At 38.9% G+C, this 144179-nt stretch overlaps 5 protein-coding genes across 14 annotated transcripts; 2 read left to right on the top strand and 3 right to left on the bottom strand.

Annotated features, from left to right (window-relative positions):
* Positions 1-24335: 24335 nt before the first annotated feature.
* avpr2b.1 (arginine vasopressin receptor 2b, tandem duplicate, 1) lies at positions 24336-30156 on the bottom strand. Its single transcript, XM_017480276.3, has 2 exons — positions 26548-30156; positions 24336-25329 (listed from the first exon to the last, which is right to left on the bottom strand). The coding sequence occupies exons 1-2, from the start codon at positions 27389-27391 to the stop codon at positions 25130-25132; spliced, it is 1044 nt and encodes a 347-aa protein (XP_017335765.1). The 5' UTR covers positions 27392-30156; the 3' UTR covers positions 24336-25129.
* A 135-nt stretch (positions 30157-30291) lies between these two features.
* trnt1 (tRNA nucleotidyl transferase, CCA-adding, 1) lies at positions 30292-36624 on the bottom strand. 3 transcript variants are annotated; one of them, XM_017480273.3, is made up of 8 exons: positions 36522-36624; positions 36032-36170; positions 35527-35720; positions 33257-33395; positions 33044-33170; positions 32604-32797; positions 32028-32281; positions 30292-31225 (listed from the first exon to the last, which is right to left on the bottom strand). In XM_017480273.3, exons 2-8 carry the CDS (start codon positions 36168-36170, stop codon positions 30977-30979), a joined length of 1296 nt encoding a protein of 431 aa, XP_017335762.1. In that variant the 5' UTR covers positions 36522-36624; the 3' UTR covers positions 30292-30976. The 3 variants fall into 3 exon arrangements, with proteins under 3 accessions (XP_017335762.1, XP_017335761.1, XP_017335763.1); XM_017480272.3 differs by having other exon boundaries at positions 36032-36188; positions 36522-36622; XM_017480274.3 differs by having other exon boundaries at positions 36032-36218; positions 36522-36613.
* Positions 36625-37249: 625 nt separating this feature from the next.
* arl6ip5a (ADP-ribosylation factor-like 6 interacting protein 5a) lies at positions 37250-42523 on the top strand. The gene is made up of 3 exons (XM_017480608.3): positions 37250-37502; positions 40914-41131; positions 41541-42523. The coding sequence occupies exons 1-3, from the start codon at positions 37324-37326 to the stop codon at positions 41714-41716; spliced, it is 573 nt and encodes a 190-aa protein (XP_017336097.1). The 5' UTR covers positions 37250-37323; the 3' UTR covers positions 41717-42523.
* An 8133-nt stretch (positions 42524-50656) lies between these two features.
* frmd4ba (FERM domain containing 4Ba) lies at positions 50657-102684 on the bottom strand. Of its 6 annotated transcripts, none has more exons than XM_053683573.1 (24): positions 102461-102684; positions 79729-79794; positions 79038-79132; positions 78600-78692; positions 78230-78314; positions 75087-75143; positions 74611-74633; positions 67471-67554; positions 66794-66859; positions 66519-66576; positions 66145-66231; positions 58382-58458; positions 57579-57717; positions 57134-57275; positions 56824-56957; positions 56616-56732; positions 56239-56467; positions 55971-56027; positions 55743-55869; positions 54977-55144; positions 53965-54698; positions 52936-53068; positions 52419-52618; positions 50657-51337 (listed from the first exon to the last, which is right to left on the bottom strand). In XM_053683573.1, the coding sequence occupies exons 2-24, from the start codon at positions 79792-79794 to the stop codon at positions 51321-51323; spliced, it is 2988 nt and encodes a 995-aa protein (XP_053539548.1). In that variant the 5' UTR covers positions 102461-102684; the 3' UTR covers positions 50657-51320. The 6 variants fall into 6 exon arrangements, with proteins under 6 accessions (XP_053539548.1, XP_053539551.1, XP_053539550.1 ...); XM_053683575.1 differs by lacking the exon at positions 52419-52618 and adding an exon at positions 51953-52123 and having other exon boundaries at positions 51209-51337; XM_047158684.2 differs by lacking the exon at positions 50657-51337 and adding an exon at positions 51969-52123.
* Positions 102685-126328: 23644 nt separating this feature from the next.
* Positions 126329-131782, top strand: mitfa (melanocyte inducing transcription factor a). 3 transcript variants are annotated; one of them, XM_047158685.2, is made up of 9 exons: positions 126329-126552; positions 126676-126888; positions 127345-127440; positions 127524-127641; positions 127915-127995; positions 128329-128382; positions 128485-128560; positions 128718-128865; positions 131106-131782. In XM_047158685.2, exons 1-9 carry the CDS (start codon positions 126520-126522, stop codon positions 131517-131519), a joined length of 1233 nt encoding a protein of 410 aa, XP_047014641.1. In that variant the 5' UTR covers positions 126329-126519; the 3' UTR covers positions 131520-131782. The 3 variants fall into 3 exon arrangements, with proteins under 3 accessions (XP_047014641.1, XP_017334736.1, XP_017334738.1); XM_017479247.3 differs by having other exon boundaries at positions 128326-128382; XM_017479249.3 differs by lacking the exon at positions 127915-127995 and having other exon boundaries at positions 128326-128382.
* Positions 131783-144179: the final 12397 nt, after the last annotated feature.

The following is a 144179-nucleotide window of genomic DNA, read 5'->3' as shown; positions in this document are numbered from 1 at the left end:
TATTATATTTCTGTGTTAAACTACACTTGAAATCAAGTATAAACATTGTTTTTGTAAATAACTAAATGAATAAATGAAATAAAAATAGCCCTAAAAACAGAAGAGAGAGAGAGTGAGGGAGAGAAATCTGGCCAGCTTTAGCATTAAGTCCGCATCAGTATTCCATGGCCATGGTGGGCTTCAGTGACTTCTGTGCTCTGTTATCTGGCTTCCTTTCAGTACTGCTACATTGCTCGAGAATGAGGCTGAAAAGAACCTGACACTTATCTGACAGACCTCCCAAGCTGAAACTATTTGCTTTTCACCTCCCAACCCTCTTTTATCTCTTTTACTGCAATAGCCATTGACATTAGAGAAAAACCACCCTATGTCCTACCAACATTTCAGTTAGCACTGAAAAGCAATCTGATAAATACTGTAAGCACAGCCCTGTCAGGTTCCTCAATCGAAAGCCCCTCTCTCTCTCTTTCTCTCTCTCTCTCTCTATCCATGGCTCTTTAATACCTCTAAAGTCGCCATAAGTAGGGGAAAAATAATCTCTACACAACCATCAAGGGCCTGCCATTGATCTGGGCTTTTGCACTAATACTCATCAGCTTTGAAGTTACACTACTTTGGGAAAGAAGACATATGTGGGTGCAAAACTATCCATGCTGATTCTCAAATCAAAGTAATAAACTGTACACTTCAAAAGGTTTGTAGTGAAAATCTTCAGGAGGGATTTAAAAGACACTGTTCACAGGCTTATCTCTGCATTCTAGTGGAGGCTTTTAACACAGGGTAGGAGGGGTGGGGGTGGGGGGGTCAAATATTCATTCAATACATCATATTTACACATATTATTCATCTTTTGGAAGTAATTATTTTCATTTTATCATAAAGATCCTGCCTTGATTGTATAGTACTGATACTAGCTCTTTATATAATGTATTTAACACTTTCAATTCTCTCTCTGTTCTTTATCTTGCATTTTGCTACACTGCTATAACACAAAAGGGGAGACCGGGACGGTTGTAACACTTTCAGTTTCACAGTTTACAAGCAAGAACAGGCTACTGATCACATAATTCTCTGGGGGTTTTTTTCTCAAAGTTTTATTTTCACCCTATACAGTTGTTTTGGTAAAATAATTTGTGTTGTAATAAAATCGTTTTAATTAAACTTTACAGATCTTGCGCTACACTGTTTATCACCGCGTCTACATTGTGATTGAGGAGCAACGCGGCCTCATAAGCTTGAATTAAGCAATAATTTTAAGCAACTTGCGCCAGTTTCCCCAAGCCCTGGCACACAGTAAAGCATTTTGGATATAAACATAAGTTTAGAGGACTTGGGTCAGACACTGTTTTCCACCGGCAGTGGACATTTAAGCCTCAGTCTGATGGTGACTGAGGTCATGCTGGGCATAAAAGTTATGTTGACATAAAAAGGAAACTGAAGAAATTCATTTTTGTTGACCCTGGGTATTCTGCTAAAGCTAGCGGCATCACATTACGTGCGTTTGACATCATAAGTCATCGACTGGGAAACAGCTTATAGCTCCGGTTAGTAAAAAACATAGTGTTCCATTTGAGATGATACGACCCTTCTAAAATCCAGAGTGTATAGTGCATAGTATAAGTGCATTGTGTGCGTCATTTTGGAAACAACTGGTCTGTACTCTCTGCCATAGTTCTGATGCGTGTTTTCAGAACATAATAAGTGAACGGGCCCTGTGCCATGCGCAGACCAACTAATCGACACTGAGATTCGTTGACAATGATTTTCTTAATCGACTATTATCGATTTTATCAATTAGTTGTTGCAGCTCTAACACACACACACACACACACACAGTTCAGTTGTTTAGTTCAGGCTTATGATGTTGTTCAAACATAAACCTCTCTACACTAAAACCTTCATTGTCTCTTTGGGATACAGAGATAACAGATAGAACATTGAATAGCAGACACGTGCAGCTGCTTTGTCTCACATTTTGAATGTGCTAGCTTGAAAGAGCTCTGAGGAACAGACAGAAATGTTTTTTAAAAAAAAAACATCCCCAGTCACCCCTACTTTAAAATGCAATGGCAGGTGTGCAGTGTGCATGTCTTAGCTATTTTAACCTCTGTAATAACAGCAGAGTGGCTTTTGCTGTTGCTATGCGACCTGCACGCTGTTGCTACACAGAGGCAGGATGCACCTGCTGTCACTGCTGAGTGCTGCTCTTTCATTGGCTCAGATTTGGCATTAAAGGGAATTCTTGGCCAATCAGACATTGCACTGTAATCCCAACAACAGCTTGTTGTGACCTATCTAAGAGGAGCACACATGCAAAGAAGAAAAAGACAAATAAAGCTCATAGAATGACAATGATTCCCTTAAAGCCCAGCTTTATCTTTTAAATGATATAGAAAGTGTCTTTCTAACAATTGGCTTAATAAACAGTTTAAAATTTTTATTTAGTCTGTGGGACCGCATACACGTTTAATTCAAATCTTCAAATCAAAACCTTTTTTTGTATTCCTGAATGTTGCTTTTGTAATGGGAAAACATATTTTACCTCTGCATTTAACATTTAAGTTCATTATATTAGCCGAAATGCTTTTTACCAAAAAAAAAAAAAAAAAAGGAGTATGAGGAGAATGAGGGAAATCATGTTCTGTGTGTCAAAGCATTTGCCCTTGGCAGGAAGCTCAGCTCGAGCACTGGGTGGGCAAAATATGCAAATGGATAAATGCCTATAGACAGAAAAGAAAAGTGCTTGCTATTTTGAATGTCAAATGTTTTATTCGTCTGTCAGTTTGGAAGAGTAAACTTTGGAATGAGTGAAATAACTTAAATTGTGTGTATATGATTGTTATTGTGTGTACTGTATGTGGTTACATACTAAGGCCAGAATATCTCATTTGGTGAAAAATACATGGTATGGCCAAAAGTTTGTGGATATCTGACCATTACACTGTGACATCATCACTGTGGGCGTTTCCCCAAACTGTTGCCACAAAGTTGTAAGCACACTGTTGTCTATAATGTCTTTGCATGTTGTAGCATTAAAATTTCCCTTCACTGGAACTAAGAGGCCCAAACATGTTTTCATCATGACAATGCCCCTGTGCACAAAGTGAGCCCCATGGTTTGCCAAGGTTGATGTGGAGAAACTCAAGTTTCCTGCAAAGAGCCCTGACATTAACCCCACTGAACACCTTTGAGATGAATTGGAAAGCTGCCTGTGCTCCAGGCCTCCTCACCCGACATCAGTGCCTGAACTCACTAACGCTCTTGTAGCTGAATGATCACAAATCCTCACAGCCACACTCCAAAATCTAGTGTAAAGCCTTCCCTGAAGAGTGGCGGTTATTACAACAGCAAAGGTGGACTGATTCTGGAATGTAATGTTCAACAAGCACATGTAGTGTTAGGTGTGATGGTCAGGTGTCCACAAAATTTTGTACATATAGTGTATATTTATCTTTAAGAGAACTGGAAAAGCTGCCTGGGAAGCCACATAGTCAGCCCAAAAGGTAATAATACATAAATTTACAAGCTGTTCCAATATGTAGGTTCCAGTAACTGCTTATGCACATGTTTTTGAGTGTGTATGTGACAAGAAATATATAAAAGAGTGAATGAGAGAATTGAGAGTCGGAAGTCTATGAGTCTCAGAAGCTCCTCCCTGATGACGTGATAAAACTGATAAACTGCTTCACTCTGAACAAAATGCCTCTGAGTTTTTTAAACTTTTTAAGATGGTTTTCCACAAAAGTCTGTCAACATGTACAGAGATTACTTTCTCTGACTAAATAGATCAGACTAATTGAACACACAGGAGACTCTGTGTGTAGCCAAGTTTGAAACAATTTTTCTTAAGAAAACAGCAGGTTTCTCTTTCCAAACTCTGAATCAGTTCTTTAAATAGGAACTCAATACAGAGGGGTGATAACCAAAAATTTATCATAGTAGCATGTAAACTGAAACCGTGAACAGGCCTTATCCTGTGCCCTGTGTAAAACACTTTTATCTGGCTGCATCAATTAAAAGTTGCTGTGCAGGTCATACTAAAGCTTGAAGCTGAAGTTTAGAAAACAAAGTGGAGTGAGAGTGAGAGATGTGCAAGGGACTGTTTTTTTAAAATCCCTCTCACAGAGTAGATATACTGTCATTTAGTGATATATTATGTTATGTGGTATATAGCTTATGTGGATATATATATATGTTCTGGTGACATGACACATCTTAAAAGCTACGAATGACCAAGCTTAATTAAAAATGAAGAGCTGTCTGTTATTTCTGTTTGTTTGTTGATGATAGATTCAGGGTGTTGCTAGACCTGCATAACTCCCTCATAATTCCCTTTCAAACCTTATATGTATTTTTATGTTGCTATTATTTAATATAAAGCATATAATACATATTGTCATAATGTTGCTACAATAAGATATCCACATATATCCACATATATCCACACTATATACTGTGTATATAAAATAATTGTGTATATATATATATATATATATATATATATATATATATATATATATATATATATATATATATATATATATATATATGGGGCCTCTTGCCCGATGCTCCCTGGGATAGGCTCCAGGTTCCCAGTGACCCTGAAAAAGGATAAAGCGGTATAGAAGATGGATGGATATATATATATATATATATATATATATATATATATATATATATATATATATATATATATATATATATATATATTAGAGATGCACCGATGTATAGCTATTAAAGGCTATTTTTCACGCTGTAGATTAAAAACATCCGATGATCAGAGCTGATTATATTCTGTCAATCAAAAGAGGGAGGGAAAACACATCGATTTCGTGCTGTGTGTAAAGAAGATGTTTCTTGTGTTGAATGATGACAAAACTGCAGTTTGAACGCTCTATAATAATTTTACACCAGAAGTGAGCAGCAGTGTAGCGGGAGTTTACGAGTTGGGTCTAAATTTTATTTTTATTTATTTTTATTTTTTTGCCGTGCTGCTTGAGCTGCTCGTGCTGAATTAAAGGGCCAGTACACCACTGAAAGATTTAAATGAAGATGAGTTGACAAAAAAGTAGTATAAATTGCACAGAAAAATACATTTGTAGTGTATTTCATATCCAGTTAATGTTAATATATAAAAATAGTTTATATTATATATCACCATTTTGATGTCAGTGATAGAGTAGAAATGTTTTTGTTTGTGGTGAGTGAATGTGAGCCTAACAGGAGGTTTTAGAATTCAGTCAATGTTCATATGAATTAATAACATTCAATAAGTTAAGAAATCTTACTTTAATCTTCAGAATTTAGTTCATGTGTTAATGTTAATTTCAGTAATGTGTTTTCTGTTTATGAGACCAGTTACTGTCAAACAACTGAAATGGAGAGAATAAAGTTTTTATTTCCATTTCCTTCCAAATTGTGTAATTAATTATTATTAATTTAAAAGAAGGCATAAAAGGCAGAACTATCGTATATTATCGGTATCAGTATCGGTATCGGTAGCCAATATCACTCTGAATAATTGGTTATCGGTATCTGCTGAGAAATTTTTTATTGGTGCATCTCTAATATATATATAGGAGGTCAATATCCAAAGTAACAATCAGTATCTGGTGTCCTCCAGCTGCTTTAAATACTACAGTGCATCTCATCCTCATGGACTGCTCCAGATTTGTCAGTTCTTGCTGTGAGATGTTCCTCCATTCTTCCACCAAGGCATTTGCAGGTTCTCGATCATGTCTGCAGGGACACATACTTACATGTAATTGTCCAGTGCAAGGACGATCAGCTGTCCTTCCTGTCTCCCTGTAGCACTGTCTTAGGCGTCTTACGTTAACGACATTGCAGTTTATTGCTCTGGACACATCTGCAGAGCTATTGCCTCCCTGCAGCAGGTCTATGGCATGTTCACGCAGGTGAGCAGGAACCCTAGACATCTTTCTTCTGGTGTTTTTCAGAGTCAATAGTCTCTTTAGTGTCCTAAGTTATTGTAACTGTGACCTTAATTGCCTACCGCCTGTAAACTGTTCGTGTCTTAAGGACTGTGCATGTGCAATAATTGTATATGGTTCATTGAATCATCAACACGTGTGTGTGTGTGTGTGTGTGTGTGTGTGTGTGTGTGTGTGTGTGTGTGTGTGTGTGTGTGTGTGTGTGTGTGTGTGTGTGTGTTTCTTATTTATATATGGATATACTTTTAGAAACATAGTGCAGACATGTGGAATTATCCAATCATTTACTGTTAGCTTAAAAAAAACAAAAAGTCAGATTACCTCTCAGCTTAACTATGTGAGTTGCAGAAAAACAGAACTGACACCCAGGGTAGATTCTTAATTCTTAATTCTTTGGGGGGGTTCAGGATTCCGATATACTCATATGCTACAGGTACAGTATGCCAGAAAACAAGTGGCCTAATGTGTCTATTAAAAAGGACAGAAACACCATATTGTAACCTTCCCACATGAAGTAGCCTTCACAAGCAACAAAAATGCCATTTGTAGTATAAGCAATGTATTAACTAATATAGTCAAATTATTCATTGTAGCATGCTGTTTGTAGCATGCTGGGAAAGTAATTAGTGCCATTCCTGCCTGCTTATTATCAGTACTGAGGAAGATTATGATAACAAATGCAAGACTTTGTGGCTGGCGGATCATGCCTGCAGTGTCTGCCTCATCTGTGTCTTTGGAAAGCATCTGCACTAAACTGATTAACAGCATGTGATTACCAAGCACCCTATATCCACAGTGGCCAGTTCCAGTGCAACATTTCTGCTCAAACTCCACTAATATCAGATGAGAAAGCTGCCCCTGGCCTACAGGACCTTCACAGAGATGTAACATTTAAAGAAAAGCAGTGCATAGACATTCTTAGAGAGAGCTCAATTCATCAATTTTATTTGGATACGACGTGCTCGTCTGCATCCTAACAGACGAATTTAACATAATGGCAAATCTCACTTTCGGTAATGCTCTCCATTGTTTTATTCTTGAACCTCAGTCCAATGCAATTAAATGTGCATTTTTTAAAACTGGCAGAGCAAAATAAAATGTTGGAAGCCTCTCCTGAGGGACTCACTGTCAGCCATCATAGATATCAACCACAAGATACCCAAAAAGATAACCAAAATTATAAGACTGCATGCCTTATTAATGCTCTTACTCTTGTCCATGATTTACTGATGCATTTCTAGTATGTCTGAGTGCTCTAAGCCCTCCTCCTCGGTGTATGGTACTCTAGGGCCCTCTAGAGTTCTCTATATGCAATTACCATACTTCGATCACAGTTCATGCATAGGTCTAGATTGATGAGCTGAATCAAAAGCATGGAACAACTATTACATACAGCTGCTTAAGAGTGCTCACTTTAGAACAAAGTAAACACATAAAGGAAATGTACATGCAGCATATTGTCCAAATTGCAGTCAACAAAACTACTTAAAAGGGTTGTTCAAGGGTTCTTTGGCTAGTTTCCTAAAAAAATATTTATTTGGGCCCCTTTCTGATAGATTTTTTCCCCGAAAAAAGAGTACAGTCATTAGTTGAGCCTCGTGTCGAATATTTTTGTTTATTTATTTTTTTACCTCTGAGGCAGATTAATAGAGAAAACCTTGTTGTTTCTACATTGCCTTTTCAGGCCTCTAATCAAGTACATGAATTTGCAGGATTGACAATGACAGATAAAGTTTTGAGTGAATTTGTACTCATAATATTTAGTACACGCTATTAGGGTAGGCCTACTATGCTTTCCGAATAATAAAAAGCCCTTGGCTAGACATGCAAATGAGCACTTGAGACAAGCTCTATTGGCTATTTGTAATAAGGATAGATACACTATATGGCCAAAATTATGTGGTCACCTGACCATCACACCCATATATGCCCATTTCAAAATCATGGGCATTAACACAGAGTTGGTTCCCCACATGCTGTTAATTGTACCTCCACCCTTCTGGGAAGGCTTTACACTAGATTTTGGAATGATGTCACGTAAGAAGGCTTTGGCACACAGTGAGTGCTCCAGTTCATTCCGAAGGTGTTCACTGGGGTTGAGGTCAGGGCTCTGAAAACTCAAGTTCTTGTACATCAACCTTGGAAAGCCATGTCTTCAAGGAGCTTGCTTTGTGCACAGGGGCATTGTCATGCTGGAACATGAAACAAGGAAAATCTTAATGCTACTGCATACAAAGACATTCTAGATAATTATGTGCTTCCTACTTTATGGCAATAGTTTCAAGAAGAACCACATGTGGGTATGATGGTCAGGTGTCTGCATTCATTTGACCAGTGTAACATTATACAAGATTTGTTTTTGGCTTCAAAGGGAAAAATGGTTCAATAAAAAGCAATAAACTTGCTGAGCATAGCTTAATTGTACTAAAATGATATTCAAGTCAAACTTTAATTGATTTAAGTATAATAAAATCCAACTCTCTCTCAAGTATACCTCGGCATGCTTTAAATATACTACGTTATTATTTTAATCCATGATGCACATTTGCTTAGCGTGAAATGAAAATATATTTTATAAGCATTACAATTGCAATACTATCACACTTTTACTATTTTAGAAAATACACTGAATATACTGAAAATACCTTTCTATGAAAGTAATAGTATACACTGACAACAGGCTGGTTATGACAAAATTGAGCATGTGGAAGGCAGAGGTTAGAGGGATAGAGGGAGTGGAGGGCACTGTATGTATACTTGAAACACCTTGTTGATTAGAGAGATCAGAGGAGAATAACCAGGCTGATTTGCGCTGACAAGAAGTCTATAGTAAGTAAAATAAGGACACTTTTCAAACGTGGTGAGCAGAAAGGCATCTCAAAACGCACAACACATCAAACCTTAAGGTGGATGGGCTACAACAGCAGAAGACCACATCAGGTTCCTCACCTGTCAGGCAAGAACAAGAATCTGAGGATATCATGGGCGCAGACTCACCGAAACTGGACAGTTGAAGACTGGAAAAAGACCAGGCGATTTTTTTCCAGTTTCAGTGTGTCCGTTCCTATGAAATTGTCAATAATGTGATGACACTGTGATGTATTGATGTGCTGAAACTCATTTCTCTCTCAATATTATTTCCACAGTGTATGTTATTCAGCTAACAGCAAACAACAAAGGTGAGTGTGCGTAGAACGACACTGGCAGACAGTGGGCTTGTCATTATTTACGAGTGTTAGAGACATTATCAGGAGCTATTGTTATGTAAGGTTCTTATTGCCTTAAAGTAACAGGAAGTGATGAGGATAATAGCATGGGACAGTGGAAGGGGGAAGGCAGTGCTTGAAAAATGAGATAGCTGCCTCTAAAAATAACATTATTTAATCAAAAGGACACAGTGTTCATGACTTGTTTGATGGGGGGGAAGGTGGAAAATAACTGCATGTACTGGATAGCTGTGTGGGAAATGAACTCTTAATGTAGTATGAATGTTCAGATTTGTATTCGCTACACAAATGACATAAATGTACGTACATCTTGAACATGACCAGACTGTCACATAGGGATAGACACCATTTAATGGCTAGAGTGAAAACTTAATTTCATGGTACAGGCATATACACACAAAAAAGAAAAAAAGAAAGAAAAACCTTCACAAGAATTCTGTATTGCACATTATTAAATAAGTCGGTTCACTTTCCTTCTTTATGCTTCTTCACACTGCAAGCAGAATGGATTTTCTTTCTGGAAAATCCAATCACTTCTAAGTATATAATAAGTCCTGTTGTTTTTCTTTTGATTTTAGTCCATGGATCTATATGGATTGATAACATCAATGTAAATATCATAAGGCTTCAAGCACCTTTCTTAGAAAGCCTGTTACTGTTCTCTAGAACTCAATTAAAATCTTGTATGGTTGCACTACTTGTATTGTTCTCCGCTTGATACAGTATATGACTTTGCTTGCATTTCCTCATTTGTAAGTCACTTTGAATAAACACGTCCGCTAAATGAATAAATGTAAAAGTAAATTTGTGGGCGGCTGGGGCTCAGATGGTAGACACCTGGGCAGGACACTGAACCACAAGTTGCTCCTGATGGCAAGCTAGCACCTTGCATGGCAGCTCTGCTACCATTGGGGTGGGAGTGTGTGTGTGTGTGTGTGTGTGTGTGTGTGTGTGTGTGTGTGTGTGTGTGTGTGTGTGTGTGTGTGTGTGTGTGTGTGTATGGGTGAAGGAGACACAGTGTAAAGCATTTTGTAGAGCTGCTAAGGTTAAAAAAAAAAAAAACGCTTTGAGTGCAGACCATAAGTGCAGACCAAATATACTGTCACATATGGACAAAGTACCATCAGGCCTGATAAATCAAGATCCTTCCATTCTTGATACATTTTATAATCACACATAAGACAGAAACTCAGTGAATTATCCATACCTACAGTGCCCTCCACTAATATTGGCACCCTTGGTGAATATGAGCGGAGAAGGCAATGAAAATTGTCTTTGTTGTTTAATCTTTTGATCTTTTGTTCAAAACATTAATAAAAAATACTTCGGTTCACCCCACAGGTTTTCTATGGGTTTCAGGTCAGGTGACTGGGATGTCCATGACAGGACCTTGATTTTGTGGTCAGTAAACCATTTCTGTGTTGATGTTGATGTATGTTTTGGATCATTGTCCTGCTGGAAGATCCAACCACGGCCCATTTGAATCTTTCTGTCAGAGGCAGTCAGGTTTTCATTTAATATCTGTTGATATTTGATCGAGTCCATGATGCCATGTATCCTAACAAAATGTCCAGGTCCTCTGGCAGAAAAACAGCCCCAAAACATTAAAGATCCACCTCCATATTTAACCATGGACATGAGGAACTTTTCCATATGGCTACCTCTCTGTGTGCTCCAAAACCACCTCTGTGTTTATTACCAAAAAGCTCTGTTTTGGTTTCATCTGACCATAGAACCCGATTCCATTTGAAGTTCCAGTAGTGTCTGGCACACTGAAGACGCTCGAGTTTGTTTTTGGATGAGAGTAGAGGCTTTTTTCCTGAAACGCTTCCAAACAACTTGTGGTGATTTAGGTGACTTCAGATTGTAGTTTTGGAGACTTTCTGACCCCAAGACACAACTAATTTCTGCAGTTCTCCAGCTGTGATCCTTGGAGATTTTTGGTCACTCAAACCATCCTCTTCACAGTGCGTTGAGAAAATATTGGCACATGTCCTCTTTCAGGTTGATTCCTAACATTTCCAGTTGACTGGAACTTCTTAATTATTGCCCTGATTTTTCTTATATCCACCTCCCATTTTGTGAAGCTCATCAAGGGCCATATTACCCTGCAGCTCTCTTCTGATCTCCCACTGAAGCTATGCAGGGTTGAGCTAGGCCAGTACCTGTACAGGAGACCTCCTGGGGAATAAAATCCAGATGGATGCTACACACTGATGGTAGTTGAGATTTCCCCCACACACAATGTAAAGCGCTTTGAGTGCCTAGAAAAAGCACTGTATAAATCTAAGTATCACCAACAATTTGCCTCACATCACAACTATATTCCATGGTCTTAGCCATTGTTCAGAATGACTAAGGGAATTTGGTCTGTGTTACCTCATATTTATACCTCTGTGAAACAGGAAGTCATGGTTGAACATTTTCCTGTTCCTAGTCACCCATTTGTACTAAAATATGTAAAATATCAATGGTAGTATACGTCAAATATATTTTTCTCATATGAATTCATAGGGGTGCCAATAATTGTTGCACACCTACATTTAACAAAGATTTTTTAAATATATAAACCTGTGTTTTGTTTGTGATGTATTTGATATCCATGAAAGCAGAGTAGACAAATGTTCACAGCCTTCTTTGCTCATATTTATCAAGGGTGCCAATATTAGTGGAGGGCGTTGTATTTTAAGCAGTTCAGATTCTACTTTCATTGTGTTCACATGAATTATCTGTAATCAGCTGCCCTCGGAAATGACTTCTCTGCTTGGCTTTAATGGAAGTCTCCTCAGAGGGTGTGACTGAAGCGGTTACTTACTGCAAGACTATCTGCAAGACTCAAATAAGACAGATTAATGTCAAACTATCACACTTGTGCAAATTACTTTATATGAACTCACATTTTTGAATTCAACCTCAAGTCTATTAAACAATTTAAGACATTTTATTATTATGTCCTTTTGGGGGGAAAAGTGTACAGATTTTTCAGAGAAAAATTATTGCTGACTATGTGCTATTTACAACAAACTTGAATTCTCGTTCTAAACCTTTTAACTATCTGTGACCCATGTTCCAGAACTGTTATATCCAAATGTTTGTATTTGTTATAAGTTAGACTAGAAAATAGAAAAATAGCCTGCATGGCCCTGCAGTTCTTGCTTTAGTACGCAAAGCTGTTGGCTTGCATGGTACTCTGGAATTTGGTTCTGCTGTATTCTGATGATCACCATCATCTCTTCTTTACTTCCCAACATGGTCTCCTGCTTGCAAATTTATAATAATTTGCACAACCTAATACATATGAAAGGTTATGGAGGTTAATATTAGTGTCGGGGGCAGTGACAGGATGCAGCAGCATCTGCAGCGTCTGGAATCAGGTTAGATCCAATCACACTGCTCTCACCAAAGCTATCCATTTTATAACATTTTAAACAAAGGTACCACATGTCACAAAATCTGTATGAGTTTTACAGTCAGCAAAACATTTTCTCTATGAACTCAGAACAAGCAGGGCAGTGAATACCCACAAGTGATAATGACTGTTGCCACACTGTGCCCATAAAAGACAATTTGCACGATTTTCAACGTAAAAAGGTTTGGGGGGGGGGGGGGGGGTTGGGGCTGACCTGGACTTGTCTATGAACACATGTCTTTTATAAGCAACAAGCTACCCAACTAACATTAGTGATATGAGTGATCAACACACTCCAAAAAAGTTGGGACAGTCGATTGTTTACCACTGTGTAACATCATCTTTTTCTTTTAATAACACTTATTAAGCATGAAGCCACCAGTTGGATAAGTTTAGCAAGCGGAATTTTCCCCCATTCATCCATTACGCATTTCTTCAGCTGAGCAACTGTACGGGGCCTTCGTTGCCTTATTTTGCGCTTCATAATGCACCACACATTCTCAATGGAAGACGGGTCAGGACTGCAAGGCAGGCTATGCTCGCACCCGCACTCTCTGTTTACGCAACCATGCGCTTGTAATCTGGGCAGAATGTGGTTTGGCGTTGTCCTGCTCTGGATGGCAGCATCCAGATGTGTTGCTCCAAAATGTGTACATATCTTTCTGCATTAATGATGCCTTCACAGATGTGCAAGTTACCCATGCCGTGGGCACTGACACACCCACATACCATGACAATGCTGGCTTTTGGACATGACGCTGATAACAGATTGGATGGTCTTTTTCCTCTTTGGCCCCGAGAACATGACTGCTGTTATGTTCAAAAACTATTTGAAATGTTGACTCGTCCGTCCACAAACACGATTCCACTGTGCTGCTGTCCATCTCAGATGAGACCGAGCCCAGAGAAGTTGGCGGCCCTTCTGTGCAGTGTTGATGTATGGCTTCTGCTTTGCATAGTAAAGCCTTAACCTGCATCTGTGGATGCGGCGGCGAATGGTGTTGACTTACAAAGGTTTACCAAAGTATTTCCGAGCCCATGTCAGGATGTCCATTACAGACTCATGACGGTTTTTAAGACGGTGGTGTCTGAGGGATCAGAGATCATGCGCATCAGAAGTGGTTTTCGGCTTTGCCCTTTATAAACTGAGATTTGACCGGATTCCTTGAATCTTTTAATTATATTGTGCACTGTAGAAGGTGAAATGCCCAAAATCCTACTAGTTTGTCTTTGGGGAATGTTGTTCGCAAAGTTTTGGATTATTCGCCGACCCATCCTTGCTGTTGATGGACTGGGCCTTTTTTGGAGGCTCCTTATATACTATGATTAGATGATTGCTTCACCTGTTTCACATCCCCTTCTAAATTCAACTTGTCCCACACGCTATTAAATTGCCCCTGTCCCAACTTTTCTGGAAAGTGCTGCATCCATCAATTTCAAAAGAACCGTTTATCTTCAAAAAACTATGCAGTAGATTAGGTAAAACATCAAATATCTTGTCTTTACACGTTTTTTGTTTAAATACAAGTCAAAGTACATTTACAAACCATTTTTTGCGCTTATTAGCATTTTCCATACTGTCCCAACTTTTTCAGAATTTGGGTTGTAATTCAAACATACATAACTGATATAAAACAGTGACATTTTTATGATATAAAACTGCTTCTCGTTTTTGTTTAGCTTTATTAATGAACGCTTATGTTCATGTCTTTTTAATCTGTTTAAGAATCAAAACCAACATTGTAAACCATTTTCCCTGCATTTTCATCTTCTGAACTGATCAGTGTATATATACATACATACATACATACATACATACATACATACATATACTGTATATAGTGCCTTCAATAGTGTCATGTTGTCAAGGTGATGCTCAGCCTGGAAACCATTAGTCTTTGCTCTTCAGGTCTGTAAAAATCATCTGTCATATAAAAGCCCAACCCATATATTAACCTTCAAGGACACATCTAACATGTTTAATAGACAAACAGTGGTGTGTCACCATTGTAATCCCATATTAAATTGCTCCCTGTGGAAATCAATAGACAATTTTTGGGGAAGCCAAGAACATTTGATAAGAGGCATTTGCATGTCAGTCATCCTAATATTGTTATATAAACAACACAAGAAGTTGTTTAACTATAAAATCTAAATCTGTTTTTATGTTTGCAGAAGGATACCGTAGGCCAGATTTCACTGACTGCATGCATGATTTCTCCAGTGGGATTTGTAAATCAGCTATAAGCATTTTGGTGTAACATGTTGTTTAGGTATGGTTAAAAAAAAAAAAAAACATTATCGATAGTGTCATGACCCAGAAGTGATTGTATGTAGATCTTGATTTATATTTAAACACTAAATCCATCATTTAAATAAAATGTTAATGATTTAAGACGGCTACATACAACCTGCATAAAGTTGTTTGTTTTGTTTTTTTTATTGAACCTGGCAATAAAGCAGCAAAAGCATAAAAGATGTCAGTGTATTCATGTATCCAAATTATAATCCTAGTCTGGATAAACATGCTTCATTTTTGTAGTGTGTTTTGCATGCATTTCTACTGCAGATTTGTGTCTTGTTACCTTTTTGTCCTCGCTACCATTTATCCTGTAATCTAGGTCAATTTTGTTTTCTCAGGCAAAGAAAAGGATGAGAGCAAGGTTGATTTGCTATTCAATCTCTCAGGTAAGTCAATTTGTCATTTTGATCATAAAGCTAGGGCATGTCACGTATGTATATATAGAAATTTCTCAGCAAATGCACTTATCTTTAAGCAATGCAGGCCTTTTCATTATCTGATCCCCAGCCTGAATACATTTTCATTTCAACAAATAAAAGGTTTTAGGACTTCTTTGGGAAACGTTTAAGTTTACGGCTAAAATGGATAAATTAATCATTTATATAGTAGCACACGTATTCCACTGTTGTGCAACAAAATTTAATTATTATAACCATCGCCAAATCAAAATCAAGTATTTACTACTATGGTCTATTAGTATTTCATGGTAGGTTCTACATGTGTGCACTGAATAACTGTTACAACCATAGCATTTTTATATCAAACATATTGCTTTGAGAGCTGGCTATTATTGTTACTGTTCCAGATATAATGTAATGTTCCAGATATTTCCCGTGTGTGTTGCTTGATGTATATATACCAGAGACACAGTTCTATTTACTATATGGAGAGTAAAATATTTAATCCAATAGACGAGACTACATTTAGAGAGTCACATGATTGAACCTTAAGGTGGATGGGCTATAAGAGCAGAAGACGACATTAGGTTCCACTCCTGTCAGCCACTAACAAGAGTCTGAGGCTAACATGGGCACAGGCTCATCAAAACTGGACAGTTGAACATTAGAAGAATAAAAAAAATCAAGTCTTCAAGTGTCCAGTTTCAATAAGTCTATGCCCATGATAGCCTCAGATCCTTGATAATCCATGTCACAATGCACAAGTCATCTCCAGCTGCTTCCATGAACATGACAATGACTCAGTGTACATCTCAATCAGCAGATCTGAATCCACTATAGCACCACTGGGACGTGGAAGAACATGAGATAATAATCATACGTTTATTTTATATAGCGACTTTCTCAGACCCAAGGTCACTTTGCACAGTACATACACACATATTCACACATATACACACATACATACATATACAGTGCCCTCTACTAATATTGGCACCCTTGGTAAATATGAGCAAAGAAGGCTTTGAAAAATTGTCTTTATTGTTTAACCTTTTGATCTTTTGTTCAATACATTCACAAAAATATATATCGCTTCGCTTGTATTTTCTCATTTGTAAGTCGCTTTGGATAAAGCATCTGCTAAATGAATAAATGTAAATGTAAAAATACTCTGCTCTCATGGATATCAGACAATTGCAAACACTACACAAGTTTATTAAAAAATATATCTTTGTTAAATAGATGTGTGCAACAATTATTGGCACCCCTCTGAATTAATATAAGAAAAATATTAAGTATAGTCCCATCGATATTTTACATTTGTTTAGTACATCTGGGTGACTAGGAACAGGAAATTGTTCAACCATGACTTCCTGTTTCACAGGGGTATGAATATGAGGTAACACATAGGCCAAATTCCCTTAGTCATTCATAACAATGGGTAAGAGCAAGGAATATAGCTGTGATGTGCGGCAAAAGGTTGTTGAGCTTCACACAATGGGAAGTGTCTATAAGAAAATAGCACAAGCATTGAAAATGTACAATTTTCATCATCAGGGCAATAATTAAGAAGTTCCAGTCAACTGGAAATGTTATGAATCAACCTGGAATTGGACGTGTGTCTATATCGTCTCAACGCACTGTGGTTCGTGTGGATGGTTCAAGTGACCAAAAAATCTCCAAGGATCACAGCTGGAGAATTGTAGAAGTTAGTTGACCTTGGGGTCAGAAAGTCTCCAAAACTACAATCCAAAGTCACCTACATCACCACAAGTTGTTTGGAAGGATTTCAAGAAAAAAGCCTCTAAAACTCAAACTCAAGCATCAACACAAAAATGGTTTACTGACCACAAAATCAAGGTCCTACCATGACCATCCCAGTCCCCTGACCTGAACCCCATAGAAAACCTGTGGGGTGAACTGAAGAGGAGAGTCCACCAGCGTGGACCTCAAAGTTTGAAGGATCTGGAGAGAGTCTGAAAGTGATGAAAGACCAATGAACAGCGAATTGCAGCAATCTTAATATGAGGTAATGAAAGCATGGACAAGGGTCAGCAGCACAAAAGCTAACGGAGGTCAACAATATTACAGAGGTGAAAGAAGATAGTTTTGGTGACAGATGAAATATGAGAATTAAAGTTCAGTGATGAGTCCAAGATAATGCCAAGGTTGCGAACAGTGTCAGATGGAAATATATCAGTGCTATCAATGGTCAGACAGAGGTCATTAACCTTGTTTCCAACATCTTGTGGAATCCATGTCATGAATAATTGAGGAGTTCTGAGAGCAGTGGCTGGTGAGTGTGTTGTCAGTCCACAGACTCTCAGCTTCCATCTTGCCAAGACCAGGTGTGTGGACATTTTCTCTTTACATGATTACACTGCCATGATAACATGCTCCATGCTGAAAACCTACTTTTATCATGAAAAGATCTTAGACCAGTCAGCAGCTAGAAAAATCATTTATTCAATAGCCTTTTGTACAGAGGGAACACTGCAAAGCCACTCTTAGCAACGCTGTCATTATGTTACAATGTAGGCTTTTTCCTGTATATTTGTTGGTGATGTTGAGAATTTTTTGTATAGGTTTTACAACAATGAGTGGTGCAAGTGATTGCACTTGTGTTTCAGTCACCATGGACTTGAGGTACATGGCACCAATAATGTGAATGGAATATTCACAGTCTCTACAACCCCATACACACTCAGACACCCATTACACATACTATGTACAATTTGTAAATGCCAATCAGCCTACAGTGCATGTCTTTGGACTGGGGAGGAAACCAGAGTACCCAGAGGAAACCCCTGAAACATGGGGAGAACATGCAAGGTCCAAACTGTCCATAGTGTGTGTGTGTGTGTGTGTGTGTGTGTGTGTGTGTGTGTGTGTGTGTGTGTGTGTGTGTGTGTGTGTGTGTGTGTGTGTGTGTGTGTGTGTGTGTGTGTGTGTGTGTGATTAGGCTCCAGGCTCCCCCATGACCTTGTGTAGGATAAGCAGTATGGAAAATGGAGGTATGATTAGATCATGCTGTCTTTTAAAATTAGTGGCATTAAAGAAATATTAAATATTTTTAAAATAAATAATAATAAAGACAGCAGCCAACCCAAATCCATTTTAAGACAAATAATACAAGTCAATGTAAAAGGATGTGTAAAAGGATGATGGATGGACTATGCATACAATAGCCATAAGCCAAAGCAGTGCATTTTGCAGAAATTATATTACTGGAAGAGTTAGCACATGCTGCATATAGGAGGGAAATTTATAAAATTTATAAAAGCTTTATTTTCACCTTTTCACATTTTACAGTGATTGCTTTATTTACTGCATTTGCTTTAAACTTGAACTCATGTCTTTTAGTATTTTAGAGTTGCTGCATTCCTCCATCACTCTAAGCAGAGAGAGAGACAGAGACAGAATGATGACAGCTGTTAGTCCTTCATGTGGTGAAGTAGAAAATCAGTGTACTTGTAGATGTAGATGTTGAGAACTGTCTTCCCTGTGAAGAAGAAAGATCTCTGGATTGTTATTAGGTTCATGAAACAGTCAGCCCAGTTCTGGCTGAACACCTGAAGTTGATTATTTTCCTATAAAATGTTCTATTCCACTTATACTACAATGATTTGGCAATGATACATAGTTTTTAACCATTTATACTCACATTTAATGCCTGAAATAGCTGTGAAACAAGTCTGTTTCTGTTATCACTGTTATCATTTACATTATAGCAGCTGTAACCAGCCTCACATTTTCTCTCTCTTGAAATTAATCATTTAAAAAAAGGCAACTGAAAAGTACATTTTTGCAACTTTTCTATCATCACACTTCCCGTGTGGGGACCTTACGTACTGTTACAAAGCGCTGACACTCGGGACACTCCTTACACAAGTGTTAACGGGATGTCTCTTTACAGAAAACTCACCATTATCAATAATAATGTATTTTTCTTTGTGAAATAGCAACACATTATTTTTTTTTTTTATCTGTTTATTAGATTTCTTGAAGCATTTGCCATCTTTCTTTTCCCCCATGGCTGCAGGTTCCAATACGACAATGAATCAAAGCACAGCGCAAAAAGAACAAAGGAATGACTTGGAAAAAAGAAGGTTTGAGCTTTGGAATGGCTGAGTCAAAGCCCAGATTTAAATCTAATTAACAGTTTGTGGCATGACTTGAAAATGTGCTGGTTAAGGAAAGGAAGAAAATATCCAAAATCAAAATGTGCAAAGCTCGTAGAGTCACATCCGAGACAGCTCAGAGCTGTACTTGCTGCAAGGACAATTCAGACTCAAGGAATGAATACTTATCAATTAAGCAGATTTATTTATTTTTTTACTTTCAAATAATTCTGAGGGCATCTAAGTACTTCATTTAATGTTATTTACATAGGGAGTCACTTGAAAAGGAGCAGAAAAAAATCCCATTCTGACATGCTTAAATGTGCTGTTGCAATACAGCAAACAGGCTAGCTTCGTGGAATGGGGTATTTACTTTCTGCATACACTGTTTATTGAGTGCCATGAAATAAAATATTTATAACTCATTTTTGCCAAAATAGCCAGATTACCCAAGTAAGACTTACTTGACCTGGAACTGAAAGCTCTGAAAGACTAATCTCACCAGGCCTGTCAGGAATGTTAAATTCTTTGTAGATTTAATAAGTCATTGATTATTTTATTTTATTTTTTTTAACTATGTGTACAATATCAGTCTTTTTTTTATTTCAGTCTTAAATTCAGTGATGAAAAAGCCATATACTTTTTTTTTCTGGAGCTGGCTCTTTTTAAATTCACACTTACACAAATGGAAATATGATTAAAAGTTTCATGGGCGCTGAACTACACTTCCCATCAGCCCTAGCATGTCACATATATTCAATCACCTATGTCTCATCTCACCCTGATTAGCACCAATATGTAAGGTCCTGTGCTTCAGTGTTTTACTGTCAAGTTTTTCTTGCTGTCATGTTCGTTTGTTGTCGTGTCTGCCACAGTCTCTCTCATAGTCTGCATGCTTTTGTCTTGTATCCATCATTTACGTTTATGGTTCTTGTTTTCACTGTTTTTGTTTTCATTTTATAAAATAAAAATCTGTTTAAAAAAAAAAAAAAGGTTTTGTAGTGCATAAATATGCTAGAATAAAATAGCATGGCTTTGGTATAGGCTTGTCAAAGTGTATTCACCAAATGTAAAAATGGACTCCTTTTGTTTGGTGAACAAATTGAACTGTACAGCATACTTTCATCTCTGAAATCATGTCAGGGACAAACAAATGGACTATGTACACTCTACACTTTCAAACAGAGGATGTTGTTAATGCATGCTAATGAAAGAAAAAAAAAACCCCTCACATAGTGGTATCAGCGTGAGGTGAATCAAAGCACTCTCCGGCTCTTGCTAATGGATTTAAGTGTGAGTACACATGCACGTGCATGAACTTGCAGGAAGCTCACAGGAGTATGTCCACCATCAAGAACTGCCCTTTGAGTCTCAATGGTTTTACAGTGGCTTGACAGAATTTAAATGTTAAGTATTTCTACATAACGGAAATAACATCAGAGTTAAATATATTATTGTTTGACAAGGTTAATATTGTAAGGAAAAAAAAAAAGGCAGATATTTGTAATGGATGGATTTTGTAATCTCCTGAACAACCTCCCTTTGTGTTTTCCCTCCCTCAGTCACTGTAACATTACTATTTGTCAGTAGTAGAGGCTGAACGGCATACATTTTATGAATGCTATGCATCTGATGATTAACACTATTGCCTGAGCCGTATATGTGATTTCAGACATGGCCATCAAGTGGAGTGACGCGTTTTTAGTAGATGAACTCAAATCTCCACGAGCACTTGAAAGTGTGTGGCCTCACGTCCCAAAAAAAGTCCCCAAAAAACATTAGCTGGTTGGAATAAAACCTAGTTCGATTTTCTAGCCTACTCCCACTCACTCTTTCTTTGCACCCTGCTTCCTGCTGTGAACACAAATAATCCCTGTTTTCTTGGAAAGGTGATTAAACTCATTGGTAATTGATTTTGTAATCAACAGTCATTGAGAGCCAGTGTGAAAGCTTTCTACAGAACCTTAGAGCTTTTCTGATCATTTAGGCTGAGGTTGGGGATAACGAAAGCCATCATGTAGCCCATTTCTGGCTGAGATGAAAGGTCCCGTTTTGTAATGGTTCGGTTGAATTAATGGATTTTTGGCATAAATCATTCGTAGGTCTGTTACTTCACTTTTAACATCGGTGTTTTTTTGTTTGTAGACCCGATTCTCCTGAATAAAATAAAATGATATGAAATTATATCTTTCAGATACACTGTATGCCTGCTAGATAACAATCATACAAACAGCATAATTATGTAGCATTAATGTTCAATGTTCAATGTTCCACTCAGACAGGAAAGAGTTAATAAGGTGTGTTGGAGTCTTTTCTGAAGGCATCTATCATATAGATAACTAAAAGGTAAATAAAAGCTGAAGGTTGATCTCACCAGGAGCCAGAGCAAAGGTTCGAAAAAGCTAGCATACGCCCAAGGGTAATGCTAAAAATGTAAAATCACACTTCAAATACAATACATAAAAAGTTACAATCCCCAAAGTGGGACATTTCTACATTTGATCACACGTATGTAAAGAAATACTAACTAAGAACTGAGAACTAAACTGTTAGCCTAAAGACAAACAGTAAATCTGTACATTCCTTGTGTCCGCTCTCTCCGTCTCTCTTTCTGCCCTTGTCTTATATGTGACTGATTAAAGTGGAACCCAAGTTTGTCTACCCAAATACATCCTCATATTTGTTCGATAGATGTCTACAAGACTATGCATTACACATTCTGAGATGAATTACACATCACGCAGTGTGTAAAGATCAGTTCTGATTGGGTGCAAACATACTGTATAATATCATAAAGCTTAAACTCCTGACTGTTATTCTCACATAGAACCTTCTAACTTTAATAGCATGTTTTGAGTTTAGTTCTGTCAATTTGACTGTAATAACGGATATCTCTTCATTGGTACCTTCTACAGCTTTGAATCAATTTATTGTGTGAATTTATTGTGTGAAGGTTGCGATGGACTTTAGGTTGCGATGGAAACATGGCCAGCACATCACACACACACACACACACACACACACACACACACACACACACACACACACACACACACACAGTTGCCAAACTTAATAAATTCAAAAAGACTGGCAGTGTTGCAGACCAACTGAGAAGTGGATGTACACAAACATCCAATGACAAAAGGCACAACTGACGAGGTGCTAGCGTACATACAGTCCCCTATGTATGGAGACTTTTGGGACACCCTGTATTTTATATTCTATATAATCTAATAATCTGTATCTGATGATGACATTGGGCCAAAATGGCTATTTATACATGTATTTTTTTACTAGTATTTTTTATTTTACATTTGAGACATTATACAGTTTATAGTACACATTTTTTTTTTTATCTATTCACTCATCTATTCATCTTCAGTAGCTCATCTTCATCTATTCACCTCATCTTCATTAATTCATCTTAAAATTATTCATTTTTTGCTGTCACGACTGGAGGCGGAGACGTATGCAAGTGCACATTAGGTTTAATAGAAATACAAACAAAAAACGGTATCTATATAACTTGAGGCAAAAACACCAAGGCTAAGAACAAACATAAAACAAAGACCATAAACACAGCAATAGAAACAATTGCAAAGAAAAACAAACGCAAGACAAGGAGTGCAGTACAAACTGAGAGTATTTGTACACACGAATGCTTCTTAACATCAATGTGAATCAGGTGGAGGTGATTATGTGACAGTGATGCAGTGGCTTCTGGGAGTCCAGAGTTCGTTCTGGTATATCCATGACAGAACCCCATGCCCCCCCCACACACACCCACACCCCCCACCCGTAAACCCGTGGGTCTCAAAGCACGTAATAAGTTCGGGAGGGGGTCCTGGATACATAGACCAAACCAGCCCTTCTGGCACAGAGATCATCTTTTCCCCCATTCTGATGTTTGATGTGAATATTAACTGAAGCTCTTGACTTGTATCTGCATGACTGGTGCTGCTGCCACATGACTGGCTGATTGGATAACTGCATAAATGTGCAGGTGAACAGGTGATCCTAATAAAGTGGATGATGAGTGTATAATAACTTTGGTAATGATGGGTTGTAATTTTCCACCAGTTTTCCAATAAAATATTAATCATTGGTCCCCTGGCTATGCTTCATGGAAATACTGATTGCCAGAAGTTTTGGAGGAATTTTATTGGCATGGTTTGGATCCAGCAGGTCAACTAAAATTTGGGAAAAGCCCAGGCAATTTTTTTTCTGATTAGCCAATTTCAGTAAACCTGTGCCCATTCTACTTCTGCTGTTGTAGCCCTGTCTCTGATAGCCCTGCTATCTGCCTCAGTGTTTGATGTGCAGTGTTCTGAGATGTTTTTCTGCTCACCATGGTTGTAAAGAGTGGTTATTTGAGTTAGTGTAGCCTTCCTGTCATATTGAACCAGTCTGGCCACTCTCCTCTGACTTCTCTCATCACCAAGGCATTTCTGCCTGCATAGCTGCCACTCACTGGATGTTTTTTGTTTGTTTTGTGCATCATTCTGTGTAACCTCTAGAGACTATTGTGTGTACAAATCACAGGACACCAGCAGTTTCTGAAATCCAACCAGCCCGTTTGGCACCAATACCTATGCCACGGTAAAAATCATTGAGATTAGATTTTTCCCTGTTCTGATGTTTGATGTGAACATTAACTGAAGCTCTTGACACATACATGCATGATTTTATGCATTGTGCCGCCGCCACATGATTGCTTAATTGGATAATTGCACAAATGGGCAGGTGTGCATGTGTTCCTATCAATGTGGCTAGTGAGTCTAAATCCTTTTATTTATTGTGTTTGTTTGGATAGTTTTATAGATTTTAGAATGTCTCAGGGCATTAGGAAATACTGTATTATTTTTAGAAAGTGTGCATTTTAATTCTGCATGCTTATTTTTGACGTACGTTTCTAAAGGCTATACTGTAAATATTTACACAAACACTTTATTGGCAATTAAAATGAAACACACAAGCAGAGTGTACAATAAAAGCATGAACATTTAGCATAGTAGCACTTTTAGAAAATCCAATACCAATGTTTCTATAAGAACGTATGTATTTACAATTGTTTATATTACTGACCTTCATTTTATGCTGACATTTACAATACTGTACCGTTTTAAAGTACACAGTAATTTTTGTTAAACCCTCTAAATTAAATTATATGGCATAAATAAATAAATAATGCATGTAAAAACGTTAGATAATATACTGCGGTGGCTCTTCATGCCTTTTTATTGCCTTTTTTTTTTTTTTAAACCATGACAGACAAATTGTGACCACAAATGACATCCTGGCCATGAGTATGGATGTTCAAAGGAATATCCACATCTACACTGTGACGACTATTTAGTATCTTGTACTGAGTGATGGGGGATGTGGTGGTGGCAACAGTGACAGTAATGCACACTTTGGGACATACACACACTTTTAAAATAGAATTCTTTTGAGGTTCATTGAAAAATCATGGGTTGTTTGCTTCTTGGGCAGCCAAACAATCCTTAAGGGTTGAAAGAGTAAAGACTGAAAGAGTACCCTGAAGTAATCTGGTGGCTGGAACAATACTCTAGAACAACATCTAATACTCTAACACAAATCTATCACATGGTCACTAATTAGATTTTGTCAATTGAATTGCCCTGGTGTAGCTGTTCAGACACGATCGATTATCATGACGACTCTTCAGCAGCTCCATAGGTGTGAGAGCAGGGCTTTTACCTAAGAGAGACTCTTTAAGCTCAGGTAGACAGAACTGACCACCGTGGCATCCTCAGGCACAGGCCCCTTACTTTCGCTGTGGCCCATACACATCAATGCCAACAGTCGCTTGGTCACTGGGCCACTGAAGACAAAGTAGATGCAAGGGTTGGCACAGCTGTTCAGACTTGCAAGGAGCATAAGGATGGTGAAAGTTGCAGCTGAAACAGAAACAGTAGGTGATCAGAATGGTTACACAAGACAGCTAGAATAATTAACCCCTCCCCCCAAAAGCCAGCAACAACACTGACACATTTCATATTCCAGTTTGACTACTTTTAATCATACAAGGATGAGTAAAATTGCTGCGACACTCAGGTTCTTTGCTTACTTCCCTGGAAGAACCGTTAAAAGTTCTATGTAAAACCCTATAACAGAGAGTTGTTGAAATGGTTCCAAGTAGAACCAAGATTGTTTGTTTTTTTGGACCTTTGTGACTCTTTTGTTACAGAGGTGGAAATAACGAGTCTATTATCCATCCACTCATCTTCTATACCGCTTATCCTCTTCAGGGTCACAGGGAACCTGGAGTCTATCCCAGGGAGCATGGGGCACAAGGCGGGGTACACCCTGGACAGAGTGCCAATCCATCGCAGGGGACAATCACATACACACTCACACACCCATTCATACACTACGGACACTTTAGACACGCCAATCAGTCTACCATGCATGTCTTTGGACTGGGGAGGAAACCGGAGTACCCGGAGGAAACCCCCACAGCACGGGGAGAACATGCAAACTCTGCATATATATATATATATATATATATATATATATATATATATATATATATATATATATATATATATATATATATATATATATATATATATATATATATATAATTGATATCTTATTGTTATTAGCCTCATTAACTGGTCCCTTAAAATAAGTGGTTTTAATCAAACTTCAGGAAATCTAATATGTCAAAATGACAATTTTACTTTAAAAAAAAAAAAAAAAAAAAGTGTCACTAAGTTCAGGAATAAAAAGCTCTATAGCTCAAATAAATAGCCAGAATATTATTCTACATATTTAAATAATGAGCCGAACTTTTTTAATCGATTTATTACGTTCATAAAACAAATCTATACGGAGAGGATCCGTGGAATTTATTCCAAGGAGTTTCTACAGCTGCACAAAGTGCGAGATCCTCTGATCTAATGAACCACTAATGAATCCTTGAAGAAGAGTGCAGATATAATATGACAGTTCAAATATGGGTGGAAAAGTGCCAACCCTACTGCAATCTGGGAACCTTATGATAGATAGAGCACCTTATGTACTTCTTATTGGAGCCAAAAAGTTCCCTTTGTTCATAAACTGTCAAAGAAAGTAATCTATCAGAGCATCCACTCATAATGCGCCGCACTTACATTCAGTCGGAGCGTCGTCGTCCCACACTGACCACAGCTGCACGGTGAAGAAAGGCGCCCAGCAAACCACGTAAACGAGGACGATCACGACGGTCATCTTGACGGTCTTTATGCGCGCCTTGGAGAGCCCGACCACGCTGGTGGCATTGGCGCAGCCCTCTCGGTGCGTCTCGGTGTGCAGGCTGACTTGCACGGCGCGGCAAATGCATACCTGGCACACGATCACCGCCAAGATAGGCAGTGCAAATATGACCAAAGTTGTCCAGGTCACGTAGGCTTTAAGTCCCCACGGATGCACGAACTGTGCCCAGCAGTCGAAGACTCCCGGAGCCACCTGGACGCGGGAGAAAACGAAAATCTGCGGCAAGGCGCCCACGAGCGCCACTGTCCAAGCGATGCACACCGGCAAGTTCCAGCGCGCTCTCCTCCTCTGCAGCGTGCCCATGGGGTTGCACACGGCTTGGTAGCGATCTACTGTCATCACCACTATCATGTAAGTAGAGGCGAACATGCCGACCACTTGGAGATACTTGACCAAACGGCACACCAAGTCTGGACCTACGAACCGGTCCGTGATGTCCCACAGGAGCTGCGGACACACCTGGAAGAAGGCCACAGTGAGATCCGCCAGGCATAGGTGCAAAACGAACACGCGCATGCGAGACATGGATCCGCGTCTCCTCAGTAACACGAGCAAGAGCCCGAGATTCAGAGCCGAGGCGCACAGGAAGATCACACTCAGCAGCGCGATCTCGAGCCGAGCTAATCTCTCATCTCGCGGCTGATCGTCCAGTGCATGCGGCGTCAGGCTCGCGTTGCTGAGGTTTGAGCTCAAGAACGACATTTTACACCATGAAAGAAACAATTAGCGCTGCGAATCTGAGTGGTGGCGACTCATTCGTGACTTCAGAGAACTCTGGGACTCAGGATGCATGTAGGAAAACAAAGGAACGCTGCACTTTGGAGTGAAGATGCAGACTGGAGTTGTTAGCAACTCAGAGAAGTTTATTTAAATATAAAGTCTCCGACGGTGTGGAAAAGAGGAGCTGTCCTTCAGCACCACACTCCTGCACGCCCCTTCCCTTAAAGAATGTCAAGGCGAGTCAAGGAATTGTGTGACTTTGCCACCTCAACCTGATACAAGACACCCTCTGCGTAATGCACACGTAAACGTCTTTCTTTAGATTGATTCGTCTGTCTGCCTAAATCAGCGCTGCCAATGCCCCGGTGTCCTATGCGCCGTGTATGGATTGATGCGCTTTTACGCACAAATCACGTGTCCTTCTTTCCGAAGGCTTCATATAAAAGCAAATCAAGCATTATACTTGCTAAGAAGCCAATATTATTTTATAAAAAGCTTGATCTTACACAAACCAGCTCTATCAGAACCACAGTAGACACATTAAGTAGAGCAACTATAAAAAATGAAGCAACTAAAAAAACTATTTAAAAAAAAGAATAAATAAAGAAAAAAGAAAAAAGAAGAAAAACAGATGTTATGTACTTATTAACTGGCCTAAAACAGATCAGCTGAGGAAACAAGCATGGTGGAGGACAGAGGGGGGAAAATGGCATTATCCACCAGTGCAATCCATTCTACCTTAACAGTAAGGTGTCTGTCATTCAGCATAAACAAGGGATTGTGATAGACTCATGATTACTGAGAAGCCTATCATGTTTTGCAGCAACGATTACACAGACATTCGAGACAAAAAAAAAAAAATCTAACATGAAGGAAATAATGAAATGTTGGAAAACCATTGACAACAATTACACTCAATTGTGAAACTCAGGATTTCCATGCTTTTGGCATACATGGTACCGTACCAGCTGCTGGCTCTGGCATCCTTAGTGCAGATGTAAACTGTGTATCTTTGCTTTAGTAATACAAGTACAAAATGTGAGACATACATGTCTATTTACAAGAATAAATCAGTACTGAGTCATCAAAGCAAACGGAAGGAAGACTCCGCATTGGCCAAGCCAATCTTCTAGATTGCATCCAATAAAGCACGCCTCAATTAACTGAAAAGTGGAGGAAAACCTTACGTCCCTTAACTCCATGGAATCTGAAAATCACTGCAGAAAATTAAAGCATTCAAACAATGATGGGAAAGCTTGTGATGTCAGGGGGACGTAATTCAATTCAATACAATTCAGTTCTATTTGTATAGTGCTTTTCACAATGGACATGGTCACAAAGCAGCTTTACAGAAATATATAAATTTACAGAATTTTACAGAAATATCCATTTCAGATCTAAATTTTACATTATCAATGCATAATTAAATTACCGATTTGTCCCTAATGAGCAAGCCGGGGGCGACGGTGGCAAGGAAAAACTCCCTGAGATGATATAAAGAAGAAACCTTGAGGGGAACTAGACTCAAAAGGGAACCCGTCCTCAACTGGGTGACACCAGAGAGAACAATTAAAAATAATTCCTGTATAACTGTGTGCTAAACGATAAAACAAACAGGGCAACTGTGTAATCAGGAAATTCACCACAGTCTCAGCATGAAGTCTGTTCCGCTGAAGTCAGGAACTGTCCACCGATGGAGACCTGAGCGCAAAGTCTGTCTGTGAAAATGGAGTCCAAAACCGTCACCACAACTGCAGTCCCAAGACGCCGCACCAAATCTGCCCGCATCAATTGCAGTCCAATGCCATCTTCACGGATTCCAAGTGTGTCCCCAGTGATCACTGATTACCTCAGGATGGGCATCCCAAGGTAGGAACAGGAAACAAATGAAGAAGGATTAGCGTAGCTGCTATTCATTGCATTTCAGGCAGAGATGACCATGTGCATTTGTTATCATCTGATCAGCGATAACTGGAGTTCAAGGTTATGAGATGTGTTATGGGAATGCTAGGCTAAAGAAATGTGCTTTTAATCTGGATTTAAACTGAGAGAGTATGTATGATCCCCGAACATTATCATGAAGGCTATTCCAGACTTGTGTGAAAAAGCTCTACCTCCTTTAATAGACTTTGATATCCTCGGTATTATCAAAAGTCCAGAGGTTTGCGACCTTAAAGAGCGTGAAGGATTGTAACGTGATAGAAGATTGCTTAAATACAAAGGATCTTGGCCATTTAGGGCTTTATAGGCGAGTAGCAGTATTTTATAATCGATATGGAACTTAACAGGTAATCAGTGCAGAGATGATCTGGTAAGCACTCTAGCAGCTGCATTTTGGACTAACTCTTGCTTATTTATTGAGGATGCAGGACAACCACCTAGCAGTGCATTACAATAATCCAGTGAACATATGACTACCTTTTCTGCACCAGAAACGGAGAACGTGTTACGTAGCTTGGCGATATTTCTAAGGTGGAAGAACGCTGTTTTTGTTACCTGGGAAATATGATTTTCAAATGATAGGTTGCTGACTAATATAACACCCAGGTCTTTTGATTGCAGTGGATGATGTAAGTGTACATCCTTCTAAATGCAGATTGTATTCTAACAGCTTTTGTGTATAGATTTTTGGCCTATGGTGATCTATGGTGTCGAACGCAGCATTAAGATCAAGTAAACAAGCCTAAGATTGGAATTACTGAATGCACAGCACAGGCAAGAAATAAAATTTCAGGCTACTGTTGGTTTTTACACTCATCTGTCTTCATATTTACGTTCACTGCTAAAACACACCATTAATCACATGCATGCAAATACCAACTGCAATTGGCATAGTGTGCATTTTTATTTTAAAAAAACAAAACAACAAAAAACAATGCCTCTTGTGTGAATTCTTTTGAAAGTTTAATGTGGGCCATTAACAACAAAATGGCAGAAGACCTTTTAGTTTGTATTTCTGTTTACTTCAAAGTCAGACAAACAAGTGTAACACAACCTGCAATCTTTTTTAATCCATAATGAACTCATGACCATAGCTGAATTAGGCAAACGTTGTTCTCTTTCAGAGCCAGCTGAACATTACCTCTTCTACTGATAATTGTGCAATCTATAAAGGGCAAATTACAAAAGCATAATAAACATAAAAAATATATATGCCATTGAATTGACAAGAATTATCAACAAGATTCGAATGGCAAACTATTTAACTGATATTAAAGGAGGGTGAAGAAAAGTGAAGCCTGGCTGAGATAAGTATATGAAGCAGTGTGGAGGTTCTGTCCATCATGACACACCAAGAATTTATATTTATTATTTAGACTTTTACTCTTTTTTTCAGACAAATCCTTGGCGTGCAGCTGTTTAAACTGTGTTGATAGACCTTCGCCAAATATTCCTACCTCTCATGTAGCTAGGATAGGTAGGAGATTACCAAAATGACACATTCTTTAACCTGCATACAGTCAGTTTTTCCTCCATACCTCTCGTCTCGTGATTAGCTGTACATCATATGGAGGTAGGAGCACCTCACTGAGACAACCCTCTCTCAATGGTTTTCTTTGTCTTACTTTAGGACCTGCTGATGGTACTCAAGAGTTCCTCCTTGTCCAGTCGGTAGCGGCTTTTCTTCCAGACGTCACGGAGCTCCTGCAGGGTCGCGCCAATCTCCTTGCCCGAGGTGATTCCCAGGCGACGCAGGTCGTGGCCACTGACAGGAAAACGAGGGACGGACCAGCGATGCAGTTCAGCCAGGAGCTTCCTCTCACCCTGGTACTTCAGGAGCTCCAGCACTTTGCTCTGGGCGTCTGGTTCTCGGGACTACAAATGTGAAGAAGCCACCAATAAATCCCAACCTACAATCTTACTGTTACTAACTTAAATAAAAAAGGCTCAATAATTATGATTCTGAAGGTGGAGTTTTAGGTTTATAATAGAACAATGTACTTTTACTGAGTTGGTGAACACGGTGACTGTATACTGAGGGTAATATTTCTGTCAAAACAGTCTAAACTCCACACTGGGGACCCTGGAGCTATGAGACAGCAAAGTTACCCAATGCGCCACTATGCCTCCCTCTTTCATATTGCACTTTATTGATTTTATAATGTTCATATTACACATTCATATTAATTTTGTGTCTTATATATTATTATATATATATATATATTCAGACATCATACTGGATTTTTGTGCCTTTCCTAGCTATAGGCCCTTAATATTATCATTACATTTCACCCTACTAGCTTCTGAATTTAATTATATGCTGGGTCATCTTTTTTCAAGTGTAAATATTTGACACTATATTTAGTCAGAGTCATGAACAGATCAATTACTCCTAATGCATAGACCACACTTCAGGATAATCAGGCTGATTGCCTCCCTCCTGACGACTGTGAAAGCTGTCCACATTTTCTGCTGATTATATGACCCTAATCTGAAAGCGTGTTGTGTTTTATTCTGAACAAATTGTGCAGTGTAGGAAAGTCTGATGACTTGAAGAACCAGCCTGGCAAAAAAAATCTTGAAATCTGTCATTTTCACCATCAGTTAGGATTGTACAAGTGTTGTACTGGGTATTTATATCACACTCTACCTTCTCACAACCAGTGGGTTTACTTACATCAGTAATGAAATCAGTGAATGGCTTCAGGCTATCGTTCTCATCATGTCCCTTAACAAGGTCTCGTCTGTGCTTCACCAGAAAGATGCCGAGCGTCTTCTCCTCTCTGGAGATCTTCAACCGCAGATCCAGCCTTTCCACGTCTTCTGGGCCACGCAGCAGAGCTGAGAGCACGGTCATTGGTTTAGGAGAGCTGCCTTGAGTCCTCTGGTACACCTGCTTCATCTCCACAATACTGACATCTGCTGGGAGACCTGGAGAATGACACCAAACAAGTCAGGAATCCCCATGAAAATTAGGATGAAATTGTTGCGTTAATAAATTTTTACGAAATACATTAAAACCTCTCCAAATACCAACTGCTCAACCTTTACATAAGGCAAAAAAAATATCCCATTAGGCTTATATTTAGCCAAGTCACTGCCATATTGCTCAACTACATGACAAGAGCAATGAACACTCATGTCCTCTGAGAAACTGCTTTATAGTAACCAACTGCACATTCCCTATACATAACATTCATAAACAAAAAAGTGTGACTTTCTAGTGCAAGTCCATTGTGTTTGCATATCTTACCCATGTACTGAGCCAAATCTAGCTCATAAATAAGCTCGAGCAGGTGAGCCGCATGATTCCCCACCAGCATCTTCTTTAGCTCCACCCAGATTCTCTCCCCTGAAATTCCTGCCAGGCCTCGTGCGTTGTCCCGGATCGCCTCCAGAGTGTCTGAATCGTGCTGCCCTGGCTCGGTCGCCACACGCCCATAAAACCTGCAACAATCATACACAGACTGTTTGGTCTTGATGTATATTACAATGTACATCATCAAAATGACAACATTTTAACCATATTGTGCAGCCTTACATGCAAACACACAGCAATCACTGATACAATCTGTTGCTAATGCAGATTGTAGAGCAACTGATGATATTCTGTTCAAAGCTATTCACATTTAAATTAAGAATGAGTAGTTTGACACAAATTAATGATTATCTCAGACAGGGACGCTAACCCACCTGAAATATCTCAGAATCCGCAAGTAGTCCTCCTGAATCCTAAGTGCACTATTCCCAACAAAGCAAACTTTTCTGTTCTGGAGATCCTCGTAACCTTGGAAATAATCATACAAGGTCCCATCCAGCCCTAAAAAGATGGTTAAAATACAAGTAAAAGGTTGAGGTGCAATTTAGAAAATCTGCAATCCAATATGGCACAAAATCGCGATGTACCAAGGAACATGGAGTTAATTGTGAGGTCTCTGCGCTCAGCATCTTTCTGCCAGTCGGTAGTGAACTCCACTTCAGCGTGTCTCCCATCTGTCTGTACGTCCACGCGCAGAGTGGTCACTTCAAAGTTCTCATTATGCAGCTGTATGTGAATTGAACCAACAGTTTAACATTTGAATTCAATTTGATCCAACGCATAATGAGATGACTCCAATACTTGGCATTTTAATATTTTACATGTCCATTTGATAACCTTCAACACATATGATTAGTTTAAGTATATGAAGGCAACCGAGTTCGTTTTCAGCATGCGCATGTAAATGCAATATAAAGGCAAGTCAACTCACAGTAATACAATCTGTATCAAAAGTATAAATAAAATTATTATTAGGTTACCTCTATATGGACAAATTAAAAAAAAGTCTGGGCACCCTGGCCAAATGACATATTTTGTTGATGTCTGAAGAGAAAATAAGAAAACAACTGCTAGAGAAAACTATACATATATTTTTTAATCCTACTTTATATTTGGTGACCTCAAAAAATAGTAATTTTGGCAAAAGTTTGTATATCACACTAAGTCAACACTTAGTAATACCCTATTCGATAGATCTCACAGCTTGCAGAAGCTTTTTGTAGCCGGCCAGCATGAACAGCATGTTCAAGATCTACATATTCAATGATGTTCAAGTCATGTGACTGTGAGGGCCATTCCAAAAGCTTCAGCTTGCATTTCTTGATGTTTCGAGCTTCTTAACTGACTCTCATTTGCATGAAGCATTTGATGATTAGGGATGCACCGATACCACTGTTTTCAGACCAAGTACAAGTTTGGGTACTTGCCGATACCAAGTACCGATATGAGTACTTCACACTTTTCGGAATGCCCCATGTCTGAAGCATGTCATCAAACGCACCTGCTATGGCTTGGCCAGTGTGCGAACCCCTAAACTGCGTTGCTTGTAAAACGACTCTCTGGGGAGTGAAATCCTCATCAATCCACTGTGCTGTTCAACCTATAAGAGACATTGGGCTGACACTGCTTGTGCAAATATCACTGGTGAAGCCGAAGACCGAAATGTCCTGCAACAGGTTCCTGATGTGCTTTTTCACCAAGTCATGCAGCTTTGGTAATGCGGTATCTGTAACGTGGTGACGGCTGGGAATCTCATACTTCGGCTCAAGTACACCAAGAAGACGACGAAATCCTGTATTATCTACAACTGACAACGGATGGTCATCAAGAGCAATGAACTGGGTAAGAGCTTCTGTTATTTTTACTGCCCGTGGGTTGTCTAAGGACATTTTCTCTCGCTTCTCCAGCGTTAGCTGCAAAGTTGGTTGTTGCGGTTTCCCTGTTAATGCTGCGAGCATTAGACAACTCTTTGCACTCTGCGTTGTTTGTTCTTTAGATGTTTAATCAAATTGCTTGCGTTAAATGAGCTATTTTTACCCCTTGTCTTGACAGTTTAGCAGAGCAGAGTTTGTAGTACTTTTATCACCATCACGTCTTAAAATATCTCCAAATTGCTGACATTTCTCCTCTTCCGACTACCTGCTCAACTGATGAGAGGTCAGGCTATGTCACGGTGTCATAAAGTGGTATCGGAGCAGTTGTATCGGGGTAGTTTTACAAGTATCAGTATCGGGCCGACACCCGAGTACTGGTATCGGTGCATCCCTATTGATGATATTCACTGGAATCCATTTTTCGGAATTCTTATTTTGTGAGATGCACCTATATATAATTTATATGTAACATATATAATTTGGCTAGGGGTGCCCAAACCATCCATCCATCCATCCATCTTCTACCGCTTACTCCTTCTTCAGGGTCGCGGGGGAATCTGGAGCCTATCCCAGGGAGCATCAGGCACAAGGCGGGGCACAATCACACACACACTCACACCCCCATTCATACACTACGGACACTTTAGACACGCCAATCAGCCTACCATGCATGTCTTTGGACTGGGGGAGGAAACCAGAGTACCCGGAGGAAACCCCCGCAGCACGGGGAGAACATGCAAACTCCACACACACATGGCCCCAGCGGGAATCGAACCCCGGACCCTGGAGGCGTGAGGCGAACGTGCTAACCACTAAGCCCGGGGTGCAAACCTTTGCACACAATTGTAAAATAAGACGTGCTGAGAACTTTCATTAAGCATCTTGGATAAACCAGTAACGCAAAGTGAAAAGCGGTTGAAAAGCCATTTGGACAGTGTGGACGGTGTCCACAGTTGCACGACGGTGTGGGACCGCTCTCTCACCCTGGCAGTGATGGTACCATGTTTCTCTCCTTTGTTGTTGATCATTCTGATCCCTGCAGTCTGGAACATTTGCTTCATCTCCTCAGGAGTCGCAGTAGTAGCAAAATCCACATCTTCAGGTTGGTTCCCTGACAGAAGGTCCCGTACGGCTCCCCCTGCAATCCTCAGCTCAAACTGGTGCTTCTGAAAAATCTCTGGACAAACATCACCATTCACTGAAAATTGTGTTCTTTATTTTCATCCAAATTTTACTGAATTCAATAAACCATTTTAACCCAAAAGGGACAGACTGAATGCTTGGAATATTAAACACCATGACCATGACCAGGATAAAGCTTTTTCTCAAGATGAATACTGTATGTTTGTAGACATACATATACACAAAAACAATATCAATTCCTGCAGAAAACATTATTATATCGAAGTGGACAGTTCCTGATGTATTATGTAATTTTACTATCCAAGCAATTCAACAGATGCACCATGGGTAGTTTGTCAGTTTTACCTGCTAGGGCATTCAGTCCATCAGTGAATAATGACCGGAACTCCTTGGTTTTCAGCTGCATGGTGAAGAAATGTCTGTGACTCCACGTGAGGCGAATTGTTTTTACCACCTGGGGGATAAGAAATCCTCTTCCCCACATCTGGCAGTGGATAAACAGCTGTAAATTACATACGAAGACGTTCTGCCACTGCAAGCAAGCAAAATACACTCCTTCTAATTTAGTTTGTGTGTTTCTTTTACGGGTTAATATCAGCTCTATATGTTCACTGTTTTATTCTCTCGAAACACATGGAATTTTATAATTATTTCACCTGTAATGTTAACTTTATTATTTATCGTAGAATGCCAGCATGTAGCATGCTCTATAGAAGTCTGTTTTTGATTAATAACCATGCATTAGCTTAGCTCCAATTATAATGGCTGTCCACGACATTTTTATTCAATAAATACTGAGCTGTATGGAGAGAAAAGTTGTACAAGACATAATTACCTGCAAAAAAAAAACAACAACAACAAAGGTCAGTGTTCCCCTATGGTGGAGTTTGCTGCATGCTGTCGCTCGGCCATGACAACTGAGAGCAAGCACAAGTGTGTGCACAACGTCATTAGGCACGTGACACACACAGACTTTTATCCGCCAATAGGATTGCGCAGAATGTTACTGTGTTCATCTTAAATCGCTATCCATTAAATAAACCATTGTTCCATACCCTGTATAGTTCCCTTTTATTGTTTTAAAAATGGGGTAATCGGAATTCAAGCATTTTAAGGGCATACTGCTCACTGATTTTAAATTCCCGCACAAAACGTGGATTACAAACACTGTAAACAAGTCATCCTTAAGCTCTTCCTTTACTTCTTATGTTTCAACGCGTGTGTATTGCATTGCCTGTTCTCTCCTTTACATTTACACATCAAATTTTGGTGATTCACGTCACCAAATTGTTAATAAATCGACCATAATCTAACAGAACATGTTCAGCGTATATGCATTAACGTTCAAACTGAACGCGAAGCATGTTTGCACTAGTTGAAATTACGATGAAGTCTCGCGATACTTTAACGTTCACCCTAAACGCGAACCTTATTTACACTAGTTGAAATAACTATGAAGTCTCGCGAAACTTCTGAATTACGATGAAGTCTCGCGATATTTTAACGTTCACCCTAAACGCGAAGCATGTTTACACTAGTTGAAATGACGATGACGTCTCGCGATATCTCGCGAGACTCTGTGGTTGTATGAGATCCTCAGCGCTCACCAGCTGTCAAGAAGTTTACAAGAAGGCGGAATGGCTAAAGTAGAGTTAACGCCGCTTAGACCGTGGGATGATTTCTTCCCTGGATCTGAACGATTTGCCAAACCAGACATCCACGATTTACCGAAATGGAACAACAGAGTGGTCAGCAACTTACTTTACTACCAGACTAATTACTTAGCGATGGCAGTGGTCGTGTTTCTGGCTGTTGGGTGAGTGCTGGATTCATCAGCCTCTCTTGTACACACTGAATACACTGCTGCTCTTCTCTTGGCACATTTAACACGTGGCTGTAGTGAATTTCTTTTCATTTCAACACGCATCTTTATTGATATTTATTAATATTTGCGCTGGGGGGGTTATGCGAAATATAATCTGCTGTATTTAAATACAACAGCTAATAAAGTAGTTCCATCCTGTGTATCAAGACCTGAAACTTAGCTTAATAGTTATAGGACATTGTGATCCGGGTAATGAGCTGCACTGTTTCAACATTTCTGCCAATATGGAAACATTAGGTACTTGCTGGATGTAAATATAGCCACCCACAATGAGAGCTGCCCCTGATGACACGATGGCTATAAACTGCTGACCGTCTTCATGCCAGATCCACTGAGACTCAGTAGAGTTTGTGAATGAAGTCCAAAGTCCAACTCCAGCCCCAAGAGGGAGCAGTTTTCATGTGACACGCTCCTTACATATCTTAGTCTAGTCACAACTTTTGTTTTCAAAGTACACTTTTAAGCCACGTCATCTTTCATAATATACACCAGTCAGCCCCCTGGTAGGTCCCGCTTGTGCCACCAAAACAACTCTGTCAAGGCATGGACTCCATAAGACCTCTGAAGGAACCAAGACGTTAGCAGGAGATCATTTAAGTAGTGTAAGTTGTGAGGTGAGGCGTTCATGTATTGGACTTGTTTTTCTAGCTCATTCCACAGATACTCGATCCAGTAGAGGTCTGGGGAATTTGTAGGCCAAGTCAACACCTTGAACTCTTCGTTCCTCAAACCGTTCAAGTTTTGATCAAGTTTTGCAGTGTGGCAGTGCACATTATCCTGCTGAAAGAGGCTGCTGCCATTAGGGAATACTGTTGCCATGATGGGGTGTACTTGGTCTGCAACAGTGTTTAGATAGGTGGTACGTGTCGAAGTAACATCCACATGGATGTCAGGATCCAAGGTTTCCCAGCAGAACGTTGTCCAGAGCATCAAACTGCCTCTGCAGGCTTGCATTCTTCCCGTATTGCATCCTGGTGCCGTTTCATAGGCACCCAGTTGTCCATATGATGTAAAAGAAAACGTGATCCATCAGACCAGGCCACCTTCTATTGCTCCATGGGCCAGTTCTGATGCTCACGTGCCCATTGTAGGTGCTTTCAGCGGTGAACAGGGGTCAGCATGGGCACTCTGACCGGTCTGCAGTTATAAGCTGTGATGCTCTGTGTGTTCTGACATGTTTCTATCATAGCCATCATTAACTTTTTCAGCAATTTGTGCTGCAGTAGCTCTTCTGTGGGATCAGATCAGATGGGCAGGCCTTCGCTTATCATGAGCATCAATGAGCCTTGGGCGCTCATGACCCTGTCACCAGTTCACTGGTTGTCCTTCCTTGGACCACTTTTGGTAGGTAATAACCACTGCATACTGGGAACACCCAGCAAGACCTGCTGTTTTGAAGATACTTTGTCTCTGTCATCTAGCCATCCCAACTTGGGCCTTGTCAAAGAAACTCCGATCCTTACACTTGCCTAATTTTTCTGCCTTCAACACATCAGTGTCGAGAACTGACTGTTCACTTGCTGCCTAATATATCCCACCCCTTGACAGATGCCACTGTAATGAGATAATTAATGTTATTCACTTCACCTGTCAGTGGTTTCAATGTTATGGCTGATCGGTGCAAGTACAGTGCAGCCCAGGGGACACACATGGTGACGTATATACGCACTCATTTAATTACGTTCACACACATTTGTACAGTATAAAATATATTACTAATGCCACTATAATACGTAAAGGGGGGAAAAAAGACACCCTGAATGTCCTCACCACCATCAGTGCCATCATGCTTGTCATTTCGTCGTAGATCGCCAACGAGTCTCCTCCCTAAATCGGCTCAGCTGTGTCGTATGTCTGCATCGCATTCATGAACCTTTTCGTCCAAGGTTTACTGTAACCTTAATTCTGTCTTGAATTTCTCATTAATATGACCATGTTGCTGGAAAATTGTGAGTGAAACACAAAGCTTGTGTTCTTCCATCCATCCATCCATCCATCCATCTTCTACCGCTTACTCCTCCTTCAGGGCCGCGGGGGAACCTGGAGCCTATCCCAGGGATTTGTGAATAACAAATAAAAAGTACAGCACAAGTCAACAAATCAGCACATGACTCGCTAAGCACATCACAAATATTTCAATAGATACACATTTCATATTTCAGGAAGGAGTTTTCCTTTAAATGTGGCGCAAAACATGCAGACATAGAGCTGAGTACATGAGAATCGATGAGAAAAAGACCTAAAATCTTCCAGTTTTTAGAAGTATGATCAAATGTCCTTGATAATATTGGTTGAGGGGTATTTTTATTATTTAAAAAAAAAAAAAAATTTATCCTCGTCTTATGTTTTCTTTTCAAAACCCAACAGGGTGTACAGGCTGATGGTAAACATACTCCCTGTCCTTGAAGTGAAGTATGATCAAATGTCCTTGATAATATTGGTTGAGGGGTATTTTTATTATTTAAAAAAAAAAAAAATTTTATCCTCGTCTTATGTTTTCTTTTCAAAACCCAACAGGGTGTACAGGCTGATGGTAAACATACTCCCTGACCTAATGAAATAGTGTGAGGGTACGTTTGATCGAGACTACAAAGCACTTCTGTGTGTCGCTCTGTATAAGGGTGTCTGCTAAATTCTGTAAATGTAAATGATGTTAAGACATAAAAGCAGATATGAAAATGTCACAGGAGCCAGCTTTCAGCGGCGTCCCCAAAGCTGCTCGTTTGGTCATCGCTGTTTTTCCTATGTCACATTTAAACATACAACCTGCTAAATTATTTGAGTTTATAATGACCTGATATCCTTATAATCCTTTCATTTCATGTTAAATTGTTGTACTGTAATATAAGACACTAAATATGCATCATGATCATGAATTCAAGTTAAAAAATGAATAAATAAATAAATAAATAAATAAATAAATAAATAAATAAATAAATAAAAGGAGAAATCCTGACCCCTCACAGGATGAAAAGTTTCAGGAAACGGATCTTGACTCCAGGAAGCTCTATTCAGTAATGAGAATAGTGAAATATTTAACTCATTTGAATGAACTTTTGCATTGGTTACATTCCGATAGCATGTTTGCGTTACATTTTCACAGAACCTCACCCAGCATGTCTCGTCCAGTTTTGTAATGTTTAGATACGCTGTGCGTCATTCACATGCTGAAATTGAGTTATATAATGAGAAACTGTTGAAATGATCATGTATCTAGTTTGGAGGTCTGTCTTGAAGATCGAAGTAGGATTTGTTTTTATTCTCAGTCCGTCACTAGATGTCACCATTCTCAAATACTGTGCGTTTTCCTTTAGTGATATGTCCATTCATCTCTGTCCTCAGGTTCATGTACCCCATTGGCATGTTCACGGGAGCAGCAGTAATCGTAGCAGTGTTCCTTGGCGCTGTGTGGGCTGCAGACAACAAAGCTATAATCAAGAACTTTAAGAAGGACAACCCTGCACTGTTTGTCTTTTTAGTGATTTTGGCCAGCTACCTCCTTATGTCTCTCTTTGGCGGAGTCGTGGTCTTCTTGTTGGGGATTAAACTCCCGCTAATCTGTGAGTGAGATTGGTTCATGTCTTGTGATTGATGATTCAGCTGATTGAGGAAGACCACCACACTCGGTGGCGTCAATGTTCATTGTTCCAAATTAGGATGCAACAATATGGGAAATGATAACCGTACAAGCCAGTGTCTTGATTTTCTGAACATAATGGTATCTGTTTACATTTAGGACCACACAGCACATGGCTGTGGAAAGTATAGCATTCAAAAAGTACACTCATTTTGTTAAGGATCTTTTTGAAATAATAGTTCTTTGTCGTAATGTAATATCTAACCCACCTATATTACTGTATACATATTCTTACCCCAGATTCAGTGTGCTAGTTTATTGGTATTGGTGAAAATGAAACTACAAGACAAAGCATCTCAGTGCAGCTCAAATCTTGTCCTTTTGCATTCCAGTGATATTCGTTCATGCTTCGCTGCGTCTACGCAACATGAAGAACAAGCTGGAGAATAAGATGGAGACCGCAGGGCTGAAAAAGTCACCCATGGGCATTCTACTGGAAGCACTCGGCCAACAGGAAGAGAATTTAAGCAAGGTTCAAGACTTCCTGGAGAGCAAGCTCAAGGAATGACTGCTCAAGGAACGTTTCCTTGTTTTCATTCTGCATGATCAATATCCAGGTGTACGGATGATTACATCTCCAAAAGATGTGTGAAAGTATGCTTAAACGCTTGCAGTGAGATGTCGATCAAGTGACATGACATGAGGTCATTTACAAATATTGCAAAGCACAATTTTTCTATGAATTTTTTTTTTTTTTTTTTTTTAAATAGAAAGAACCAAAGATTATGAGAGCTTGTGTGAGATGTAGGATGATGGGAATGTTGCAGGATTTGATGCTAACATGATAATAACTATGATGATGAGAGTTGCCAGATGAGTAAACTGTCTTATGAAATTGGCTTCTGGGCTCAAGTACCATTAACATGACTTGAAGGTACACTTCCTCTCATGTCTGGTTGATTTACATGAGCTTTATTTCATTTATGAAAAACCAAAGTCCATTGGTATTATTTCCGTGTTTTCTGTGGTTTTCCTGTATTTGAATGCATCTCATTTAACTTGAACGGGCGTGCACAGCAGCATGTCAGTTCAAGAGGAAATCATGCAAAGGAATCATGTAGACTGTGAAAGTCTTAAGTGTTTGTCTTCAACATTTTCTGAGTTACAAAATCTTGTTTGTTAGCTGTTAAATCACTCAAAAATACCACCGTTTGGTATGAATAATGAAGAAATCACTGTTAACATGAAGTTGTGTAAATGGGTCTAAAAATTCAGTGTTACATTTGGTGTGCGAGGGATTAATTACAACAAAAACACTCCATGATGTTATTGAATGACACATAATAAATAAATAAAGTGTTTTTTTCCCCCCACAGTACACTCTTTAATGGCTCATCTATTTGGCTTTTTGAAATACTGGAAAACCTTGAAAATTATTATTTTTTTTTAATCAAAACTTTATCTAAATAATTGCTACATAACTTTAAAGTGTTTATTTTTCGATAGAACACCAGGGGTGGCGCTAGACCTTTTTTTTTTGTTGTTGCTGCTGTGCCTCAGTAAAATGTTCATGATAAATCATTCTCCGATGAGGTAGATACATCTGAAAATACCCTTTTTCTATTCATTAAACTTTATCGTTTACGTCAGGGGTTCTCAAACCTGTCCTGGAGGACCCCCAGCATTGCACTTTTTGTAGGTCTTGCAGTCTGTAGCTATTAATGAGCTGATGAGTTGAATCAGGTGTGTTAGATGAAGGAGACATACAAAATGTGCAGTGCTGGGTGTCCTCCAGGACCGCTCTGAGAAGCACTGATTTACATCATTTGAATTACTTCAAACATGCAGGCTGATTGTAAGGCCAGCTGAAGCAGCAGTCAGACAATCATTCATAATACTGCATTGTAGCTGAGGAGAGGAAACTTCCAGACTAAAACTTATTTTGTTAATGAGCGGTATGTGAACTTGTATTTAGTTGAATGAGAACAATCGGTTTTCCACATATTGATAACGTTAGCTTGTTAACTGCTGAAGTATGGAGCTAAACTCTGCAGGACAGTGCAGCGGCCTGAAGAGAAGAATTGCTCATCCCCTGGTTTAGAAGCTAGATTCACAGTTTCAGTGGCCTCTTCCAGTATATTGTCTGGTATTTTTATAAATAAAACATAATGAATTTGTTTTTGGGGCTTTGCTGGACTAGGATTGGAGAGGGTGGATTTTAAATCTAATGGAAATGTTTATATAGTATTTGTTTTATATATTCCATCCATCTTCTATACCGCTTATCCTTCCTCCAGGGTCACGGGGAACCTGGAGCCTATCCCAGGGAGCATGGGGCACAAGGCGGGGTACACCCTGGACAGGGTGCCAATCCATCGCAGGGCACAATCACATACACACTCACACACCCATTCATACACTACGGACACTTTAGACACGCCAATCAGCCTACCATGCATGTGTTTGGACTGGGGGAGGAAACCGGAGTACCCGGAGGAAACCCCCGCAGCACGGGGAGAACATGCAAACTCCGCGCACACAGGGCCACGGTGTAATCGAACCCCCGACCCTGGAGGCGTGAGGTGAACGTGCACCCATTTTATATATTTGTTTTCGGTTATTTCAAAAGTCAATTCTGTATTATTGTGGGATTTCAGGTGCCAGCTTTGCATTTCAAAAAATCATTTCTTCTCTTGTCTTTTTGAATGGAGTGTATACCTGTGTGTGTGTGTGTGTGTGTGTGTGTGTGTGTGTGTGTGTGTGTGTGTGTGTGTGTGTGTGTTTCAGAAATGTTAATCTAAATTAGGTATGGTCGAGCATCAAATAAAATGTAAACTTGCATTGGTGAAGTTAATGTTGTTATTAATTGTTTAAAAATGACCATGGTAAAACAGAGTTCCAAGATATAAAAATCTGGAGTTTGTCATTGTTATCAACCAAACATTAACCAGTTTTGATACCTAAAAAAAGGTTTATGTAGGCAATTTTAGCAAAGCCCTTTCCAGTAAGTTAAAGTGTAAAATTGAACTAATGAAATGATCTGCAGCACATACTTGCATTCATGCTTATTATAAAATATGGAGGAGAAATATATATAATATGAGGAGTAGTTAAGATGTTAGACTCCTGATCAGAAGGTCATGAGTTCAAATCTCAGCACTGCCAACCAGCCACTGCGGGCCCTTGAGCAAGGCCCTTAACCTTCAATTTATGCCGTAAATGTACTACCAAAGACCCCTGACCCCATTTTTTAAATACTTTTGTACAGTTCTTGGGGGTGCCTGCGCCCCAGTAGTGATCAAACTCTGGAAACGCCCCTGTAGAACACGAATACAATCCTTTCCCTCAAACTATGACTCCCTGCAGCAGCCCCTCCCCCTCTTCCCACCATTCACTCACTCATTTTGACAGAAACCGTCCCAGTCCACTTTTCAGACCCCTTTAACAATTATCTTTTCAAAAAGCACCTAGTGACAAATCTAGTGACTTTTTGGGCAAACTTTATGATGAGATCAATTTCATTGGGAATCATATAAAACTTGATTGTGTTTATTATTATTATTATTATTATTATTATTATTATTATTATTATTATTATTGTTGTTGTTTAGTGGTCAGCACGTTCGCCTCACACCTCCAGGGTCAGGGGTTCGATTACACCATGGTCCTGTGTGTGCGGAGTTTGCATGTTCTCCCCGTGCTGCGGGGGTTTCCTCCGGGTTCTCCGGTTTCCTCCCCCAGTCCAAACACATGCACGGTAGTCTGATTGGCGTGTCTAAAGTGTCCGTAGTGTATGAATGGGTGTGTGAGTGTGTATGTGATTGTGCTCTGTGATGGACTGGCACCCTGTCCAGGGTGTACCCCACCTTGTGCCCCATGCTCCCTGGGATAGGCTCCAGGTTCCCCGAGACCCTGAAAAGGAGTAAGCGGTAGAAGATGGATGGATAATAATAATAATTTTGGAATTTAAAAAGTAGAAATAAAAATATGTTTCAATGACATCTCTTGTATAGTCCTTGAAAACAAAAAAAATATATATATAGTGCTTGAAAAGTCCTTGAAAGTCCTGGAATTTCATTTTGAAGCATCTATACGAACCCTGCAGATACATGTTAATTAAGAAATAAAACACTAGGATGTGTTGTTAGAAACTGATCAATAGTGGCATGGTCTGATGCCACCTGGAAGTTGATTACTATCCAACAACAGTGCTCCCCAAAGTGTTTTATTCCTATATATATATACCATAGCATTCTGCCAACAATTACAATTCTATCCATCCATCCATTTTCCGTACCGCTTATCCTACACAGGGCCGCTGGGAGCCTGGAACCCATTTATAGTTAAATGTAACTATATATACACATTGTGCAAAGTCCACAAAACTAGGTAGTTCCTGTCATCAGGTTATAACGCCTACAAATAGTCATAATAGTCATAAATAGTCCCGTCACCGGACTCTCTTTTTCTCTTTCTTGAAGTTAATAAGACTCATGTCTTGTTACAGAGAAATCAGAAAGCACTCAAGAATCAACACTTGCACATTGCTCCTTGCAGAAAATGTCACCATATCCGTTTGTTGTTAAATAACATGTTTTATCGTGAGCGTGAGATTATGTATCGCATACACCATACAATCCCTGTGAATGAGTTGTTGCTATAGAAACAATAGTGTATAAGGTCAACTGCATTAACTTTTCATTTCAACTGCAGCTGCCACTATTGTGATATTATAGAACAATTAAACACCTTCTGACCAATCAGGTTCAAGAATTCAACACCACATGGTATGTTGTGGTATAATATACATTAAACCACGTACGAGACAAGACGGACTTTTCAGGCAGAATATAAATTCCAGTCAGTAATGTCCTGCAAATATGGTATTCCTTAACATCTCTCTGAGACTGATACTGGTTTTTCCAAGGAACTTGGAAACTGCTTTGTGACACTGTCTCTTGTTATGTGTTATACAAACATCATTAAATTTGAGCTTTGAGCAATCACAAGAAACCGAGTTTAATAAAGTACTTGTTCCGCAGGATGATGACTATAAGGCAAGATGAGCAAGCACTACTCACTCGGAATGGATGTAGCAATAAGTCAGAGGGAGTGCAGATGCTATTGCAGGAACTTTTCCAAACAGAGCTCCAACAGCTGTGTGTGTTTGCTGTAATGTGTCCCTAAATGACTGCAGTGCTGTTCTTCAGTCCTTTCTAAGTGGCCTAGCATCTTTAGCTTGTTCCTAACATTCTGCAGAAAACGCAAACATTCACCAATAAACACCCGATGGCTAATTTGATTATGCATTCAGCTTTATTCAGCTGGTTTATTGATCATACATCTTCAGTACCGGCCTTATCCTGGTCAGGGTCACAGTGGATTCATGCACAGACTTTGACACTCATTCATATCTCCAGGCGTAGCTGACACCTGAACCTGGAAAGGATAGGAAATCCACACAGACGCGGGGACGAGCATGCGGAACTCCACAAGGACAGTAATCTGAGCTCAGCAGCGTGAGGCACCATCACTACCTGCTGTGCCGCTATGCCTCCCTGTTCAGCTGGCTAATTTATGCAGACCGACCTCTTCTGCAACAGCTGCAGACAAGAGGAAATGGGAGTTGTTTCTCACTCAAAAGGACAAAAAAAAAAAAGTCAAACGATGTAAGCTGCAACATGTAAAAGCATAATTCCTCACCATTGCTTACACAGTAGAAGTTTAGCCAATGTACTACAACTTATACTGTAATTAGACTACCTCTGACAAGTCTGTCCTGTAGGGGAAAGCTATAAAAATGTTGACGCGATTTTATAGTTTGAGTACTGACACACCAGTGCATCCTGTGGCGTTAAACTCTACGTTTCCTTTAGCCATGATCATCAAGAATCTTGATGTTTAGATGAGCCGTTTGGTACGTTTCATCTTCACAATCTTTCTTCCTTCAAGTACAGTGAATATGGCTGGTCATGTTTAGCAGCAGGAGCAAAAATAACTCCCAATGCGCTTTTGAAGATGGTGTGGTTTGGCTTTTAATGATTAGAGGGCATTGTTTAGTTCTCTTACAGATTTGCTTGCATGTGGTTTATAATTAATTAAGTTAGGTGCAAGCCTATTTTCTGACCTGAAAGGTCAAGACATTCCTTTCAAGGTAAAAGTGTGCTTCAGAAATAGACACGGTTGAAGAATAATCTGCTACCAAGCCACTGATTTTGGCCACTAAAAGAAAGACCCAGTCATACACATTTGTTTTAAATGGCACATGGATGGAGGAAGAAGTGTCTGGTAAGGTAAGATACATATAGAAGGCCATTGTTTGTTTTAAAGCCCAGGGTCAGCTGCTGCTGCCCTCCCTGATTTCTTTGTGCAGCTGTTGCGTCTTGAAGGGAAAAAGGAAGAGAGACAGCGGGGCACAGCTGTGACCTGAACATCCCAGTTTGTTTGGGGGATAGAAGTGAGCTGCAGACCAGAGTTTACTAGAGTACAGTAGCCATTTGCACCAGTTGAATTGAAGTTCTATGGTAAGTCAGGGTGTACAGTCTGTCCTAATCCATATGTTGTGAAGTTTAAAACTAGCACGAAGTAAAATCATTTAATATTTAAGACGCATCATAACTAGTAGAGTGTAAATTGGTTGTAGCCGACGCTTTTCAAGGGGAAATTAGCTAATGCCTGCTTTAAAAAAATTTATTAATTAAAACATTTTTTAAAAGTCAGTCACAGTCATTCATTAAAATATCAAAACTTATATATGATGCACAAGGACAATTTTCTAAAGACACTTGAGATTTCTCATAGACATGATAGTAGTCATGTTTGGTCAAGGCACCACAAAAAAAAAGTATTTACAAACGAGTATAATTTCTCTCAAGAACGCAGATGAAAAGAAGCAGCCTGCCAAATGACTAAATATAAATGTACGCACGGATAGGAAAAGCTTCCAATGAACAAAAGAAGTGCATGGGTGGGACAAGCAAAGGGGATCAGTGATTGGTTGTTGGGATCGTCAGCTCAAGCAAGGGCAAGTCAGGCTTTGCACATTAGTCACAAGTAGACCAAACCTGCTCTCTCAACTCGCATAACCTTCAGCTGTGATTGTGATCTGAAGAGCTAGATCAAGTGCAGGACAGTTGCTAACATCTGCTCAAACAGTCCCTGGACCTGGTGGTAAGCGCTATATTGAAATAAAGTTGCTCAAGGGGCATAGAAAGTCTCCAAAAATCTAACAGGTCACCATGTTGGCAACACAGGACAGAGATCACCATCACCAGCCAATCAGAAACACGATCTGAACTTAACAGGAAATACTACATCCACACATCAAGACACAGGGAAGCACTTGGTGTATTTCCAAGTGTAATTTCCCCCTTCAAGTAAGGTCTCTCAAGTTAGTAATCTTAGTCAAATTTAAATAGTGTTTTTGAATAAAGTGGTGACTAAAGTCTCTTGCTGGTACTTTGTTGTTGTTCTGCTTGAGCTCTCATGCTACAACAGCTTTTTATTGACATACCATAAGCAAGGAAAGACAGTAGCTGAAACCTAATCTGCATTCAGCATTTCCAACTTGGCAACTGTTTAGACCCCTTTAGCAACTGTTTCAAATATTATATTATATTATATTATATTATACATAAATATATACATATATATTATATATATATTATATATAATATATATATATATATATATATATATATATATATATATATATATATATATATATATATATATATATATATATATATATATATATATACACACACACACATACATACACACATACATACACATACATACACACATACATACACACACACACACATACACACAGTGCAAACTATCGTGACAGTTTACATTCAAGCTAGGCTACGACAGAACTATTAAACTTAAGTTACTAGTGTAACCAAGTTTAAACTGGAGTTCAAGAAGAATAATTTGCTGTCCCAGCCTGTGCCTGTATTTTGTGTCGATGCGCACATGAAGGAGTAGAACGTACTTCACGTGTCCGCATGGAGTACTTTCAGACGTTGCACATTGGAAGAATAACAATAAAGGGCCAACAGAAAGAGTGTGGAGAACTACTAGGGCTCGTAAACGTTTGAGTACCACAACGTTGAAAGATTAACCTATACTCATAAGTGGAATTTAAAAAGTCAGGAGCATAACCAAATGATTTCCAGAACTTAGAATGGACTATTTCTTTTTGCACATTCATAAATTCTTCAATCAACCTGAAGTATTATACATATGCTATGAACGGGTATTGCAGGCGTGAGCTGCTCTTACTCAGCTAAGTAATCATAGCTGATCTTGGTTTTGGTCCCCATGAGGAATGAGTGGGTGTGCCAGCTCTCCTACAGGTTCTTCTGGTTTTCTATACATGCAGCGAAGCAGCATTTGTCTGTCTTCACAGTGTGACATGGGAAAGAGTGCAAGGCATTCTAGATCTCTTCTTTGAAAGAAAATTGTTCAACTCTATGTGCGTGTTGTAGCAAAACAACAACAAAAAGCATTTCTAGTTAACTAACTCTCTCCGAAATGCCACCAGTGTAGTTCAGATCCCGGTTTCTTTACATCATATTACAATCCAATTTAAAGACTGTTACAGGGTTCAGAGCTTTGACTCTAAATTTTTTTTCACGTGTTCTTTAAATTTGCCTCATTTATCATTCACCGTGCAACACGTCTTAACTTTACTATGTCTTAAATGATAAAACGTTGTTTTGTCATTTTTCTTTAATTCAAAGAAATTTCATTGATAGAAATTACTAAGAACCAGCTTAACAATTCTGATTACTATATATTACACATTTTTCAAAAAAAAAAAAAAAAAAAAAAAAAAAAAAAAATGCACATAGAAAAAAAAAAATTCTCTTTAAAAATGACAAAAAAATAAACTCTATATACAGAATTTACATATACATAATCAGCTCTGCTCGACAGAGAGCGAGCGAAAGAAAGAAAGGTGGCAAACTTCAGGCCTTGGTTTCTGCTATTGGATGCAGTCAGATTTAAAAAAAAAAAAAAAAAAAAAAAAAAAGTTGTACAACTAATCTGCAACATTATTAGTGCTAGATTTAAAATGTGTGAAGCACTACAGTTTTGGGCTTTAAGGAATAACAAGTAATCTGGAAGAAACCCTAAAGAAAATCCATGTTCCAATGCTTAGCAGTAAGTAATGTAAAATATTCCAGGGCATGATTTACACATATACGGCATGGGAAAGCTATCAGGAGCATGTCTAGTAACTGGTCCGTGTTGTTCAAGCACCATTCCAAAGTAGTGTTTGTCTTGTCAATACGATGATAGAGATTCCTGTTCTTTTCATAAGACATATACGCAGCAGACGGGCAAAGCGACACAGTGTATTTTAAATAACGCGTGTAAATAATGCTGCAAGTAAATACATGATTAAAAGTTCCATTTTCTTTGCATAGCCATGTTCAGAGCCCTTGCAAAATACAATGTTTATGCATAATTGTATACAAAATATTTGTTTGAAAAAAAAAAAAAAAAAAAATTTTTAAGACAGAATTAACTTGAATAGCAATATAGAAGTTAATGCTTCAAGATCTTTAAACAAACTGCAAAATGTCCATTGGAGATTTTTCACACAACAGAAACCAGCTGAGTTTAGTCCTTCATATTAATATTTGCTTTGTGTCTATGAAGAGGAAATAGGATTGTAATATCCTTCCATGGCAATGGAATGGTCCAGGCTACTTGGCTCAAATACCACCTTCCTCGGCCCAATCACTATTACCATATTAACAAATCCCAAAGAAATTCCACAGCAGGCACTCATCAGGGCAGGCAGAGTTCCACAAGTGCTAGCACCACACACACACACTCAAAATGCGTTGCTCTCCAGGGCCTGTTCCCAAAGGCCTGTTTCGGTTCTGTTGCAAGGGGAATGCACTCGTGCTCTCTGAGCTGGCTGAATGCCGTCGTGCACAATCCTTGCCCGGTAACGTTCCTCAAAACGTCGATGATTTGAACTCGTCACCCGCAGAAAAATAAACCGGGATTTGAAAAAGGCACAAAGCATGAAGAAGTTATCTTAATTTCCTACACTATCGTTCCAGGCTTGGAGTCTTCGTGCCAGTAAAGTGTCTGATCCTCAGAGTCAAAACTGTCCACTGGGCTACACAGGTGTGAATCCATTTGGTTTACATCCATGTATGACCTGAAATATAAAAGACGGCATAAGAAATGTGCATCAGGAAATCAAAATGCACACTGAATATTTCTGAACGTTTTAACCCCTGTTCGTCCACGTTATATCAGAGGAAATATACGGCCAGAGGAAGTTATATTACGAGTGCTATATTACAGTATGCAAAAAGCTCCTCTTCCTTAGATTCTAAGAGAATGAAGAAGAGTCATGATTAAGAACCTGAACTGCTTTCACGTTAGAAGATGTAGTACACATGGCTACTACTAAGTGAAGGTCATTTATTTATTTATTTATTTTTTTAATGAATACGTTTGTTCAACATGGGGTTAAAACATTCATACACCTGATGAAAAACACACACAAGCACGTGTACAACTCACAGCAATCGAGACATGTCACGTGTTCGTCCGCAGAACAAGATGCCACCCGTGTAGCGTGATACCCGACACACAGGACCAACCCACCACCACTGAACACACAAACCTATCCAGCAGTGTGGTACAATAAAGCTGAGCTACCAGACAGGTTTAGTGCGTCAGGAAATTGATTGTTAAGAGTGACAACACTTACAGTTAAGAGTGACAACAGGTTAGAGAAGCAGTGTGGGGTTTGTATGCAGCTCACCACATTGTTTAGTGCTGCAAGTTGCACTAGCACTGAGTGTAATAATAGTCCTGGTCATAACCACTGGCAACAGCACCAGGCATGTCTAAACGTCCTGGAGCTGGGCTCCTCCTAGCAAACGGAGATGGAGCTCTGGGGCCTGGGGGCGGAGCTAGATGATGGGGCTGGCGGCTGGCATGAAAGGGATGGTGGTTAGTCAGATAAAGCAGCAACCCGTGTGCGTTTTCTCTTCACACAACTAGGAATATGTGAGTTAAGAACATGATGTTAAGACCTTTCTGTCTGGAGAAACACAGACACTTAAAAGCCATGCAGCGTTCCTTTAATGGGAGGACAAACCCAGAAATTCCACACAAACTGTACCAACATGCAGCACAAAAACGACCAGAGATTTCAATAACGCGACTCACAAAACAACACACAGAAAAACAGAGCAAAAACACATAACTAGCACATTTTTACTTACTATCAAGGGCTACATTTATCAAGGAGGCTTTATTAACCATGTCAGTTTTGGAGCCATCACAGCCCAACCACTCCACCCGATAGCGGGATGGAGGAGGTCGAGGGAGGGAGAGGTAAGAGGATGAGGAAGAACAAGCACTAGGTGAGAAGGAAGGAGGTGGGTAGTGCCGGGAGGGTGCAGGGTGTGGACTGAAGGCATGTCTATGAGAAAGAGGATGGGGAAAAAGAGAGAGATAGGGGAGATGCAGGCTTTGTAGAGAACATAGTACAAGTTATAACCTAGTACACCCATAGCAAAGAGATCACTTATCACAAACAAAATTTTTTTTAAAAAAGGCAGTAAGTGGTGATCAGCAAATTCTATTTTGAGCGATGAGCATTATGTGGCCCAACTGCACAGCTCAACGTTAGACAGATCCTCTGCAATTGGTGCATTCCTAAGGCGTAAGGTGCAGGACACCGTGGTTAAGACAATTGATTTAAGGACTACAAGGTAATTAAGGCCTAGAGGCTCTTACCGGCTCTGTGGAAGGGGACTCTGATGGACTGAATTGTAGCTGTAGGCATGCTGTGGGTGAAGGCCCATGTCGTATTCCGATAAACCTACGGACAAGTGATCATGCCAGTTCCCTGTGCTGGGCGCTGTAGAAACTGGAAAATCAAGAATAATGAACTTCAGTGTAGTCAGTGTATGAAAATATTTAAGGAATGACATCCTAAGGAATGCATTAGACTAAAATCACAGGCACGTTTCTTTTATTAGTCATTAGTGACTATGGAATAAAACTGTACGTCACAGAGATCAACGTTTTATTTCTGTGACATATTGTGATTTTTATTTCCACATGAGATGTATTGTTGTGTATTGTTATGCAAATGTTATGCACTAGCTATTATTCTTTATTACAGAGCTTCATTACACCAGCACAGCTTAGACATGCATTTCACTAAAATCGTCACCTCGTTTTATTTCCAACCATTTCATTATGATGCAATCAACCTTACACTCCGTATCATTTAACATCCTATATCCCATATCTTACTGTCTTATATGTTTCAGAAAGCTAAAGATTTACGACTTGACTGGAACAAGACTGAAGGCTTAACCTTAAAACTTAACCAATGGATGCTGGGCCATGGGATTTAAAATGTACACTGCTGAAATCACTCAATATCTATCCGAATTATAAGCAATATGGATCATATTTAATGAAATGGACACGCAAAACCCCTTTAACCGTTTTGGGGATGATTCTGAAGGCGCGTGGGTGTCAAAAATAAGAACGAGTCTATAATGACCCTTTTTGTTTTGTTGTCATATGTACAAACATGATTCATTTTAAACACTTATTTTTTTTTAAGCTTGTTATTTACTGCTCAAAATTACGTAAAACAATCGATACATTTCGCCAGACCTACATTTCTGAGAAAAGCTCAGAAAGTTGGGATTATTATTTTCGGCATTGTTCTACAATTCGTGCCTTTTTTTTTTTTGACCTGAAGAGAACATGTGGATTTACAGAAAAACAAACGCAGAAATGCCTCACCTGAGGCATATGAGGTGCTGCGATCATTGTAGCCATAAGCATGTGGTATCCTCCTGTAGGCCATGCTTTGCTGGGACTCCCTCTCGTACTCGTATGGCACCTGCCTTTGTACTGTGTGTCGGTTATACCAGCCTCGTAAGTGCTCGGCCACTATAGCCTTCTGCGTGTTCCTCATAAGGTTTTCGTTCCTCGATGGCGGACGACTCCTCGTCTGCCTCAGCGTAGCATATGGATTCCGGCTCATACTGTCCATCTCAGTGTGACTGTAGTCACTGTATTGTTCGTGTGCATGGTAGGAAAGAGTCTGGTAGGAAGGATTTACACTATAATGGCCCGCTGTCTCATCCTCATACGTGTAGCTTCCGTTGGTGTGTGGATCTGCATAGCAGGGGTATCCAGTGACGTAGTAGGCTGTCGTGGGGGGCCTGGTCGGTGCATTATAGCTGCAGCAGCGAGAATCGTTCTGTGCCAGGTTGGGCATGCTGCCTGTATTCGCATAATAGTCCCTCAGGCGACGATGGCGGTTTCGAGCGCGCGAATGGGCGCAGTACTCCGCGCTTGACTGGCTAGTGTGTGAGGAGACATCATCAAGTACCTCGGTGCTGTTGCTGCGTCGGGCAGCAGGGGCGATTGCGAACGCAGGCTCCGGGCCGTCACACTCCGAGGCAAAGAGTGACTGAGACTCGAGACTGCCACTGCGCTGACGGAAGTGCTGAGGCGTGTCCTCCTCACACCTGTGTGCACATGCATGCACAACAGATAGGTCAGAATCATTCTAAACATGCTTTTACATGGAGAGTTTGCCTAAAATGCTAGCATGACTAAGAAATAACAGCTTATAGCAGATCACACTGGAAAAACTCATACATGCATTTTATTCACCAGCTAGGCTACAATCAAAGAGATTAATCATGGTGGGTTTGAGCTGTATGTATGTTAAGTGGGACAGATGGAGGCATGTTGGAGGCTGGAGATGGTACAGTGCCTGCAGAGTGTCAAGGTGTTCAGTTACCTGAGCTGGATGCTGCTGAAGGCATTGCGTGTCAGCTGGGGTGTTGGAGGCATGCTGCGCGAGTTCCCTGCTTCTTGCCTGGAGGGAGCGTAATAGGGGCTACTATGCGGTGATAAAGAATCTTGCTGGATGTAGGAGTAAGGTTCTTGGACTTCGCCATAGTTCAATCTATAATACAGATAAGAAGACTGCTTTCACAATGTTGACTTCCTCTAAAAGAGTTATCGTTATGGAGACCAATCACACAAGGGCCAAACTCCTGGCTACACTTATGACTATCAAATGAAGGATTACATCATTGATCAAACAGCTCTGTGGAAAAGAAATAAAAAAAACCCATACCATTCTACAAACACTTAACAGCTGAGAGACATTTTGTCTACTGTGAAAAAACAAACAAACTATCACATGGCATCCGTGACTCACTAGCTAAATGTGGCTGCCAATGATTTCAAAGTAAATCTGCAAAAGCTTCCTTTGTAACCTTATGTTTTCTTTTCTGCCTTCTTAATTTGTTGTCCACGTTTTAGCAGTCATTGGAGAACAAGCTCGTCTCGCACTGTTTTTAACACGTAGAGTGTGCTTGATATGATAAGAGGTACAGATGGAAGTAGAAACCCAAGCAGGAATGTATGTCTGGTTTCTAACAAGCCTTAACATGATGTAACAAGCATCGACCAGCTCGGGCCCCAAATGCAAAGGCAAACCCCCACTTAAGATCCGGAAGCAGAGAAAGAAAAGACAGTTATTGCTGGGGGAGTCTCACCTGTCAGAGTTGTGCGGTTCTTCGGAGGCCCTGCGATTGGATTGATATGGAATGCCGAGGTTGTCTGAAGGCCGTGGTGAATACTGAACTGAACGGGAACGTTGGCGTTGCACTACAAATGCCTCATCTGTGGTGAAAGGGGGGGAAAGGGTTCGATTAACCTGCGTAGAGAGGTTTCCATTTTCAGATCACAAAACAGTAGGACTAAATATGAACTGCGACTTTTACCATCATCCAGATTTAAGCTGTCAGATAGTGAGCTGAGTTCGGCTGCATTCATGTCATCTATGAAGAGATTAAGACTTCAGTTTGTTTACTTTAACACACAGTTATAACCCAGTAATGATAAAGAACGATGATGATCTTTTATTTAATAAAACAATTAGTGCAGCCTAAACCAAGTAATCCTAAACTATTAATACACAGTCAATAAATCACTATACATTCTCTCACACCCCGGTAATTAATTTTATTTAAATTTTTTTTAAGCGTGTACCGGTGATAATCAGCGAGGCCCTTTGTGTGGGTTTCTTGCCCGTTTTCACTCTGTAGTCATTCATTTCATTCTCAATCATTTGAAGCGTCTTCATAGCATCTTCAAAGTTCCTCCGCCGTTTCCTCTTCACAGTTTTACAGAGATCCGTTTCACTGGCGAGCTTCTTTGCCGCTTCTACAATCTTCTGCTGTAGAGAAAACCGGCTTTCTAAGTTCCTTAACTGAGGGTCCTGAGGGCAGGGAGGAGAGAGAGGAAAAAAGAAGTAAATAAATAAAAAATAAAAAACACTGGCATTTAATAAAAACAAATATTGTATAGTCATAGTTGAGGGTGCTGTATTACTGAACTAAAGTACATAAAGACAAAATGTGACGTACCGCATCGTGAGGGAAATGATCGTCTAGTTTGAAAGCAGTTCCTACACGTCTTCTTACAGTAGGAGGCTTCTCTCCTGATGCTAAAGGGTACTCTTTAGGCAATTTGCCTGTCAGTTCCTGGGGAAATAAAGATATCTTTTAAATGTCATCTAATTTTTACAAATATCAATCTACTACGGTGATCTTAAGTTAAAAGAAAAACACTGACTGCTTCTCTGAGGCAAATCTTCTTAAGCTCAGTCAATTTCTGAGCCAGAAGATCCTGAAGGCTCTTCTCTTTCTTCTTCAGCTCAGCAAGCTTCTCTTTCTTCAACTCCTCATTTATCTCAGAATCTACAGAATCTAAAACGCACAAACAAGCTCAACCTTAAATAAACCCCAGATATATACATATGAAAATGATGTCAAACTTTGAGTAAGTCCACTCTTCAGTTTCAGCTGACTACACCTAATAAACCAATAAGAGGGGACCTTCGGCTCAGAGGCTTTAACAAATAAGAACGGTAGTTATTTATTACCTGCAGAGGCCAAGCTTCCGTTGCTGGCCATGATGAGCTGGTCTCTGCTCTCTCCGCTCACCATCTTGCTGACTCTGGAGGCTCCAGTACCGGTAAGGTCCATGGCGATATCCCCCAAATTCTTAGATGTGGTTATTTTAGACTTCAAACAAACAAGAAAATATGAAGGTCAGCTAGCAGACTAGAAAGTTCAATGGCTCAACTTAAGACAATTAGTGCAATAAAATGTTAAGTGCATTCCAACTGTACTGCTAAATACATATAGGATGCATTTTTATGTCACACTGAATTTATAATACAAGTAAATGAAAGCGATTAGTGATGTATCTTAAGACATCTGATCCTCATCCTTCAAGATTATACCACAAATCTATTTGTATTTGTTACATGAGCGTCAAGCTTGAGAATAGAGAAAGATTGATGCAGCTAATGCTGACAGACTCACATTGCTCTGTCTGCAGTCCAAGTAGAACTGGTGCTGGCTGATTGCCATCGCCCAGATGGTTTTGATCAGCGAGTGGCTGGCATACCACGTGTGGATAACCTGTCCAGACTGGCCAAAAGTGGACTTGGATGATGCTCTCCTGAGGATTAATATATACACACACTTTTAAAAAGAGGCATCAAGACAATTAGCGGCTACAGTCGAGCTCTTAAAACAATTGTTGCAGTGCAAAAGCCGGCACTGTGTCATGTAGGAAATGGTAAGACAATGGTGTATAAATCAGCAAACTATAACTGGCTATTTCACAGGCTGTACGACATTTAAAAAAAAATAAGAAAAAGAAAAAAAAAAAAGTCAAGCAGTAGTGTCATTTGTGTTTACATATCAACTCTAGCCACCATTACATATCAAAAAGTTCAACGTGGATGTCAGCACTGACCTTGCTGTGAAGATTTACAACATAATGCTTTAACTAAACTTTCCCTTCTCAATGGCTGCTCTGTGGGAAGCGTTATTTTTTAAAACCAAACAGCTACAAATCAAGAGCCAAGTATCAGTGACCATCAGTTATGACTAACGTTGCCAGAAGCAGCATTTTAAAATCCAGAAGCATTACAGCACACAGAGCTAAAATCTTCAAACTGCCGTATCTTTAACTTGTAGAAAATAGACCTTTCCAAGTTGACACTTCATTCTCCAATCACTGGAAGACATTGTAACTATTTGAATAGTGCAGAGTCAGTGAGGATGTACGAGGTAAAAAAATGCACCAAATCTCAGACATGTAACTCCTCTTGTTTTACCTGGGAGGGTCGTTGACCTCAACTGCAAATTTCTTCTCACGGAAATACAAGTTCTCTAACTGCTTCCAGTGGAAGACCTGCAAAGAGATCATAATTGAGGTAAAAGATTTGGAGAATCGGGACACAGACATAAGTTAATACAGGGTGTTTTGACACCTTATGGTAGACGGAGAACAAATATTTACATCCCTTTATTTCACAAACCCATGGGTTACAAATCATGTCACAACAGACATGTTTTGTAAACTTTAAAACATTATTACACGCTCTCTCTTTTCTCTTTCCAAGGAAGAAAAAACCCCCACAAAAAGGACATTTAGCTGGAAACAGATGACAAAAGGCATCTGCTACAAGGTCAATTAAGTGCCACTGCTGCTATAATGAAACTACAGGAGATGAGCTACGGTCAAAGCCCCGGCATATTTTTAAATACGCCCTAAAGGGAAGGGAGCTCAAAACAAGGCAATGGATATGGTCACTGCAAAACATCTGCTACCGATAGACAAAGTGTGCTTGAAACCTTTTCCTGGGAACTCATTTCCAGCTCTACCAGATTCCAAACAGCTATAGAACACTATCTATTCAGGGTACGTAATCACGATGACAGATTACCCAGAAAAGGGCGGAAATAGTAGTGGACAATCCCACAACCAGGAAACACGGTTTGGCGCTTTCAAATACACGCACAACATGAAGGAAATTAAATGAACTCTAGACAGCTGAAACTTAAAAGGCTCATTTTCTCACACAAACCTTTGAGAAATCTAATATCAAATATAATCAATTTGATTCCGGTAGAGAGAGAGAGAGAGAGAGAAAAAAAATTCAAATACACCTGGCAGAACACCTTTTTAAGAATCACTGTGCTGTGACTTATAGATCCAAGTGGAGCTCTTACCAGTGAAGTTAAGAAGCCTGCATAAAATCCCTGGTGTATCGAACAGGTTCTGTGGAGTCCTATGCTCAAGTTCCCCCACAGGATTGAGGCTTCCTTGAACAATACTCGCTTGTCTGCTCTCATAGAAAGCAAAAGGTGTTGCAAGAGTTTCAGCTCAACAAGTCCCTCCCATACACTCCTCCTCTGCGTGACATCAGGAAAATCTCACTTCGCCCTAGCCCATTTACAGCAGGTTGACGACTGGAATACACACTCTTCTGCCCCTCCCTTCTTCTTGCGTCTCAATCTGACTAAGCAGACACTCATTCTCACAGCCAGTCTACCGCTCCCTCTTGTACTTTTGCCATTACCCCCCATCCTCAAACCAGATTTACTGGTTATACACCGGTATAGAACAGCTTCAAACCTTTACCGCTTATGGTCTCACATGGGAAAGAATTTGCTTTTCACTCGGGCTGTTTCCTAGAACACAGCAGATTGAGCATACTCTTCTGTAGCTGCTCGTTATACTTCATACTTAATTTCCTGGTGTTCGTGTGCGCTTTTCCCGAAGCCGAAATCGCATACACCACCTACAGCAGATCCAGTTCAGCGACTCCTCAACACTCCCAATGCTTCCCAGGGCAAATATGCATGGAATCTACTACTTATTTTTAATCATTAATCGCTGGCCATCACACTCCTAACCTCTTCGTGAAAACAAGACGGCCCCCTTTACCACTGCTCAAGCTGACAACAGAAAAATGTTTCACCCCCTTATCAGAAGCCTCCGCCAGACCTCTCGCTTTCTACTAGATGCCACAATATGCAGATAGAATGCATGTACACTACAGGAAGATAAAAAGGTAGAAGCAATGCATAAAAAAAAAAAAGGTCCAAATCTGGAGGAAAAAGAAACCAAATTTCTTACAAAACTCCATTCTGTTAGCGCCGGTATTAAGTGTTCTTGAAACAACAAGGGGAAGAGGAACAACAACATAAAAAGATCTGTAACTCGATGCTTCTGTAGAATCTTCTAAAGAGATTGTTTCCACATAAGAGGCATTCGCTGTAGACCAGTCCAAACAGACTCCAGACCGCTTGTGACCACCTCTTAGTGTGGGCCATAAGGTTTATCCAATTAGATGTCTTTGTCCAGCAACTTGGAAGCAATTACAGGTGATTCAGACATAATTTAATTAAAAGGTTAATTTTATTGTATCAAGAATTTGTTAGTAACTTCTTGAAAATCCTACATCTACACCATGGGTAAAAGTAAGACCTGTACCACAAGTAAATCTAGTTTACAACCTACCACAACCTCAAACTAACTAAGGCTGCTTGAATTCCAAAAGGGCGATTTTAGGTAGACGAGTCTGGATGTGTGAACGAGCGAGTGGTACATACAGAGTGAGACATATCTAGTCTCAACGAATATCTAAATGTTTCTGGAATAAACCTGCTGGCTGAAAAAGTCGTTTATTCTGCCTTGTGAAAACAGCACAGTGGTGCACTGTGTTTATGAAGCAAACATCACGAAGATTCAGGTCGCGTGAACGCGGCAGGATACAATTTCAACCAATCACAACCACAGAATCTCAGCTTACTTTAGTCGAACGATGTGTGTGTGTGTCAAAAATATTATCCTGCACTGTTAGAAAAGGGTTTTTTTTTTTTTAAAGAATTTTATATTTTGTTCTAAAGGGGTTCTACTCAAACCCCATTCTGATAGGAAATCACTATGTTGTAGGATTCTATACAGCACTATTTAGGGTTGAACTGAACCTTTATGGGTTTTAGCATGGAAAAACTTTCATTTGTGGTCAAGAAAAACATTAACTGTTTAGTTCTAACACTTTATCTACAAGACATAGCGCTACACATGCTTTGCCATAAAAAAAAGGAGGAAAAAAAGAAGAAAAAAAGAGACGTGTTCAGTATCAAATTTCAAACACACACACACGAGTCACTAAGCTTGGCAGGGAAGGCAACTTGAAAATATGTCAAGGATTCCGACACACCTTATTCCTCCAAAAATATTTTAAGAAAGTAAACAATCACTTTGAATGCTGATAATTAAAAAAATATGACCATAAACTAGAAATACAGTAAACATCTATGTCCAATAGATTTTTATTTACCCAGAGATTTACAAATTATATAATAATTCCGAAGCTTACGGTTTCGGCCAGATACTACAACGGGATTTGTTTATTGTGCTCTAAGCCAGGATGGGATACGCCCATAAAACCTCAGCAATAAACTGAGAACAGTAACTCTTAGTCACCCACTTGTTTTAAATACCATATTTCTTAATGCTGAATAACAAATGGCTTAATGTTCGGTTGCACAGGAGAAAAAAAAAATAATAATACTCGGAGGACAGAAGACGACACTAACATAGCTACACTCCAACAAATTCTATAAATATGTAAACTAGGAACGCCTGTAGCTCTACACAGTTCCCTGGTAAACAGATGTAAAAAAAAAAAAAAAAAGACAACATTTCGCATGGACTGCATTTGTATATTGGGACAAGATTGGATCTCATTAGATTAATTAAATCTGCATCTGGGAAATGTAATTAAATCTTGGAAACATGCACTATGGGCATAGTGCAAAGCCTTCCCCACCCCTCCCCCCTTCTTTCCTGTATAAATTGAGGTTCTTTGTATCAGTGAACTGGTCTAACCCTTTACCAATGATATTAGCAAATATAATAACATGAAGCCATTTGAATGATTTTAAATGGCATTTAATGATTTAATACTGCTTCATGAAGAAATCTCCACACATGAGCTTGAATCTTCTGTCTGGGGGACATGTTCAAGAAGCCCAAATTGTACCCGATACAAGGTTATAAATATATTTGGATCAGTGACTACTAGGGATGCACCGAAATTAATATTCTTGGCCGAAGCCGAAGATAATGAAAAACTTGGCCGGAGGCTGAAGACCGAACACGTTTTTTCCTTTTATTTTTCCATTTTTTCACCATTGCATAAATTAAAAAGGTCAAAATGTGCTTTTTACTATTTTGTCTTGCTTTTCAAAGCAAAAAAATCAATTACAAAAACTACAATTTCAAACTGTTTATTTAACACTGAACATTTTTTTTCATTCCAGCAGGCGTAGGCTAGCAACAAGGCACAATATAACTTTAAATAAATAATCGAGTAAAATAAAAACATTTTGATGTGGTCATCTTCGAGCCCCTTGAATAGCCGATGTTAGGCCTGTAACTGACTGCTGAAAGAATGGAACACTCTGTAGCCTACGACTCAAAAGTGCATTGACAAGAGTGTAAAAAAGTGCATGGACCCACAACAAATGAATAATTGTCCTAGACATATGCCTACTCCTTTAACGGCCAGTCTTACATCTTTCTCGGACACTTTAGAATGCTTCCACACTGCCGACATGTTTACCGCAGTTAAAGCTTCGTGTGTCTCACTCTGGTTGCTAGGCTGTTTGGTCGCGTCATCAAACACGTCATTGTTCGGTCAAATTTATTCAGCCTTTTCACTTATTCGGCCGAACACCGAAAATGCTTTATTTTTGTGCTATTTTCAGCCGAATAATTTCGGTTGCCGAACATTCGGTGCATCCCTAGAATCTACTATAGACAATGTAGCTACAGACTACATACTTGTGATGTCTTCTGTACAGATGAATGAGACTTGTCTTGGACATAATGTAAGAAATTGATTCAAAAGATTCAATCTCGTCTAATTTTGTCCACAACGAAACGTCAAATCTAACACTTTACAAATAAGTTGATTTTGGTGATAAATTAGAAAGTGCTTAAATATGCTGTTTTTTGGGGGGGTTTTCTTGGACTGGTGCACTCCTGCACCTCTCAGAGAAAATTACAGACAGGATTCCATCGAAGTATGATGTTGTGTTTTTTTTAAATATTTATTTATTTTTTAAAAACTGTCGTTTAAAAATCCACCATCCAGCTGAGTGTTTGTGATTGCGACAGTTCCCAACTGCACACCTGGTAATATTTTTACACCTCCCCTACTCTCCTTAAAAGCTGAAATGGTGGACATGCTCCTTTCCACAGACTTCTTAGGCTAATGGATCTGGATGTTTACGTCGCGGGTCGCCATGTTTTAAACCTGAATCTCGATCAGCGAAAAATCCATTTCGCTTAACCTAAACTTAATACTAAATGTGAACAGGGGCATAAAACAAGTTGTTTTTAACAATAAATGATACAGTTTAGACCGTTTAACTTCATCAAAAACACACATGCAGTACACATCTGCCGCTAGGATTTTTTTAAAAAGACGAACTGCATGTCAGGAGCTGCTTTTAGACATTTAATAATTAAAAATTTCTGCTAACTATGTGTGTGGGATTATTAGTCATTAGTAATAAGAAATAATTTGGTTCACTCAAAAACGTAATAAAGCTAACATTTACTGCAGCACTTACTATAAAAGGGGGGAAAAGGTTTCGCAGTGGTTGCTTTCACAGCCCACAATTTTACAGTGTGGAAAAAAACGCTTTTTAATCTGACGACCCCCAACAGATCGTTCACGTGAGGGAGGCCCAACTGCGAGGCCCATCCTCTCTTCTCTTAGCCCCCCTGCCAGACTAATTGTGTTTTATTGCTTGATCAATTGTTTGGGCTGAGCGAAGAGCACAATGACTGGGGTGGATTTGCATAATGAGAGCAGTCTGCTGGTAGTGTGCTGGGAAGATACAAAGGCAACCAGTGTTGACAGCAAGCACAATCAATACTGGCAGGCTGATGGGGTGCACTCTGACAACCGGGTGAGGGGGTACTTTTAAAAAGAATGTAGAGAAGAAAAAAAAACCTTCCAGAGAGCAAGGCAGAATAGAAGACAGAGGAAAATGAGGGTTGAACTACACCCCGCCCCCTTTCACATGTCCTTGCTATAACTTTGCCGGGAGAAGCGCTGGTTGGGAAAGAAAATGAGAGTGAGAAAGGGATGTGCTCCTGGGACATTTCCACTCAACGCCCTATCTACACCTCAGCTTTGCCGGAGGAAAAGTAGGTTGGCAGGGAAACACCAAATGAGCCAAGACCCCTTTCAGAAACCCTGTCTCTGGCAGGCATGGTGCCAGCATTAGTCCCTGCTCTGCCTTCAAGCCTCACAACTGCGCCATGTCTCTAAAGATTTGGGCTGAAGAGACAGGGAGATGCCCATTAATGTTGTGCCACCAGACACACACCCAGCTACGGTCAACTAACAAATGCCAGAAATTACAAACTGTAATGACATGGGCTGTGCAGAAAAATGCAGAACAGCCACCCAATGAAAAAGAGCAAGGTTTAGATGGACATTAAATGGAAGGGCAGGAAACCGAAAACAGTTTAACAGAAATTGTGAATAGGCGAGATGAAGTCGCCAATTACCTACATGGATCTAGCAGATATTGCAGTCGGTTATATATACGGATAAGGTGTGGTTCTTTTAGCTAGCAGGCAAAATAAGAATACAGAACTTTAATGAGGATCTTGCTGAAACTCACACACACACACACACACACACACACCCCTTGCTGTTTATAATTAACACCACATAGTTTCTCATTTTTAAATGAGGTCTTTCACTCCTCCATGTAGTTCTCAGAAGCTGAGTATTACATCCTGTCCCATACGACCACCTCAAACCTAAAACAGTGGTTCCCACATAGCAATCTAGAGGAGTCAACTTCAAAATTGGTTCTGTGTTTAAGGAAAATGAAGTAAACATTCATGTACAACCCCAATTCCAAAAAAGTTGGGACGCTGTGTAAAATTTAAATAAAAACAAAATGTAATGATTTGCAAATCTCAAGCCCATGTGTTATTCACTATAGAACATAGTAAACAGAAATTGTTTAAAATGAGTAAATGTACTATTTAAATAATAATAATAAAAAAAAAGGTCATCTTGAATTTGATGGCCGCAGCAAGTCACAAAAGTTGGGACGGGGGCAACAAAAGGCTGGAAAAGTAAGTGCTACTAAAAATAAACAGCTGGAGGTTAATTAGCAACAGGTCAGTAGCATGATTGGGTATAAAAAAAAGACTCTCTTATTGAGGCAGAGTGTCTCAGAAGTAAAGGCGTCCCAACTTTTTCAGAATTGGGGTTGTAAAACACTGGTGCTGCATTACTTCCAGTTTAATGACAATAATAGTTTTGAGTAGCACTGATGATGAATTCTCTTTATCAAGCTATGCCGATAAGCTATCTCTGCACGTTTTTGCATGGTGGGATGCGAAAACTGTCATGCACACTTTACTACCTATCCTAGGAAAAAAAATGTATGTACAGCAATAAATACAGGGTACACACAGACAAGAGCAGCTTACCAAACCAAAAAAACAGACAAGTGGCAGCTACCAATGTGAAAAAAGGGGAAGGGGCAGGGCTTCAATTAATACTGAAGAGTTCGAAACAATTTCACAACTGTCAATCATTCCAGATTCATGTGTTGATTGGCTCATCGGCCATTTTATTTATTTATTTTTTTATTTTTTTATTTTTTTTTGGGGGGGGGGGGGGGGGGGGGGGGCTGCTGCTCCATTTTGCATATTTTTTTCAATGATAGCTCATAGCAGTGGACTCTGATGCTCCTATGCAAAAAGGTTGGCAGGTGTGATAATAATCAGTAAATAATAATCGAGGACTTTTTTATTTTGATATCCATTTCTTATTAGACAGTTATATATACTTACATATCAACTAAAATATTATGCAAGTATACGACGTGGGAAACGGATATGGATTCTCTGGACATGCTCTCATAGATTTGCCTTGTTGTTCTCAGTTTGGTGAAACATTAACTTATGGGGACAGATAAAGCACCTAAAAAGGTGAACAGGAAAACGTCAGAGTCTCCTCTGCGGTTCACTGTAACGTACCTTCCTGGGTTTTAGCTTGTCTTGTTGGTCGTACTGGGCGATGCCCTTGTAGCTAATTCCCAACCACCATGGAATTCCTTGCTTGTCCTGTAAAAGGGAAATTTGAAAAGGTTTTAAAAGGAAGTTACTCACTGGGGGTAATGAGCTCAGTAGGCAAGAGGCATTATCAAAATAAAAAGATCAAATGCGCATGCTATGGCTCGTCAATAAATCATTTGAGCTCCTCGGTCAGCTCTAATGAGCCGGATCAGTTTAACTGAACACTTTTCCACAGCAGCAAACGCTTACAGCCATCAGATGATGGACTACAAAGCTGCGTTGCCAAGTCAGAAAAATAGATCCAATAAAATTCCACAAACTAAACGTTAGCATACCTTCACTTCGTAATAATGAACACCATATGAAGGTAAGGATTCCACTAGCAAGAGATACCTGTGGATAAAATGAGCATTCATCAGAAATGGCCAAGCAATCGGTCAAGCAAAAAGTTTAGTTTATAATACAACAGGCTACTATTTAACTCCTCTACGCATCATTTAATATAGCGCATAACAATCATGCATAAACTGAGATTCCTCTCTGGTCTAAATATCTGTTCCGGTATATCCAATGCACTTGGTGTGTTAGTGAGAAATTATCGGGCACTTACTGCACGATGGCCTTTCCTCGAGTGAGTCCTTTGAGGGTTTTGTAATGCTCAATGGCTCGCTCTTCACTATGAGGCAGGAGGAGGAAGAGAGGAAGAGAGCGAGAGATTCATTACAATCTGCACATGCAAAATGAACCGTAATTGAATGCTAGGCTGAACCATCAATGTGTCATTTGTAAAGACTGTACTCTTCAGACACGAGTTCAGCACGCTCATCCATGAAATGCCATCTGGCCAACTGTCCTGTCGTACATACACCCTCTGTCTAGTATATGCTCTAATCACACACACGTGCGCACACACAAGCTTTGCCTTCACAGCTGTTTCTGCACACACTCACACAGGTGCTCCTCAACACACATTCTCCTATGATCCAGAATGGTGGAAACACATTTCAATTGGAATAAAACTAGAACAGCATCGGAAGTTATTTTTCGGAATAACTTCTAGATCTACAAATTGTTGCGACTAACCAGGAACATTTGGCTCATAAGATGCATCGCATGTGGCTGCACTGAAGAAACTTCCATCACTGGAGCCTGCAGTTTTGCACTTCCAGACTACAGTTAAACACTTTGGAAATGATAATTACAGGGCCGGCAGAGCAAAATTTAAGGTTGTTCGATAGTAAACCTGTGAGCAGAGGTTTAAATGGCTTAATTTTGCAAGCTTCTTACCAATAGCCCAGGGATGGGTGCTCCTTTAAAACAGCTGTGGGAAACACAGGGAGCTTTTTCAAGACTGTCGTTGCACTTTCATCACTGGGGAAAAGAAGAAGAAGAAGAAAAAAAAAGAAGGAACATTTTGTGTTAACTGGAAAGCAGGACCATACATTCCATATGTTTAAAGGGAAAAAAAATTAAAATACAACAGAGCACATGCATAAAGACTGTAGAAATACTTTGGTCTGATCCAACCCAAGGCTGTGTGAGAAAAGAGTAGAAAGAAATCATCTAAAAACCCAGCCCAGATACCTTCTGTACTATATTTCAAATAACCCATAGACAATTCTTCATACAGTGTGTTGCGACACGTCTGGTATTAATGGAAAGAGAAAGTTATCTTGGTGGACCGAGATTGTCAAGATGAGCATGCCACTGTCAAGATGGGTGATGGCTCAATCTGTCACTCAAAACATTCGCAGTGCAAAGTACCTTACAATTAAAACGCCATGAAGAGAAATGCTGCTTGGTAGGGTGCTGTACTACTAAACTTACACAAAAGCCATGTGAGAGATTTTGTTGGACTCAACCACACAGAGTTGGTGACACAGCCCACATATTCTCGAACAGTGTGGCAATGTTCAGGCTTTAAATTTATCCACAAAACCTAAAGCAAGTAGAAACTATAACGTATCAAACTGGATTGGACAAATTTGTAAAGTGTTCATAGGAGCATTTGCAAAAGAAATGTGATATCAGTAGCTGCGTTAACAGCTGCTGTGGTATCAGTACCATTAACCTGCTTAATTCGCTATTTTAATTGCGGAAAAAAAAACAAAAAAAAAACACAACCAGGTAATGGAAATGCGTGAATTTTGAAAAAACTCAAATACTGCTAAAACTTTTATACGCTCGCATGAGGTGGGTTTTCAGACAGTTTGACAAAGCAATATTTAAAAAAAAAAAAAAAGAAAGAAAAACATTTCTTGCATTTAGGTCACATGACATGATGGTGGTTTTGCTCACACCAAAGGTCTCAGTTACTACCCTGTACTGCACAGGTAGCCAGTTTATAACACGCGATGGCTATGCACTTCTCATTCTGAACTGGCTCCATCGGGCATGACACGGCAGGTGCCACAAGTGGTCCGATTTTGTTGGATAACTCATCAAATGTTATGGATCCACGGGACCTCTGGAAACTCACTGCGGACTACGATCTCCCAGAAATCCCGGATACATGGCCGCTGCCAGGTATAAGGGGCTTGTCTTTCCATGACTGCGTGCATTACAAGCCTTCGTCGCCTTCCATTAAACACTACCACGGCTATTGCAGTGGATGCAACTGAAATCACCCTGCCAACTCTCACAGATCTTGGAGATTCGCCACCACGTTTAACTGTAATGACTACAGTCAGAGGAGAACACAGATTTAAATCGCGTAACATCATTTAATTGAAACGCAGACCGTTCGCATTCATGTTTAGTTGACATTCTTAAAATATCGCTTCTATTTTGTGCAAAACTGCAATGGAAAAGGAGCTAGTTCAGAAAAATACTCATATCTGACGACAGCCCCGATGAGTTTGTGCAAATCAGGGAACACCAGGAAACTCACTAGTGTGAACCTTCAACTGAACGAATACTCTTTACCAAAAGATTGATCCATGAGGGGCAGAGAAAGTGTTTACAGAACACGAGAGCTTCTGTAAGCAGCTTATAGCGAGACAGCAGTCTTTAACAGTTCACTGATTCACGGTTAATGTTTGATGGTGTTAATTTGGCTGCTGTGCTGGGCGATTTGATCATGTGGTAACGTACAGCGCAGTTCTGCGCTCACCGCAACGCCCAGTCAGCAATCTGGAATTCATTATAGTGTCTGTACTATCAAACAGTTGGCTACAGGAGGCAACGTGTCAGAGAGGAACACTAATGCGTCAGCTATTTCTCTGGAGACTGAACCATCTCCCACAGAGAGGAACGTGAAAAGCAAAAGGTCATTTTAATACAACCGCCATGTGTACATGCCTTCTAATAGTCCATTAATAATCAGACTGCTATGTGAGCTGGCATTAAAAGCTCTCTACACCCAAAATTACAAGACAGCAAACATTTGATCCAAGTTGGGTAATCTGTTAAATAACATCAGTTAGAGTCAACTTAATGGAAGCAAAATTATTGCGCAATACCGCACGATATTTAATGATCTTTCATATTTGGGCATTTTGCATGCATGTTTGCATCACAATACACAACGGGTATGAAAAACTAGTCTCGCGGGGAAGCACTTCATGCTGTATATTTTAACCAATTTAAAAATAACCGTTGGATGGGTTTCCCCGTCATTTTTAGTGAAGACGCACGACTTATTACATTTTGCTGATACAGACATTTGTGACTTAAAAACGTGCGTCGCTTGATTGAAAACGCCGCTGACTTGCCAAACTAACGATAATCATTTGTTACACTCGAACAGAACTCAAGCTTCTCGTTGGTACGCCAACGCCAACACTAAATGGCTCTCATGGCACGCGCATACGTTTGGATCAGATTACAAGCCGACAGATTGTCATCAGTGCTGAGGTGTCTACCAGACGGTCTTTTCCGATAGAGGGTGGGGTAATGAAATTTTTAAATCCACACCAACATGCTTTGTTAAATGCTATATTATATACCGAATTATCAGCACATTCCTCGTCAGTACTGGTCATGCACAATGTAGTGCGAGGTATGTTTCACATTAAACCATGTATTTATGATTTCCCATTAATCATTTCCCAGTAACTTTGTCTAGAATTATGTGCCATTACAATCAAAACTTTTCTTTAAGTGCAAATGATAAGATGCTCAAATGAGTGGTCCTTTATTGTTTTAAAGACACATATCACTGATACATCACTAACCAGCCTGCCGCCTGAGTGTCTGCCAGGGAACAATAACTTTACTCCCTCAAGCTTTACATCCACTCAGGCTTAAAGACACATAGAAGGGAGGAAAGAGAAGGAGATGGGGGCCTAATCTCCTGGCATGCTGGTCTCCACTGCTTGTGCTTTATGGAGAGGATTTGTGATCTTCGGTCATATGTGGAAAATAGAAGCCATTATCTGAGGCAGCGTGAAGAGATTCACTAGAAGCCTAGTGTCAGAAAGCAGTTTCAGTTTTAATATGACTGCAATGGAACTACACTGAATACCAAGTACAATGGCTAAAGACACACGTAGACAATTAACTATCGAAATGTACAGTGCCCTTCGGAATCACTGGCACCCTTCATAAAAATGACAAATGATGGAGGAATGAAAGGGGCGGGGAATCAAAAGACTTTGAACTGCATAGTTTAGTTGGTTCTTGTGCTTGACACATTTCAAAATCACTTCTTAAATGGCACTCCCATGAAAACATGCTGTTTTGAAGTGCTGCATTGGAAGGGGGGGGGGGGGGGGTTCCTGAACCTCACCAACCATCATTAAAACAGCAATTGGCATTGTGTGTCAGAAGAGACCACATCAAACATAATGGTCATGCACACCCAGTAGGTTTGGTGACAAAGGTGACTGCATTCAAGGAAAAGCACCTGATACCTTTTGTAAAATATGGAGGTGGGTCATTTATGCTTTAATGCTGTTTTGTGGCTGCTGGTCCAGGAACTCTTCTAAAGACTGATGGAATCATGAATTCTGCCAAGTACCAGGATCCATCCATCTTCTATACCGCTTATACTTCCTCCAGGGTCATGGGGAACCTGGAGCCTATCCCAGGGAGCATGGGGCACAAGGCGGGGTACACCCTGGACAGGGTGCCAATCCATCACAGGGCACATTTACATACACACTCACACACCCATTCATACACTACGGACACTTTAGACACGCCAATCAGACTACCATGCATGTCTTTGGGGAGGAAACCGGAGGAAACCCCCGCAGCACGGGGAGAACATGCAAACTCCGCACACACAGGGCCACGGTGGGAATTGAACCCCCGACCCACGTGAGGCGAACGTGCTAACCACTACGCCAGCGCAAGTACCAGGATATTTCACCCCAAACCCTGACTGCCTCTGCCAGGCGATTCAGACTCGGCCACAGACAGAACTTCCAACAAGATGACGAACCAAACGTGATCCAGAATCAACACAAAAACATTTAAAGAAACACAAACACAATATTCTGCAATAACCAGCTCAATTTCAGAATTTGACACTTACTGAAAACCTGTGGTCTAATCTCACCACACTCGATTTACTATAAAATCACAACTCTGGTTTCGCTGTGGATTCGGGAGCGATGCAGGAAACACTGGTGAAAAAACACATACACTTAAAATAAAGAATTTATGACCCATAATGTTGCTTGTTTTCTTTTAGATGTTGTTACAGTGATGCTGTTAGATGGTACGAACGACTCCCCCGTCATCATCCCTCCTGATCGGCCATGTTGGGAGAGCCTTAATAGTATGCGAGTTCGGTGCAGTACGACTCTGTTCCCGCCCCGATTGTAAAACAAAACGTGATTGGTCGGAGCGAGAACGTGCTACGATTGGTCAGTGCGATGAGGCTGTTATGCGATTGGCTTGAGTAGACAGTGGTCGGTGTCCACCCATTTGTGGATTTGTGCGCACTCGACGCGAGAAATGTTTCGAAATCCACAAACGCGTGCAACAAAATCCTCAAATGCACCGGAACACGATCCACAAATGATTGCCAGGCAGAGTTGTGTTTGTGACAAAAACATATTTGTAAAAAAAATTTAAATAAAATAAAATTCACAAATCTCATTTTATTTATTGGTCATTTTAATTCAATTTTGCGAAATTCGCTCCATTTATTTGTGGATCATAATCTATTTATTTGTAAATATGAAACGATTCTAACCCCGTAGTGGTCCGAGTTGAACAGGTAAGCCCACTTGGACAAACCTAAGAATGTGAGGGAGTTTAAAATATGCTGTACGGAGGAGTTTACCAAGTGTCTCCAGTTTAATTAGACATTACAGGGAGAGAATGTTCTCTCCAGGGTAAGCTTCACAAAAACAGAAATTGGAAGTGCGCCAATGATTTTTAAGCCGGTGTTTCTCATTTATCCACAGACATGAAACAAAAATCAAAACTGTAAATAATCTGAAGATGCGTCTTTAACATGTTCCTATACGCTCATATTTTAGTGTCATATTTATAGTTTGTTGAGAGCTATTCCTTAACAGCTTGTACGTCATATCACAGCTCCATATCTATAGTCAACTGGAAATGTAAAGGTCAGTGCTGTACGACAAGCACTTCAGCCAGAGTAAACGAGTCCAGTACTGAGCCTACAAACAGCTCTGCTTTCACTTCACACAACTAAGAGTGTACAAAGCTTTGTGTTCTGACAATGTGTCAGGGGACCATTGGAGGAACAGAAGCAAACAAACGGGTTTTGTCTTAACCTACACACTCGCCCACTTTATCGGTGTGATGTTTACAGATCATGCAACCTGGTACTGGTACCACAGAAGACCATCTTAACAAAGGGGATTATTATCATCATCATCATCATCATCATTATTATAAGGATTAATTATTTTATTATAACCGCCTATACGCAACTTAATGAATTGACTACAAACAGAGCTTGAACAGAGAAGATAAACTGTACACCATATTATGGGTAATAGAAAAGTACCTCCATTATCATTATGCCATAATCTATATAGCCTTTACAAACATCATTTTAAGTTGTTTCATCAGCCTCGTTATGCTTTCTGAACGTATTAATACGTGTAGTCAGCAGTGATTTAAGGCTTTTAATGCCAATCCGTATAGTCTAAAATCCAAGCCAAGAACACTGGAATATAATTCACTGGGGTTGCCGATATCTCTGTGTCACCTAGTACACCTGAAGTAATCATCAACTAACACGACTACCCCACGAGTAACATCAACCATAAACAATAACTAAAAACACCAGCCTCTCTGGTAGCGTTTTACATTTACAGCATGCATCTACGCTTGTTTAAGGAACAACACACTCATTTACAGTCGAGTTTTGGTTACAGTGAAAGGTTACAATTCCAGGCACTTCACTGAAATCTATCTTCTTAAACTCCATATCAGCCCTCACGTCACACGTAAAATGTGCACAATATGGTAATTCACATACTGCTCAAAAGAGGCAACTGTAGACTCTAAAAGGGACATTTTTCATTGCCTGCATAATATTTTGTGCAGGACAGCTCTTAAAGAGATTATAACATCAACCCATTCACCCGTAACACACAAGTGATGACAGCCATTTGATGACTCAAACCACAGATATTTTCCCAACACACCCATTCATGGATATTCACGGACCTGCAGGTACACTGTAACTAGGGCTGAGGCAATTTATCTATATGGTGGTATACTGTAATAGGTCCGTTAACTTTGTGTTACACTACACAGATAGAGATCATATCAGAACACACTTAGAAAGTGTTTCAAAACATGGAGGCCTATAATTCAAAGTACAAACCTGCAAAAAGTGCTATATCTTTACTCAAGGCTACGAGCAAACGTCGGTTTAAATGATAATCTATTGGTTTCATTAACTGAACAACTGAATAGCTACACAGAGACTTGACAGTTAGGGTGTTCTCACACCTAGTTCGTTTGAGCCCTCCAAACACTCTCAGAGTAGTTCAGCATGTATATGTGAACAAACCAAGTGATCCCCTCCTAAAATACCCACAAACGTGTATGGGTCGTGATATGTGAAAGCAATTTCGGGTGCAAGCTGGAGTCTGAGTTCTTATGACGTCGTGGTGTGAGCAAGAAAGGGTCTTGAGATCGCTTCATTCCTGAAGAGGATCAAAACAAACAAACCGGGTTCTCCTGTATCGCGAACACCAAAAGGACTGAGGTCACGTTCGGCTGCTTCACTTTAAGCGAACTGTGTTTGGATCTTTTAAAACGAACTACATGTGGAAAATCACCCATACAGAGCATACGAGAGTCCTCTTTAAAGTACGAACTGCAGGACCAAGACATGACCTACTCTTCAGTGATATTCGCCTGTATGGCTATAACCGCATACATTCAACACCATATCCTTCCCTTTTCCCTTTGCAAACACACAGATACACAATTACACTAAACTTTGATATTTTTCACAAGTAAGAGGAGCAAGACCAGGGTTTTTACCTTGTGTAGTCCCCTTCAGCCTCCTGGAAAACACAAACACACACCTGTGTTAGTGAACGCTGCACACTCCTTGTCTACAGTCACTCTTGGATGAACAAAAACACATGACGCATCTTGAACTCCGCGTCATTATGTGAACAGTGCACTACCACATGGTGTCTATCCACTGCAAACTCCATTACACAGTATTTTTATTGTGCTAGTATGGTGTGTAGTATAATCCTGCTGACTACCACACTTGTCATTGTGTTTAATGGGTTGTATAAGCGCACTGTCTTGCTATAAGAGCTAGCACTGAGTTACCCGTGTATGTGCATAATGACAATAAAATCCGAATTGGATTAAGTGATTAAAGCACATGATGCATCTTCATGCTCTGACTAAGAAGCTTAACTTCTCCCAGTCGTGCAAAACCTTCACTACACAGCGTGTTTATATGAGCAGGTCTGTCAAACAAGGCAACGGTAAACACTTACCTGCAACACGAACGCGGCTAACTTAAAAACATGTTCACTCTCCAATTCAATAGCTCCCTGGAGTAAAAAAAAACAACAACAACACAAACAGAACGAATGTACATTAAAAACAAAGAGATAACATTAAAAATATATATGCCGTTTAGAAGACTTGCAGCTGCGGTAGTTTTGAACTCTTTCAGTCCGTCCCCTCACAGGTTTCCACCAGGGAAAAACCATTCACCGCAAATAAACCAAAAAAAAACAGGAGGCATTGATGTTCCTTTGTTAAAACATTTAACGCTATCGTAATACTTTCAAAAAGTCATCATCACACAATAATAATAATACACACGTTGTCACAATTATATAGCATATTAAAGACAAAACACGTACAATTCTTTAATAAAGATAGTTTAAATCGTCGAGTTGGGCCCCTGCACTGAGTTGGTACAGTCTGCTGACAGGTTCAGCGGTTTTCAAGTTAGCGTTAAAAAAAAAACAAAAGTTAAAGATTCATAAAAGCATAAGAATGCTCATAAATTCGACAGTGGAAACGATTTATTTGATTTCTGTATTGTCAAAAGGTGATTATAAATAAATAAATAAATAAATAAATAAATAAAAATGGGATGAGCTCCAGACAGTTATTTTTATTTAAAAACAACAACACTGGAGACCTTTTTTTCAGTTCCCCATGTTGTCTAGGAGAAGAACTGGAGATAGGATATTCACAAGATACACGATAAAACACGCAGTGCTCTTTGTTCAGTTCTTCATATATTAAATAACACATGATTGACTATGGACTTAAATACGGAGTTAAAACATGGACATGTTCGAACTCAAGGGTCTTGGTGTCTTAGAGTTGATCAGTGGAGATATGAATGAACAGCCACATGATCACTGTACTGTAATCAAACGAGTCAGGTGAGAAGTAACACTGCCTTATCCAAAGGAAAATCATATCTGATGGAAATATGAATTGCCCCCCCCCCCCCCCCCAATTTTGTGGAATAAGCTCTTGTATCATTATGTATCATAACTAATATAATTTGTAATGGTTTTAATGGTTATAATGGGAATTGTATTGGTTTTAATGGAAACTCTACTGGTAATTTGCTGCCTTCTATTGGTGGCATGTTATTTTTAGTGGATACCATTAAGTACCAGTGGTAATGGTTTGTAATGGTATTTGTAGTGAAAATCATTATAATTTATAATGTAATGGTTTCTATTGAGGTCCCCCCCCCCCCCCCCCGGGTTCATTTCAAGTGCTAAAAGAACTGTCCCAGAATACCTGAAACATGAAGAAAAAAACAAAACAACAAAAAAACAATCTAATATTTATTTTATTCAACAAATTTTATTCTAACAAGGCACAGATGTAAAGCTTATATCTTATCAGCTTATTATATCTTATATGTTATCACTGATCATACCTTACTTTTAGTCTCGGAAACTTCCTTTCTGTGTCTTGCCCTGCGCAATGTGATGTCATGTGATTTTTGTCAAGGCTGCATCCATACTAAGGCTTAGTATTACCAATGTTTACTCTCATAACACCAAGGAATAAATGCACAAATGACTAGGTGTCCCACATTACCCAAGTTCATCTTCTTTATAACGTGGCCATGCATGTGTAATACAAACTGGTTAAACCAGCAAAGCCAAACTGCATCACTGTCAGAATCTAACAAGTGATGTTTCATTACAATAAAAAAGACAGAAAAATATAAGACAGGGAAAATACACCAACTGAGCACTTTATTAGGAACACCTGTACCTGTGTTCGAGTATTTCTATATTCTATCACCTGGGATTTTCTCTAGAGTTTACTCAGAATGATGCAATAAAGAAAAAAACATCCAGTGAGCAGCAGTTCTGTGGATGCTGATGAGAGGTCAACAGAAAATGGCCAGAAAGGCTACAGTAATTCAGATATCCACTCTGTACAATTGTGTTGAGCAGAAAAGCATCTCAGAGTGCACAATACTTCGTACCTTGAGGCGGATGGGCTACAACAGGAGAAGACCATGTTCCACTTCTGTCAGCCAAGAACAGAAAGCTGAGGCTGCAGTGGGCACAGGCTCTCATTTTGTGTGTGTGTGTGTGTGTGTGTGTGTGTGTGTGTGTGTGTGTGTGTGTGTACAAGTGCAAGAGAGATAGACAGAGAATGGCTAGCCAGTTCTCCTCACAGTTATTGGTATTGCACTGCTGCACTCCCCTTTTTTAATTAACATACTTCTGGCCTGTCCCATGTCTGTGTGTTTGTATGTGTGTGGTCCAAGCTTCAGATTACTGAAGACCTTTTATTCATTTTATTCCCTCCTTCTGCTCCCACTGTTATTACAGAGGCACACTAAAAATCCATGTAGTCAAGAGATATTTTTGGAGGATTACAGAATCAGTTGATACTTTGTACTAGAGTTGAATGCTGGCATTGTTTAACAAGAGGCAATGTGGCATCGGGCACTAAAACTAGAAGCTGAATGAAGATTAAAATTTCAGAGGGTCTTAGAGCAAATCAGAAATGCTTTCTTTACTGGTACATGTCTGAAGTTAAGCTACTGTTGCTTTGTACAGTAACAGAAGAAGCTGTTTTATGCTGTAAATGTCTATCACGGACGACTTACTGGGATTCTTTTACCTGTTGCTCCCTTGTTGTTCTATGCGTGTATGTATTACTTTCTTTTTCTTTTCATTATTAAAATTGGTCTTTTTTCACTGCTAAGACTGTCATTTATAGTTCGACCAACTACTTCCAGCCCTCATGTTTAATTGTGGTTTGGTGTGTGTGTGTGTGTGTGTGTGTGTGTTCAGGCATGTGTTTATGTGTGTGCATCTTTCTATACTCTTCCAGTCTTGCCATTTGGTGGGAATTCATTCTTTCACTCATTCTTGTGTCACTGCAGGGTCTTTTAACAGCTCTGCATTTGCACTGTATTCTTCCTTCTTCCTAAATCACTTTGGATAAATTTATTTGGCATCTGCCAAATGAAGAAATAATCTCTCTAACACAAAACTGTACAAAAGTGCCAAAAAAACAACAACTGAGAATCAAAAAAATACAATGAATTAAAACTAATAAATGTTTAGTCAGTTTAGTATAGTACAATATTTTTTAAACTGAGGTAAACACTTATGAAGCATGATGCACTCACATTGTAGACAGAAGACTTTGCATTCCAGTAAAACAGCTCCACTGTGGTTGTATGTTTCAAAAATGTGATACTCTCAACGTAAAACCTGTCAGAGAACACATGGCAGTTTAATTTGTGGATGTTTGGTCAGATACATATCCACACTTCCAGTTTGATTAAATTCTCCTATAGCATGAATATTACATCAGTAAAATATATTACTCCTATAACTGCTTGTTTGTTTGTTTGTTTTTTTAAATAAACAAAGTATACATTATTGTATATGAATTTGGAAACACTTTTTCTGTTTGTTGCACAATAGCGCCCTCTAGTAGACGTGTCTTGTCCTACTGCACATGTCTGTGAGAGATGTTTAAATGTCTACACTCACCTCACTTGGAATTTGAGCTCGAGTGGTCCAGTCTTTTTGGAAAAGTTGTGCTCCAGTACTCTCCGATTCAGCTGCAGCCAGCTAGTTTGACCACTAATAAAAAAAATGATTTATTCATTATACATCACACACAAAGCATTGCAGTAGATCATTACAACTTGCATGCATACAGCTTTGCTGAGCTCTAATTGACTGCATGGACATTCTCACTCATTTAGGCTGGTTAATCATTAATCTTTTATGCCTGGTATAATCTGTCCTGCTGTTGTTCTTCCTGTGTTCATAATATTATATCACAATTACAGTCACAGAAGACATTTACAGACAGATAGATTGATGAACTCAAGTTACTTTGAGTTTTAAACCAAAATATGTTAGTATTAACCTGCCACGTAACATATTCACATAATAACTATTTCATGCAGTGAGCACACTTACTTCGTGTCAGTGTAAGAAATTCCAAAATACTCCTTCTCTTTCAGGCTGAAATGGGACGAAACCATGTCCAAGAGATCACTAGACAGCAGTTTCGGCTGAGAAAAAAAAAGGAAAAACAGGCTGCTGCTAATAATATTTTGTGATGAACAAACCGAGTTTCCACTACACCGCCCGCCCCCCCACCCCCAACAGTCCCATGATCGTTTTTAATTTATTTTTTTTGAAAAACTTTTAACAGTGTGCTTTTGAAAGTCTTAGTAGTATTGCACAGTGGTTTTCAAAGTGGGGGCTGCGGCCCCCTTGGGGTCCACCAGGGGGCGCCCGGGGGCCTCAACAATTTTGTATGAAAAATAAATAAATACATGATTTTCTCTTTCTCACTCTCAGACAACCACACACACACACACACACACACACACACACACACACACACACACACAATCAATTCCAAATCTAATCTAATGTAATTATGCAAGATGTAATTATAAAAAGGGGGGGGGGGGGGGTATATTCAGAAGTCTGAATTTTTAATGTGTTTTAAAGACATCTTGGAAAAGGGGGGCCCTCGGTCAAATGTTAATGCCCTATGGGGGGCCTTGCCCTGGAAAAGTTTGGGAACCACTGGTATAGCACAAACACTCATACACAATGTACACTTGTAAAACCTCGGAAACAGGTTTTAAAGCCTCACCTGGACCAGCAGTTCCAGCTGTCTGTCATCCAGCAGAAGCACCTGACACTGCCGACCTTCCGACATCTAAAAAAATAAAAAGAACAGACAATGTTTTGACCAATAGAAAGGTATGATGGCATTTAATGTTGATGGCATTTAATACAAGTTTATCTCTGTATGTGGTCTTTGAGCACAAATCTGAGATGGAACAGAAAGCCATAAAATAGGCACAAACTAGATTTCTAATTTCAAACTATTCTAATAATTTCAGGATGTTGTGAAGGCAACCTTGTCCGAATGTTGTCTTTCAGAACATCTAGTGTGTGGCTATATTAGACTGAGGCTCCACTGGTGTGACCTTACTTTTGACTGAATGTTTTTTTTTATATAAAATGGTTATTAATACTCCAGGATACATAATAGAGGAGATCAAGCCAAGTCAATTTGTACTGCTATCCCATGTGCACAAGAAGAGTGCGACAAAATGCAGCCAAGACCATGAAAGAACATATAAGGCATAAGGGACAAATATTGTGACAGTATACGAGAAGAATAAGTACAAAAGTCAAATAATAAACACAGTACTATGTGTGTAACACACACACACACACACACACACACACACATTGTATGTATATATATATATACAGTGTCCTCCACTAATATTGGCACCCTTGGTAAATATGAACAATTATTTAACCTTTTGATCTTTTGTTCAAAAAGTAAAATATATATGGATCTCTCATGAAATCAAACAATTGCTAACAAAACACAGGTTTATCCAAAAAAAAATGTTTGTTAAATATATGTGTGCAACAATTATTGGCACCCTTTTAGTCAATACTTTGTGCTACCTCCCTTTGCCAAGATAACAGCTGAGTCTTCTCCTATAACGCCTGATGAGGTTGGAGAATACATGGTGAGGGATCTGAGACCATTACTCCGTACAGAATCTCTCCAGATCCTTCACATTTCAAGGTCCACGCTGGTGGACTCTCCTCTTCAGTTCACCCCACAGGTTTTCTATGGGGTTCAGGTCAGTAAGCCACCTTGATTTTGTGGTCAGTAAGCCATTTTGATATTTGATGGAGTCCATGATGTCATGTATCCTAATAAAATGTCCAGGTCCTCTGGCAGAAAAACAGCCCCAAAACATTAAAGATCCACCTCCATATTTAACCGTGGGAATGAGGTACTTTTCCATATGACTACCTCTCTGTGTACCAAAACCACCTCTGGTGTTTATTACCAAAAAGCTCTATTCTGGTTTCATCTGACCATAGACCCCGATCCCATTTGAAGTTCCAGTAGTGTCTGCACACTGAAGACGCTCGAGTTTGTTTTTGGATGAGAGTAGAGGCCTTTTTCTTGGAACCCTTCCAAACAACTTGTGGTGATGTCGGTGACTTTGGATTGTAGTTTTGGAGACTTTCTGACCCCAAGACACAACTAACTTCTGCAGTTCTCCAGCTGTGATCCTTGGAGATTTTTTCTCCACTCGAACCGTCCTCTTCACAGTGCGTTGAGACGATACAGACACGCGTCCAATTCCAGGTTGATTCATAACATTTCCAGTCGACTGGAACTTCTTAATTATTGCCCTGATGGTGGACATGGGCATTTTCAATACCTGTGCTATTTTCTTATAGACACTTTTGACACACATCACAGCTATATTCCTTGCTCTTACCCATGGTTATGAATGACTAAGGGAATTTGGCCTATGTGTTACCTCATATTTATACAGCTGTGAAATAGGGAGTCATGGTTGAACAATTTCCTGTTCCTAGTCACTCATCTGTACTAAAATTTTTTGAAATACCATTGGGAATATGCTTTACTTAAATATATAAATATATATATTTATTTATTTATTTATTATATAAGCATGGTGCAAGCATATATAAGCAGTCAAGCATGGTGGTGGAAGTGTGATGTGTGGGGATGCTTTGCTGCTTCAGGACCTGGGCAACTTGCTATAATTGAGGGAAACATGGATTCTGCTCTCTACCAGAAAATCCTAAAGGAAGAATGTCTGGTCTTCAGTTCGTGAGTTGAAACTGAAGCACAACTGGATCATGCTGCAAGACAATGATCCAAAGCATAGGAGTAAGTCCACCTCTGAATCTTTCAAAAAAATAAATAAATAAATAATAATAATAAAAAATAAAACTAAAAGTTGTGGAGTGGCCTAGTCAAAGTCCTGCCTTGAACCAATCGTGTGGCAGGACCTTAAACAGACAGTTCATGCTCAAAAACGCCCCAATGTGGCTGAACTAAAACAGTTCTGCAAAGAAGAGTGGGCCAGAATTCCCCCACAGCACTGTGAAAGATGGAAAGGTTTGGTTGCAGTTATTGCTGGCACGAGTAGATTTTACGTTTATGGGGGCAATCAGTTTTTCACATTGGTGATAACTTTTGTTGCCTCAATAAATAAAAAAAGAAGAAGAACTGTATTGTGTTTACTCAGGTTGCCTTTCTTTTATGCTGTATTTTGTTTGAAAATCTAAAACTATATTTCGTATGAGACGTACACAAAAACAGAAGAAATCAGCAAATACGTTTTTTACAGCACTGTAAATGTAAATTTGAAAAGGAACGACACGGTTACATCGTTAAAATGAGCTCCAGCCAAATACACAGGTATTAGAATGGTACAGCACACTTGCCATGAGGTTTATTCAAATACTATTTCCACCCATTTATCACACCACCTTTTCAGTGATACAACTTTTCCCACCTTAAGCAAATGTATTTTTCCATGATATCTTTAGTCATTATTTTGGCAATTTCATTTAATTTTTATAATGTGCCAATTAAAAAAATGCAAGTGAATGGAGACCCCATTATAAAAACCATTGCTGAAAATGTTACAGTAGCGTTATTCATATATACACAGATATGCAGTCCTATTAAATGAATAAGTCTGCTTTATAAAATCCAGCTCTGTGAATAACACAACATAAAATAACATAACATAACATAACATAACATTACATAACATAACATAAGACCAAGCCTTACAACTGCCTAGAAATTAAGGCTACAGCAAACACGATATTGCACCAGATCATTGAGTACCAAGAAACTTACTCCCCCCTGATGGAAAATCTGTACACCTACCCATACACACCCACACCCACAATACACACACCCAGAACAACGTACAGCCGCAACAAGGGCTGGAATAAATTACGTTGGTGTAAACTTGACTTTGCAAGAACTCATTTTCCTCTTTAAAAGAATACCACTGAAATGTCTGAATTGTCCACTTGTGATGATTTTTCTCTTACACAAATCCTGGAGACGTTTTGCAGTCAAAGACTTGAAGACGTTAGCCAATCTGTTTGACAGACCCAGATTGTTTGTTTGTCTGAATGTCTCCTTCATATGGCTTTTTAGCAAATTGGGTAATCAGTACTAACAAGCTGGTTGCAATGTCTTTCGTGAACTTTGTTCAAGAAATGAATAAAAATTTCCTGAGCTCAGTGGATCAATATATAGAAACTTTGTGCGTTCTGTTAATTAACAGGCACTGCCAAGATGCACATCCAGTTAAGAGAGGCCAACTTTAACGAACGTTAACCCACACTGTCAAAGAAACTGATTTAGTGCAAAGGTATCTTAGAGCTTAGTGATGATGGCTGCTTTGCTATTAGTGCAAATGTTTTAATATGCTGCCAACATATGAAACTAATTTCATATTATATTGCTTTTGTATTACGGTATGCTCAGTTCTTATAAACATGACCATTATTGTGCTTAATCCATCTTAATCAAAAGAATTATTGTGCTGATAATTACATAAGCTCCATTGTCCAAGCAGGAATTACTCACTATAGTAACCCCTTAAGGGACTTTATACAATCCTGAATTGAACAACTTTATCAAAGCTGCATTGTCATGGGAAAATCACACTGAATCATACAACACACTCAAAACACAATAGCATGCTTATAAAACACACAACTTTACAAGGACAGATTTGGTCTATCTTATTATGATGTTTCTGATCATGGAATAAGAAATAAAAACATGACCAGGCATGCTATTATAGGAAAATAATCAATCAACAACAGGGTGGTGTGATGCCGCCCCACCACAACAAAAAATTATTTTCCAGTCACAGCCCACAACAAAGCGTCATAAAATGTTATCTTTTCAGCCTCATTCTCATGTGTGTGTGTGTGTGTGTGTGTGTGTGTGTGTGTGTGTGTGTGTGTGTGTGTGTGTATATATATATATATATATATATATATATATATATATATATATATATATATATATATATATATATATATATATATATAGATAGATAGATAGATAGATATACATACACACATACATACATGCACACACACACACTAACATATACATACACTGCACATGTACAAGTCAACAGTAGTGGTGTCTTTAAGCAACTTCATCATATGAAGTAGAGCTCTATCTGAAACCACAGCTGGTTCTGCTACTGTCATTTTACTTCTAATCTGTCTTTTCTAACTAATAAAAATTTAATGCTACATTGCTTTTTTGGAATTTCAGGGACTTTTAGCTACTAACGAGTTGCTCCACAAAAAAACTTGGCACTTGTATGACATTTGGTCATTTTAATAATCATGACAAGAAATTATAGCATTCAACAACGTCATTAAATGAAGATAATGCATCAGTGTAGATGGAGAAATTTTACCTTGACTGAAAGACAATTTTTTTTTTGTAGTCCTAGCAGTATTCGTATTATGTAAGCTCAGTGTGGCCCAACACACACTACCCCCACTCTATTGTGAGTGATCCACCACTCACACTTATCCTTCACGGATAAATGCCTGTTTGGCCACTATGAATCTGTATGTATTCACTCAGCACAGCAGCTTCATTGTGCTTTTGTCTATCTGTCTATGAGGCAGTGGCTCTGCCTGGTTCAGAGTGGTTTTTGCATCACCAGGGATCACCATATCACAAGGAGAAAGCTATATCCACTTGTTGTTCAGTCGCAAACCCAGATACACGTAGAATATTCTCTTAATTGTTAATTGTATACAGTTCTACAGCAATCCATTGTTTTTAGTGTGTATGTGTTGGAGGGGGGGGGGGGGGGGGGATGTCCCATGGTAGAAACAGGAAGGGGTCATGTGATGTGCACCGATTATGACACAGGGGTCAGTATACCCTGAGGCCCAGTCTCAGGGATAGAGACTTCAAACAAAGCCTCCTCACAAGTATCCTCACCCCAAAAAGCAAAAAGTTTAGCTTCCTTCTGGAAAAAGGCCTAACTAGCTCAGCCATACTTTACTCCTTTTCTTTAGTAAGGCAACAATGCAGTGTCAGTGACCTGAAAATTCTTAAATCTCTCCTGATAATAGGAACAAAAAGGCCAGCTACTTCTCCAGCTCTACACTAAACACACAAATAGCCACCACTGGAGTCATCACGGAACAAATAAAACTGACTGGCAGTGACTCAGATCTACCAGCTCCAAAAACTACTATAAAGGTCTGATGCCAAACGCAACATCTGGAGAGGCAATTGTCTGGACATAAGAACATCCAACGCAAAGTGAAAACTGTGAAGACGAGAAGACACTGGATTACTGTGCAGTAAAATGTGTTCACAGAGAAATAGAGAAAATGTAGGTTTTGAAATAACTATTCACGACAAGAGAAGTATTATTTAGTCATTTTAACAAACTGATCTAAAAACTGACTTATTAATTCTCCCTGACATGAGTTTAAATATTCATCTGCACTATTGACTATACAGTTGTCCAGACCTTATGGCCAAATTTTGATTCATCCAGCAAACCAAAGACTAAAGAAAAAACAGGGAAATTATCAGACTCCTCACATTATCTGTGCGATTCACAAAACTGCCCTAACTTCCTTTAGACATAATGTTCTAAAAATGACATTTTGTTTAAAAAAAAAAAAAAAAAAAAAAAAAAAACCCTTCTTTGGGAAATGCAAATTAGTGAGTGGCATCATTCAAATCATTGAAACTGACATGGATATCATGGAAATTACTTTTCTCTCCACAGAAGCTCTGGGGACCATGACGGACAGATCTAGAGCATCCTCGATCACCACTAATACACCAGTAACACTGACCGCCCCCCACCCCCCACCCCCACTCCCTGCACGCACACTGAAATGAAGTACATTAACTTACAGCCGATGCAATGCTGATGATGCTGTAAATGATGACGATGCAGTTCAGCTCAAAATTTCCCTGTGAAATACTTACACTCAATATCACAACACACATAGTTCACTAGAATTCCAGACCTGCCACAAGCCATTCTGCAAAGGGAATCATACTTTGGAAATCAAGCTGAAATCCAGTATTTTAAAGATGATGAATAATCTATGAGGTATGCAGAGCTGTCTAAATCACAAATTTTGACTATCATGATTCTGAAGCTGCTGTTGAAAGCGTAGCTCGTTACGGTCATACCTGATAAACATCTCCGATATGCCACCATGATTGGATCAACCTCCTACATGGCACCAGTCCATCACTGTAGCATCTCCTCAGCATCTGCTCAGCAACAGTCCATACTAACTGACTCCCAGAAGCCAGCATGTCTTCCATGCCACACAAGAAGCCCAGAGACATGGTTTTCTGGAGGAAACACTAAGAAGCTATACTCCTGCAGGAATTCTTCCAACCTAACTGTAACCCAAAAAAAGGTTTGGGTTGGGTCTAGATACTAGTAGCTGGGCTCAATGCTGCATACACAAGCTCAAATCCAAGACTTTCCCCCTTTGGAGCAGAGAGCTGAAGGGCAGGCCCCAGAGCTTACCCGTTCTGCCCACTTTACAAACACAGACACACACGCACACAAAAACATACACATACGGACTCAAAGTATATACACACAAACACACACACACACACAAGCAGACACAATGACTGCCCCAGTCTTTCCGCTTTGTCCACATAAACAGGCATTGTGGTTTCTTACTCTGTTATTTTCATGTCTTTCCAAAGCCTATCACTCAAACACTGCACTATGGCCAGACATTAAGTAAAGATGTACGTAGCTGTTTTTGTGCTTACACCGATTAGCAGATAATGGTGTAAACTGATGAGTCTAATAGCTGCAGTTTATCCAGGCCTTTTAAAAACATGTTGATCTCACTCCATATGTAAAAATGGCTCCTTATGTTTCTATGCAGTGGTGTTATTAGAAGTTTTAGTGCTGAGCAAATGGGCCTACTTAGGAGATACTTTACGTTTTGATGATACTTTATATTGGTTCCTGAGCTTCCACAGAGTGTCATTTCCTGCAGGCATCAGACAACTCCACCCGGTATATTCCAAAGGAAATCCTTTTAAAAATAACCTTTATTTCGTCTATCCGTAACACGAGGGTGGCACTAGCACAACATGGTCCTGTCTACACTTTGACTTCGGAAAATATTGTACAAGGAACGGGACAACGGGACAGCATATTTGAATATGTGGATAGTCCTATATGGAAACTCATTATTATTATATATATATATATATATATATATATATATATATATATATATATATATATATATATATATATATATATACATATACATATACATTTTTTTTTTTTTTCGAGGACTCCTATTTACAAAAGACTCATACTGGACAACCTTTCAATACACTACACAGTCTGATTAGAATTTCTATATACACTACACAGTATGATTTGACGTTATGCAGTACTATGCAAAAGTTTTAAGCCCATGCGTAGAAATGCTGTAGAGCAAAGATGCTTTAAAATAATGAAATTAAATGTTTCTACATTTTAATAAAAAATACTGTAAAGAGCAGTAAACAGTAGTAAATGAAGGAAACTCAATATTTGGTGTGACAAAAAAATAAAAATAGTAGCCTATAAGGAAATGAGCTGTAAGTTTTACTGAGCATTTGCAGAACCAGCCACGGTTCTTCTGGAGACTTTGACTGTCGCACGTGCTTCTTATTTTTGCAGCGAAACCCAGCAATCTTCATTATGTTTTTTTAATCTGAAAAGTGTCTCTTACGTAATATGCTGCTTTCTTTAATGACACACAAAATTTTCCTGTAACATTTAATTCTGTGCTAGAAAACTAATGTTTGGGAATTTTAAATATTTTTTTGTACTGACTCGATAATGTAGAAGTCATAAAATAAAAATATACATTGTACAGACATTGTACGGTATTATTTGACTTTATAGTATACAGTTGTAGAAGAATAATGATTTATAATCCCACTGTCCGGTGTAGCCAAGGGTCCCCTTTCCTCTCAAAGTTTCTTGCGCATGTTGTCTCAGGGAGTTTGATAGTCTCCTCTGGCTTGCACATTAGGGATCTAAAAAGCTGTATGTAAAAAAGGACTACAGAAATAAAACTGAAATTGAATTGAACTGAGTAATTCAAATCAGATCAAGGAATTGGGAACTTAATGGGAAGATAAACTTGCATTTGAAATAAATATTCTTTACGGTGATTAGCATTTCATAAAACATTTCACAAATTTGTTATAGATCTTTCCTCTATGTGTGTGCTCAAAGTCTTGATACTCGCCTCAGATGAAATTATGCACAATCTCACATCTGTCATGTGCTGCAGTTGGAAACCCATCACCCCCAGTTTGTTTGTGAGAAATCGGTCTCCCAGAACACACCGAGATGATGTTAGGGATAAGAAACTAAAGTAGACATGTGCATGTGCTCTGCTGTGTAGCTCCTGATTCATATGTTTGGGTGAAATAAAAAGAACAGATCGTCGTAGAAGTAAAAACAGTGTGTCTGAAAGGGAAGAACAATCAAGCATCCGCTATAATATTCACCATCCATGCTGGCTAAATCAGAGCACTGCTCAGACTGCTTTATGAAACCAGGCCAATCAATATAAAAGAACTGCAGCAACAGCTTTAATTTGATTTGCCCCAAATTGGATAATAACCCAGCATCCACCACCATCACACAGCCCAAGCTGGGTATAACATTTATATAAAAGGGTTTCATAAGGGTAGACTTCATTCACTTCTAACTTTGCAAATTAAGAATGAAAACATTTCGGTCATTTCATTAACAGCATTTTAATTCGTACTACTTTGATATCACAACGGCACTACTGGAATGGAAGTGCTTTAAATTGACAGACAAACATAAACACAACAAAAGTTACTTAAAAGCATGTTGTATCTTATGTATCTCAATACACGGTTTCACGCAGATCATTTCATTCAGTGAAATGCTAATTTATTAATGACATCTATGGCATTTGTGGCTCTGGTCTAATAATCAGAACGTTGTTAGCTTAAATCCCACCACCTCCAAAGCTGTCGCTGTTGAGTTCTGGACCAAGGCCCATAATCCTCATTTGCTCAGCAGTATCCTGTCTCTAAGTCGTTTGGGGTAAAAACGTCAACCAAATGAGTAAATGTAATTGTACACAGGTCTGTACTTAAGCGCATTCCACTGTCTGTTTTCTGGCTTCTCATGCTGACACAGTGAACATCTACTCTGCAAACAGCCACCACAATAAACAAGGTCGAATAAAGGAATGTGTTTTGTGCACTTAGTGGAATGCACAGAAAGGCAAGTTATATGCTTCAGCAGGCTTCAACACGCCACTGTGTCTAAACCAACACCATTCATTAAATTCAGTGTTCAAACACATGGGCAGAGGATCAAAACAAGATCTATCCTGAAGCAGGTTAGGGTTTTGGGAAGAAGCTCCTATTTCCCACTTGTTAATCGGGACTGGCATTCTGGGACCCCAGGACGGTTTATACATCTGTCGCCATTAGAAAAAGAAGAAGCCTTTAATTGCCACTTATACATTACGGCACAGTGATCCCCGCATATCCCAGCTTGATAGGAAGCTGGGGTCAGAGTGCAGCGTCAGACATGATACAGAGCTTTGCTCAAGGGCCTAACAGCGGCAGCTTAGCAGTGCTGGGGCTTGAACCCCGACCTTCTGATCAGTAACCCAGAGCCTTAACCGTTGAGCCACCATGGCCATTAGCTAGGGCAGATAGGGCTGATACACCTGTACCAGAGAGATACACTCTATCACTACCATTGTTCTCTGCTGAGAACAGTGTATTTCCCAGGTAATATCTACATATTGGTGGGCCTACGATGGTCCATTTTCATTAATATATGATATAAGTATACATATAGTAAGTGGACCATGTGAAATTGGGTAATGAATGCAGGTGTAAAAACATGCCGCACTCTTCTACACTCAAAGCCTGTATTCTAGCTTGTGTATCCAAGTGTAGACATTGAATTGAGGTATGTTGAATTGAGGTATGTTAATTAGCACAGGTTTGAAACACACCATAGTAGCAGACAAAGTGGACTACTGCCAATGCTTGTCCTTATCACGAGAGACATATTTGATTCCATTCTTTCAGGCGTTAACAATAGAGCAGATATCTGTCTCAGCGTTCCAGCTTTCCAGGGTGAGGGAAAGTGTGTGAAGGAGGAGGAGCAGGAAAAGGCCTGTTTGATCTTTGAGGTTCAGCTTGTACTCGCAGACAACACAGTAGCGAGCACAGACCAAAACAAATACACCCACAGCTCCAGCTCACAGACTCTGCAAGGCACAAGGCTGGAAGTATACACTACTGTTCTTCTAAAACTGAACCCTGTGCTTTAAGATTAAATTACACCAGTGAAAAATCTGTGAATTTGACTGAACATTAACTAACAGGGAATTAAAATACCTTTCTGGAATCTGAGAACCTAAAACAATAAGAATAACAAGTTTAGTTATGGCCATATACAGTCAACTAAAGAATTACTGGCAGCCTTATATACACAAAGAGAGATCCTTTATTGAGAGGTGAGAGGTCAGGATATTCCTTGCTCTGAATTCTTTATTCGAATCAAGCATTATAGGAGATGATTCAAATGGATGGAGCATGGAAACTGACAAAACTATTTGAGTATGTATTTTGTACATTTTAATTACATCCGTCACATTAAATACAATTATTTTTTGTGGAGCATTTAATACATTTACATCTTTTGGCAATATTTTTATTTGATTTGAACTTCCTAGTGGTAAGATTTGCCTTCAAAACATATTTTAAAACAAATATTTAGTTTGAAAGGACTAAAATTATTATAATAAATATGTTTGAGAGAACTATAATGCATATACCTATACAGTAAATATTACAGGCATCATGCGTTTACTATACACTGATCAGCCATAACATTAAACCACTGGCAGATGAAGTGAATAAGATTGACTATATGTCACGGGGTGGGATATATTAGATAGCAAGTGAACAGTCAGTTCTCGGAAAATGGGCAAATTTAAGAATCTGAGCGGCTTTGACAAGGGCCAAATTATGATGGTTAGACGACTGGGTCAGAAATTCTCCAAAACAGCAGGTCTTGCTGGGTGTTCCCAGTATGCAGTGGTTATTACCTACCAAAAGTGGTCCATGGAGGGACAACCAGTGAACTGGTGACAGGGTCATGGGCGCCTAATTGATGTACGTGGGGAGTGAAGGCTAGCCTGTCTAGCCCGTACTGTAGGACAAATGACTGAAAAAGTTAATGCTGGCTATGATAGAAAGGTGTCAGAACACACAGTGCATTGCAGCTTGATGTGTATGGGCCTGAGTAGCTGCAGACCGGTCAGAGTGCCCATGCTGACCCCTGTTCACCACCAAAAGCACCTACAATGAGGACTTAAGCATGAGAACTGGATTATGGAGCAGTAGAAGAAGGTGGCCTGGTCTGATGGATCATGTTTTCTTTTACATCATGTGGACAGCTGGGTGCCTGTGCACCATGTACCTGGGGAAGAGATGGCACCAGGTTGCACTATGTGAAGAAGGCAAGCTGGTGGAGGTAGTGTGATGCTCTGGGCAATGTTCTACTGGGAAACCTTGGGTCCTGGCATTCACGGGGATGTTACATTGACATAGGGTTAGGGTACCACCTACCTAAATATTGTTGCAGACCAAGTACACCACTTCATAGCAACAGTATTCTCTAATAGCAGTGGCCTCTTTCAGCAGGATGCTGCGCCCTGCCACACTGCGAAAATTGATCAGGAATGGTTTGAGGAACATGACAAAGAGTTCAAGGTGTTGACTTGGCCTCTCAATTCCACAGATCTCAATATGATCGAGCGTCTGTGAGATGTACTGAATAAACACGTCTGATCCATGGAGACCCCACCTCGCAACTTACAGGATCTGCTGTTAAGGTCTTGGTGCCAGATATCACAGCACACCTTAAGAGGTCTTGTGGAGCCTATACCGCGACAGGTCAGAACTGTTTTGGCAGCACAAGGGGGTCCTACACAATATTAGGCAGGTAGTTTTAGTGTTATGGCTTATCAATGTTTGTACTATGTCTAACACTAACCACTGCATAAAATAAACACAGACCATTAAAGCCAGCAATTCTTGCCGCTATTTTTGTCTAGTATTCTTGCTTCAGCTGGGAAATTCATGATGACCTCACACTGACTCACAGTAGTCTGGTGTCATCTGTGTGACCTCTGCATTGTGAAGACTCTATACATCAGGGGTTGTACAGACATATCTTTTCACTGCAAAAGCGATTACTCTCCAGGCTAGATTCTGCTAACCCTTAAGCACTTATTGTCTGGTTTTCAATTGCATGTTCTTTTAGAGAACACCCACAATGCATTGTTCAACTAAGAATCTACTATTATAGCAGAGACTAAGACAGCAGAGGGCAGGACGCTTCAGGGAATGATGGGTACAAATGTTGCTTATATTCATTCATTTATAGAATTGTTATATATATATATTTCTTCACACACACACACACACACACACACACACACACACACACACACACACACACACACACACACACACTAGTTGCAGTTGATCCCTTTCTTGCACTTTCACAAATAAAAGCCATTCCATTAAAAGGTTCACACAATGTTACATGTGTGAAGATCTCACAGAGGTGAGAAAGAATCAGAACTACATCCAGATGGCTCACACGGGCCCGATGGGCAAGCAGCTGTCTGATAACCAATATCCCACACGTTACACCTAGATATATGCCCCAAGTCCAATATGACTGACCCCTGTCTTGCGAAAGCATGAGCACCAGCTAAAGTGCTAGTGTGATCAATCTGAACTGCTGATCACTCAATAAACTACAGTTTATCTAAGACTATAAGAATTATCACATTGAATACCATGTTGGATTGGGTTGAGAGTTAATATTGATCATGTTCACTCCAATAGCAGTAGTCTCCACTCTCCTAGACCCATTTTATTGGGGCTTCTTTCATACTCTTATTGGAGTCCAGTTTCACAAACACCGTCACTGAAATAAACCATGGGTTCACCAAAGGAAGCAAAAATAAAAGTCTGATAAAAACACAGGAAGAAAGGTTTCAGTAGCACAGTCAGCCCCTGCTTTGTGACTCCTGACAGAATGTCTGGCCTTGCCACTACTGAACCATTGAGATGTCCATTTGGACTAAGATTTGGGGTTTTACTGCTGGCACTGGGCTACAGAACAGCACCCCACAGAGCAGTCTCTGAACCGTGGTAAACAGTGTGCGTGTGCGCGTGTGTGTGTGTGTGTGTGCTAACACAGATGCCATGGAGCAGAAGGAGGAGGTAAACGATGCCACTGCCTAACGTCACTTGCATACATTCTGTCTGCCCCCACTAATAAGGTCTCTGAGGGACAGCACAGATGCTGAGCTTTAGAGCGAAAGAAAGACAGAATAGAGAGGAGAAGAAAAGGGGTGTTGGGTTTAAATATCACATGCAATAGATGACCAGCATGAATAGATTCCTTTAGCTTCTCTGCATGAGGCAAAATGACCTGAGGGGAAAATGTACCTCCCTGCAAAACCAATTTCTAGTGTTTGGCTACACACTTGTGTAAGGCTTTTTTTTTATTATTTAATTTATTTTTTTTTTATTTATTTATTTTACAGTATATGGAGAATACAATAGCTGATAGATATTAGTTTGAATGCTTAAGAGTTTATTAACTTTTTGCATTATTACAATACTGACAAAAACACACAAAGATATTAATTAAGAAATACGGTGTAACTATAAGACCAAGAGACGACCTGGACATGTAAGTGCCTGCAAACACTTAAACTGGTATAACACTTGAGGTGTCGTATTTTACCATGACTCATGTTCACTTCCGTTCAGTTCGGTATGCATGCTGTTATTGAACCATAAGAACAGTGTGTTCCCTCAAATACCGAATTTGAATACCTACTTAGTCACTCAGACAATGTAGAATTTGGAATGATACTTGGTGAGTAGGTGGCAACACACACCACATTAGAATTCCTGGTTATGCTCAGACATATGCAGCTGCTACCATCCTGTTCATTCATTTCATAAAGGTTATGCTTATAATTTAACCTCCATACAGTAGAAACCAAATGTCTGACTCCATCACCAAAAAGTTTTGTACAAATGATTTCTCCATTCAAATGTATAGTATTTGGTTATTTGACACATACAGGGAGTTTACTAACTGAATCAATATGAGATGTTGAGGGACAGCAAAATATAATTGTTACGTTGGATATGCTGGATTTTTCAAATAGCTGAATAATCTGGGGTGGGGAGGGGGGAGGAGTAAAATTTATATCACTATATAATATAATATATAATATAATAATAATAATAATAATAATAATAATAATAATAATAATAATAATAATAATAATAATATAATTGTATAGGCTTAAATAAAATAAAACCTAAATATAAAAATTTTTAATGAGGCTCAGACATCTGTTTCGTAACAAAACGTGCGCAGTTATTTTAGCACTTCCGTCAGTGAAACAACTCAATACAGCCTTGTTGTGTCGTGTTGCTGCAATGAGAAACAGCCTGATGGCGCTGTGGGATACGGTATTGTTACTGACCCAGTGGATAATAAAGAGATGAAACACAGTCACGCGTTTCTCTTACGAATACTTTATTTCTTTTACAAGTGAAGTATACCACAAGTCTATAAAACTTTGACAGAAATACCAGTTGGACGGTAACCTAAATAAAATATTAAAAATCTAAATATTACATAAAATTAAAATCATTTTTTTTAAAAACGTGGTCGGGTGACATGCCTGGAGATGGCTCCTGAGATTTGTAGTGTTTGCCTGTTTAACACTTATTTTTTCCCCACAAAGCCGATATATGGCTTCATCCAAATTTATTGGTTCACCTCTCTCTTCAGGCATCAATCCAAAATGTTCCCAGATCGTCGATGTAACATTTGGTTTCAAACAAGACCCATCGCAGCGTCAGAACCCGAAGTGAAACAGCAGAATTCGCCTGACTGGATTTTGCTGCGCTCAAATAAACCCGCGCCAAACTAACAGACAAAACCATATAAGGTTTTATTATGATTATATAATTTGCGTATTAACATAAAATCTCCCACTATATGATAGGCTATAAATACAAATTAAACATTGCAACTGTTATTACTATTACACTTGTATACAAAACGTTGTACTTTGTACTTGCCATTGTGCCCATTCAATCAGAAACATTAATGTGGCGTGTGATGCGACACCACCGCAGGTGGCACTCCGGTTGTCATGGCCACCATCACAACCCTAATGGACTCATACTTTTACATCCCTCCCATCACCAATCTCGAATATTTACATAATTCTGTTCTTTAATTTTTATATCCTTATTTGTTATCTACGAGAACTGCCCGTGCGTTTCCCTATCTTATTTCCTGTTGACGCAGAAGGAATGCTATTTGGAAATAAGGAAGTGCTGTACAAACAACAAGCAATACTACGTGACATCTCTGTTACAACACAATATGCTTATTTACCTGCTACGGTGCTGTATGGCATCAAACTGATTACAATTTTTTTTGTAATTTTTACCTAACTAAAATTACTCTCAGTGGATTGGATTTAAACACAATAGACTGCCAAGAGAAGGTACCCTCCCATTAACGCTAACATTTATATTTAATAAGCTTTTCATTTAATTCTATAGTAAATGTGCTCATGGGAAGAATAACGCCAAAGACATTTCATGTTGCAACATATCTGTCCTGAGTTAGGCACAGTTCATCCACCAACACTGTCAGCTTTATTACTTTAGTTGTACATTAGGTTGAACCTTCATTGTCATCCTAAAAGGATTCAGTTAAGCTTTCATACTATTACATTTAGTGTATTAGGTTTCACAGATGTTCCTTTAGTATACTATATATTAAGATATTAACAGGAGAACAGAAAATCAAATATCAGTTTAAAAAAAAATATATATATATATATATATATATATATATATATATATATATATATATATATATATATATATATATATATATTTCCCTTTCTGAATATGGTATACTATTATAAACGGTCTTTCTAATTATCTCCAGTCCGTTTAATATAATCTTAATAACTATTTTTCACTTGTTTTTATGTTTTGGATTGCTGTCATGTTGGAGGATACACAGATGTTCGTAGATAAATTAGAAAACATAGGTACATTTTCCCTTTTCATCTGTATATGGTTAATACATTCTGGTATGTGTTATTCATCTTTATATATCACAACAATACAATTATTTGTTTATAACATCTTGTATTAGCATAGTGGGTTTTTAAGTTAAGCATTATTTTTACGTTTAGGAATTGTGCATGTGTGCCATATGGCTAGATCAGTTTGGATTTACTTCAGCCTACATCTGAACTTCCTTGTTCTATTTGACATGAACGTATCGCTCCCATTAGTTCATAGTCATCACCTTTCTCCACACCTACTCATTACCTCAGCATCCCCAACTCAATCACACTGTCTATAGTGTCAGCTGAAGAAGACAGCTATCGTCAACTTTCAGAGTTTGGGAGTAGTGGTCTGGGCAACACAAACTCTGAGAGCATCAGGTTTCAGCTCAAGCTCAGGTCATATTGTTAGTGTGACTGACACCATTGTGCTGACACAGGTCATTTTCATTAGTAGATGAAGCTATAACATAACATAGTGCTCGCTTTAAGGGCAGTGAAAGATGGCAGAAGAACACAGTACACCTCAATACATATAGAGCTGGTTTTCATCCAGCCCTATGTGCTATTGCGATATTACGGTCATCATGAGGTCCACAGTGACATTTGCAGATAGTAAAATGTGATGTTGCAGTTGTGTAGAGGGAGTCCTCATACAACAAAAGAAGGGCTGACTCACCGCAGGAAATCCTGTCTCATCACCACTGGAAATTTCATTCACCAGAAGAGAATGCACAGGTCATACGGTGTTGTGAAATACTCTTTCTCTGAAATGAATAAAAGGTTCCAACTGTGCTGAAATCTATATGGGGTAATCAGCTTCTAATGAAGGGCTGAAATAGTTACCTAGTTCACTTTGGTTATACATTAACTACGATTTGGGGCCAATGAGGCTGGCAGACACGGACACACACTATTCTTGTCAACTGAAAGGCCTTCTGATTTACTCCAAGGTACTTGTTCTAGTTAAAGCTGCAAATAAAACTTACAGTGGAGACCAAATTAAAAGAGTTGGATTTAAATTCTTGTCACGTGCTCTTCACAGAACAACCATACAACACCGTGGCCCTGACCTGACCCTGATCTCAGAAATCTCTATTGCTGAATTCTGGGAATGCTTGCCCAAAGACCTTGTGAATGAAGCCAGTTTAACAAATACAGTCACTCTACATAAAGATGTCTAAAACCTTGTTAGTTACGTGGGCTTTTTCACAATTTTATCAAGTTTTTGGATAGCTGCTTGCCATAGCGAACCATGCAAAAGTTTACGGACACCGGACCATCACACCCATATGTTGTTCTTCCCCAAACTGCTACCACGAAGTTGGAAGCACACAATAATTTATGATGTCTTTGTATGCTGTAGCATTAAGATTTCATTTCACTGGAACTAAGAGGCCCAAACCAAATTCACGAATGACAATGCTCCTGTGCACAAAGCGACCTGGTTTGCCAAAGTTGGAGTAGAAGAACTCGACTGGCCTGCGCAGAGCTCTGACCTCAACCCCATTGAACACCTTTGTGTTGGATGAATTGTAACGCTGACTGTGCATCCGACATCAGTGCCCAACCTCACTAATGCTCTTGTGGCTGAATGGGCAAATCTTCACATGTTCAAATATCTAGTGGAAAGACTTCCCAGGACATTGGAGGCTGTTAAAGCAGCAAAGAGTGGACCAACTTCCTTTTAATTCCCATGTTTTTTTGTTTTTTTTTTAATTGGATGTTCGACATGCACATATGAGTGTGATGGTCAGACGGTCAGCTCTTACACACTCTTTACAGACAATGGCCAAAGACATAATATATATATATATATATATATATATATATATATATATATATATATATATATATATATATATATATATATATTTATTAAATGTCAGAAAAGATTATAATTGAACCCAACTTAAACTTAAACTTGACAAGTTGTCATTTCTGTTTGACAGTGAGTACAAACGGGCAGCAACAATGATATACAGTGGCACTGTTCAATTTCTGTCAAATTTACACCAAGCTAAATCTGCAAATGGTCAAAATACCAGCTCTTCTTCCAACCAAAGGCCTGTGTTTCATTCAGTGTTTGGCTTTTGACTCATTTCACAGTCTTGCCTGACTAATGGTGAGATTATACAGCCGTCTGAAGTGGCCAGAAGACCTTGGCCAGAGAGCCTGACACTTCAGCAAGCTTCTTTTCCCCTGATTCAGACACACACCGGCTCAGACAGAGACAAGGGAGTACAGGAAAAGCGAGGAGGGATCCTCTATCATACTCTCACTCACTACAGGTTACCTCTCCTCCCCCACATTCAACTAGGCCTATTCATCTGGGACATTGCACTTTACCCACGCTGCTCTATTGATTTCTGCCATTTCCAGACTGTAGGTCATGACTGCTCCCTGGTGCCCTTCTGTTTCTATAAACTCACGCTAATGCCTCTCTAGAGAGGAAACACATGCACAAAAACACACAGGGTAGTAACAGACATCTAACCTACCATCAATGACCCATCCTTCTGATGCCAGTCACTATGGAATTAAATTAACATTCATAATTATTCAGACTCTTCAGTGGCATTAGTTTTATGTGTGTGTATGTGTGTGCGTCTGCGCGTGTGCGAGTGCATGATGGATGAGGTAATTACTGAACAAATCATCTTCAATTTTCCCTTCTAGAGCGTTAGCTGAGCAGCAGGGAAGCTCCAGTGTGCTGTATGAAACAGAACAGCGGGCTTTGTTCTCTGGGCTTTCTGCCCGAGATTCATATGGATAAATAAATGAAGTAAAAAGATGCCAGAAAAGCAAACACCTGAAGCTCTATAAGAGCGGACTAACCCACCACTCTGAAAGGCCATGAGGCTTGCGGCTATTGCAGCTAAACATCGCATATATTCTTTGATTCTCAGAAAAGGCAGAGAAACCTGTTTCAAAGCATCTCCAAGAACGTAAACCAAGGAGAAAAAACAAACCAACAACGGAAAACTTAAAAGGATCCGTCGTAAACAGACATCACAGAGCAACAAGTAACAAGACAACAAAGATTGCAGCATATTGTGAATGTTTGGTCTGTTTAGCTGCATTACAAGCAACCACTCCAGCTTTCCATTGCACGCTTGCATTTATTCTCACAGCACAGCACAAGTGGCCAAAAAAGGCAATGCACTGAAATATAAATAAGTAAAAAATAATCTTCTGGGGGGATTTGTTAACAAACATGCAATCTATTGTTCCGGAAACATCCCTGTGAAGAGATGTAGAGCCTCCCAGAGGGATCCTGCAGCAGCAGAGAGCACTTGAAGCATCTGCCATCAAATCCCTGGCACACACATGTGCACAAGGTGAATCATTTGAGTGACTAATGCAACTCAAGAGGCTCATAAATGTGGAAGGGTATTAAGAAAAAAATTTTCATGTGTCTACGAAAGCAATGTAAATCAGTCTACTAAACATGGGCTACGAAAATAGCAACTGTATTTTACTGAAAGTTAATGTCTGATTATTAGATTAGACAAACATTGAAACACAAAAACAACTTCCATGCATGTCATACAGCAGGGATGATGTAAAAATGTTTCTACAGCCTGTTCTTTATCATGGGAATAAGAACAACACTTCATGGAACAGCTACATACAGTGGTGCTTGAAAGTTTGTACGTACCCTTTAGAAATTTCTATATTTCTGTATAAATATGACCGAAAACATAGTTCGATTTTCAGCAATAACTGCAACAGATCAACGGTTACTAGAAACTTGCTGCACAAGCGGGTCACACCAGATACTGAATGCAAAGGTTCACATACTTTCACCACTCACAGATATTTAATATTGGATCAATTTCCTTTGTGAATAAATGGCCAAGTATAATTATTTTTGTCTCATTTGTTTAACCAGGATCTCTTTGTCGGTGTCTTTTAGGACTCGTGCGAAAATCTAATGATGTTTTAGGTCATATTCTTGTAGACTCTAAAAGGTTCAAAAACTTTCAAGCACCACTGGAGCTATAAAACAGCTACAAAAAAAAAAAGAAAAAAAAGTTGCGCATAAATTTGCCCACAATTGGATTACTGCATGGATGGAAATGTAGATATTATGGATATCGTGAAGTACAGCGCAAAGGACCTGAGAAGAGAAAGACAGCGTGGGATAGAGAAATAACAACTCTTTAAAAAATAAAATAAAAAAAATTTAGTCTACTGAACAGCCAGAATCTTTTTCAAGAGTCAAAGACTGTTTGTTGACCCTCCTTACACCACATGGTGGTCATTTCTATGCAAAGCAAGCACAAGCCGACAGCCCAAATGATATGCATCAGCACGGTTACTTTTATCCTCTCGAATTACTCGAGGGCTCAATATAACTGCGACCCACTCGTCTTGTTTTACACTCCTGTTGTAGGCCCACATCGTCCACCACTACCTACTGACGAACACTGACAGCTCATAACGTGGCTCAGTCACACTAACTTTTTTCCATGTCCCTTCAGGCCATTCCTGCTGTCACCATTGGCTACAGGGGCTTTGAATTGATTTCCATTATAAACCTGAAAGCCTCCTGTTGTTACAGTACCGAGAGATTGACTTTTTGGAGTAGTGAGCTTTTAAAACCCTGATTGTACCATAATAAGTTGTCGCTTTACAAGCATGATTAGAAGATCCTTTGTGCAAGAGCCTGTATTTCAAAACCTGTCCAACGAGATCTCACTGTAAATTTGTCCATCTGTCATATCAGTCAGCACAAACCGGACTGGATTTACAACTGTATCAGATGACAACGTTCACTAATCTTAAATGTGTGAAAGAAAATGCCTGAAGTGCAATGAGAATGAAAATGGCAAACGAAGCGGCATCCTTTAATGAATAACTCTGAACCTATCCGCTACATGCTGAATAGTACATATAGTAAAGAATTTTAGGTTTTTATTTATTTTCATTGTTTTTTTTGTTTTTTTACATTAAAAGCATGACTTCTATCTGCGAGACTATTAATGTAGCCTGAAACTCAGATGACTCTCATGTGTATTGGCTGGACTTCAATCTTTTGTGTTTGTTAATAGCTTTATTGAATTGGAACAGCTGACCGCATTAAAGGCAACTGAACATCCCAGACCAAAAATCAGAACAATGCCTGTCTGCTTTTGTTCTGTTTGTTTGGGTGTTGTATGTGGGGTGTGCGTGTGTGTGTGTGTTCTTTTCATAACCAACACAATACTGGCCTCATAACAATCCTGCATGAAATGGAAGAAACAGTATGCCTGCCCTCAAGTAATGAATGCACTTCAATCACTTGTTAATTCACAACTCAATCCTTGTCAGACATGCAACTTTCTCTTTTCTCTTCATGTACTTCCCTTTGCTTACACATCATCTGCTTTAAATATCTCAATCCTCTCTAACACTTTCCATAAAGATCAGCTTTATTAGATGCGAGGGCACGAGTCTAAATCTGGTCTGCAGTCTGTCAGCTTTAGACACAGCCCGGATGTCACATGTCCTCCATTCTCCCATTGTTTGTATTTCCCAGGAAACGGGAAGTTCACCGCCACATCCAGCAACAGTGAAGGGAAACGACAGGCTTTTTTTTTCTTTTTCTTTTTTTTTTATAGAGTTAGGTCTTTAAAAACTCTGTTCAGGACACCTAGACCAGAGGTGTAATCAGCACCTACCATGTGTGATTACAGGAAAACATGAACACGCATGTCTCCTGGTGCACCACAGGTTTTCCCTTAAGATTTGCCAAGCGCTGTATGATTGGCAACCTGGCACCAGATCATTCACCAAACAGCTTTTTATGAGCTACTGCCATATTTCATATTCAACTCTCTTATTAGATCCTTTCTCTTTGATCATCACAACAGGTCTCAGTATGTCCAATGTAATATAATCCATCTGACAAGAAATCGAGGAAATCCTTGAATCTAATCTAAGATTAAGGGAAGTCAGACTTTTGTGTCATTGTATCGTCTTTCCCAGGTGGACCTGGGAAACATCTTGTGATCATAAATACATCATGTTTTAATAACACTGAGCAGTTGTAGTCTAGAACACCTTCTGTATCTGTGTTTATTATACATGTCACATGTAAACTGATCTGAAAACAGCATGAACAGGACACAAACCGGTGAAGTTAAGGCAGTTAACCTGCACTCAGCTACAGAACAGTAAAGACACTAGACAAAAACCTGGACAAAGTGTTTCTTTGCATTCAACACACTACAGTGACAAAGCGAGCTCACCTCTCAGTGCTCTTCCAGTCCAGAGTCAGGTTCCCTGTGTCTGTGTTGTCTTTCCAACAGAGCCTCCTCAGCCTAGGGTATACATACTACAGCCTCATTTTCAGTGTGTTAAGTCATTAATGCTGAGATAGAAGAGAAAAGCATTCTTCCCGTTCCGCGTGCGTGCGTGCGTGTGTGTGTGTGTGTGTCAGGACGCGCGATACCGCCACCACAGTCGCGTCCCATTCACACAAAAGCGCACTTCCTCTCCTCCCCCTTACCTTCACACACAGACCAGCCCACAATGCAGTCCGTTCTCCTGGCCTGTCTGAGTAACAACAGCTCAATCCATCCAAGTAAATAAATTAATAAATAAATAAGAGCGTTATTATAAATCAAATACGGTAGAATTATGAACTGAAATTGAAGAAATATTAACTGAAAAAATAAATAAATAAATAAAGGCTAACTATAGGTACATTACAGAATGGATACAGTATTTAGGCTATTAACACTGTTAACAGTATTCCAGTATTAATTATGCTACACTGATGACTAAATACTCGTTCGTTTATTCATTCATTCATCTTCAGTAACTGGGGCGCACGGTGGGTCGTGGGTTCGATTACACCGTGACCCTGTGTGTGCGGAGTTTGCATGTTCTCCCCGTGCTGCGGGGGTTTCCTCCGGGTACTCCGGTTTCCTCCCCCAGTCCAAAGACATGCACGGTAGGCTGATTGGCGTGTCCAACGTGTCCGTAGTGTATGAATGGGTGTGTGAGTGTGTATGTGATTGTGCCCTGCGATGGATTGGCACGCTGTCCAGGGTGTACCCCGCCTTGTGCCCCATGCTCCCTGTGATAGACTCCAGGTTTCCCCGTGACCCTGAAAAGGATAAAGCGGTATAGAAGGTGGATAGATGGATCTTCAGTAAGTGCTTTATTCTGGTCAGGGGTGTGTTGAAGCAGGAATGCGTAGCCAATCCACATAGCAAGTCAAGTGGCTTTTATTGACATTTCAGCCATATACAGCTGGTGGAGTACACAGTGAAACGAAACAACATTCCTCCAGGACCATGGTGCTCAATAAAACAACACAGAACTAAATAAGACCTACACATTCCACACAAAGTGCCTGTGCAGACGTGTGCTAACAACACAAGACAGTATAGTAAGTACTAAACCAGGACAATGGGAACAGTAAGAGACAGTGTAGCGCAGACCTGTATACAGTTCTAGTGTGTGAGTGAGTGTGAGTGTGTGTGTGTATGTGTGTGTGTGTCAGTCCAGTCTTGAGTATTGAGGAGTATGATGGCTTTGGGGAGGAAGCTGTTACACAGTCTGGCCGTGAGGACCCCAATGCTCCAGTACCTTTTTCCAGATGTCAGGAGGGTGAAGAGTCTGTGTGAGGGGTGTGTGGGGTCATCCACAATGCTGGTGGCTTTGCAGATGCTGCGTGTGGTGTTAATGTCTATGATGGAGGGAAGAGAAACGCCAATGATCTTCTTTGCTGTCCTCAGTATCCGCTGCAGGACTTGCGTTCTGATAAGGTGCAGTTTCATAACCAGGCAGTGATGCAGCTGCTCAGGATGCTCTCAGTGGTTCCTCTCAAGAATGTGGTGAGGATGAGGGGTGGGCTTTTTTTCAGCTTTCTCAGAAAGTAGAGGCCCTGCTGGGCTTTCTTAGTTATGGAATGTTTTTGAAGCATGGGAGGAAACCAGAGAAACCTGAGGAAACCAACACAGACAGGACAAGAACATGTGTAATTCAGCACAGACACTAACCTGAGGTCAGGATCAAACCGAGGACCCTGGACATGTTTACCTGGATATGTAAATTCACTCAAAAAAAGGAATTTGTGGACTGTCAGATTTGAGGGAAAATATTATGTATAGTTTAGATGAAAATCAGAATGAGCTTTATTGAGAAGTGTGCTCAGACACACAACGAATTTGACTTGGTAAGTGAAGCTTAACAAAAGTGACAGCAAGACACATAATAAGAAGAATAAAAATAAAATAGAATAGAATAAAATAAAATTAAGAAGACATGATAAGCTTAAGGCAGAATAGACATGGTACAGATGCTATGTACAGCTATGCAAGGGGTAATGGAGTGTACAGAAGGTGTGGGTATATATAGATAATAGAATAAATAGAAGTGAATTTACAATTGCACATACGAGTCTATTCACAGTGAAAAAATATTGCACTAGGAGGATCAATGGAGACAGTTAATTGTTCATGAGGCAGGAGATGTTACATTTCTTATCAAAAACATGATTTCATTGCTTATACTAAACTTAATTTCTGGTTGCTAGATTGAATTATGTAAAATGTTTGCCTCACACCTTCAGGGTTGGGGATTCGATTTCTGACTGTGCTCTGTGTGCTCGGAGTTTGCATGTTCTCCCCGTGTTTCGGGGGTTTCCTCCGGGTACTCCGGTTTCCTCCCACAGTCCAAAGACATGCATGGTAGGCTGATTGGCATTTCGAAATTGTCAGTAGTGTGTGAATGGGTGCGTGAGAGTGTGTGATTATGCCCTGCGATGGGTCCAGGGTGTCCTCTGCCTTGTGCCCTGAGTCCCCTGGGATAGACTCCAGGCTCCCCATGACCCTGTGTAGGATAAGTGGTACAGAAAATGGATGGATGGATATTAAACTTAATTTAAACAAGTTTCTAATTGACATTGAATTATGAAAATTAGAGGGTACAGTGGCTTCGAGGTTAGCACTGTTGCCTCGCACTTCCAAGGTTAGGGGTCCGAATCCCCCCTCTGCACTGTATGTGCAGAGCTTGCATGTTCTCCATGTACCTCACCAGGTTACTCCCCCAGAAGACATGTTGTAAGATGATTGTCATCCCCAAATTGTCAGTGGTGTGTGAATGGGTTGGCACCCTGTCCAGGGTGTCCCTCACCCTGTGCCCCAAGGATAGGCCCCAGTCTCCCCTACAACTCTGTGTAGGATAGATAGTATGGAAAATGGATGGATGGATGGATGGATGGAATTATGCAAAGTGAACACGATCAATTCGTGTAGTGTAAATGTAAACAAATTACATTATCAAATCTGACAAGCACGCTGCCACTGATATGACCTATAACTACATAATTAAATTAAGGTGGTTAGAACATGTGTGGTAGAAAAGCACAGCTGTAATGGGGCTGTTGCAGAATGCTATTGACCTAGATTCAATCCTCAGCTCAGCATTTGGTGTTATTCGGGGATTTGAAAATACTTGATCATCTTCCATGTAGGAAAAACAGATTGTGTTAATGCAACTTAATTCAATCACGTGGAACTGATGTACACAGTAAGCAAATTCAATTAGCTTTTTTTTTCAGTGTTGAAACCATGTTGATGTTTAACTACAATTACAAGGCTTTCATAGTCCAAGGTTCTTTTCGCCACAAAAGTGTTGCGGATCATTCCAAGGTACATGTCCAAGTGTAAAAGGCAATTGGCAAGTTTCATTTTATATACAATTCATTGCTAAATAATAATAAAAAAAAAACAACAACAACAACTCTTTCATGCATGCTTGGATCACATGGGGCTAATATTGGCCAAGCTAACAGTGCATCAAATTTAGTCATTTAATTTTAGCAATAAATTTTCCAAATAATGACATCTTTGGGAAAAGCTTGCAGCCAGCGATTTACACATAAACATTGAAATGTTGTTCCATTCAGTTTTAATAGCCTCCTAGAGATGGTGGTCAAGAAGCTGTGTTTGGTGTATTAATATGAAGAGGTCCTAACTTTGGATGGTCTGCTGCACTTTTGTGTCAAAACAAATCTTTATTAAACGTATTGAACTTTATAAAACTTCAAGATGAGTTCAAATTCAATATTCTAGAGTTATTCTAGAATGTTCTAGATCTGAGCAATGTTTGTGACTTTATTTTATTGCAAAAATCTAATTGGAAAAGGCAGATCTTAGGAACTCTAATTAGCGCATAAGATACAGTCTGTACAGGTCCGAGACCACTAATGAATGCAACAATTTTCATTATAATTCTACTATTGTCAACAACTTGAGTGAAAAGTATCCTCTTTGAAAGATTTACATGAAGTTTCAGAGTTTCTTCATATTTGGTACATCCCCTTTTTGCTTTAGTGACAGTGTGTACTCGAGCCGGCATGGACTCCTCAAGTTTATGCAAAAGCTCATGATCCATGTTCGATCAAATTCATCGGAGTGTTGTCTGAACACATGCTTCAATAGAAGAGATTAGACATGAGGACAATTTGACCTTTTGTACAAAGCAGTTAACATGATCAATATCACAAATTTGCTTACATTTAACACTACTGTCTATTTGTCTAACAGTTAATATTACCACCTTCGAGGTATTTATGTGTTGGAAACCTAGACAGTATTATAATAACATGTACAAACCAAAAGCAGCAATCAGACTCGATAAGCAGGGAAAGTGTTTGGCGATCTACAAACATGCTGAACTCGGCAAGGACCAAACTAGAAAGAGGCAGGAGCAAAGATATACAAAACATAGGAAAATAAGGCAGTAACCAGGCTCAGTGTGAAAAGCAGGAGTGAGACTCTGCTGGGAGCTGAAGTTAAGGCAGTGAGCATGATTGTAAACAGGCGTGCTAGACTTGATCTGATTAATTTTTTTCCCCTTTAAGTAGATTACGTTATAAACGTAGAGGTAGTCGAGGCATCTTTTCATGGTGTTGGAAAGGAATCTATAAATGCAGTTTTCTCCCCTTCCACTTTTGGGGGTAACCAGACTTTAAAATACTATAACTTTACTTCTGATTGAGATACATGCAAAGAGAAACAGATTTCTGTTCATGGAAAGACTGTAGTTTTCATAACTATATAGAGGAAAATGTTGGGTTGTAGGGTCTTCCTAGCACACCACACATGTCATGAGACTGCATTTACAGAAAAGAAATGCTGCAGGGATCTCAAGAACAAATGAAATCTCACACATTATACCTCTGAGTGTCTGTAATGCAGCTTAATCAGGTTCAAAGTGTGTCTGGACTGGCAGCCTTGACTTGTGTGTACTAAACAGCAATGCATCGCCTGCTCCCTCTCTCGCGTCCATAATCACTGGCCTGATAATGTGTTGTAATGACTTTCTTGTGACTCACCACCCAATTTTTTTTTTTTTTTTCCACTTCTCACCTTATCAGCCGTGAGTAAGGAGGAGGAGGAGGAACAGTACAACTAGTAACTGTGTTAAGAATGTGCTGTTTTGTACATAACACAACAAAAGTCTTAGCTGTCTAAAGGTCTTTTAAGCCACTTCAATAAAACCTCTAACACAGCAATCTGAAGGAAATGTCATATATGCTGAATCTAATAATACAGGTTCGCATTTTTTCTATGCCACTCCCTTTTATTTTACCTCATGGAGCAGAATTTTAAAAAGCTACAGCTGCATGAGAGCTTATTTGCGTGTGGAGGTGTGTGACCATGGCTTTGCTCTAAAAGGCAAAATGTGTGGGGTAGGCCATGCAGAAACAGAGAAAGAGAATGAGAGAGAGAGAGAGGGAAGGAGGGAGGGATGGGGGAAGGAAGGGAGTGTCAGAGCTTTGGGAATCCATAACATTTGGAACAATGGGAACACTCCTGAAATCATTAAAATCCACTATTGCAGGAAAAAGGAAGGAATGGCAGAAAAAAAAAAAAAACCCAAAAGCTTTGTTGTACATAACATAACACATTTACAGACAAGACATAATTATAGAACGTGTTTACAATATAAAAATAACAAAAGAACCATGTCGAAATAAAACAGATACAACAAAAGAATATCATCTTCGCTGCCCATGTGCTCACGACGTGTTGTTGTTGTTTTCAAGCTGCTTGTATGGCAGTGAGGACAATAGATGAAGGGGCGAATCGCACAGTTTCAGCCTGTTAATTAGAACCACACACCTTTTAAAAACACACCCATCTGCAGCGCACACTTAACAAAAGATGCTCATGTTTTCTATCATTGTACCATATGCAGAAAGCCAGTGATAAGTATTTCAGTCTTGCTCACACTGAATATTACTGATCAAAATAAGTAAATCATTGTATGTATGTATGTATGTATGTATGTATGTATGTATGTATGTATGTATTATAAGTACTGGATACCCTGTAATAAGTGCAGTGTGTAATTCATGTTAGTCTTGTTAGTATATTAAGAAAACGACAAGGCATACCTAAATTCACGCACGGCAAATATATTTTAATCAAATTAAGCACATGTTTCTAAAACCTTTTGACATAAGGATTCCCCTCCAATTCCCATTTCCACCCCCCACTGACTGAGTCTTTGGGAAGACGTTATCACATTATTCCTTATCCTCCACCTCCTCCACCTTATCCAGTGCCATGTGTGCAGTATGCATCTCCGTGCCCCCTGAAAACCTCCTCTTGGCCTTATCTACCCTGGGGATTATCACAGACTTGTAATTTCGGTGTCTACCATTCCTCTGCTGCTCTGTTATTTGCATCCATTTACATGTAAATGCTAATGTGGGAGGCTAGTTCTTTGTCAGGGATTGTGTTTGTTGGTTGTTAATCATGATGAAATGATCATCAAATGATCATCTGATTTAAGCTGTGCATGTAAATATACATTAGGTGACAATACATTTTTTTCATTCTGAGGTATCAGAATGAATACAGCATGATCACCTGATTATCACCACATTCAAAAAAAAAAAAAATGTTTTGTCATCATGCATTTCACGCCATATTACAATAGGTACAGAATTGAACGCTTGTGTAATTCAATGCATATTATAGATAGTAAATAGTTGATTATGTGTATGCCTCCCATGTAGCAAATGTTAACACGGGGAAATTACCTGTCAAGAACAAACTCATCACTAGCTTGTGTACTTTATTGTCACCCAACATCCTGATCTCTTATTATACAGCGTGTCGAATATGATAGCCCGGGGGTAGTAACACAGTCTGCCGTATACTGTGAAATAATGGATGTGTAGCAAATATTATCATGACAAATTGTCTGTCATTCCTGTATAATTGCCCTAAACTACACATTAATTCATGTCTTGTCGGAAAAAAAGTTGTTGTCAACCAGTGCATTAAAATTCTGTGAATTCAGTGAACAAGGTTTGAAAAGGGTGAACAATAAGCTCCAGGTGATTTCTTTGCTTGATCCAATTGACCTCCTTCTTGACTTATTCGAGAAAATCCTTTCTTAAGCATTCATATAAGTAACATGGGTTTTGTAACTGTTGGTATAGATGTGCATTCTGGGCTTAAAATTAATATGGACATCATCATGATGGTTCTCCTGTTTCACAATTGCTACTCTGAAACAATTTGTACACAAGAGGAAATTATTTTGAATTGTCAGTGTACTCGTTGTTCATGGGTTAATTATTTTCTTTGCCTTTTATTTCATAAAAAAAAAAAAAAAACAGTGTCGATGTTGAGGTAAAAATGACTTTCTAGGATTTCTGGAAAGTCAAAACATGTGCTCCAACACTATTGCTTTGTCCAGCATCCTCGAGGGCCACAATCTAGCACTAGTTTGCTGGTTTTCATACAGTAACACACATATTCAATGCAGTAATTAACTGATCAGCTGAGTCAGGTGTGTTTAAACAGGGACATCAAGCTGTGCAAGATCTTCTGCATGGTCACTGGGTCTTGCTTGACCAATTGCATACTGACCTCTAGTGGTGTTTCTGGTGGTGTAGTCCCTGGGTCCACCTTGACCGTGACTACAGAACGAACGATAGTTCAGTGCTATCCGCTGCTGTAGAAGTTGTTGATAACATATTGAGAGACATTAGACCAAGCAATTTGAACACATGAAAATGTGAAGAAGGATCACTTAACCTTGTTTAATGCATAAGCCAACCACTATAATGAGCATGTTGCTGCTGAATGATCTCAGAATTAAATTAATCTGTGTGAACAGAACAAGTCAATATAATAAATACACTATATGGCCACCTGTGTGGACACGTGAGCATCACGCCCACATGTGGTTCTTCCCCAAACTCTTGCAACAAAATTGGAAGAACACAATTGTATACGTAGAATGTCTTTGAATGCTGTAGAGTTTCAATTTCCCTTCACTGGAACTCACAGGCCCAAACATGTTCCAACATGACAATGCTCCTGTGCACAAACCGAGCTCTATGAAGCCATGGTTTGCCAAGGGTGGAGTGGAAGAACTCGAGTGGCCTGCACAGAGCCCTGACCTCAACCCCACTGATCACATTTGGGGTGAACTAGAACTCCAACTGCGCCCCAGATCTCCTCACCCGACATCACTAATGCTTCTGTGGCCGAATGAGCACAAATCCAGACAGCCACACTCCTTTGCAGAAATGTGGAGGTTATTATAACAGCAAAGGGGGACTAAATCTGGAATTCAATGTTCAAAAGAAAACATTGGTGTAACAGTCAGGTGTTCACAAATTTTATTATCGACCATATTGTGTGCATTCCAGTGTCCGATGTAGAGTGACATGTAACTTGATAAGAGCAACTGTCCTACATTTCACTTTTTATTATTATTATTATTATTATTATTATTATTATTATTATTATTATTATTATTATTATTATTCACATCATACTTTGTAAATAGCATACAGTTACATGGTGCCAGCCAAAAGGAGGCAGTAGAACTTTGCCTATTTAAAATCAAAGAAAAGAGAAGAAAAGTGGTCTTTAGGGTCCTTTGGTATACAGTGGTGCTTGAAAGTTTGTGAACCCTTTAGAATTTTCTATGTTTCTGCATAAATATGACCTAAAACATCATCAGATTTTCACACAAGTCATAAACGTAGATGAAGAGAACACAATTAAACAAATGAGACAAAAATATTATACTTGGTTTATTGAGGAAATAAATAAATATATATATATATATATATATATATATATATATATATATATATATATATATATATATAAAGATGTTTAAAAAAAGATTTTAAAAAATAATTTAAAGATTATTAGTAATTCATTCAGTGTACAAGAGAAAGTAAAAGTGATTTATAAATGAATTAATGGTAGGAATAAGAGAAAGCTTTTCCACAATATATTTTTTTAAAATAGAATTTAATATAATTTATTGTTTATGATGGTTATGATTTCAGTACATAAGTAACACCTTTACTATTTTGAATATATATTTAACCAAAATGTTTTTAAAAGCAAAACTGTAAACAAGTAGACAGTATTTATACGTAACAATGGGAGGGTTTGGTGGACAAGGGAGCAAAAAGATTTTACAGCTAACATTGAGTACAAACACTAAGCAGTAATATAAGAGATATGTATGATGTAATGCCACTAAGCTTGCTTGATTGAGTGTATATCATGATTACCTATATTTTGTAACATAGGTTAACAGCATATGTACAGAATAATAAGAATGCACAGTTAATATTGTATTTTGTAAACAGAAAATATTCAAACTCTGCAAAACAATTCAGGCATCTTATCCCAAAGCACCTTTCTTAGAAATTCAATCCTTGAGTTGGTAATATGTACTGTATATCAAGTTTACAGTATATACTATATAAAATAAATGACTATAATTTACTTTGTTCATGCTGACCAAAAATATAGTGCTAATTTTAATTGTCATTTAAGTGTAGCCTGGTTTTTGCATTAATCACACCGATGACACACAAGACGCACAACACATCCAGGCCAAAACACATCCGTATGCATGTTTTAAATACAGAAAGAGTAAAAGATTGTAGAAACTGGGAACCTGGCACAAAATTGTGCATAATCAACCTGGCAAGACTTCAAAAACAAAGGATATGTAACCTAATAGTATCAACAGTTCATAGATTGAAAGCAAGTGTGTAATTAAGACTGATGGCTCCAAACCTGGAACCTTACTGAGGTGTGAAAAAGAAAAGAATGAATACACATGTATTTTTCAGTTGTAACGGTTTCTCTTATAGCACTGTCTCATAACCACATACTGGGAACTGGATTAAAGATGCGCAAGTCTTCCGAACATTTGAGCACCCACAAAACCAATTAAAATGGTTAAGTATCTAAAGTAGGGTGCACGGTGGCTTCACACCTCCAGGGTCAGGGGTTCGATTCCCACCGTGGCCCTGTGTGTGTGGAGTTTGCATGTTCTCCCTGTGCTGCGGGGGTTTCCTCCGGGTACTCCGGTTTCCTCCCCCAGTCCAAAGACATGCATGGTAGGCTGATTGGCGTGTCCAAAGTGTCCGTAGTGTATGAATGTGTATGTGATTGTGCCCTGTGATGGACTGGCACCCTGTTCAGGGTGTACCCTGCCCTGTGCCCTATGTTCCCTGGGATAGACTCCAGGTTCATCGTGACCCTGAAGAAGGAGGAGAACTGAGGGGAACAGAAGGAGGTGATGAAACCAGCAGGAATCTTTTAAGAATGATGCATATTTCTGGATTTAGTTAGAGCCTGGAGACAAATTTGTCATGTCTCATTCTTCCTTTTTTGCACCAGCCATGGGCACCAAGGTGACTACGCACATAGACTTGCTTTGGAATTGGAAAGACTAGAATGACTGGAAATTTCCATGCATGAGCCATGCTTCTATGTTTGTGCTGAACATCCTGATATAGAACACAAGTTGTGTTTTTTTTTTTTTTTGCTTTAGTTTGAACAAATTTCTATACTTTCCATTACACAATCTCTCTGATTTTCAGAAACACTGCAAAACTGTGGTGTTTTTAACCACATAAACTCCCAGGAGGGGTGGGTCCAGACTCACCTTCTTGTGACTACGGCTTTGCTATTTGTTTTGCTATAGTTACTAAATTATTCATAGTAGTTACAGCATAGTATTGATCAAAATGAATGACGGACTGATAAGTTGGGACATTAAGAGGTTCATTTTAGACCAAGTTCTATTCAAACTTTTTGTAGTGTAACCCAAAAATCAATCACCCAAGCAAACAACCCAACCAACAAGTCTGCATCGCGTTTAGAGTTTGCAAGGTTTTTTTTTTTTTTTTTACATTTTTATTGTGGCTCAGTTAACTATGTTTGAGTGAGTCATTTGTTAGAGGTCTGAACACATCTTAAGGTTCATGGTAAAGGCACATTCACTACTGGACACGGGAGCTTTTTTTTTTTTCAAAGTAGTTTTCAACTGATTTCATCTGTAGTACAAAACATATTGGAAATATTGAGTTTCCACTGAAGTTGTAAACTTGACATCATCTATGGTAGGTAACTTTTAAATGGAAATTGTGAAACATTACTAGAGAAACAATAATGGAAATTCTGGCCTGAAGGTTGGCACCTATTTAGTATTTCCCAGGTAAAAATGAAAAAAGAGGACAACATTAATTAGGAACCTTAGTTTCTGAAGTACAGTAAATACTGTGTAACCAATATTAACAAATCATGGATTATGTTTTCACAGACACAAGCATAATTTTCTGGTACAATGATCATGTATTTCTAATTTGGTTTAGTGTAAGCATTGTTCCTGTGTGTGCTATTTTCTTCAATGCTATTTCCTCGACTTACCAAGGCATATAAAAAAATTAACAATCAAAATGATCAGTCTGTCTGTTTATCAGGCCTGCTGATTTATTGATTGATTAATTGATTTATATATATATATATATATATATATATGTGGGCGCACGGTGGCTTAGTGGTTAGCATGTTCACACCTCCAGGGTCGGGGGTTTGATTCCCACCGTGGCCCTGTGTGTGTGGAGTTTGCATGTTCTCCCCGGGGGTTTCCTCCGGGTACTCCGGTTTCCTCCCCCAGTCCAAAGACATGCATGGTAGGCTGATTGGCGTGTCTAAAGTGTCCGTAGTGTATGAATGGGTGTGTGAGTGTGTATGTGATGCGATGGACTGGCACACCCTGGACTGGACAGGGTGTACCCCGCCTTGTGCCCGATGCTCCCTGGGATAGGCTCCAGGTTCCCCCGCGACCCTGAAAAGGAGTAAGCGGTTGAAGATGGATGGATGGATGGATGGATATATATATATGTATGTATGTATGTATGTACTTATTTGCAACCCGCCTAAACAATATTAAAAAAAAAAAAAAAAAACTACAAAAACGTTATTTTTCTTGGTATGTTCTTCTTTAGTATGTTTGGAGAACTAATTTTGGGGTTTATGGAGTACAATAGACTCTGTTAGGGGAAATATTATGGCGTATAATAATCTCTGAAGGAGTTTGTTACAAGTGGTCATTGTTTTACGATGTCCAGGTGGTGGATTAGGTAATTAGGCTGCTGTTGGCGAGTCTCTGTGGTCATTGTCCCGTTATTGACACTTAAAAAATTCTAGTACATTGGCCCTCATCCACTAAAAAAGTAGTCATCCATTACTGTTTTTCTACTTCCTTTTTACTGCTATATGTGTAATACCATCCTTCCCTTTTCAGCTGCTTATTAGTGATATTTCCCTATTCTCTCAGTTTAGTTTAGCTGCTGAATTGTTGCCTAAAGTAATCTCAGAATAATGGAATTGGCTGTCTTGTTTCAGTAGAAACTGACTGCCCATCTCTTTTGCTGTTTCTGTCTCCTGTAACGTCATAGGAGTTTCTTAATGAACATGGGAGCACCGAACCATTGCTGTAGTTAAGGTCAGTGTCAATCATCATTGATGACATAATCATCATTGGCATTCCATTCACAGCAAATGCAGGAGCAGTTACAGGAAGAGAAAAAAGAGCAAGAGTGCAATCATCAGAAAGGCTGAGATGCACCATACATCCTGTCGACTTTATAGTACTGAAGGTGAGAATTTGACAAGCTTGTTTTACGTGGCTCATTTGCATCTGTAGTTAGAGTGCACTGTATGTTAGAGTTAAGAAAGAGGAGCCAAGTTGCTGGCTGGTTGAAAGTCAAAATCCAAGTAAAGCCAAACAGATAGGTCTGTGATAGAGGAATATCCCAACCCGGATATTTCTGTTTACGTGCATGTTGTGTGATAAGTCTGCCTATGCTGATCGACTATTAAAATACACAGATGATGGATTCAAACCAAGATTGTATTTGTAGGATCGCAAAACCCTCATGTGAATTCTGTAGCCCGTGTCAGTCCTGGGGTAAAGAATATTGCTCTTTGCGACCAAACTGTGTTAAATCCATAAGGGGGATTATCTCTACTCAGAGAATTCCTCCTTTAATTCGCGCTGTGTTTCCAGACTTTTGGCGTTCAGCATGTTTAATCCTATTTTCTCCACTACACTGACGTATTTTTCATGGCTTTGATTTTCTGGTTGGTCTGAGTGGACTGCATAAACTAAATGTGAGAAATCACTGCAAAGGGGGACAACATGGTCTTACTGCTCATAAAATGATTAATGCTGCAAGAAATCAAGCATCTAATAAGCTCTGGTAAGATGCCTTTATTTATATGAAATAACCGTTATGTGGCTAAGTTATTAGGGGGATTTTACCATATTTGCAGTGAGAATTCAAAGGGTCCATGAAAAATTAGACAGTCTGGCTGGTGGAAGTGTTTCTAATGACTTACAGTATGGGTACCAGAGAGACCGAGCAGATCTTTATTTTTGCAATTATTGCAATTATGTTCAGGCAAAATTGGACAAATGATTCTAGTCAGCATAACTATAAATATTTGGTTTTGTTGGGTGACAAGTGTTCATTTTTCATGTGTGGGTGCTGTAGCTGAAGGGCTGTAACATTGACGTATGGTCTAGTTTGCAAATGGTTGTCCTGTTTTGCATGATTTCCACCAGGACAAGCAATGACAATAAAAGAAACATAATTATTATGTTTAGATTGTTTTGCCCTATTTTAATTTGCTGGTGTGAAGTGCATATATGCTATTTCATAAAATCAGACTATCAGACTTTTGTCCTTTATAGCTTTTGTCTTCCATGTTTCGTTGTTTGGGTGGGAAAACTCTTTATTTAATGTAAGTATATAAATTGTTCTCATTCAGAAAGTTTTTTTTTTTATTATTATTATGTCTGTATCTTAATTACCAGACTTGTATGTTTGGTAAGAGTTACGTGGTAGTTCGAGCTTTGATAAATAGATTAGCTTGTCTCTGCAAAGCAGGAAAATGTAGCCATGGTACCAGGCAGAGAGTGGTTAAGCAAGTGAAAACATTAAGCCTCAATGGTCCAGACCAAATGCTGGGTGAGCCTTTAATCAGTACGATCACCTCTGACCTGACTAGCAAAGAAGCAGCTCAAGATGACAGAGGCAAACACGGTTTTACTACACACACGTACGTTCACAACCAGCTAATTCAAGCAAGAATGCCCATAATTCCACATGCTATTCTCATACTACATATTTAGGATAAGGAGAAACAGTCACTCCTTTGAAATCGTGTCAGGCAGATCTGTAGGATTTAATGTCATGATTAACAGTGTGAAAATAATTTCTGCATGGTAGGTTGAGTTTTTTTTTTATGGCAAAACCCAGTCAGATGTTACTGTATTGTAATGAGGAATGTGGGTCTGTTCTTTCCTTTGTAAAGATCAGGAAATGTATGATTAAGCTGCTCTTTTCAGAGAAATGAAAAAAAGGAGCAAAATTCTTACAAAAATCATAACTTAAGCAACAGTCACCTTTGTGACTGTTGCTTGTCAGGCTGAACGAACACGATCCCCGCTGTAAGCCATGTCACACTGTAGGATCTCAGTCGCCATTAATGTCAGACTGTACGACAGTCAAAACACGAAAAACGGACGCAGGCAAGAAGACTCGTACAGAGTAGGAGAAGCCTCACTACAGGACTGTGCCTCAAATCTTCTGACACTGCAAGAATTTAATCGTAGGAAAAATTTGATCGCAACGGTCGTTAATCAGATGTCAGGGAAGACGTCAAACTAGTGATCAAAGACTACAGATTTTGGACTAGGATTATAGGAAACTTTTAGGATTCTCAAAATTTGTCTCAGGCGACCAAATTATGACCAAAATCGTACAGTGTGAACACAATCATATACCATGATCCTTGCTCAGATCTCTGCAGCATCAGTAACTCTTTACCCAAGAAATGTACTAACTTGAGATGACTGGTTTAGTAAATGAACTCATAAAGCAGTTGACACAGTTCCCAGTTTAAAGACTAAGCTAGATAGCAAATTTACAACAAAAGTTGTTTTTTTTTTTTTGTTGTTGTTGTAATGTATAAGTAAATAAATATCAGAAAGGACAAAGGCTTGAATGTAAACACAGTTTGGATTCTTAGACCTTCTCACAGTCATTGAGTACTTGCATGTCTGTTGCATTCAAGGGGAAAGGTGGGGACTGATACCCCAGTTGTACAATGGAAGGGGATGCCGAGTGATGGAGTGAGTTTTTCTTTGGAATCAGCTAACCTCTCGATTGTCATGTTCTACTTAGCCATTGGTCAGCAGTTGATACCTTGCATTCAGATGCACAAAGTCTCTATTAATGACTTACAGACCTAGGACGTGAATTGGGGCCTGCTATCTGAAATGCTTTCAGGGATGCCAAACTATCGGAAAATTTGTTGAAATACTTTAGCCGTTTTGAAAGCTGTTGGCAGAGCAAGAAGGGGAATTAGCTGCTATGACTTGGCAAACCAATCTGTGGCTACTAGGATGGGTTCTATTGCTATGTGTGACCAATGACATTGAGCAATGGAGAGCGGGTAAAGGTAACAGGCTGATAAGATTATATGGACTCTTGCTTTTGCATATGTGGAACATGATTTAATGCATTTGTAAACATCCAACACTATAGATTTCCACCAGTATTTGGTGCTAGGTAGTTCATGGGTCTTGGGGAGGCCTGGATATCCTGTGGTTACTGACAAATGGGCCCAAGTGATTCATTTATTGCAAATGTGAGTGGGCACATACATTTTGTTCTCAGGACATTGCAGAGGAATGGGATGGTTTTCTCTGGCCTGAAGAATTTCTGTATATACAGTACATCCCAAGTGACACTACAAAACAACATTCAGGGAGAATGTGGCTAGAGGTTTCAGAGGAGGTGAGTACCAGCATGAAAAATACATCACCCTCTGTGCTCTTAGAGCAGACATATATGATAAGATGAAAAGAATACTGCAGATATAATTGATGATAAAACTGGTCTTGGCTTGACAGTGCTGCAAAAGTAGAAAGAAATAGCACACGTTTTAGGAGCGTCAAGTATTTCTCCCCCATCTCAGAGCCATCTAAATCTACCACAAAAGGTTGCGATGGGTCAGGGAGATTCAAAATAAAACTGGTAGTAGGCCTACCTGAGGTGGTTAGAGAACTGCTAATCTGAGTTGTGGCAGGAGTACTGCAATGGTACTAAAACCACTAAAGTACCACCTATAGAATTTTGTAAAGCCCATTTCTGCATGTCTTTCATGGGTTTAGAGGTTACCCACTCAGTATCACCATGCACCTATTTTTTGTCTATGAAAACAAGCTCCTTGCTTATTATGTAGCCTAGAAAATGTTCAACATAAAATTCACACTCTCCCGCTTTCACAAAAAGTAGTTATTTAAGAGTCTTTGGTGGATACACTAATGTGTTCTCTATGTTTCCTTTAGGGAAAGAAAGTATATTAAAATGTTGTCTATGAATGCTATGACAAAAGTTCCAAGCATGTACCCAAGAACATCATACATGAATGCCTCAACAATTGAGGGGCACTGACCAAACCATATGTCATGATCAAATATTTATAGTGTCCGGAGATGGTACTGAAGGTGGTCTTCCAATCCTCATCCCTACCAAATATGAAAGGGTCATTGAAACAATAATGGCCAATGGATCAAGACTATGTTATGATGAAGGGGCTTATGCACTCTGGTGAAACTCAAATCTATGACACCAGAAGCTTAATGCTTACAGTAGAGCCACCCATGGTGAATTGATCTAAGGGGAGAGGTCAGACCAAAAGCCCTCCCCCATGAAGTGAGTCCTGATAAAAATATTAAGTGTATCCTGCGCAGATTAAACACACCGGGTCTCATCTCTGGAGTCAGGCCTGGGGTTGTGTCTGAAGATGAGGGCCTTTTGATCAGACCACCCTCATAACCTGGTAGGTTTTTTCCCAATATGGTGACAGGGAGCCATTTTTGGGCTTGTGGGCTCACCACATACAGGATGAATGGTGGGGTTGGGTGGGTGGCAGACATGTGATGGACAGTTTTTTTTTTTTTTAAATCGTGTTGCAAATATATGGGAATCACACTCCTCAGACTCCCTGGAAAAGTTTATTCCAGAGTTCTAGAGAGTAGACTCCATTGTTGATCAATGGACTTCTGGAGTCCTCATGAATCCTAAGTCTACATGTAAGTAATGCTAAGTCTACATGTATTTTGTAGATCTGGAGAAGGCTTTCAATTGTTTGCGTTGACGTTTACAGCGTATATTGATGATGGGGTATCTGGATTGATACTTTATGTAAGAGCTTTGTTCTCAATCTTGGCATTAAAGCAAAACCATTTAAGATGGTCCCATATGGAAACAATAAATATGTGCACCTACAAAACAAACAAACAAACAAACAAACAAAAACAGTTTAAACCCAAGACTCACCCTGGCTTCAGTGGACAATCTAAGTTTTGGAACTGCTGCTGTAATCATGAAGGCTATCCTGTGCATATCTCAGGACACTTATTCACAAAAATATAGAAATACAAGGCATGGTTAGAGCTAAACAACTGTCATACAAAGCCTAGTAATGTCACTGACACAATGCAGGGGTGAAATGTCAAATATGCAAATATGTGGTAAGAGTCTTGGCTATCTAAGGAAGTGTTTGTAATTGTTAACAGGTATGTTGAATTAGAAGTCTGAAGATTGTGAACAGGGATATGCTGCTTGTGAGTCTTGTGAACAATTATGTGATGTGGTTTGTTGTTTACAGGCTACTTGGAAAGTGTGAGTAATGTAGGTTTTTAATTTCAGAGGCAGGTGCTGACAGACATAATGTACATGTAATGAGTGACTCCAGCTTAAGTCAGTATCAACAGTTAAGACATAGTATGGATCATGGTAGGGGTTTTGAAAGGGTCACTTGTGTCACATCTGGGTTAAGATATTCTAGCATTTTCTATTAAAACTATTCCATGTATGATCATTGTCTTCACTTACGTTGGTGTGGGATTTTAATGTCTTAATTACAGGAGTCAGAGCCGCTCAAACGCCATGTTATGCTCACAATATTTTCCTATTTATAATGATTACATGATAACATGATTAGTTTTATTAGCATAGATGTAGAGCTACAAAGTATTTCTTGGTGTCCCCCTTTTTTTTTTAAACCTCATGCATTCATTGCTATTATCATATAAGGACAGGAATTTGGAACACAGACCTACAAGTGAAAAACTTTATAGTCTAGTATCAAATATATTATCACATTATTTAGTCTTCCTTTTGCAACGTTACTGTGTACTGTGTTGTAATTAAATAAAGAAAGAAATAAATCCAAACAAAATAGCCATGAAATTGCTTCATTGCTAACCAGCTGACTTCTAAATGTCATCAGATTGGAGCTCCACATGCAGACGGGGCTCACGGTTGCCTGTTCAGCTTGTTGGTGGTCGATTTGCCCTTTAAATTGCACTGCTTCGGGCCCAAACAACTCCTGCTTTGTGTGCCAGATTTGGGAGACACAAGCTCAGTGCTTGGTGCTCTATCAAATCCCAAACCCTAGAAATAGGCCCTCTGTTCTGTTAAACAAAAAGAGACTTTCTGAGAACTGGAGAAAAATAGTTTGGTTTGAAGGCAGATTTGACAGGCTAGGAAAATGTTTGGTTTCTTCCTGGATGGATTAAATTAAATCAGCCTTTACCTAATGTATGTCTGGTTCTTTTGGTGAGTTAAACCTAGTTTCACGCAACTAGAGTGCAGTCCCAAAATATGTTTAATTTATAACTGTGACATTCCTTTATTTCTTTAATCTAAGTGATATTTAGATTGAACTTTGACCATATTTTTATATATATATATTTTTTACCAGAATACATTTGTATGTACTGTATCTTACATTTATGATTTATTCATTGTCTGCTTGGAGAGAGTGACTAATTGCCTGGTCTTTCTCCCGTGGTCCTAGATAGAAATCATTCATTCTGTTTTTGGTCTTTGTGGCTTCTCTGACACTGTGACAAATCTGTCTCTGTCTCGACGTCCCGATTTGGGTGCAACAAATATTTTCTGGCTGAGCATTAAATATATTCCGGCTGTCATAGCAGCTTTTACTGGTGATAGCTCAACTAGCCCAGCTGAACACATAAACATAACAACTGTTTATCACTTAAGCAACTGCAACTAGTTCATCTCTTTGCAAGTCAGCTCATGTTAGTCCTTCTGGCGAAGCGTTACATTTTTCTTAATGCCCCATTGCCATAGGCTGAGAAGCACAGTGTATGAATCTTTGTTTAAAATGAACCTCTTGTTTTTGCAACCTTCTATGCAGACATTTTTATAGAGGAGAAGAGAGCGCTAAATTGCACTGAATACTCATTGACATAGTTCAGAGAGGAAAATGCAAATTTGTTTAAATCTATCTCCCAGAATTTAAGCCTGATATGTAGAGCCTTCTAAGTAAAACTATCCAAGTTGCTTCTATGAAATGAGCCGTGACTAAAATGTGCAGAGTCAGTCGGTGGTGACACGGCTTATTATTCCGAAATTCATGTCTCAATAACACAGAGTCGAGCACTACAAACAGGATATTTTCTGATCCGCTCCTACATATTTTGCTCATTTTTTAATGCAAGCAGCTCAGTCAAGTTTTAATAAACACATGCAGCAGACATTGTACAATAATACAAACATAACACATGAACAATATTCAATCTAAAACGATATCCAATCTAAATCTAAAGTTTAAAGTCCATACACAGCACTAAGGCCAAAACCAAGAAGAAGAAAAAAGGTACTACAAAAGCCTTAATCTGGACTAAAAACATTTGAAACTTTTCAAGTTTTTAACATTGTAACTTAGACCCTAATTCCCACCCAAGGAGTAAACTAGTAGACCAATTAAGTAAAGTCTCTAGTTAGAAAGACTAGGTATCTTTATCTTTTTCATTTTCCATGAATGAACTCCATGTGTTATTTCAACATGTATTTTCTCACAACATATACTACCATATCTGTTAATGTGTATATTGTAAAATATATCGTAAAATACTTGGAACCATGTATTTCATAAATAAAGCAGTAATGCTGAGCAGATTTAAGTGGTTACCGACACAATGCAGGACTTTTGAGCCTTTTTAAAAAAAAAAAAATATTATTATTTTTTTTTTTATCTCTTAGTGGTATTAAATCATTCACTTCTTTCCAATGCCATATTGTTGTTAAACTTCATACAAAAGAAGTTATAGTAAAAACTATGTTAAAAAAAAGGCAATGTATCGAAGAGTAATTTTTCAGCTACTTCAAGTTCCGATTAATGTCATCAACCACCCAAGGACATGATAAACTTTCTTTCCTGGAGGGTAGGTGGTACAAGTCTGCCATTACACTGACTTCATCAGCAATGGCGCATTAACTGAAGGGTTTTTTTTTTTTTTTTTTGTGAGAACATAGCTTCTATTTAGAATACACTCTCTTTATCCCAAAGACTTCAGGCCAGAGGAAGATGCCACAAACTTACAAAATGTGAAAAAGAGATAAGGAGGAACAAGGGGAGCATTCTTTTTTTTTTTTTAGCCAGGGTCTTTTTAGGCTGGAGGGAACTGTCTGTAGCATGCATCACCTCTCAGTTTGCGTTCATAAAGTCCATCCACGCACACTTCTCACGTAATGCCATGCTGTGCCAGTACAAATAACACCAGACATTTCAGGCAGTCATTTCTTTTTTTTCCAAATCCTCACCCCACACACTCACATTTCACCCAAAATGCCTTGTTTCATACACATATAAACTACATGTTAATATATAAATGCATTTATACAAACCAACTCATGAAAATTCACAAACTTTTTTTTCGGAAAGGTTTTTCTTAAAATGTAAATTCTGCTTTAAGAAAGATTTAACTCAATATAAGTTTTAGAAACATGTTATGTGACTTCAATTTGGTTGATGAAGCAATTTTTTTATAACGGTATTCACTACATCACAGACTTAATGTTAATGAATTATACATTTTTATTGAATTTACAGATATGTTTATATCATTTACCTACACATATAATGCAATGTTTAATTAGGGAAATGTTTAATTAACACTTTAAATATATTTTACCGCATAATATAAGGCTCAAATTCCTGTTTAGTTCAGTCTGTCTTTAATGATGAAGTGATGTTAGGCGTCACTAAGTGAGTTAATGACTGTGCACTGTGTGAGTTGCATTTAAATAAACATTTACTAAGTTTGTAGTGGTTAGCACGTTCGCCTCACATCGGGGGTTCGATTCCCGCCGTGGCCCTGTGTGTGTGGAGTTTGCATGTTCTCCCTGTGCTGTGGGGGTTTCCTCCGGGTACTCCGGTTTCCTCCCCCAGTCCAAAGACATGCATGGTAGGCTGATTGGCGTGTCTAAAGTGTCCGTAGTGTATGAATGGGTGTGTGAATGTGTGTGTGATTGTCCCCTGCGATGGATTGGTACCCTGTCCAGGGTGTACCCCGCCTTGTGCCCCATGCTCCCTGGGATAGACTCCAGGTTCCCCGTGACCCTGAAGATGATAAGCGGTATAGAAGATGGATGGATGGATGGATTTACTAAGTTTGCTAAAGTTTCTATGAAGGTTAGACTATAGCCTTCCAAAAATATTTTTCTCACATAAAGCTACTTTGGTGTTACATTTATAGTAAATGCACGTCTAAATCAATTTTCTTGTTATTCTGATGAACATGGAAGTAAAATCTATGACTTCAATTCGCTTAATGTATACACTGCTTTGATGGTTTCAATGCATTGTTTGCAGATTATGTTTACAAATATGCTGAATGTGTTATAAAGTAAAGGATAAAATAATTTAACATTTTGATGTTAAAGATTCCTCAAATATAGTAAATAAACAGCTCAGTACAGCATGACAGCTAGAATACATGAATACATTTCAAATAACGAAGTGATGTTAGTCCTCACTAAGTCAGTTAATGACTGTGTACTGGTGTACTGTGTTACATACATTTGCGAAGTTTGCCAAAGTTTCCATGAACTTCCATGAAAATATTCCAAAAATATTTTTCCACCAATATTCTAAAACATCTGCTGTAACAACAATTTGCTCACAGTGGAAACATAGAAACTAAAAATGCTGCAACAATGTTGTAGGAATGGGGATATTATGTAAAAAATGTTCTTAGGACACTCAGATAAGTTGGTAGACTGAACATTAATGGAAACAAAAGTTCCCATTAGAATCACAATGTTCTGAAAACATTCTGCTAACCTAAACTGAGATAAACCGGCCTAATTAAATGGCCTAATTGTAAACAACACAAAATCTTCTTCAAGTTATCACAGAAATGACAGAAATCAGGTCATCAACAGCTTACAATTCATGTAATAATGCAATTAAACTGAAAAGACGGAAGTTTTTAAGTAGCATTATAATACGCTAAGACTGGTAAATCAGGACTTTAGTGCAGACCTCAGTCTCACACGTGTTGGATGTGAATATGCATTTTGCTCGGGGCTCTAACAGCAAGAATGTCTGAATTGCTTCTCTGTTGGACCAAGGAACAACAGGTTAGCTTTGTTAAGCAAATGATATTTGTAATTTGTGTGTGTTTGTGTGTGTGTGTGGTGCTGGGGTGGTTGGGGGACATGACAAAATAAAATAAAAAATCTTTTGAAGAATTGCTCAGAGGAGTGTTAACTTTTCAGTATTTTCTCTTAAAATAACAATACACTTGAAACCATGCATCAATTATGAAATTTGATTTTCAAGTAGAGGCAAGAGAAAAAAAAAACCTGGGGCAGTACTTAGGCATGGGTGTGAATTTAGAGTTCATGCACATTCCTGACTTAATTACGTTTTTATCGGTTGCATCAAGATTTATGTTTAGACATGTTTCCAAAAGGCAAACACACACAATCAAGCTTGTACTCACACACATCCTCTTGCACATAAACACAGAAAAACAATATTCCATTCCAGTACTGTTATAACAACTGGGGGGGGGGGGGGGGGGGGGGGGTGCTTCACTGTAGAACTCAAGTAAATGTAATGAAAACCATTTTGTTTAAAATTCTCACATGAAGCTACTCTGGCATTACATTTATAGTGAGTACATGTCTACATCAATTTCCTTGTTATTCTGGTAAATATGCAACTAAAATCTATGACTTCAGTTCAGTTCCATTAAATTACGCACTTTGCTGGTTTGAACGCAGTGATGATGATTACAATTGTGCTGAATGTGTTATAAAGTAAAGGATCAAATAATTTAACATTTTGATGTTAATGATTCCTCAAATATAGTAAATAAACCGCTCAGTGCAGCAAGACGGCTAGAACACATGAATACATTTCAAATATATGCCAAAGCATTTTTTGACTTCCTAAGAGTGAACTATTTTAAAAATGCTTTAGCTTTTAGTTGACATGAGGCATAATTAATAACTGAAATACATCTGGGTACTTATCTCTCTAAGTGTGTGTGTGTGTGTGTGTGTGTGTGTGTGTGTGTGTGTGTGTGTGTGTGTGTGATAGAGAGAGAGAGAGAGAGAGAGAGAGAGAGAGAGAGAGAGAGAGATAGAGAGAGATATGGTCATCATGCTCCAACATTTAGAATTTACTCTGCCCTTTTTTGGAGCAACAGTAGCAGTAATTGTTCCTTGGATGTTTAGAACAAATAATGTTTTATGCAGGCTGAGTGGAACTAAAGATCAAACAGTAGTTAGCCCTAAGCCAGTTTCAGTTTAGAGATGTGCAAATCCGTTAAAAAGAGTCTTTTGTAAAATGGTAATGGTGACGTCAAATGAACTCTATAAAAGTATAAAGTCATCATTTAGGAGGACAACTCAGGAAAAGGCAAACAACTTTTCTTCCCCTCTCTTGAATATCTTCACTGGTGTGTCTTTGGCATTAAGTTCATCTGGCCTACAAGCCGGATTGCCCCTGAGTTCTTTTATTTGGTCACTTTAACCTGGCCGAGCTCACGAACTGACTATTTATTGAGATCTCTGTGTTGATTTGTTGCGCATAACAATATGTTGGACATGCTTGAGTACAGTCATTACCAGGTGAGATACAACTTTAGTCCTTGATCTTATATTTTTAATTTGATCCAGGGCCTTGTTGTTTAGACTTTTAGATCTGTCTTATGATTTAATTTCTGTAACAAGTGTCGTTTCTCCTTCCTGCAGGTGCAGACTCATTTGGAGAGCCTCAATAAGTACCACCTCCAGCAGAGTCCAAGGCAGCAGGTGAAGCACTATCTGCCTAGCACACTTGGGGCTAAGCTCAGCCCTCCATTAAACAGCCAGCATCCGGAGCACGGCATGCCCCCCGGCCCCGGAGCCAGCGCCCCCAACAGCCCTATGGCCCTTCTCACCCTCACCAACAACTGCGAGAAAGAGGTAACTCACCATACTTTTAATTAAAGTGACTATATTTTTCTCATCAATTTAAAACAGATTATCTTTAGTTCATTTTGACCTGAGATCGACATGCTAAACCAGAATGTAAAGGTTACTGATATTTGTAAATATGAAGAAAAAAGCTTTTCAGTTCCTGTCACATGATCTACATTTGTTTCGCTCTTATATATTTCGCTCTTCGCTCTTGGTTTGCTTTTATTGTTAATAATTGTTAATAAAAATAACTTTTTTTTTTTTTTTTTCAATTTAGTGATACTAAATGAAAGGGGCTGGACTGAGATTTGGATTCTGAAGCACATTCACTTCTTTTGTGTAGATCATTCATCAATATAGATTAAGAAAATGCTGTAACTGCATATTCAGTCATGGTTTACGGTTTATAAAGTGTTATTCATATATGATCTTTTTTGCTTATATGTTCTTCTGCTGCTCTAGATGGATGACGTAATTGAAGACATTATCAGTTTGGAGTCAAGTTATAATGATGACATCCTTGGATTAATGGATGCAGGACTTCAAATCCCAAATACGGTAAACTATCAGAGATATGATCATAATCTTTCATTTGTTTCAATAATTTCTGTCTGTGTATATTAATTTGAACTCCTTTTTAGATCCCAGTTTCTGCAAATCTACTTGACGTCTATAGTAATCATGCACTTCCTCCAGCTGGAGTCACCATTGGGAATTCCTGCCCGTCTAGTTTACCTAATGTGAAAAGGGAATTCTCAGGTATATCAGCTTCCATTATGTCTGTAATAATTCTGCCTAGAGCACCCATTAAAGCTATTTAAGCAGAGTTCCTCATAAATTTGTCAGAATTAAACTCATAAAAAATGTCAGAATTCTCATAAACCTCCCATAAACAATACCATATTAAATGGGAACTGAGAGGGGGTTTATTTAAATAAAAAAATTAAAATAATAAACTATCCACATTGTGTGCAATTTTAAGTGCACATTTGCAACCATAAATAAAATCTATATTGTACCAAATGATCCCAGCTCCTGACATGATGCACGTGGACCAACCTGGACCATGTGGCAAGTTTGACTCTTATGAGAGGCCCGAAGGCCTTCCAGTAGGTATGTTTCCCTCTGCTTGGCAAACACATGTATAAGTCTTAGATTAGAGTTAACCATATGATGTGTCTTCGCACATATTACTATATTTTATCGAGCGAAAGAATACACAATCTTTTTTTTTTTTATCAGGATAGTGCATGTTAAATGCATTTTCTTTCTGTAATAAATGTAATTGTGATTGGTGAAAAATTGCACACAATTTGGATGCCTGGTTACGAAAAGATATACTGATAAACATGTCCGATTGCAGAATAATAAGTGTTCCAAATTGTAAATTATACAGTATATTATATATAATTTTTATTCTAAAGATTTTTTTTTTTTTTTAAGAAGCAGAAGTCAGAGCTTTGGCAAAAGAGAGGCAAAAGAAGGACAACCACAACCTGAGTAAGAATAATTCTTATATAATTCAAACACAGTTTGCCTTTTCTGCCATGGTCAATATGCTCCCTGTCTAACAAACATGCTTCTTTTTTCCTCTCTTCCTAGTCGAACGAAGACGGCGCTTTAACATAAATGACAGAATTAAAGAACTTGGGACTTTAATTCCCAAATCTAATGATCCGTAAGTCAACCAGCTAGCTATAATTGCCAACGTTAAAAATCACATTAAGGCTACTTAAAAGTAAACCAAAAGGATTTCTCTTTGTGAATAGAATAAAAAGAAAATCATTTAAGCATTGATAGAGAAATGTGATATGGGTTTACTTTGGGTTTTATAGCGACATGAGGTGGAATAAAGGAACTATTCTAAAGGCCTCAGTGGACTACATCAAGAAGCTACAGAGAGAGCAGCAGAGAGCAAAAGAGCTGGAGAGCAGACAGAAGAGACTGGAGCACACCAACAGACACCTCATGCTTCGCATTCAGGTACGCAAAATGAATTATTCATTTGCAAAAATATGGTTTTATACCGGTATCCATACTAAAGCTTTGAAGCAATAACTCTTGGAAGCTCAGGACAGTACAAAACATACATTACACTTCAGTAATAGATTAAGTAGAAGTGATAATATATTGAAATATACTGCATAATATGTAGCAGAAATACATAATACAGTATACACACTACTGTTGCAAGGCTCATTTTCTGATTTGTATTGGGTGTAAAATGAGAATATACAGTGCCCTCCACTAATATTGGCACCCTTGGTAAATATGAGCAAAGAAGGCTGTGAAAAACTGTCTTTATTGTTTAATCTTTTTTATCTTTTGGTCAAAAATTCACAAAAATACTCTGCGCTCATGGATATCAAACAATCGCAAACACAACGCAGGTTTATAAATAAATAAATAAATAAATAAATATTTGTTAAATATAGGTGTGCAAGAATTATTGGCACTCCTATGAATTCATATGAGAAAAATATATTTGAAGTATATTCCCATTGATATTTTACATTTTTTTTTAGTACACCTGGGTGACTAGGAACAGGAAATTGTTCAAACATGACTTCCTGTTTCACAGGGGTATAAATATGAGGTAACACATAGGCCAAATTCACTTAGTCATTCATAACAACGGGTAAGAGCGAGGAATATAGCTGTGATGTGCGGGAAAAGGTTGTTGAGCTTCACACAATGGGAAGTGTCTATAAGAAAATAGCACAGGTATTGAAAATGCCCATTTACTCCATCAGGGCAATAAATAAGAAGTTCCAGTCAACTGGAAATGTTAGGAATCAACCTGAAAGAGGATGTGTGTCTATATTTTCTCAACACACTGTGAAGAGGACGGTTCGAGTGACCAAAAATCTCCAAGGATCACAGCTGGAGAACTGCAGAAGTTAGTTGCATCTTGGGGTCAGAAAGTCTCCAAAACTACAAGCTGAAGTTACCTACAAGACCCTTGAGTTGCTTGGAAGGGTTTCAAGAAAAAAGCCTCTACGTTTTTTGCCAGACACTACTGGAACTTCAAATGGGATCGGGTTCTATGGTCAGATGAAACCAGAATAGAGCTTTTTGGTAATAAACACAGAGCTGGTTTTGGTGCACACAGAGAGGTAGCCATATGGAAAAGTTCCTCATGTCCATGGTTAAATATGGAGGTGGATCTTTAATGTTTTGGGGCTGTTTTTCTGCCAAAGGACCTGCACATTTTGTTAGGATACATGGCATCATGGACTCGATCAAATATCAACAGATATTAAATGAAAACCTGACTGCCTCTGCCAGAAAGATTCAAATGGGCTGTGGTTGGATCTTCCAGCAGGACAATGATCCAAAACATCATCAAAATCAACACAGAAATGGTTTACTGACCACAAAATCAAGGTCCTGCCATGACCATCCCAGTCCCCTGACCTGAACCCCATAGAAAACCTGTGGGGTGAACTGAAGAGGAGAGTCCACCAGCGTGGACCACGAAATGTGAAGGATCTGGAGAGATTCTGTACGGAGGAACGCTCTCAGATCCCTTGCCCTCCAACCTCATCAGGCATTAAATGAGAAGACTCAGAGCTCTTACCTTGGCAAAGGGGAGGTAGCACAGAGACTAAAATGGTGCCAATAACTGTTGCACACCTATAAATAACAAAGTTGTTTTTTTTTTGATAAACCTGTGCTGTATTTGCAATTGTTTGACGTCCATGAGAGCAGAGTATTTTTGTGAATTATTTGAACAAAAGATCACCAGGGGGCGCGCGGTGGCTTAGTGGTTAGCATTCACTCGCCTCACACCGCCAGGGTTGGGGTTCGATTCCCGTGGCCCTGTGTGTGTGGAGTTTGCATGTTCTCCCCGTGCTGCGGGGGTTTCCTCCGGGTACTCCGGTCCCAGTCCAAAGACGTGCATGGTAGGCTGATTGGCGTGTCTAAAGTATCCGTAGTGTATGAATGGGTGTGTGAGTGTGTATGTGATTGTGCCCTGCAATGGACTGGTACCCTGTCCAGGGTGTACCCTGCCTTGGGCCTGATGCTCCCTGTGATAGGCTCCAGGTTTCCCTGTGAGTAAGCGGTTGAAGATGGATGGATGGATGGATGGAAGATCAACAGGTTAAACAATAAAGACAATTTTTCACGGCCTTCTTTGCTCATATTTACCAAGGATGCCAATTTAGTGGAGAGCACTGTTGGTTTAGAGTAATGAATATGTACATGTGTTTATGGGTCAGGAGCTGGAGATGCAGGCTCGTGCTCATGGCCTGGCTGTAGGAGGCTCCTCAGCGCTCTGCTCCACTGAGTTGGTGGCCTGCGCCATCAAAGAAGAACCCATCAGCTACACAAGCTGCTCATCCGACCTGTACACACGTTCACACCTCTCCAGCCCGGATCATTCTCGGCCCACCACTCTGGACCTCAACAATGGCACTATTAGCTACAGTGACAGCACCACAGAGGAGGCAGAGACAGAGCTCTACGCAAGCCACAAAGAATCATCAACCAAGCTAGACGACATGTTTCTGGAGAACACTCTGTCACCAGTGGGCACCAGTAACCTGCTGCTCTCCTCAGGTTCCCCCACACACTCCAATGACAGCAGCAGACGAAGCAGCACGAGCACAGAGGAACAGGACAAGGGCTGTTAGCACTGCTAATGAACTTTTAACAATGCTTTATGACCGTTATTGTTTTTGCTGTTGGATTGATTGTACTGGCAATACTGTGGTGTTGTCTGTCTATACAAAAAATGTATTGTCTAAATGCTGACTGCAAATATGCCCGGGATTCTTGATTATGCTAGTAGTGTATTCAAAGATGTTTCTGTGCACTCCTAAAGATATACAAGGATTTGGAACACAGTTGGGATTTTGGGGATCTTTTGAAATGTTATTTGTTATTTTAAATATTTTTTAAAAAAATCTGTTACGTCCAGTGTTTTTCTCACAAGTCTGATTCCATTTTAGCCATGATTTTTGATATTTATATATATATATATATATATATATATATATATATATATATATATATATATATATATATATATATATATATATATATAAAAATTAGACACGACAAAAAAAAAGACAAGAGAAACATTAGTTATGCCATGACACCTCATCCAAGTTTGTACTCGCATTAGAATGTATATTATTAGCATATCTGTAATCTGTCATATATATGTATATCCCCTTACTCAAATTAAGTTTTACAAAAGTACCAATTTTTTACAAAAATGAGTTATTCCTAAAGGATATAGATGATAACTATAGACTAACAATAATAAATAGGTTAATAATTAATAGGCGTTTCTTCAATCTGTAGTGTATCCATTAGTAATCAACCAGTATATATGTATTTTTTTATTTTTTATTTAGTCATCAGAAAGCACATAAATATGTACATAGAGGCATGTGGTTATAAACTGAAAATGGACAGAAATAATGGTTATTAAAATTTAGTTATTGAATTAGTTACGCAATAGTTACTATATTGCATTCTCTATGTTCTTTTTCTAATGTGTTTTATTACAAAAGTGGAAAGTTCAACTTCTGATTACTCCCCATGATATATTTGTTTACATGGTAAATATATAAGTTTGGAATTTGAGGTATTTGCTCATTATTCATGTGCTCAGTATTAACTTATGTGGTTTTATATACTGTAACTACAGGGTTTTTCTTTTCTCAATTTCTTGGAGGTACACTCAAATAAGGGGGTTCTTTGAACACTTAAAGGTTCATAGCTTCTTAAAATTGGTCTTAAAATTGAACGCTTAAGGGTTCTTTTTCCAAGAATTTTACATAGATATATAGTTATATAAATATGAATCATTAGTTCACCACTGAGAGACCTTGAAAGAAGTGCTTTTAATTTAAGATATGTAATATCTTATCTTTATATATATATATATATATATATATATATATATATATATATATATATATATATATATATATATATATATATATATGTATGTATATGTTTGGTGTCAAACTAAAAATGTCACCTACACATGCACACACAATGACAATTTGCATTATTTGGAATCGTAAGCTAATCTAAAAGTATTAGCATTAGCAATTTCACCCAGTGACACAATATTATATTAAAAAATATTGCTTAATACAAACATGAATGCTTTAAAAAGAAGTAATGTGTAATTATAGAAATTATAAAATTGTTTTTCAGCCAGTGTAACAGAAATCTTATTGTTCAGTTTACTTCTCGTACAGTTTTTTCACTGCACCAGACTAGCTCAGACTAAATATGAGAAAATAAAACTGTATAATAATTCATTTAGATCCATAACCTGTGCAAAAAAATTTCAGTATATAAACAATCATTCAATATAAAACATACACAACGCAACAACGACAAATGAAAAAAAAAACAACAACAACAAACAAATGAAATAAATTTTCTTCATGTTCATGAGGTTCTTTTTGATAAAAAAAGAGAAAAAAATAAAAAATAATTTTCCTTAGTTCTTTCACGATCTTTTTACAGAGATCTTTGACACTTTTTGACACTGTAAGATCATGCTTTTCATATTTTTTAAATCACTGGCAGTCTTGACATTAGCTATTGAATATTATTCATATTCATATTATTCGAGCTCATGATAGATGAAAATAAAAGACATTGGGTTTTTTGCTCCCAAAACCCTCCACTGTTATTTCTAATGCAAACTAAGTATCTGTCACATTTATACTGCATTATCGACCTGTTTGGTCTTCGCATTATTGCATCATACTGTGGAAATTCTGTCATGGCATGCAAATTCAGAGGAAAAACATTTGTGATATTGGTACAAATATGTCTGGATCTAGTCTAGTACACACAAGAGATCAACAATAAAAACAGTTAGGTTTCCTCCGAGTACAGTAAACATGCTGTTACTTGTACAAAGTAATGTTCTTTGTACAAATGACACAGTAACATCTTGGCTCTTCTTCATTTTTGCTTCATTCAAACCAGAGTAACCGAGGATTCAAACCTCCAACCACAGAAGTGCGAGGCAAAAGTGTTCATCAAGCTGTAGCTTATATTAGCGATAAATATTCTTTTTGTATTAGATTAGTGTTAAGTAGCTGCTAAGTGGTGGCTCAGTGGTTAAGATGTTGGAGTACTTGTCAAAAGGTTGTGACTGCCAAGCTGCCACTGCTGGGCCCTTAACCCTCAAGTGCTCAGTTATATAAATGAGATAAACGTAAGTCGCTGTGGATGAGGGTGTCTGCCAAATGCTGTAAGCTTAGCTTAGCCTTCTGGCAAAGCCTATTGCTAGACAGACCACTAACAAAAATTATCCTCCAATAAAGACAAGGTAATATAGACAAATAATCTCCAAAGAAAACGCAGTAAACAACTGAAATATTTCAAAGCGCTAACTGTAGCTGGCTGTGGATTACTCAATACTGACAAAACTTCCAGAATGTTTTATGTACATAAAAAAATAATTAATAAAGAAATAAAATACTAATATCGACCACTAGCTGGCACCAGAGAAACTTAACTGCATAGAAAAGGCGGTTTATTTTCTCTAATTGTTGTTCAATTCAAACGGCTTATGAAGTTGGCTTAGATAATAGTTAAACGGACAAGAATCTACTAGTTAAACGAAAAGCAGCAGCTAGAAAATGTTTCATTAAACCTGCTGACTTTTACCATTGACACATACTTACACATGCATTGGCTTACGATGGCTGGAAGATGGGAGGACGCCGATACTTTTATAATTTGAGAGTCTGTTTCAAGTTTGTTTTAGGTACTTTCCTAACACTTAGTCTGAGTCCTGTGTGCTACCTGAAATAACAAGGTAAGTTATGTTTTAATTATTTAAAGTATAATATGTACAATGTTAACCAATTATTCATTTTTCATGTAATGTCTTAAACAATATCTGTGTAGTAATTTAACTAGGGCTACTGTAGTAGTAAAATTCTGCCCTTAAAAAAAACAAAAAAAAACAAAAAAAAAAACACTATAACAAATACTCAGGTAAATTCTACATGACTATTTATAAGTACTTTAAACTGTGAATGTAAAAGTACAAGAAATACTACTACTACTACTAATAATAATAATATTAATAATAATAATAATAATAATAATAATAAAGAGATAAAAATAGTGCCTCAAATGAACGTGATCTAGCTTGCATGTTGGGTAAGCTAGAATGAACTAAAACCTAAATGTAGCTATTGCCATAGTGACAGATATCAGGTTATATATTATTTTCATATTCTTCAGTGACCAGAGCTTATTTTATTCTTTTTAATCCCCTTTCCTACATTAATTTGTTTTTTAGAAATGCGTAAATGAATACATCAAGAGACCCTCTACCACGCGTGTTCAGATGCGTTAGGAACTGTTTTGAGTTGCCTTGGAAAAACGCAGCCTCATGACTTAAAAAATAAAATGAAGTTTGATCGTAGCGTATGCCAATCAACCTGTTTCCATGTAGTGTATAGAATAACAGAGCTATTTGTTTTGAAATGTAGTGATTATAAGTCAAAAGTATTATGTGAAAGAAAAACTCAAGTTTAAAGCACAGAATATTATAACACAGTAAATGTGTGTATTTGTTTACTTCCAAGTCATTCCAGCAGATGGAGCTGTCATATCAGTCTACAAGTTTGATTGACTATTTCATTTAAATATCGTTCTTTACATGGTCCTAGAACGATTAACTGTCATTTGGTACACTAGATTTAATAAGTAAAAACTAAAAGAATTATGTTCTTATTTGTTTACCTTATAATTGTTTGTATATTGGAATGGAATCTAAATGCCTCTTATATTAATTAGCAATAGAATTTTGATCTTCGCATTATAAAGAATATATGATACAGAATAAAGAATAAATTATATAGAATAATATATACACCAGTAAATTTGATGTAGAAAAAAATGGCTTCAATAAATGATACAAACGGATGTTAATTATTTGTGACTATTCCATCGCAAACATGTTTATATATATATTCATTAGAATAATGTGGAAAAGTTCATTTTTTCTGTAATTTAATTAAAAAAGTGGAACTTTCATATATTCTAGATTCATTACACATAAAGTCAAATATTTCAAGCCTTTTTAAAAAAAAATCTTCATGATTATGGCTTACAGCACATGGACATCAAAAATCCAGTATCTCAAAATATTAGAATAAAGAATTTGTAATACAGAAATGTCGACCTTCTGTAAAGTATGTTAATTTATGCACTCTTGGTCAGGGCTCCTTTTGCATGAACTACTGCATCGATGCGGCGTGGCATGGAGGCGATCAGCCTGAGGCACTGCTGAGGTGTTCTGGAAGCCCAAGTTGCTTTGATAGCGGCTTTCAGCTCGTCTGTATTGTTGGTCTGGTGTCTCTCGTAGATTCTCTATGGGGTTCGGGTCAGGCGAGTCGGCTGGACAATCAAGCACAGTAACACCACGGTCAGCAAACCAGTTACTAGTAGTTTTGGCGCTGTGGGCAGGTGCCAAGTCCTGCTGGAAAAGGAAATCAGCATCTCAAAGCTTGTCAGAAGCATGAAGTGCTCTAAAATCTCCTGATAGACGCTGCATTGATTCTGGACTTGAGAAACTACAGTGGACCGACACCAGCAGATGACCTCTCACCCCAAATCATCACAACGACTTTTCCATATATGATTAAGAGATTAATAGCCTTGTGGGAAACTTCAGGTAAGAAATATATTTGATTATAACTATAATAGTATTGCATCAAGTTTTGCTAGTATAATTTTTTAACACATTTCAATTACTTCTATACTTAAGCAACAGCATTTGTATAAATAAATAAATAAATAAATGCATCAGTACCTTTAGAATGATTTAAAAAGTCTAGGAAGTCATGTTGTCTGCCATTAGATAATCCAGATTGAGGTGTATAATATGCTATCTCGTCGACTTCTCTCTCTGTCTGAGGGTGTTTTCATTGTACAATGCTTGGCTCTGCTTAGTAAAGGTGTTTGTAATGTGACACACCGCTGGAAGCACATTTGTCTACTTTAAATTAAATCCTTCAGCAACCTGATTCTGAAACAAAGATACATGAAGATAATCAACACTGGATCCATGCGCAAGAATACAATGAATTTTGACTACTGGACAAAGTAAAGTAGAGGAAATAGCTTGGTAGCAACTTTCTGCACAACTGCCGGTGAAATTACAGTACACTAATTTAGAATGACCTCAACGAGGGAACAAATATCTACCATACACCCCCAACAAATGACCATCTGACAAAAATGACCAAAAAAAAAAAGACCCATATACAGTATATTATTGTACACATACACTGTACACACCCACACAGTGAAAAGTGAATATGTTCGTTATTAGCTGTTAATAAGTTAATAACTAACAGTAAATAACAGGAATAATTGACGACGGGTAGTTGAATTATTAGAAAAATAATGCACACCCGACGGGTAGTAATGCAGCCATGGCGCATTATGTTTCTATAAATCAACGGCCTGTTGTCAATTATTCCGCTTATACCACGACTACCACACCTAAAGACGTTGTTCAGATGTTTTATTTCAAGACATTTGTCAGGTCCTTGTCCTTAAAATGCTCTTATGTGTGGAACTAATTTATTAGCATCCCATCTCAAGCTTCCTGCTAATTCCAAAACGTCATCATAGAGCTAGTAACGGAGGCTTGAGCCATTTATATGCCGCTACTGAAGAAAGAGAGAGAGGAGGAGGGGGAGTGTGAGAGAGCACGTGTGATTTATTAAAAGTTATTTCTGGAAAATCTAAATTGTCTGTCGTTTCATTTTATTTGTTGTTAAATCTGTGTGCTGTGGGGGACAGTATGTTAACTTTTCCATTATTTCAGTTTACTCAGCGAAGTGATATGGAGCTGTAATGCGGTCAAGAACTGACTAGAACTACTTTAGCTGTGTCTTAACTGAAAAATAACTGCATGCCTTAGAACGTCTTCCGTAGTATAAGACTTTATTAATTACCTTTAAATCTATGCAATTGTGTCTTGTTTATATGACAACAAACCTAAATACATGGAACCTTTTATGATCTGCAAACCCTATCCATCTTATAGGCTGTTGAACCATTTTGGCTCATAATCAATAGGTAGATCCTGTCAAAGTGTTATAAGGCTGTAAACTGCAGTTGTTTTTTTAGCTTGTGGTGAAACACGCTTAGCAAATATGTAAGATTTTTGCTAGTTTCAGACCTAATGATGTTTATGTTAAAGATGGACGCTATTTTAATTTTGCATATTAAAAAAAACCCTCTAGTTTGTTACAGTGTAGCAGTTCCGTACTGTGCAACAACAGCACTCAATCAACAGCACAGTCAAGTAGCCAGTAAACTTGTGTACCATATGTACACAAGTCCCAACTGTGGGACAATCTGTAGAACAGAAGCATGCTGTTACACAGAGAGCCATTGCAAGAGAGTGAGAGAGTGAGAGAGAGAGAGAGAGAGAGAGAGAGAGAGAGAGAGAGGGGACAAAAGTGATCAATTACTCACATTACATGCAGTCCTTCAGGAATTTGCTTTATTGGCCTGGACATCTGTTATAATATTGTCATAATGTGTAATCAGATGGGGCCTGTTGTAGCCAAGTTAGGGAAGAAAATGCAGCTATGAAAGTTCAATTAAAATGCACAGGGACAGCAGTTCTGTCCATCTGGCAAACCGAACGCTTTTGTTTTTTTCTGCCCCTTTTTGTTTTCTCTCCTCCTGTTAAGTCTCTTGAGAATGAAAGGATGTGACCTGGTTGCAGGTTTATACACCTCTTTCAGTGAAAATGAAACAGGTGACACCTGTGTAGTTGGGCTCATGGGACGAATATACCATTTGGTCTAACAGTGCAAGAGGAGATTACGACATGCATCAAAGACACCTGACAATCAGGCGTTCATTCTCACTAGCAAGTTCAAAGTGGCCCTTGTTTAGCAGGAATATGCAGCAGTAAAATCATCATAATTTACAAAGCTGTGCCTCACAGATCACAGAAGGAGACTTGGTATGGAGCTTGTTTTCTTACCCTCACAAAGAGGAGTAAATTGCTGGATGGATGTTAGAAAGGGCTTAAGATGTGTCTCACTCGCTCACACACACACAGACACATTAATTTCCTCTGTTCACACATAGCTAGGCCTCCTGCTCTCTAAGAACAACATCAGTGTGGATTTATTTCAGGCATTAAACAATACCATTATGAAGACTAGCGGCTTCTATCAGTGAGGATTAGTGCATGCTGGCTTTTCCTGAGCACCGATAAGAAGGGTTTTGAAATTTTACACCGTCTGTAAGTCTGATGTCCTCTCCAGGCCGTGTGAGATTGCCCATTGGCCAGACTGCACACGTTTCTCGCTTAAAGCATACCGGGTCCAGAGAGCATTTTTCCGTCTCCACAGGACTAGTGCACAGCTGCGCCATATTTATCATCCCGCTCCCAATCCCGGCAAATTGGCAGTGAGATCACTGGGTGATGAGGTTAACTACTAAAGTTGTATGTAACTTGGAGCCTCCCACACTATGATTAATCGGGCGATGGAGAATGAGGGCCCTCTTGACGGCATCACACGCGGCGTAGAGCATCTGCGACGGTCAAGGCAAAACAAATGGTGTGTTGCCTTTGTTCCCGAAGATGGTGCATAACCGAACATCCAGAGTAATTAATTTTACATCGCCTCATCTGCAGGGTCCCGAAAGCTAATGAAAGTGTTTTCGAGTTGCACCAGAGTTCAGGGCCCACGTACTGAGTTATGAGGGGAATGAAGTAATTGGCCGCCTGAAATGAATCACACATTCAATTCCTGAGTCAATTTTTTTTTTAAATGTGTTTCACGTTAAATATAATACAAAGAGAGAAAATGTTCAGGGGAGAATACAGGACATGATTCGATGATTAGGAATTTTTCCTATTTTAAGAGTGGTGTTTTGTCTTAGTAACTGGACAGCCAATTTTGTTTCCAGTAAGAGCTCATCCTCAAGAACAGCTGGCATACAGCACACATCTGCAGCTGTTGTGACGATGCTCATACAAAGGACTGTCCAAAAGTGACGTGGAGAAAACTATCCAAACAAATTATGCTGCCATACAAAGGATGGTGTGGTTAGATACGAATATAATAATTTCATCATTCTCTAAAGTTGATATATTGTACTTCTTTCACATCTCTGATTCTACACTATAAATGCATGTACAGGAATTTATCAGTCTGTGCCAAGATTTCTTGTACATAACAGAAGAACGTTTGATATATATGGTAAATCCTTAATTGTTTTGACAAGGCCAAAAAATGCATTATTTTCCACAGAGGGATGCAATTGAGAATGAAGCACTAATTTATGTGCGAAACTGCAATCCTGCTTAATTGGATGGCGTCTAGAGGGATGAATCAAGCAAACAGTTTCTTTAATTGTTATATTCAATTAGGGATTCAAATGAGTCTCTTTGGCAGAAGTGTCAGCACAACAATGGCAGTGTTGTTTGTATCTATTTGTTGCCTTTGCTGTTCTGAGGAAAGAGAAGAAAGAGCGAAAGGAAATATGTGCATGCCAGTGCATCCCCAAGCCCTTGTAATTCCCACAGCAAATCCATTACATGCTCTCTCTCTCTCTCTCTCCCATTTTTATTTATCACAAGCCTGTTTGCTAATTTTATTTTGCAAGGAAGCAATCGTGCTCTTCCCCCTGTGTGGGCTCTCAGTGGGCCTCTGATTCCTGTGAAGTGACAGTGGGTAAATATGCGTAAAAAACGTTGGGGAGGGGGGACACAATTAGCACGAACGAGGTTGACTGCCTCCTGATTTCATTGGCAACTTTGGCCGCTGCGGTGATAAGCTGCATTATCTAGAAAATTGGCCGAGGGAAAACAGCAAGCCCTCTGATTGCCAGCAATGGTTTGCAGATAAAGTGGTGCTGAAGAGAAATATAATTGAAGTTGAAATATGTTAACTAAAGGTGTCACATACAGTGGGGAAGTCCAGGTTTAATGGCAGCAATGACTTTTCAGACATTTTTTCAGCATTTTTCATTATAGCTATAACAAAGGAATACGACCGTTGCTCTCTAGGTAAAAAAAAAAAAAGAAAGCCTTGAGCTTTCTCAAAGCTTTTTGGACATTTATGTGCTCTTAGCATCCAAAAGGTATTCTACTTGAAACCCCTAATTTATAGTGAAATCTTCAAGGATTTTCCCAAATGGACAAACCAAATAACCTGTAAGGTTTTTACTAACAGTGTAGGAACGTTATTTTATTTCTATGAAAAGGATAGACAGCATTACAGGACTTGTAGCCTTGATTTATATCAAAAGAGAATCGAATAACCAAGGAGAGCACCGAATCTAGGCATCGCAGTTGTCAGTCCTTTTTCCAGCATTGATAATGAATGACATCCAATTGATTTAATCCTGCAGTGAAATACGTAATGGGTCTAGATGCTAGGAATGTGCAAAAATTTTTGGGAAATATAACTAGGGCACCTGAAGTCAAGTTGCTTAAAGGGGCAGTGATGCCTCCTTTGTAGAGTCTTAACAATAGTATCAAGTGATTAAATGACAAACGTCCCACTTCAAACATGCCTGATGCCCTATTCCTGAAGCACTCGAAGGGTAATTGGTCTTATTTTTATGTCTATGTGGCTGATGCCAGTGTCTCTGAGACAGTACTGTCACACGATGCCTCTGATGTCAGATGCATGTGCTTGTTTTTCTTCACTCCTTTCTCTCTCGCACTTTCAAGGGAGCAGTTGACACCGCTCTTATCCATTCGGAGAGTCTGGAGCCTCTGGTGCAGTGCTGGCTGTCAGGCATTCCAGTCGGACGGCTGGCTTAAGTGACAGACCTGCAAGCAACGCTGGTCTAGTTGGCATCTGAAGCCTTCCGAAGACATGACAGGGCATAACTTAGTCATAGAGGATGGGCAAAGTCTGAAGAGAAACCCTGGCGTTCACTGCATAAGATCAGAAAAGAAAAAAAGAGAATCCTTGGCATTCTCTACAGACTGTAACACATTCTCTTTGTATCCATTACCAGATGATAAAGCTTTAGGGGATGTACAAAATGCTGTCCTATCCTAATCTGGACTTACTGACACTGGATTGTAGGTGGCAGTAGATAAGAAGGCTTTAGAACAACAGCTCTATGCTACAGCCATGAGATTATATATCATATGCATTTATCATTCAGTCTGTACACTCTGAAAATCGATTGGGTGGCTATGGTGCAGTTTTCGAAATTCATCATTGGGCCTTTATAGGTGAAAGAGGCAGTGAAGCACCTCCTAAAGACAACACTACTATGCCACATATAACAAAAGACATCCCCCATTTCCATCTCTTTTGAAATCTCTCTCTTGTGTCCTCTCTGTGTCCTCCGTACACCTTGGCTCATTGCTTTTCTTTGTTGCTATCCCTCTATGGCTCTCTGAAATCCTCTCTTAGTGCTTGATGCTCTGTTTATATGGAGCAAAAAAAAAAAAACCCCAATAATTGGAAGGAAAATGTTGTCAGAGAGCTTGACCCTGGTCACTGCCATTATTCTAAAGGAGGGGACAATTAGTGTCATTAGTAATGCAATAGGCTGGTGGGCATGTGTGATATTTCAGGTCACATATTTACATAATGAGACTTGGAAATTAGGAGGCTAGTGATGAAGAGGTCTATTATTTTGTTATAGCCAGATTCAGAATTCATGAAGAAAGACACAGACAGCTGTCTATCAAATCTAATGGTTGTAGGAACATGAACCATTTTTTTTTAATGCTCATTTTCTAAGAAAATGTAAATGATTAAAAAAAAACAACACTATTGTCCTTATTATTAACAAGATATTATTATCAAAGGGAAAAATCACATCAGTGAATGATAAAGGTGTTAAATTAGCAATGCTGGTTGAATTTTTAAAAGCCTGCGGCGTGGAAGCTGGTGGATAACGATGTTGAACTATTTATCCACCAAGGGGCAGTATGCAGCTAGTTTTCCTCTTTACGGGGTCTGAACTTGTATATAGTGAGCGTATATCAAGCATGTTATTTTCCATGGATTGTGTACAAGTAATGTGCTCTTTGTCTATGTGGGGAGAATAAATATACCAAGAAGGCCACACTTAATATAAAATGTAAAAACTTCCAGAGCTCCAGTTATTCCTCTTCATATGAGTTCTCGTGCTCTCATTTTTTTTTTTTTAAAGGCCAAACGGTTTCTGCACTTGTTTAAGCTAAAACAACAAGACACATATACACAATGTGTCGGTTCTCTGAAATGACAGCCCCCTAGCTAAACTGAACATTCAGAAAGGTGAACAAACATCGGTGTGACATTTACCAGTGCACAAACCTAGTGTTGCTTGACAGAAACTTGGCAGACATATTAACTGTTGTTTTTCTGTTGTTGTTTTTTTTTTCTCTCACAAAGCTGATTTCAAGCCTTTCGAACGTGTAGCCCCAATGTGCCAAAACAGGACTTGAGGAGAAAAGTGTTACTCTATAAACTTCTGGCTTACTGAGGTATAAGTGATCTTAAATGCATTATTAATGACTTCTTGTGCTGCAATTACTGACAGAAGCAATGGCCTTACTCACTGACATGTTGTGCTAAACGGGTCTTCGGCACAAATGGCACTTGCTCTCTCTCTATCTCTCTCTCTCTCACTCTCACACACTCTCTTTCACACTCACGCACATAATTCACATCAGCTTTGATTAATGTGGAGGCTTGTCCTCTTAGATAGCTACAGTGCACTGGAGTGCAGCTCGGTTAGTGGGAACAGTTTGGAAAAGGTGTCCTTTTGGACCTATTTGGACACTTAGACCAAAATTTTGTGTGAATATTTCTCACATCTATATATACCAAATACCCCGAAACCCATTATTTATACTACTAATTAAATGCCAGAAGCAAGTGAGGAGAACATGGTGTCTGTCTTTTAAAACTGACAGTATAAATATATCTCTCTCGCACACACAGGGGCATCCAAACAGCCAGGAACAAAGAAGAAGCAATTGACATTTGAGGGACCTTGACTCAAACTTGGAATAGCAGCATGGTCTAATAATATGCATGTTTAAATGAGCAATTATTGATAAACCCAGGTTGGTATGCCCGTGGGAGGATTCAGTGGCCGTCTGTGTTCCAATTCAATTATTAAATCCTCATCAAGTCCCATTTATTTCAATTCCATTTCAAGCGACAGAAATAACAGATTCAACTCCATTTGATCACAAATGGACTGGGCTTTAGAAGGTTTCTGTAACACCCTACAGTGTTTATGTAACATTTACATGGATATTACATACATTTACATACATTTTTATTTTT

Source organism: Ictalurus punctatus, chromosome 11, assembly GCF_001660625.3.
Source record: "Ictalurus punctatus breed USDA103 chromosome 11, Coco_2.0, whole genome shotgun sequence".
Lineage (NCBI taxonomy): Eukaryota > Metazoa > Chordata > Actinopteri > Siluriformes > Ictaluridae > Ictalurus > Ictalurus punctatus.
The sequence above is the reverse complement of the archived record's forward strand: the minus strand, read 5'-3'. Positions and strand labels throughout refer to the sequence as shown.

Bases quoted from the DNA above. Each gene is read 5' to 3' on its own strand.
- arl6ip5a (XM_017480608.3), top strand. From the start codon at position 37,324: ATGGCTAAAGTAGAGTTAACGCCGCTTAGACCGTGGGATGATTTCTTC. The intron at 37,503-40,913 runs GTGAGTGCTGGA...CTCTGTCCTCAG, and splicing joins GTCGTGTTTCTGGCTGTTGG to GTTCATGTACCCCATTGGCA. The intron at 41,132-41,540 runs GTGAGTGAGATT...TTTGCATTCCAG, and splicing joins GATTAAACTCCCGCTAATCT to TGATATTCGTTCATGCTTCG.
- mitfa (XM_017479247.3), top strand. From the start codon at position 126,520: ATGTTGGACATGCTTGAGTACAGTCATTACCAG. The intron at 126,889-127,344 runs GTAACTCACCAT...CTGCTGCTCTAG, and splicing joins CCAACAACTGCGAGAAAGAG to ATGGATGACGTAATTGAAGA. The intron at 127,642-127,914 runs GTATATCAGCTT...AAATGATCCCAG, and splicing joins TGTGAAAAGGGAATTCTCAG to CTCCTGACATGATGCACGTG.
- trnt1 (XM_017480273.3), bottom strand. From the start codon at position 36,170: ATGTGGGGAAGAGGATTTCTTATCCCCCAGGTGGTAAAAACAATTCGC. The intron at 32,798-33,043 runs GTGGGTTAGCGT...TGATTGTTGCAG, and splicing joins CGGATTCTGAGATATTTCAG to GTTTTATGGGCGTGTGGCGA. The intron at 32,282-32,603 runs GTAAGATATGCA...GTCATTCTCCAG, and splicing joins AGATTTGGCTCAGTACATGG to GTCTCCCAGCAGATGTCAGT.
- frmd4ba (XM_047158684.2), bottom strand. From the start codon at position 79,794: ATGTCGGAAGGTCGGCAGTGTCAGGTGCTTCTGCTGGATGACAGACAG. The intron at 66,232-66,518 runs GTATGCTAACGT...TCCCTTTTACAG, and splicing joins TTCATTATTACGAAGTGAAG to GACAAGCAAGGAATTCCATG. The intron at 56,468-56,615 runs GTACGTCACATT...CCCTGCCCTCAG, and splicing joins ATCATTTCCCTCACGATGCG to GACCCTCAGTTAAGGAACTT.
- avpr2b.1 (XM_017480276.3), bottom strand. From the start codon at position 27,391: ATGTCGTTCTTGAGCTCAAACCTCAGCAACGCGAGCCTGACGCCGCAT. The intron at 25,330-26,547 runs GTAAGTGCGGCG...TTTCTGTTTCAG, and splicing joins CGACGACGCTCCGACTGAAT to CTGCAACTTTCACCATCCTT.